This window comes from Xiphophorus maculatus, chromosome 15 (assembly GCF_002775205.1).
Source record: "Xiphophorus maculatus strain JP 163 A chromosome 15, X_maculatus-5.0-male, whole genome shotgun sequence".
Taxonomy (NCBI): Eukaryota; Metazoa; Chordata; class Actinopteri; order Cyprinodontiformes; family Poeciliidae; genus Xiphophorus; species Xiphophorus maculatus.
In genome coordinates, this window is record NC_036457.1 from 20,319,617 (window position 1) to 20,463,795 (window position 144,179).

General features: G+C 41.0%; 3 protein-coding genes across 5 annotated transcripts; all 3 read right to left on the reverse strand.

Annotated features, from left to right (window-relative positions):
- Positions 1-714: 714 nt before the first annotated feature.
- On the reverse strand, positions 715-39,739 carry snap25 (synaptosome associated protein 25). 2 transcript variants are annotated; one of them, XM_005812573.2, is made up of 8 exons: positions 39,543-39,739; positions 20,633-20,776; positions 19,516-19,557; positions 16,959-17,007; positions 11,772-11,889; positions 4,388-4,507; positions 3,348-3,492; positions 715-2,506 (listed from the first exon to the last, which is right to left on the reverse strand). In XM_005812573.2, exons 2-8 carry the CDS (start codon positions 20,702-20,704, stop codon positions 2,438-2,440), a joined length of 615 nt encoding a protein of 204 aa, XP_005812630.1. In that variant the 5' UTR covers positions 20,705-20,776; positions 39,543-39,739; the 3' UTR covers positions 715-2,437. The 2 variants fall into 2 exon arrangements, with proteins under 2 accessions (XP_005812630.1, XP_023203392.1); XM_023347624.1 differs by lacking the exon at positions 11,772-11,889 and adding an exon at positions 12,115-12,232.
- A 16,855-nt stretch (positions 39,740-56,594) lies between these two features.
- On the reverse strand, positions 56,595-76,355 carry ankef1 (ankyrin repeat and EF-hand domain containing 1). 2 transcript variants are annotated; one of them, XM_005812578.2, is made up of 11 exons: positions 71,515-76,355; positions 68,197-68,404; positions 67,591-67,752; positions 65,299-65,498; positions 65,035-65,184; positions 64,540-64,663; positions 63,428-64,253; positions 62,679-62,905; positions 62,303-62,424; positions 57,085-57,240; positions 56,595-56,958 (listed from the first exon to the last, which is right to left on the reverse strand). In XM_005812578.2, the coding sequence occupies exons 2-11, from the start codon at positions 68,384-68,386 to the stop codon at positions 56,767-56,769; spliced, it is 2,349 nt and encodes a 782-aa protein (XP_005812635.1). In that variant the 5' UTR covers positions 68,387-68,404; positions 71,515-76,355; the 3' UTR covers positions 56,595-56,766. The 2 variants fall into 2 exon arrangements, with proteins under 2 accessions (XP_005812635.1, XP_023203391.1); XM_023347623.1 differs by lacking the exon at positions 56,595-56,958 and having other exon boundaries at positions 57,103-57,260.
- Positions 76,356-76,561: 206 nt separating this feature from the next.
- Positions 76,562-110,187, reverse strand: LOC102226954 (EMILIN-1-like). The gene is made up of 12 exons (XM_014473917.2): positions 109,836-110,187; positions 92,480-92,596; positions 88,911-89,098; positions 88,708-88,807; positions 85,658-85,766; positions 84,671-84,853; positions 81,666-82,943; positions 79,665-80,079; positions 79,222-79,338; positions 77,983-78,000; positions 77,751-77,876; positions 76,562-77,234 (listed from the first exon to the last, which is right to left on the reverse strand). The coding sequence occupies exons 1-12, from the start codon at positions 109,946-109,948 to the stop codon at positions 76,924-76,926; spliced, it is 3,075 nt and encodes a 1,024-aa protein (XP_014329403.1). The 5' UTR covers positions 109,949-110,187; the 3' UTR covers positions 76,562-76,923.
- Between the last annotated feature and the right edge of the window lie 33,992 nt (positions 110,188-144,179).

Consider the following 144,179-nt stretch of genomic DNA (forward strand, 5'->3'; position numbering starts at 1 on the left):
TGAGGCGACCTTGATGCACAATGTCAAGCGTCTGACTTCAAAGTGCACAAACGTCCAACTTGTACGGCAAGCCAAGTGGGCCATGTATCACCACTTCTATCACCCGTCTGACTAAAGAGTCATGCAAAAAAATGACACTTTGTGGTTTAGAAAGCTGGAAAATACAACAAAACTCCTTCTAAAGCGCCGCTTGTCACACTGCTCTAAGATTCTGAACGCCAAAAATTCACGCCGTTTATTGTGGTCATTGAACGCGCCGTGGCGTTCAGAACTCATGACGGCTTTCAAAACAGTTTTCAGTCACCGAAATAAACGCCAGAATTTTTGGTGTTCAGACGATAGTCTTGCAACATCGTAAAAAAGTAACATTTTGGCCATATTTTACAGCGTTCTAAGCTATAATCTGGCTTTTTCTTTTTTACTTGACCGTTTAGCCCGACACGTGGTAAAATTGACGATATGTCGCCATAAACTTGAGGTGCTGGACGCGCGAAATGTGTTCCGTCTGAACGCAGGATCAATAAAATTACTTGATGCTTTTTTTTTTTTTTTTTACAGGAAATTGTGGACATTTGGTGGACTGTCTGCCGAATCAGTGACGACCCTTATGTATCAAAAGGCCAAAAAGACGATTTGCTCTCTGAAGCCGACCCTGCTGACTCTACCATAAGAACCCGAGACCCTGTGAGCAATGAAGACAGACACCGGTGCGGCTGGGGTTTATTACTTTTAATCAATTCAGCTAGCTACAAAATGTCCACCACTGCACACACTGACAGGATACAGAGAGGGGGGTCGTTACTATTACATGCATTGAGGACATCGATCTCACAGTTGAACCTATTGTGTCATTCAGGTCTAGGGTTTTTATTCACCTTGCTGTAACTACTGAACATTTTGGCGATTTGGTGTGCATAGCTCTAAAGTACAGAAGCAAAGAACAAAAAGAAAAAAAAATAGAAAGGAAAGGAAAACTTGGTATATATATTTTTTGTTTCGTTTTAGAGTGTAGTTATTGTCATTTCATAATACCAGTATATATTTTTTACCAATAACAAACCACACGGGGGAGAATAAACTTACAGATACAGTCTTCTTATAAAAGTAAGGTCTCTCAGAAATATGTGTCTTTGCTTTACAATGCAAACTTTTATTTATTCGTTTATTTTTCAGAGCATCCAAAACCTATGATACAGTACACAGCCAGTCCTCCTCTTTCAACACATAATCAACATCTTCATCATCAATGAGCTGCATAATAGTTTAGAAAACAGGTCTTTTTTTTGTTTTTGTTTTTTGCAACACAACCCCCCACAGAGTCCTCACGGTTTGTTTTTTTTGTTGTTGTTCCCCCCCCCCCACCTTTATCTCGCCTCTTTTGATCCCCTTTGCATTTATTGTACAACGAGATGGTCACAGTCGGTAAATATATCGAGACAGAAAGAGTGGCACTATTGCAAAACTTGCAGGGGCATGGAACGAACAACTGTGTCCTAATACCGAGCATGCGTTTTTCGTCAATTTGCTACTGCCATGTTGTCGTTTGGTTTTTTTTTTTCCATTTTGCATTTTTATATATATTTTTCAGACAGGTTTTTATTTATGAGACTAAAATCTACCATTTGTCATGCAGAGGAACGCACAATTCACGTCACTTGGAATGCAATGTCTAATACAGCTACAGAGAGTCTAGTTGCACATTGTCTAAACAGTAACTCAGTGTGATTGCAATTCAGGGAAAACGCATCGACGACCGCCTCTTTTTTTCTGATTGTAAGCGCTCTTTTGCAATCTCGTTCAGCTGTACCGCTGCGCGGTTGCCATGGTTACCATCGTCACCACCACCATCATCATCCGCATTACTGGTGTCTTTTTAATCGCGCTGCTCCCTCTGTTGTCGTGACAACACCAAATAAGGAGCATGACAGTAGCCTGAATGGAATGACACAGCTTTACAAAGACAATACTGAGATACTGAAAAGGAAAAGAAGAAAACAAACAGCTTGTTTCGCATTCCTATTATATACTTGTCATCCAGAGCAGTGTAGTTTATTTCAGATATATATAGATATATATATCTATAAACACAGATATGTGTATAGGTATATATATGTATATTTTATGTATGTATGTAGCGAGATAGAGAGAGATAAAGAGAATAAAAACTTCACAAGTGAGCTAGAGAGCCATCAAGTCAGCACTATATACAACCTTTGGAAAGAATGATATACGGAGTATAAGAAATCATCTTTGTACGAGGACAATCATCTTGAAAAAGCTCGACAGACGACACAGAACGACATTTAAATGGAGGAAGGGGAGGTGATATGTGCATGTGTGCAAACCTAGAAGGTCAATACCATGATGAAAGCATGTCAGCGCCGGTTGACGTGTGGCGCGGGGCGCCGAGGAAGACGGCGCTCCTGCCTCGGGCCGCCTAGCCACTGCCCAGCATCTTTGTGGCGCGCTGGTTGGCCTCGTCGATTCTAGTCTTGTTGGACTCGGCCTGCGAGACAGGAGGAGACGGGTCATGAAGAAAAGAAAAGTACAAAAAAAAGGGTTTCCCCTTTGAGGTTTTGTCGAAACGCACCACCACCTCATCCTACAGCGCCGAAACACTTTGACAGAAAAACAGGAGGGTTTTTCCCCCCCCCTGAAATTGCCGTGTTTCCGTTAAGTTGATTTACTCTTGGCAGCAGTTGGGACACCTGAAGCCAACAATTTGTAGGGATTCATGTTTTTAAACGTTCATTACACAGGATGTACATTTTTGAAAGAGTGATCCGACTCTGTTGGCTGGTGAGTCCAACAGTCCAACTGTTGTTTTTAACGCGTGAACGTTTGGGGCGAACCTTTATATCTACTGCTGCTGCACCTTCATTTTCCCTTTGTGAGTCGATAAAGGCCGTTTTTATTTCTGTCTCTGCTGAATACAGTGCTCTAAGATCACAGCGCTCTTTTCTGCATTAATGCAGAACAGGAAATGAGCTCTGATAGGACCAAATAAGCGACACTATACCATCTTGAGGCCTGAATAGCAGACTGAAGCGCCATTTCTGTCCTTCATTTATTCGTTCTGAGATACAGTCCAAGTTTCTGATGTCAGTTCATCCTGGATGCCTCTGAGCTGAAAGGCTCGTGCCTGTTCAGCCTAGTAGAGTTATAGGTTAGACGTGGGTGATAAGGACTTTGAATTTTATCACAGTATTTTATGGTACTATTGTGATAACGACAAAAATTTATAAAAATGCTTAAAAAAAAAAGTTTTATTTCTTCTCTTTTAGGTAACCGTTTGGTTGTGAATGCATCGCTCAGCATTGAAAACACCACAAGCACAAATGCTGTACCTTCTCCATGATCCTGTCGATCTGGCGGTTCTGCGTGTCGATCTCGTTGCCCATGTCCAGGGCCATGTGCCGCAGGTTGCCGATGATGCCGCCCACCTGCTCCAGGTTCTCGTCCATCTCATTTTCCCGGGCATCGTCTGTTACCCTGAGCACAGGAAGGGCGGAGACGTGAACACAGGGCCGAACGGGTGAAGAGCGCCATCTGGAACAACCTCGGCCATCTTTTACCTCGGATGTTAGGAGGATCTGACCTCTGACCTGAGATCTGAGCAGGTCAGCTTTGTGTTGGCTTTTCTGTAAAAGCTGCAGAACAATAGAGGGGCCCTAAAGAGCTGCAGCACACTTGTTGTTTGGAGAACTTTATCCAATATTATAAACTTGAATAAACTTTAATCCTATGTGTTTCTGAATAGAAGCTAACTGCTAAATCAGATCTTAAGCAGCTAAATGTCAGAATTTAAATTGAGGTTTTTCCTTGAAGACAAACTGGAAACAAAAATCCTTCCAGATCTAGTTTTAGATGACACATTTGGGTTTGTTTGTTCAGTTTTTTAAGCCACCTTCTCTATTACTGTTGAGTTAACATACACAACAGTCTGCATCCCCAGAACCAGAACCAAACATGGAGAAGCAACATTCAGCTCCTATGAACCGCTAATCTGGAACAAACTACCAGAAAACTACAAAACAGGTTAGAGCTGCTTAGGATCCATGACAGCTGGAACACTGACAAAGAAAAACTTTAAACATTTACTAAAAGAGGGATATTAACATTTGTCAAAAACAATGTAAACAAAAGCTTTCATAGTCTTCAACGTATTGATGAGACCTGCTGTGACATTTCACTAATTTGGTAACTACTGAAGATCGGCACTGGATTTCATTGAGTGGCATCAGAATAAAAGCCACTGTAGTCGCTGTAATTTCATCTGTGGAGACATTATATTCCAATAATATAATGCCATTTATTTCAGCTGACCTCTGTGACCTCCCGGCCTTTCTCTGCTGCAGGTGATTTGAAAGGTGAAGCTGAAGGCTACCTGCGGATGAAGCCTCCGCTGATGGCCATCTGTTCGCGCTCGTCCACCACGCGGGCGGGCTGGCTGGCCACAACCCCGTCCTGGTTGTTCCCCCAGGCCTTGCTGGCTCCACTCTTCATTCTAATCGCCGGCGGCAACGGTGGGGGCGGCGGGGATGGGGGGGAGGAGAGACAATGACTCAGCATTTTGACAGAAACCGTCACAGGCCTCAACCAGGCCGACTTCTCATTACTGATAATCTACAGAAGAAAACGACAACAACAAAAGACAAAACGAAAACACAAGCCTGGGGTCTGAGGCGCTCGCAGTCACATTGATATTTATCTGATCAGCTGGGACAAAACGTGTTAATTGGTTTCATGCATCCAGCACAGAAATAAATGGAGGGGGTGGGGGGAACTAGACTAAGTCAAGCAAAGCGTAGCAGGCATGGACTGGGTTTTAGTGCAGCTCATTCTGCTGCTGTTAAATAACATACGATACACACTAAAAATATCACTTGACGCTAAAATTGTACTAGATCCCACATTTTGTTCTGTCAGCAATCCCATCCCTCTCCCAAACAGAGAAGACACACGGCGACTGCAGACACACAACACAGAGGAACAGGACTGTGATGCTCTTAGGAGGGACGACTGGGGACAGACCGTTCGAAGCCACAAGAGGATACAGAGCAAAACAAACCAACAGATAATAAAATAAAAGCTGGCAGAAGGTCGACAGAGAATAACAGTATTCCTGCCTGACCCCTCTCTGCTCCCCCCACCCCCCTGACCTGGGCTGGAATATCTCATGCGGCATCACTCTGGTTTCCGTTACTCAGAGTTGTGTGGTAATTCTGCAGCGGCCAGTCAGCAGAGTGAAAGGATAAGGAGTTTGGACAGAAAGAGGTTTAAACGGGAAATTAACCAACAAACACAGCTGCGCTATCGCACGGCTCAGCCTCACTGAGCATGCTCAGATAGGGCTGAAAGATTAACCATTACAAATTAAAACAAGCTCACTAATTTTCATCTGCATAATTTATTGTTTTGTTTTTTTCCTTTTCTCTCTTTATACAGAAGCTGGATGATAAAAGTCTTCAGTCTGGTGCTTTGGTCTCAACTGGACCTTTTTTTTTGAAGGACAATTTTGTTTACAGAAACGTCATCATTTATTTTATGTGTTGTTTCTGTTGTTTTGTTTATTTAAAATTCTTCCAGCTCAAGTGTTAAATGTTTATTAAAATGTCAAGTTTATTCATCTTTTAGAATGTATTCTTGCGTTATTACGCCATTATTACTGCATTACTTGAAAATGGCCTCAAAACAACGATATTATCGTTTATCGCGATATCGTCTGGGACAATTTATCATCCCATAAATACTCAGATCGTAAGATTCGTCAGAATCAAGTCTGACCAGGAAGGCATAGAGGTTGGAGTGATAAATTATTATGATGTATTTTTAAGGTGAGAGCCTATTGATATAATCTTGGACAAATAGTCACATATCTTGTCACTTTTTTGGTAATCCATTCTGCAGTAATGTGTCCCTTGATTTTCTGTTTTGCAGCTCTAGTTGGTCAGTTCTGTGTGGATGTGCTGCTGATGGCTCAGCCTCCCACACGCTTATTATTAATAGAAATGGACTGAGGCTCGGCTGCCTGTCCCTGCTCACACACAACAACAAGCTCAGCACATCAGACAGCTCCAAGTCCTTTGTGCTTGGTTTTTTATTTCCACCTTTTTTCTCTCCATTTGGTTTCCTTAGTTCTTTTCTTTATATTTGTCATGAGCCGTCTGTTTTCTTATCATTTTTCTTCCCTGTTGTTGGATGTGACGCACATCAGGGATGTAACTCGACTCCACTCCGCTAGATTTCTCACAAATCCATCAATTTAAGATATCTCTATGTTTAAGACTTTTTTGAAGAGAGGAAGGAAACAGTTGCTCTGTTTTTTAGCAGATGCGAATGAGCTTATAATGCTGTAATCTGGTACAGTGCGTCACAAATGGTGATGTTTCTGTTTGAGCTGCACATTGTCCTTTTCCAAAGAGTTTATTACTCTAAGTTCTGACATAAATGACTATTGAATCGTTTGCTAACAAGCCCACTGTGAGTATACTGGCTAACTGCTAGCCATGCTAACGTAGCATTAGCTTCAAATCAGCACTACATTAAAGTTCGCTTTTTTAAAGGAACCAGGACTGCATTTGATCATCTCTGGTTCAAAGTCTAAAACGTTTAGGCTGGATAACTTAACATCAAATTTAGTATATTCTAGGGTGACCATATTTTCATTTGGGAAAACCAGGACACCTTGGAGGAGGGGAAGGGGGGGGGGGGGCGGGGGGGCTTTGTGCACACTTTGCACAAGGCCTCCCATTTCTCTCGACCGGTTCTGAAAGTGGGGAAACTCTTTTGTAAATCATCGGTAAACATACATTTGCGCTTTGGCACGTTGTTGGCGTACTGACTATCTTCTGATTAAGAACAGGGCTGCCCACACTGACTCAGGGATTACGTCACACACAGCGCCGTGCGCAGTGCCCTAGTGCCTGTAAATTTAATGGTCCAATGAAGGTAATTTAAAAAACAGGACATTTCCTCACTTTCTAAAAAAAACCCAGGACGCCCGGGACAGGACGTGAAATACGGACATGTCCCGGGAAATACGGACGTTTGGTCACCCTAGTATATTCATAAAAATGCAAAAGGTATGTATCGTATTTGAGGCTAACATGACAAGAATGAAAAATCATAATATTTGTAAAAAACTGAACTTGACTGTTTTATACTATCTGTGAAATCCAGAAAAGGGACTTTTGTCGTCTACTCTTGTGTGAATCCAACATCGTGTTTCACCTTGTTAGCTGAAAGCTGAACGCATCGTTACACCCCTCCTGCTGACCGTTAATCAGGTTTGCTGTTATTGAAGTAAAATAATCTCATTAGGCGATTTGAGTCCTCATAAAACTAAACTCGCTCCTTCTTATTCACTCTTTGATCACTAAGCTGTCCACAAGGTACGAGTACAGACACGCTGACGATGCTGGTTTTAGCTGTCAAGTTGTCAACATAACGTGCCAAATCTTAAATGTAGGTGTGTTATAGAAAAAAGAAAAAGGGAAGCAGTTCGTGCTGCTAATTGTCAATATTATGGCTAGATAAGAAAATCAAGAAAGAGTTTTAATTTTAAAATATAGCAAGGCAGAGTCCGTTATGCTAGCTTGACTTTGACAACCTTAACATGTAGATGTGCTGCAGACCTTTGTCTGTTTTTGGCTCAGTTAAAAAGTAGGCAGCCCACACACCAACCCTCTGACAGATCAATCAGCAGAGCAGGTGTTTAAATTAGCTTAGCTTAGCTTGCTTTTTAATAATCGTAAAATAAAAAAATCAAGCCTGAAAGCATAAAACCGTAACAGACCGAATGTTTCGTTCTTCCTGTGGGAAATATTTGTGTATTATTTGGTGTTAGAACCTGATAACTGAGAGCGTTCTGTCAGTTATCAGGTCTGTGTATAGCGTATCTGGCTTGGAGTTGTTCTTCAAGGGTTTTTTTGCATTATTTTCCTTTTGCTGAGGCGCACTGCACTGAATTAAAAACACCTTCATCTCTAGGTTTTACTTTGTTAAAGGAATAGTTCAGGTGAGGCTATAGATGGCATGTAAAGGAATCATCTTTCTGCCCTCCAGCTCTCTGCGCACAAGCAAATTTTACGGCTGTAAACAATAACATTCAAGGGGTCTGTACAGAGACCGGAATCCGAAATAAAAATCGAGCAGCCTGAGGCGGCAGGTCGAACGGATTCAGAATATACAGTCTGAGTGTCTGAACCGCAGAAATCCAACAAAATGTGTTGTTTCTCTTCGTTCTAACAAACATCTATTTGCACAGTCAGTTTGAGTCAACGTCCCAGCAGGCCGCCATGCCACTATCTGATATGGCTGACCTACATGTGAGCCAGCCCCCTGAGGGGGGAAGGGGCTTTGCAAACAGTGATGTTTTGAAGCAGCCAGTGTGGGACAGTGAGGCTAATTTAGCACAGAGCTCTGCAGGAGAGGCGGCACTGCAGAGGAGGACTCAGTCACTACAGGAGCCATGTAGAGACAAGGGAACTGGGGGCATGATGGAGATATTTACGCGTCAAACCCGACTCCGCTGCGCCACACTCCCGCTCGCAACCACACCACCCCCCTTTTTTTCCTCTTTTTTTTTGGTTTTGAATGCGTCATGCCGTTTGTCACTGCGCTGCTTCGAGCTTCTGACAGCTCCTAATGCGGCTCAGAAATGTTATTTTCTCACTACTCCCACAAAGAAAAGCCCTAAAATACGGAAGACTTTTCTTTCATATGGTTTAGATCAGACGTGTCCAAACTTCTGTCCACAACTGTCAAGTTTAAAGTTCTGGAGAGCCACTAAATTTGTTTTTCCAATTTATTTTAAATTGTGTTATCTTGAATAAACTAAACATGCAATATTTAAATGAAGTAAACATTTCTGTCATCTTTATGCTGATCTAAAAATACACACACATGAAAACAATTAACTAAATTTGGGGATTATTGTTGTCCTGGAAAAAAAAAAAAAGACATATATATTTTGTGTTTGAACTATATATGGGTCACTCTTTCTTTAAAAACACTTGCTGCGTTTATCCCAGTTTAATAAATTAGTCTGCTGAATGTTTGGTCCTATCGCAATTTAATTTAAAGTAAAAACAACAACAGTGTGGTTAATTAAAAAATAAATTCTCTACTTTGTGCCTAAATTTTTGCCTTTTATAAAAATTTTTATTTTATGTATCATTTTAATCACTCTTGAGCTGCTGACAGGGGCCACGCAGGATCATTTCAAGGGCCACAAATGGACATCCCTTTGTTTAGAAATGATAAAAACTCCATTATCTCAAAATACAACACAGACGTCATTACTATTTATCTCATTATTTTTTAAATAAAGCACTTTATGACTCTGCCGTTTTGTCCCGATTCACCTGAACGTCTTACTGTCAAGCTGCTACAACTAAAACAACAAAAACAAGAAAAAAAAATTAAAAAGATTTATTCATTTTTTAAAAATGTATAATCAATTATCATCATCATCAGAACCTTCAGGCTCATCCTGAATAAAGTCGCTGTTATGAGTTGCATTATCAAGCATGCATGAGCATTCAGAGGGTCATGCTCTCCAGTCATTCCATGTTATCTGCACTCAGTGGGGGTGGGTGGGGGTTAAGGTGTGGTGGGGGGCTGTGGGGGTCTCGTCCCCTGCACAAAAGTGAGGATCTACTAGATGTTAGAGCTGTGTGGTGGAAGACATCATGCAAATGAGGAGAAGTGTCAAACAGTCCTGGACCAGGCTGCCCAAATGCATTTTGGGACCAAGATCAGAAAAAAAAAGTAACTAAATTGTTCCAGAATGAAGATCTGAGTGCCAAGATGCTTTGGGGCCCTCAGCCCTGCTCTTTGTTTGTTCTAGAAGGAATCCTATTTTGTTTTTAAGAGTCGGCAAAGAGGCCTCTTCCCACCGCGCTTGGAGAAACACAATCCAGCTCAGGAGGAATTAGAACAAATGGCTCCACAACAGGAACACCTGGATTTAAAAAGTCACCCAGGCAGTTTAAGGAAGTGTGTGTTCAGAGAATGGGGCTCTGAGAAGGAGGGTGTTAACGGAGGCACTTACTGGTGAGTGGAGGAAAACTTAAAAAAAACAAATTTAGCTTGGATTTAAAGGTTTCTAACCAGATTTGATGAATGTTATATGTTGTATAATGGTAAATAATTACAGTGGTCATGCATGGGATCATTTGGCCAAACTTGTATGAATGCCTTACACTGACATGAATATGAATATCTGCAGGTTTATCCGGTGGGAAGCCAAGCTGCTTCATTTGCCCGCAGTCGTTTTCCCTGCATGAAGGTCCTACACAAATCTGCACTAAAGTTGAACTGAAGGGCCATATTTTTCATTCAGTCTTATACATATTAAGTCTATTAAACTATAGCGAATCTGTGTATGCCTTTATTATTGTAGAAAAATATGATTCCAAGGACCGGGCTATAAAAACTTGACATTTTCTTTTGTGATCTTTATTGAAATTTCAATAAAACCGACAATAAAAAGAATTCATCACGAACTTTTTGGCCATAATTGTGTCACTATTTACCCCCAGAGAATCACAAACATAAAAAAAAAAATCTCTAAAAATCAAACGACTTAAAAGTGCCGCTCAGCACCACACAATAAGAGCGCTCAACCACATTTTGGAATATTACTGAAACGTTTCTTGATGCATTTATTGCGGTGGTGTAAACCGCTTCTGCAATGGAAACCGAACCGCACAAGACGTAAATAACCTACAAATATCCACTCACTGCAACCCAGATGCAATTCTGTTAAAAAAGTCACTTGCGAAAAGAGTTTAATATTCTGCACAATAAGCACATTTAAAAAAATACTATTACATTTGGTTTTTGTTTCTTCAAGATTTCGGCTTTAATCTGCATCCCAGCATAACTGTAAATAAATCTTATATAACTGGAACTGTATCATGTACGTACTATTCTATTTGTTGCATTTTTACAATTATTGTTCTGTTGCAGATCCTGCATTTAAAGTTCACATTTCATCAATTTTAATTTGAATATTTCTTATATTGCAGAAGGCTAACTCTCAGGCCCAGACCCCGGCTGGGCTTTTAGAAATTAAACTTTAAATCTAATAATAAAATAAAACCGATTTAAAACTAACAGTGAAAGAAGACTTCAAAACAATCTTCTGATCTAATCTGGTGCAACCTAACTTGATTAGAAATTCCTACTGAAATCCAACTGCTGCATGCTATCGATTGGATCACCCCGTCTATGCTTCTGCTATCGAGGGACGTTTGCAAATGAGCAACCAACAAAGACCCCAGTGGATGCTGCATATCAAGAGAAGATTTTTGATTATTAAAATAACTAATTAGATAACTACATCACCTGTTATTTCCCCCATGTCCTCTGAAAAGGACAGAAATCTTTATATGGAACAATGGACTAAGAAACTTCACTAATCCAATCATAAATAACGAGCGAAAAGTGAGTTTTTGAGTTTAACTGACGCGGAAAGTGCTTTCACACTGAAAAATATCCATCTTCAGTTCGACTTTAGGGACAAAGTGCCTCTATGTGAGGGTGAGATTAGAACTATTTTAAAGAATATCCACCCGTGTCCCCACTGTATGGCTAAGATAGTTTTTTTTTATTATTATTTCTGAACAGGAGCAGAGCAGACTATTGGCTAATGGCCATTGTGATGTCACTTCTTCCTCTGTTGTTTTTTTTTTGTGGTATTTTATTTGGTATTTAGTCGCATATTTAAATGGCAGGCAGGCAGGCAGGCAAGCAGCACCTACTTGTTACATGGACAGGAGCAAAGACCACAGAATTTCCCTAGATCGTTCAAATTCTTTTCTGCATCCTTCATGTCCTTATTGATTTGGTCCATTCCCTCCTCGATGCGCTCCAGTTGCTCTGATTAAACACAAGTCATTTATCCCCCACAGAACGAAGCACGAGGAGAGAGAGGAAGAAGATGAGAGAGAAAGAGAGAAAAAAGACAAAGGAGAGAAGACAACAACTTCAGACACTCACTATGACAAAAGAAAGTAAAACAAAACGAGAGAAAGAAAAAAAAGAGGAAAAACTGGACGCCACCACATATGCAAAGAACCTTTGGGGCACATTGTCAGTACCTACTTGTTACATGGACATATGAAAAGCCCACAGCATTTCCCTAAATCTTTTAAATTTTTCTCGGCTTCCTTCATGTCTTGGTTGATATGGTTCATGCCCTCTTCAACACGATCGAGTTGCTCTGGTCAGGACAAAGGGATGACAGTAGTGGAATGAATTTCATTGACTGATTGACAGAAATATGATATATGATGAACAGCAACTGTGTCGATGTGAGCGTGTGTGACCTCATGTGCAAACTGCAATGGCTATTTGTGAGTTTACAGGAGAAATTAAGACTTTAACTATGTTAAGTAGAGCACGATTATAGACAACTCGCCTGCAATATGGTTAGAAGTCACCAAAAAAAACCAATGAATACAACACTATTCACAACAGGCCACTATGCTAACGTAGCATAAGAGCCGACAGGAGAACAACACTCAGCCAACCAACAATTGGCTAAAACTTAAGACTGGGAATGAAACTGATAGGCTGAGATTCCTATTATGGCGTAAAATATAGTCAGAACTCATCAACTAGCCTACTAGCAACAGCTAATGGGTTTTAGCTAGCTACAGTAAAGTGGACCGTGACAGTATTGGAATAAATTTCATTGAATGATTGATGCTCGCTAAAACTAGTGAGCATTAGTCACTAGCTACACTAAAGCTAGTGAGCATTATTCACTATCTAAATTAGCTACACTAAAGCTAGTGAACATTAGTCACTAGCTAAATTAGCTACACTAAAGCTAGTGAGCATTAGTCACTAGCTAAACTACCTACACTAAAGCTAGTGAGAATTAGTCACTAGCTAAATTAGCTACACTAAAGCTAGTGAGCATTATTCACTATCTAAATTAGCTACACTAAAGCTAGTGAACATTAGTCACTAGCTAAATTAGCTACACTAAAACTAGTGAACATTAGTCACTAGCTAAACTACCTACACTAAAGCTAGTGAGAATTAGTCACTAGCTAAATTAGCTACACTAAAGCTAGTGAGCATTAGTCACTAGCTAAATTAGCTACACTAAAGCTAGTGAGCATTATTCACTAACTAAATTAGCTACACTAAAGCTAGTGAACATTAGTCACTAGCTAAATTAGCTACACTAAAGCTAGTGAGCATTAGTCACTAGCTAAATTAGCTACATTAAGCTAGTGAGCATTAGTCACTAGCTAAATTAGCTACACTAAAGCTAGTGAGAATTAGTCACTAGCTAAATTAGCTACACTAAAGCTAGTGAGCATTAGTCACTAGCTAAATTAGCTACACTAAAGCTAGTGAGCATTATTCACTAACTAAATTAGCTACACTAAAGCTAGTGAACATTAGTCACTAGCTAAATTAGCTACACTAAAACTAGTGAACATTAGTCACTAGCTAAACTACCTACACTAAAGCTAGTGAGAATTAGTCACTAGCTAAATTAGCTACACTATAGCTAGTGAGCATTAGTCACTAGCTAAATTAGCTACACTAAAGCTAGTGAGCATTATTCACTAGCTAAATTAGCTACACTAAAGCTAGTGAGCATTATTCACTAACTAAATTAGCTACTCTAAAGCTAGTGAACATTAGTCACTAGCTAAATTAGCTACACTAAAGCTAGTGAGCATTAGTCACTAGCTAAATTAGCTACATTAAGCTAGTGAGCATTATTCACTAACTAAATTAGCTACACTAAAGCTAGTGAGAATTATTCACTAACTAAATTAGCTACACTAAAGCTAGTGAACATTAGACACTAGCTAAACTACCTACACTAAAGCTAGTGAGCATTTGTCACTAGCTAAATTAGCTACACTAAAGCTAGTGAGCATTATTCACTAACTAAATTAGCTACACTAAAACTAGTGAACATTAGTCACTAGCTAAACTACCTACACTAAAGCTAGTGAGAATTAGTCACTAGCTAAATTAGCTACACTATAGCTAGTGAGCATTAGTCACTAGCTAAATTAGCTACACTAAAGCTAGTGAGCATTAACTAAATTAGCTAGTGACTAAGCTAAGCCTGTAGCTAAACATACAGTTTAGTTACAGGTGTGTAGCTAAACAAAAAAACTAAGCTTATCGGCCATTTGAGTATTAGCAAGAGGGAGTGTTTTTGTAGTTTATATCCAAACAAAACTTTCTTCAGTCATGCTCATTATTTTCCAATTTGTCTGTGAAGAGCCAATTGAACCATAACTAAGTCTTTAAAATTGCACAGGATTTCCTTTTCTACATGTGAAAGCCTCAGGACAGTAAAACTGCAATGAAGCAATTTATTCCTGATAAGAATATTTTTCTTCCTTTGTAAAATGAGTAGTTGTCACTCTCATGCTGCATTTCTTTTTGCACTCAAACGTCTGGATTTCTCAGTGCCATGGACTAAAATGTCAACATAAAAGTCTGAGATTTCATCCTTTAATATCTAAAAGGCAAAGAAATACTGTTTTGCACTTTGGGTTTCATTGCTAGTGACAGTTGTCATGGTTGCTAAGCAAATGAATTAGCAATCCTACAAGTTTTCTGTTCAGTTAGATAAGTTGAATGTACAATCTGATCTGGTATTTTCCTGACTTTGACTGGACCATGACTGCGACTAGACTCTGGTTCGTAGGTGTTAGAGGCTTCAGCATGCTGATGTGGTGGATGGTGAGTTGCCAACTATTTCTCAAAGCAAATTTGTATTGGGACAGAGAAATAAGTAGAGTGAAAGCATGTGGCACAGTTAAATATGGAGTGGATTCAGGAACTCGTTCACCGACTGTTAGGGTTCGTTCAATCCCTGGTTGGCATGCACTTCTGAAAGTGTTAAAGTTAGGTTAGTACTATAGACATATTCATGATAAGTTTGATTTCAGTGGACGAATGCTCCTACTGCCAGGATTTTCTCCTTCACGACTATAAAGGTTTTCAGTCCAATGAGAGGACATCCATGTGGATTTTGAGTTCAGCTCCCAGACTGCAGGTAGTCGGTCATCACAGAACGTTTAGTAATAATCTGCAGGTGCAGAAATGCTCTGGGGGTTCGATGCATTAGAGTCCACGCATGACTGTTCACAGACAGACTACAGCTTACATTCCCCGTTGACAGAATTAATGCCCTCTTGCAAACTTTATGAATTGATGAAACTTGACTTCTAGTCAATGGGAGAGCTGAGATCCCTCATTCCAGAGGTTGAACCCTGGTAGATTTTTTTTCTCTTGCCATATCAAACATTTTATTAAGTGCACTCTGTATAGTTTTTACACTTTCAAGGCGCAACCAGGGATTGTACGAATCACTAAGCGGGCTGAAGTGATAGAATATTTTGTCATTACCAGCTAAATCGATCGTTTCTTTTTTCCCCACTTCTTTTCTTTGTACACCTGGCAAACCTGTTCCCAGACCAGTTTAACCATGAGCCATTTCTAGAAGGCGAACAGCCAGAGACAGTTTCAGCTCCTTATTCATTGTAAATAATAATAAATACGTGATTTTGAACTGGGAGTTTTACCCCAGTAAGTTCTTAATTTACGTAAAAGGATTCAACGTAAACAGATCTGAGAACAGCGCGAGAGTTACTCAACCACTAGCTACCAAAAGGACCATTTATAACTGCTGGTTATTTCGCCCCTCCGCCATTTTGTAGCTTTGTAGGTTTCTTGGTTTCCTAGTCGCGTACCGCAGGATGTTTCATAATGACGCATCAATAATGAATTAATTTGTGTATATTTCATAACGTCTTCAAGAAATGGTCTGATTTCCAGCAGAAAATGGAGACCAACTTCTGAGTTTTTCGATCAGTTCAGCAGAAGCACTACTACATGTTTGACACACATAACTTTTTGCCATAAACACACATAGGACCGGTCGTAGATTGATTTCTTTCTAAAATAACATATCTTAGGATCCGCTTTGGAGTTTTTTGACTAAACTATTTTATGAAAGATGCCAATATTTATCAGCAGGACGTTACCGAGAGTTATTTACAAAGATGTTAAATTCACCTTTGCTAACTGGTGAGATACAAGGTCATCAGGATACATAATAAAGTTCAGTTTCGTGAGATTTCAGTATTTGTCCTCATAATTCATGAAGATGCTGAGCTACCAGAAAAGCCCATTATGTTTTGAGCAGATGGGCACCAAACGGTTTGTTTACACCTTCAAACAGGAAGTAGAAAAGGACAAAACGGAAATACGTTGATAGAAAATTGGGGTACAACGTGGCGAAGGGGCAAATTGACCCAGAGACACAATTTAGTCTGAAAACAACGCTGAGCTGTGGGGGGGAGAGGTACTGCAGTGGCCAGCTGGAAATATTCTCCAAAAGATCTGTCAGAGTTTTTGGCACTTTTGAGGTTTCTCTTGTCTTTCTTAGCTGAAATAAAAAAAGAACGATGAGGAAGTAAGGACAAAATAAAGAAGAAAGAAATAAACAGCTGGTGGCAAATTAATTAGAAGCGGTCAGGCAAACCGAGAAGAAGAAGAAGAAGAATGTGAGCCAAACGTAAAGAGAAGTTAAAAGAAGCTGAAAGGAAGAAATGAAAAAATCCCCAACCTTCAACGATCAACTCAGCATGAAGTAAACAGAAATAAATAAAAAAAATCTCAAAGCATAAGTTGAAATAAAATAAAATGATAAACAAAAAGGAGGGAAAAATGAATTAGTTTTAAATTAAATTTCAAGCAGTTGAAAATGGAACATTTCATTCGTTCACAAAATGTTTGGTTATCATATGAAAAACATCAAAAGTACAGAGTTAAAATGTGATCATTAATATATTTTTACAATGATTGTAAAAACAAAAAAACAGAGCACATAGCAGCTGTGTATAATTTAAATACACAGCAAAACATTTTGACCATCTCTCCTCTTGTTGACTCACCTCCCTGCTCGTCCAGCATGACCAAAGTCCTGATTCCAGCATCTTTGCTCTGTGGAAGGCCAGGGCCGGATCACAGGGGTATGAGGGTGGAGGGGTGAGGGGGGGCAAGACAGAACAGAAGTCAACAGGATGGTCAGCAATGATGTCCTGGAAATTAAAAACCCCATAACAGGGTGATAAGATGTCGTTAACATGTTGGTCTTTCTCCGGTCCAAACAGATTCTGTATGAACCTGATAATCTGTAAGTCATAGTTTATCAGGATGACGACAGCGATGGTTACATTTTAATCTGCTGCTCTGCAAAGAAAAAATCTTCTTCTTTTCAGTAACCTTATTTTAGAAATGCACTATGAAACCTTTCATTTAGAGCTTTCCTTAGCAGAAGACACTGTTCAGGCATTCTAATGTAAAATATAAACATTTTTATTTACAGGCTTCAAAGGCGTAAAAAAAATCCACTACATTAAGGTAATGAAGCTAAATTTTAAAGGCTAAATCTATCTTTTGATACCAATAAAAACTGAACTCACCTCTGCATGCTGAATGCTTGAATGGTATCTACTTTCTATGTGATTCAGCTAATAATAATTTGACTCCAATGGTCGTTCATTGGCTCCGTTCAGAGAATTGAAATTTCAGCCCAAGGTGGCCAGGCGATCGTTAAATCAGTAGAAAATAAATACACAGAGCCAGTAAAGTCAGGGCAATAAGAACTTTGTCCATTTTACACCCTTCGTTCCAACATACGTGCACTATCAAAAGATTTAGATGACTGATAAAGAAAACAAAAACTTTATGGGACATGAAGATTCACCAAAGGTTCAATTGTTCAGGAGTTGACATGATAACACACAGCTTAGATCCCGGCTGATTTAGATTTAACTACTAAGTAATTTTACCGCAAAGTTTTTATCTGACGCCTCTCAATAGGGAATGAAACAATGTGCAAAGTTTCAATTTTGAAAAATAAATAAACAAAACAAAACAAACAAAAAAATTGCAGTTTTATTTCATATTTTATAAAAACATTTGCATGAAAATTTTTACAACTCTCTTCTAATCAGTTTTTGGACGTTTCCACTGGTTTCTTTCCAGATCTTTCAAAGTTGAAAATTTCTTCTTTTAATTTTGAGCAGAGATCACTAATCTACAAAATGAAGCATGTTATCTCAGGGAGGAAATGTAAAAGTCATATGTACTGTTTTAGTAATGCAAATAGGGATTAGCTATAATAACAAAACAGATCTACATGTTGATGGATTCCTGTGTTTTTACATTTTTTTTATTTCGCCACAGTCTGCCTCCACTTCCCTCCTGCTCTCCGCCCCGTTTCATCGGCCCGGTGGGATTTGAACCTCTCTCTCCTGTTCCTCCTCGGTTTGACAGAACCGACGATGATCAATCTGACCTTGAGAGTCTCCGTCTTCCCTCCCTCCTGCTCTCTGTGTTTGCTTGTTAATGTATTCCCTTTCTGTGCATTATGCTATCATCTTCTAGCCTTTAGCATTGCTCACTTTAATGTACTTTATGTGTTTGGGGTGTGCATGTGTGTGTGTGTATGTGTGTGTGTGCGCCTCATCTCGTGCTGACGCCTGCTCATTTCCTGTGAAGTGTTGCCATCATTCAGTTGACTCATGGTTGACTCGGTGACGGCATTGAAGACGCAAACACCCCGACATCGAGGGAGCAACGCACAAATTAAAGGTGAACTTCGAACTTTATTTTATTTTTTACTTTGCATTTAAAAACGTATTGCCTTTTTTCTCCTTTCACTCTGAGTTGATAAGAGTACAAACTTGAGTCATTCCCAGATGTGTTGTGATCCTCTATGTCTTTAGGAATTACAACCCTGGAGGTGTGTTTGTTTCTTAGATTCTCTGACAAAATAAGTTTTTCTGCATTTTGTCGCATCAGAACCACAAGCGTTAGCCTGATGTGATGTGCAGCGTTAGCATCTTCTTCTACAAAGCTTGTAGCTTCTAACAGGATGGTTTTCTTTAGGTCATTCTTTTATATAAAGAAAATCAGATTTATGGATTGCATGATGAATAGTTGTGGTATGGTATTGTTTTATAACATAAAGCTGCTCTAATCTAGATTTCACTGCGTTTCTTGTGTTGGTTTTCTATTGTACAGCACTTTGTGATTGTACGTCTGTGGCAAGCGCTTTATAAATAAACTTTACTTACTAAACTTTACTAATCGCCTCCATTTTGTCCCTCGGTTGCCATGACAACGTTTGTTCTCTAATGTTCTAACAAACCTTTGAGGCCTGCATAGAAAAGCTACACAGATGAATTGGACACCACTGATTTAGGAACTTTTGAGTAAACTGGGCTTGATATAAATTCATGCCACACTTTTCAGATTTGTTTGAAGGCTGCAGAATCACAAAAGGTTCTGTGCTTTCTGTGAGGTTCTGCGTCTACACGCACCTGCACTATGAATTAAAGTCGATCAAAACTTCATTTTTGACTTCTTTCTATATATTTTTTTTTTTTACAAACTGCTGTAGTTTCCCGTGGATGACTGATCAGTGCTGCGGGTTTTTCTTACCTCTTCCACCAGCTGCAGCATACGGCGAGTGCTCTCCAGTGACTGCGAAGAGATTAAAGATGGAATTATTATTCTCCATCTGAAATTACAAACACAGCAGCTTGAAAACGACAGTCGACTCTAAATGTACTGTTCTTTTTGTTAGTTTTTTTAAAGCAGCAGCTCTGTGATTTTTCTCAACGTGCAGACCTAAAAGCTTCTTTAAAGTCAGAAGCAAAAAAAAAAAAAGAAAAGGAAAAAGAAGCTATAATAGTGGTGCCGCCATTTTGTGCATGCTCTGCGCCAACGCGCGCGCGTGTGTGTGTGTGTGTGTTTAATATTCTGCTCAGCTGTGCCACAGTGAGTCATATGTGGAGCTGCAGGGTTCTGGGCCAGTCTGCTCCGGGCCATCACGGCGACGTTGTTTCTCCGTCTGACACGCTCTCACAAAGAACAGAGAGGAGCTCCGGATTTGGCCCCCGGGGCCTTGAGTTTGACACAACTGATCTTATGTAATATTCCAAATTCTGAATCAGAGAATTTTTGTCCTGGTTTGTAGGCCACAGGTTTTTGTTCTCCGTAAGCCGTAATCATCAACATTAAAAGAAATAACGCTTGAATTATTTCACTCTGTAATGAATCTTTATAACATGTGTCAAACTCGAGGTCCGTGGGCCGAATCTGGTCTGCTGTAAATATTTATGTGGTCCTATAGAGTCTAAAGAGCCACATAAATAGAACTATAATAAGAACTTTCTTAGCTTTTATTTGTATAGTGCCAAATTACATCAAAGTGAAAAGATGTTCAATATTATTACATGTTTTCTAAGTTTTCATTGAATGAGGAGAAAGTTCTAATATTTTAACAGTTTGTTAGTAGGAAGCTTTATAAATACATTCTGGTTGCATCTTGGTGTGGCCTGACATGAAAATGAGTCAAACACTCGTTTAAAAATATATGAGCTTCTTTTTCTAAAATGATTTACAAAAAATCCTGAACTCTTTCACTATATTCCCATTTTTCAGCTGTAACATTGTGTGCTGTTACATCTCTGCTGGTTACAAGGCGGATGTTCGCGTGTTTTCACTCCACCGTACGCCGAACAGCTGCGTCCGGGCAGAAATGCGTTCTTCTCACCTCGTCGGCCAGCTGGTCGGCGCGCTGCTGCATGTCTGACAGCTCATTGCGCATGTCGGTGTCATCGGCCATGGCTGCTGGATGTGGGGGGTGGAGAGGGTCTCCAAGAGGGAAGAGAAGATCCTAATGGGAGTCAGGGGTGGGCTGCAAGAGACAGAGAGAGAAAATGAAGGTTTTAGCCGAGTTTAGCAGACACTGGTGTAATCTAGTGAGGACTTTATTGTTGAAGAAAATGACTATGATGGTTAAAAACCGGAATACAGGAGGAAAATCAACTGGAATATCCCAAACTTCCTGTGTAAAATTCCTGAGTAAAATGAAGATTAGCCAAAAAGAGTCAGCAGAGTTCACAAGTAAAGTTCCATTCATATTGACATTAAGAGCATTTTACACCAGAGCCATACTGACCCGGTCACCAATGCATTCATAACATCTCAACTTTCCAACTGCAAGATGGCTGCCCTCTCTGTTAAGTCGGGTTTGTTTCCTTTCTCTGATTCAGAAAAAATGTGAAGTCAGAACACCATGCAACATGTATGTTTTTATTGCTATGAAGTTATGAATGAAGCCCGGACTTTAATTTTGCTTAACATACTACAAAGATTTTAACATATTACAAGCTTAATGGAATTAGTCACATTTTATTTTTTTTTACAAACAAAATACAGAGTCAGAACCTTTGTATTCACGTTTTCTGGTATGCCTGTAAATCTGAGCATTCGCAAACAACAGGGATGGATGAAAAAGCTAATTCTCTTGGCCTATAAATAAAATATTTTTCTATAAGTATCAGTAAAAACCATGTATAGCTCAAGGACATCCATAAATGCACCTTTTCCAGTCTGAGGCACATTGCTTTTCTAGACTACAAGTATCTTTGGCACAAGACCAGATTTACAGAGTTTGTAACTATAATTTCTGTTCAGTCCTCTTTAATCCAGCTCTAGTTCATTTGCATAGAAAGTCCGGTTCGTTTGAGGAGGTGTCAATGTGCAATCAAACTCTGATGTGGACCAAAAAGTGAACTCTGGTGCAGTTTGAATGCATATGCGAACGCTCCAAAGGCAAGAAGCGGACTACAGCGCAGGGCATTCTGGGTAAATACAACCAAAACAAGCAGGCGAGTCTAGTGAGAGAAATAGCTTATGGTCTTTCCCTGACAACCACTAAAATCTGACCCCACTCCATGTTTGTTTACATTTGGCGCAGTAGGAAGTTGTGCTCAGTGTCTTCTTCAGAGGGTTGTGTGTGGTTTGTGTCCATCTCACCCGGTACCTGACCATGTGTTTTCCACTTTCAAGGACAGGAGAGGTAATCATCACAGAGTAAAGATATATAAAAAAGTACAAGTTGTTAGCACATAAAACAACTTAGCAAACACACACTAGTGACTAGCTAGCTTGATTGATAATTCTGGATCCTTACGAGCCAAGTTAACGTTAGCACTAGTACCAGATGTTTGTTAGAATTAAATAAACTTCCTTCTCTTACATTTTCCCCTTCTGCATCATGGGTACTCGATCAAGTAATAGCAGAGCTGACCTGCTGAGTATCAACAGCTCACAGAGGCTTCATATCGCCGGATTCCTCACCACTCTGGGCTCCCATGAATATACACTTAAACCTAATTAGGCAAATTTCAGCTGGATGTTTCTTTTTAATTTCATGACTCTGTCTGGAGACGTTTTTAACACCGGGAACCTTCTTTTGTTCACAAACTGTTCATCCCTTGACTTAACCTTATAGGAATCAGCAAATAAACCAACCAATACAGTTAATCAGATTGATTTGTAAGAATATTTTGCCATTCCTGCTATGTGCTAAGCATATTACTAAGTACAATAATCTTCCTGGGTGTCAATGCCTTTCAGAATGGAGTCTGTATAATTTGGAAAAGAAGGTTTGGGCCTATTGGACACGTCTCATTGTTGTGACGCAGCGAGCGGTTGCTTGATATATTGCACCAGAGCTCCAGGTGCGCTCTGTCGCATCACAACAAGCATCTGCTGGTTCTATTCATCGCATCACGAAGCCTGGCCATGGTGCGATCACACCGCCTTCCTCCGCACACACCCACATCAGAAGGTTTCTGAGAAGGAGACAAGGAATCGCTTCCACCTTCAGTGTCACATTTATCCTTCACAAGTCAGCCGAAAAAAACAAACAAATCGGTTTGAGGGAATAAAAAAACACACAAAGCTGGACATAGAAGTGTTTACGCCCTTAAATTACTTTGTTGAAGTTTTTGGTTACATCTTGTGACATTTCTTGTCCACATCGTTAGACGATGATGGTCAAGCCATTCTTGTCTTGGCTCCCATGAAGGTTGATTGGTGGAACTGAATTGAAAGCTGCTTCAACAAGGTATTAGTTTAACTATGTGAGTTTATCCAACTTTGTTATTGCAGCTTCTTAAAATCTTTTTCTTTTAAAGGGGCAGTATTATGTGTTTTCCAGGCACATGGTACCATTTTACAAAACAATCAAGTGATTATTCTACTAGTTTAGTTGTTGCAAAAATCCTATATATTAAATATAACTTAAACAAAATTTGACTTCATAATTTAATGCCTTAAAATTGGGCCTCTGTCTCTTTAAGAAGCTCCTGCTCTTTCTGGAAGTCATCACAACATGGCTCCTCTTTTAACCCTTCAGCAACATTTTCACCAGGTTTCACTGAGAAGTAGCTCGTATGATGAGCTCAGCAGAAGTGCAGTTCCACCAGGTGTTTGCTAATTGCTGCTGGCTAGTCTGAAGGATCTGAGTGGGGGAACTGCAGGGAGGGGGAGTTCGGAAACTGCAGCTCAGAGGAGGAGCTTCGCCCTCGAAGGCGAAGCTAGGTCCACCCAGACGTTTTGCACAGCTGAATGGTTGTAATGGATTAATGATACAGAATATTTCTGTCCACTAAAATCTGGCATTTTAATACGTATGTGTAGAATTCAATGTGACTCTAGCTTATGTAGTGAAAGGAGCCCATCTGCCTCCATGCATGTGGACAGACGCTACGCTGAATCCACAGCTGCATCATAATGATTGGGCCTCTGCATTCATTCAGGAGACGGTTTATTTAAATGAAGCTTTTGCACGTTGAGCCGGAAACCATTGTATTTACGCAACATGCCTGTTCCAGTTCTCCCCGCTCCACTTCTTCCCATGTTTCACCCCCCCCAACACACACACACACGCACACACACACACACACACACCCTCTCTCTCTCTCGGCTCCTCGCCTTGTTTCGGCGTTTGGCCGCGCTGGTTACGTAAACCCCAGAGTGGTCAGCGCAGTGCAGAGCTTCATGCCTGGATCAAAAACACTGAAGGAAGACGGAGCGTCATCGCCTACCCGTGTCGTTGCATAACTCAAGTAGAGGCAATTAAATTTTCACAGGCTGCAGCGACCTTTTACTTTACATCCCCAATCAAAAGCTGAGCGCTTTGCATCTTGGCTGCCCTCCACACTGCCAGCGTCAGGCTTTCTCATGAAACACAGAGAGAATGGTGAACAAAAGCAGCACGTTCTCGCCTGGTAAATCACTGGCTGTCGCAATACCTTCTAAATCAGAACCACCGTGAAGCGAACACTGAAACCAGTGAGAGATGTCTCTTACTGGTTTCAGAGAGACATCGCTCTCCAGATCAAACTGGTGACCTGTGAGTCGTTAGGAAAGCTGCACTATCATCCAGGAAATACCACCACTACAGAGGACAGACATTTGTCCTGAGCCCGCCATCTGATTTAGATTCTGGTGAGGCTGTCTGAGTTACATTTCATTTTTAAATCCAGCTACCGGCAGTTCACTGAGACAGAATCCTCATTTTGTTTTGAGATACAGCGACGGCTTAAGATTTAGAACTGGCAGAAATGTCCTAACCTCGAACTTTTTTGGTGTTTTACTGCCAACATACCTTTAATAACTTCATTGTAATATTGATAGATCAACACATTTAAAAGTTGTGTTTTACTTTATAAATTCACATTTTGCTTGAAGTCTTTTGGGGAATCAACTGAATATTTGCCTCAGTCAGATTGGATGGAGATTATCTGTGAACACCAGAGTCTTTTCACAGAATAGATTTAGGTCTAGGCTTTGACTAGGCTATTCTAACACATGAATGATCTAAACCATTCCATTGCAGCGCCAGCTGTATGTTAAGAGTCGTTGTTGACCCGGAAAATTAGCATAATGGATTGCTTTCACTGGAACTATGGGGCAGGTCGAAACGCCTGAAAACAAGCTGCAACCAACCAACCAACCAGCCACCCAGCCAACCAGCCACCCAACCAACCAACCATGGCCTACCATCACATCCACTTTGCAGTGGCACTACCAACAATTCACTGTGGAATTTTTAGTAAGAAAATTATTGATTTGATTTATTGCTCAAGTTCATTCTATCCCTGTTATGAAACCACACTGGAGTTCTACTAAGTTCCTGAGGAAAACCAATTACTTCACATTTTTGTCAGAACAGGCTTCTTGCCAAGCTGCTTGCTTTTATATACTTGTGGGAAAGGAAATGATTGGAGCACCTGACTATAATGCTAATCATGAATGTTTTTATTTAAATCCAGTTCTGCCATCTTCTCAATCTACAGAGAGAATACTGCAGCATCCGTCTTCACAGACATGCACATACAGATACGTAGAGAGACACTTTGGGACAATGTTTCCATGAGACTGTTTTTTTCTTTCCAGCAATAATCTGACGTATTTGTGGCCCAACCTCCATTTGTTCCATTCACAAACCCACATTTTTTTTTAGATTTACAACCCAGCCAATGCGCCGTGTCTGCCGGCTCTGAGTCGCCACAGACCCGTGTGTCCTTTGCTCCTGACTTTTTATAACCCTGTCATCGGCTGTTACACTCCCGCTGACGTTTATGGCGGCTAACGGTAAGCAGTGTGACCTCTTCACCTGATGCGAACAGGATGACAGCGAAGCAACAGGGAATGGAAAAAAGAAGGACTCACACTGCTGGTTATTAAAATCATAAATACAGGCTGTTGATTGGTGCTTTGAATACACAAACCCAACCGTGTGCCGCTGCTGTTGTGTGTGCGTGCAAACAGGCGTGTACTCTCTCGCTTTAGTGCCTCCATTTTGTTCCGAGGTCGGGGGCAGAGTGAGGTTTGCTGATTTCATTTATGGCTTAAAAAAGGTGCCATAGCTACAGGTTGCTACACATCACTCAACTTTTATTACTGCTGACTAGAAGACAGAGTCCATCTCATTACATTGGAATACATCTGACAACATCATTTATTTCAGCAATTCAATTCAAAAAATGTAACTATACTATAGATTCTTCTTGAAGTCTGTGACATTTTTGAAGCATTTTGCCATAGCAAGTTTGATAATTCAGTTTTGGTTTCTTAGAAATTTTTCATTACAGCCGACCGTTAAAAGGGAAGGGCGATATTATGAACTTTCCAGGAATATAGTTCAATTTTTTTAGCACTATAGCATTATGTTACATTCTGCTGATATAAAAATGCTGAACATATCAAACAACACTTAAAAGAAATGTAACTTCGAAATCTGACACCTTGAAATCAGACCTCTGTCTCTTTATTAAGAAGCTCCTACTCTATCCGACAGTCCACCTTCAGCACGTTTTCACAACATTACTTCTCCATGATGCTGTCTACAACTGTTGGACTGAAAAGTAGTTGGTAGGATGAGCTCAGCAGATTTTTAATTCCACCAGGTGTTTGTGAATTGCTGCTGCTGCCAGTCTGAAGGGGCCCAATGGAGAAGGCATGGGGACTGCAGCTCTAAGGCTGAGCTTTGGATAAGTAGGCGGAGCTTTGTGAGGGCAACCATTTAGGCACCCTGAATGGTTGCCATAGAGATTCAAGGATTCTTCAAATATGCATAAAAGAATCAAAGCAACATTTCAGGTATGTTTTTGATGAGGGAATAACATTATACCCTGATGTAAAGCTAAAAAAAATTACATTTACAAAATTCAGCCCCTTCAAGAATAGAAAAAGTGACCCTACTGAAAGTACAATATGTTGACGTACCATAAAGAACATGTAGTCAGTGGAGACTTCTGCTGAAAGTTACAAACGTCAGGTTTAGCTCACGTTTGTGAGTCCTGCCGGAAAATGAAACCAGAATCACCATAAAGCTTGTGAGCAGCAGGAAAAATAAAACTTGATAAACCACAGCAGACCAAAACAAATGCATGACATGGCATCCTAAATCATTACTCATGTGGAAACTTCACACCGGACTTCAAACAACATGGATTCTGTCCTAAAATAAATGCTAAATTATCTTTGATCTGAACTGGTGTCGCCTCTGGTTCAGAAGTGACTAAATATGAGCGATAATTCATCAATCTCAACTAAACACTTGAATGGATGATGCTCTGTAGACCTCCACGTTCCTGTTACTGCTAATGCTTGTGAGACTTTCTCCTTCCACTCAACTTCCCAAATAATATCACTGGATACAGCGCTCTGTGGATAGACAGCTTCTTAGATAATGTCAAGTCAGCCGTCTTCTCCATGACTGTGTGGGTCACCTGTGTCAAACCCGAGACCCGGGGGCCAAATCTGGTCCACCGCAGCTTCTTAGCCCTCTAGGCTCCATGAATAAAAACTTCAAGATAACAGCTGTGTGCTTAAATATTATTTTTTTTGTCAGTCAAATCAAAGCAGTTTTTTTCTGTATGTATGTATGATACAAATTACATCAGTCAGTCCCTCCAGTATTTCACGCAAAATCAACAGATCTCTGCACGTGTTAACGCTAATCCGTTCTACAAGTTTATTGTGACTTTTCCACAAAAATGGTCAAAAACATTAGGTGGCAGTATTTCCTACTTCTGCTACACATAAGTGCAAATTTCATTCATTTTGCTTAATGAAATCCTAGATGACAAAATGACAACAGCTCTACCTCATCTCTGCAGTCTTCACCATGTTTACGCTCCTCTTAAATCTCTGACTGTTTCTTTCAGCATTTAATTGGACAGAATTAAAGCGTGGAGCGTTTAATCTCACGCTGTATCACCGGGCATTTCCCAGATTCTCCATCTCAACAACCAAAACAATTCACGATGTATTACATGATGCATTTAATTGCAGAAAGCTTCAGGTTTTGCTTTGTAAGATAATTCATTCTGTTTGCCTTGGTTTTACTGCAGAGCCTTGTTGTCACTTGGCAAAGACACACAATGCTTCTCTGTCCGGTGAGCCAGTTGGTCCATGTTGTTTGACATCCAGTATTGGTTTCACATTTTAATGTTTTATTTAGCTCTACATGTTTGTCTGTTACCTCTTGAACGACTCATGTAATTATGAAAGTGAAATAAAGAAAATTTCCTACAAATAGTGAGAACCATAACTCCTTCATAGACTCCTGGTGAAATTGCCACCGCATTACCAGATGTTTGTTGGAGTTACCACGGTAACCCGTTACTTGGTACGACTCATGACACCAATTCGATAAGGTCAGTGCGACAAAAACATTCTAGTGAAGTATATCAAGTGAAGATTTAAAAAAAATAAATAAATTATAAAGTGCCAGATGTTTCTATCTGGCTAAAGGAGCTAAAGACTAAAGAAATGTCTTTAGAGGTCAGAGTGAAACATTTAGGGGAAATTACACCTCTAAATCTAAATTCATCAACTTCACATTAAATCAACAACTGGATGATTGAACAAGGTGTTCCAAGAGCACAATGTACCCCAAACACACAGTAATTAGTGTTAGATTGGATATTAAAGGTTAGCACTTGGCTCCTTGTGTGGCTCTGATCTTAACTACCATACACATTTTTGGATTCTACCTAAAAAGCTGGGTCTGTTTCAGGAAACTAGACAAGTTAAATGAGTTGTACCGTGACATGAAGGGTGGCTTCTCTGCTAAACAAATCTGTGATACTAACACTTTAAGACACACTCTGGTTTGTAGTGGCGAAGAACGAGCCGAGTCAAAAATGCACAAGTGTGCAATCCCACCAGAAGCGTTTAGTTTGCTTTAATCTAACTCTGGTTCATTTGCCTAGAAAGCCCGGCTCGTTTTGGGAGGTGTGAATGCATAATCGAACTCTGGGCCGCCTAAAAACCTCGGTCTCGATTCGGTTGAAGTGAACTGGTGCGTTTCGAATGCGTATGTCAATGCGGACCACTCCAAAAGCAGGAAGAGAACAATAGCAAAGGGCATTGTGGGTAAATACAACCCAAAACAAACCAAAACTACCACTAGCGGGAGAAATGGCTTTTACCAACAACAAAAGAGAAATCCTACAACCACTAAACTCTGACGCCACTCCATTTGTAATTACATTTCATGAAGAAGAAAGTTGCATTCAGTGTCTTCTTCAGAGGTTTTTATGTTATTTCCTTCAGCGGTTCTTGGTGCAGCGCCACCACAGGTGTGGAGGTGAACAGGGCTTTCAAGCGGTTTGGTTAGTTTGAGTGTGAAAACAAACCACACCAGCTGAAAATGGACCAAATATTGCAATGTGGTTCCCAATCAAAGTGAGTCTACCGGACGATCAGGTGAGAAAACACCCAAACTCCTTATTTATGATTTACATCACCTCAGGGCACAAAATCCTGTATACAGACACCTGAAATTAACCTCTCCATTTGGATGGCTTTCTTCTCCTTTGAATGGAAAGCAGTCAGTTGCGGCAGTCTGAACGCCTCGTCTACTGGAAGGAGAATCAGAACTCACTGGTCGGACAGTACAACTATACTGGCCAGAAAATGTCTTGGCAGAATGAACTAGAGGGCTTCTGAACTTGTCACCTCTAACATCTATGTAGAGGTTGCCAACAGATGAAAGGACATTAAAGTGTCCCAGTGAGGTGGCACTTCTATTCCAGAAAGCAAAGCAAAGCAACGCAACCTCAGTCTGAGAAACCAAGTGTCTGAAGCTGAAGGCCCCTGCGGTGACATCCCAGTGCCCTGCTCTAAAAATGTTGTGTATTATTGACCAAGAGAAGTCAAGAAGCCATCATTTATTCATCTGTTCCCACCATTAGTGCCTACATGGCACAGACACACAGGTAAGTGGAGAAAAACTGGAGGTATATAGCTGGATTGATTGTCAGCTTTGGTTGGTAACAGTTTCTACCAGTTTAGTTTTGTACTCAGTGACTTGCATCAATTCCACTTTGTTGTTCTTCATAATGTTTGAGAAGTCGGTCACTAGTAATCAGAAACAGGTCATGACCTCACACCTAGCGTAACTCTGCTGCAGTCGCAGATACAAAAACAAGTTTGCCTTTTGCTCACTGAGGGAGCTAACTGTTAGCAACGCAAAGCGATTACAATGCATTCATCTTAATATTATTCATTCAACCGCTGCAGCAACCTGTTTACAGACAAGGTTACCAACTACTGAATCTTTAGGTCATTTAATGAAGAGTTTATCACTCCGGCTGTTACTACTGTTGCTATGTGATGCAGCCATGTTGGATTTCAGGGTTGCAGAAACCTCTGGCATCAACTTTAAATGTTTTTAAAGTCACTAACTTTATCTGTAATGTTTTAATAAAGAACTCAAACAAAAGCCAAACAAAAATGTCAAAAGTTAGCATGCTAGCAGCACCTAAAGCTACTACAGACTGAGTCTGTGCTAGTTACAAAGTCTCAGACTGCAGTGACACTGTGGCTGTAGTGCCACAGGAACGTGTGGGTTTGGTTCTTTGACGGCTGTGAAAGAGCAGTGAAAAAGTTTCTGCCCTCTTCCGTTTGTTTAATGTTTCAGATCGGCAAACAATTAAAAATTATCTGAGCAAATAGAGACAGATTTGAAATCATGACTCGGTCAAATTTCCCCAATTACCACCAGGACTGATTGTCAAACCTGTAGAATGAAAAAAATCACTAAAGTAGATCCTATCTGACAACAAGAAGAAGGCAAGATCAAAAACATCCACAATATGCACCAATCTAAAGGAACTGAAGAACAGATAGGAAATGAAGTATTTGATGTCAAGCAACTTTGAAAGATTTACAAAGTCATTTGTAAGGCTTTACGATTCTAGAGACCCTCATTACCCACAAATGGAGAACACGGAACAATGGTGAACCTTTTCTGGAGTTGCCAGTCTACCAACTTCAAGAGCGACTTGACAACGAATGACGTGAAGGATGTGATTCTTTTGACCGGCTCTGAACGATAGGACTCGAGTCTCAGTGAGAGCCATTCTCTGTTTTTCACGACTTTTCTTGCTCGTAATGCTCTGCACACACTGTCATAGCAACTTATTTCATTTAAAATTATATTTAATACATAGGAGAAGCACCGTATTCAAGAAGGAAAAAACTGAAAGTCTATAGGAGAGTACCATGCCGAAACTCGAGCACAAAAAAATGTCTACTTGGAATCGGATGTGAGGTATCACACACCTGTAGTAGAGTGGCCTAGTCAAATTCTAGACTGAATCTAGGGAGATGCTTGTGGATGACATTAAACAGGTCATTCATAATAAAAAAACTTCTTAATATGTTTGAATTAATACAATTCTGTAAGGGAAAGTGGCTCAAAAGACTCACTACCAGTCGTTAAATGTTTCGTTTGTTGTAGAGTAAATAAGCAAGTAAAGGCAAGTTAAGATTTTACCTTTCGGTAAAACAGAATGTTCTGAGTTTATCCACCACACCTGTTTGGTTCTCCAGCACCAGCTTTATCAATCACATTACAAAACCGTCACTCTGAGGATGATTTATAACATCTGTAATATCTGTTATTATGGGTTTCTCAGATCATTCAGAAAACTAGAACCACTGGGTAGATGAAGATGTCTGTGTGGAGAAACAGGGGCCTTCAGAAGGAATCTGCGTCACAATGCGCTACCAGGCATGTTATACAACACCAATGCAAATTCTACAGGGCATGTTGTATCCTTGCCAACAGCGGTTTATGATGGAGAGTTGGAATACAGCAGACATTATAGGATACTCTGAGCTATCAACGATCTACTGAAGCTAAAGGTTCAACCACCAACGACTGATATTTGGGTGGTACGTAAAATCCCCAAAATGTCGTCGGAGTCTGCAGTCATCGAGCAATAACAGAAAACAGAATTGTTTTTAGTGCCTGTAATGTTTCAGCTTCGTTTTGTTTCAGATGAGACAGCCTGAGGGCGTGGACGAGGCTTTTGATTCAGAACTAACCGGCGTCTATTCCTGTCCGTATGCGCAGAGGAAACAAGGCGGTAAAAGAAGAAAAGCAGTGGTGCAGATTGGGGGTCTTTATTTTTAGACTCAAAGGCAAATAAAAAGATGACAAAACGTACAAAGGAATATGCTGTGATTAAAAAAAAGGACTAAAATAAGAACAAAGATTTGTGAGCACACCCTGCCAAAGACATTTGTTTGTATTCGGTTCCCTCTTCGGTCTGGAGCCCGCACAGTCACATTCATAACCATGTGGCCGCTGCCGATGACACTTCAGCGGATAGCGGGTTCCGGGAGAGAGACGGTTGACGAGCCGGATATGACAGGGAGGGGGCGCTCACGGCTGTATGCTGTACGGCTAAAAGGAAAAATAAAACGGAGAGGAGGTGGTTCCATGCTGCAGGTTACTGCAGATAAACATATAACCGGTAATCACCCAAGGATCTTCTGCACAAACCCACCGCAGCCTGAATGGAGAGCCACTTCTACTTTATGAGCGTATAAACACAGCAGATGTGGGATTTATTTTCTGCGGAGCTGATGGAATCCCAGGGCAGGAAGCGATCGGAGCGACAGTGGCTCACGACGTTCCTCGTGTTTTTCTGAGATGCTGCAGCGTTCCGTCAAGATGTTATCCTCTAATCCAGCTGAACACATGAACACATTTAGCTGCTCTGCTATTCAAAGCCTTGTATGGCCTTGGGATCTATGACGCAGGATATAATACTGCAGTCCCATTCTGGATTTTACCGGAAGAATTCCCAGGTTTCTATCTATCAAATTTGGCAAACAGGACAGATCTGATGGCCTAAAAACCCTGAAAGGGGCAGGATGTGTTTTCCAGGTACATAGTGCCTTTTATTACCTTCAGTTATTCTAAAAATGCTAATATATATCTTAAATATGACTTAAAATAGGGGCGTGCCGTGGTGGCGTAGTGGTTAGCGCGACCCATATTTGGAGGCCTTGAGTCCTCGATGCGGCCGTTGCGGGTTCGACTCCCGGACCCAACGACATTTGCCGCATGTCTTCCCCCCTCTACTTCCCCGTTTCCTGTCAGCCTACTATCATATAAGGGACACCAGAGCCCACAAAAGACCCCCTGGAGGGGTTAAAAAAAAGACATAAAATAAATTTGACTCTGAAACTGGGCCTCATGTCTGTTTAAGAAACTCCTGCTCTTTCTGAAACTGAGCCTTTTGGAAATCATCACAACATGGCTCCTTTATTAACCCTTTAACAATGTTTTTAGCACTGAGAAGTAGTTTACATAATGAGCTTCCACCAGGTCTTTGCTAATCGCTGCTGGCTAGTCTGAAGGAGCTGAGTGGGGAGAGTCAGGCTTGGAAACTGCAGCTCTGAGTAGGAGCTTCGTCCTCGAATGGGGAGCTAGGTTCATCCAGGCGTTTTGCACAGCTGAATGGTTGCCATGGAGATTAAAGGATTTCTCAAACATGAATGAAAGAATCAGGGATACACTCCAGGTATGTTTTTGTTGAGGGAATAACAATATAACATGATATAAAGCAAAAAAAAAAAAGTCGATTTCATATGATTCTACTTGATGGACATTGTTGAGTCATTCAGGACTTGCATAATAAACACCTTAAGTAGGTTAAGATATCTTACAATTATTGTAGGGGGCAGCACTCCCACAAAATTGTCTGTCTGTGCACCCAAAACAAATTTCCTGTTGTTACATCGTGTTGAGAATGTCCAGTTAACAACATGATAAGGTGTCTCTGTGTTGTAGACAATTTAAGCACCTTAGAACGCTAGTGATGCTAATGGTAAACTTTATACAAATGAATGTACTTTTAACAACTTTTTAAATAATCCAGAGTGCATTGGATCAAAATTCAAAACACATAAAGTGCTCAAATCTGAATTGGATTATGTCTCGTCTCATAAATACAAATGACATGGTGGAATTTGTCATGGAAACGCCACTGCTTGGCCACATCACGACATCGTCCTTTAGCAAACAGTGAACAGACCGCGTGCGCTTGCGGGGAAAGGTACAACAAACAGGAAATGTGCTGACTGTTCTCGCTTCACCGACCCAAACATACAACGCCTGGATATGATTTCAGAGTGAAAGCGGAAGGCGTGGACGTGGACGCTGGTTTCAACTTACAACAACAAGGCCCGAGGCGTGGCCGACCCTGGGGTGAAAACAATACGTTTGGAGCCACAGATCCATGAGCAGCTCGAGCTGTTTACGCCGCTTCCTGCGTACGCACGCAGAAATGAGTAACGGCTGCCTGTTTACGGGATGTTTATGCCGTTTTCTCTCCTCAAATCACTAACGTCTGTTAACTTTAGCTTTTTATTCTTTTGCTTTCCTTTTAATTTCTTTTTAGAGTCTTTTCAGCACTCAAAAGTATGATATTATATGAGCAGAAGCAGGGACAGATGGCAGTAGGATGGCAGCACCGGACCATCAAAATAGATCTGCGTCACAGACACCAAAGTGGATTTCAGAGACAACAAATGGGAACTTTAAGGCAACATTAACTTCCTGCTGCTGCTATATTTCTTCATTGAGAAGGTAACAATGATTAGGGCTGAGGGCTGAGTTTAGACCATTTCCACTGTGGATATTGGACAATCAGTATTAAATTACTTATTTCCAGACTGGAACGGCTTTGCTATGGTGGAGGTGTCGAATATTAAGCTAAAATTAATAATGTTCTTCATGGATACGTATGAGAGGAGCTCCACTGCGCCGCGGTGGCTCGAAGGCCTGCGTCTAGGCAGGGGCCATTTTGTTTCTGTGTTTTTGTTTACTGAACACGCAGAGCGTTTCTCGGAACAAGCAGGACAATCCCGCAGGAGCTGACTGGACAGGAAAAAAGCTCAACTTTGGCAGCTCCCACCTGCAGAAAAAGCCACCGCTCTTCTTCCAGTTCTCTCAAAACAACCTCAGAATGCAAAACTGGAGCTCTGCTTTTCTCTTAAGAACTCAATATTTTTCAGAAAAATTTGCTTTTTTAAAGTCAAACTTGAAGAATGTGAAGCACAAAGCTAGTAATGCTAGCATTTTTAGCTTTGCTGAAATGGCTGGTAACTGTTGTCCTCAGGCTATTTGATCATATTGCAATTAGTCAAAAATGATTTTTGTTGTTGTTGTAGATTTCAGAAAAAATGTGGAGACAATTGCAACAAACTATCCAGACCAACAAAAACACACAAACATCAGCCGTGTCTCATTTGTCATATAAGAATGTTTGCCTGGTGTCAGAAAAGCAAACAAGGGGAAGTTGTTGAGTAAAGGCTGAAAAACAAATCATTTTGTGATTTGTGTAGCATTAAACTTTACTGTGATTCAAATTCAAGTCAGAAAACCAGCAAGATTGTAAGCTAGCCTGAGACTTAGCTCCAACGTATTAACAACCCACTGAAAACCACTGCATTCAATGTGGTTAGACAACGCTGAAACAATTGTACAATTAGTAGCATTCAGGTATAAAACACAGCTAATTACTACATCTCTCTATGCTTTCATAAGCTGAGAAGCCATATTGGATTTTCAGATCGAAGACTGTGTCAGAACTCTATAATTATGGAACTTTTCCAGTTTGGTTTCTGAAACATCTTCCTGTTGGTAGTTTCTCACTTATGTCCAAAATTAGAGATGGGCATCACTCTATTGCCCATCTCTTCCATCCATCCACCCATTTTCTAACACTTTTGTCCCTAGTGGGGTTGGGAGGGCTGCTGGTGCCGATCTCCAGCTATAGTTAAGGGCAAGAGGCGGGGTCACCCTGGACATGTCGCAGGGCATTGCCCATCTCTTATAAAATCCAATTAAGATAACAATGAGTCATTCTGGAATATTAATAAACCGTAAGTGGGAAAGCTTGGAAGCCCAAAAACCTGATAGGAAATTTGGACTGTTACTTTTGATGTTCAAAGTATTTTTCCGCTGCTTTCTTCAAACGATGCCTAATGACTAGTACATTTTGGTTTTCACCAAACATTTGTGGAAAACTGTTATCACATTTATTATCACCGGATAAAATACCATAAAATTTCAAGCCTTAGCATAGACTATGTACATCCTACTCAATAAATACACTTACACCACTTTAAAATTTAGCAAGTGTTCCTGACATGAAATTTGTTTACATTTTTAATCTTGTAAGTGTACTGATCAATCTGCTGTATTTTTCAGCGACATTATGTATAAGTGTGGTTCTTCTGTTTTGAATAAAAGCCATTTATGTTAAAATCAAACTGTCGATACCTTACAATCACAAAATGTGCTATTTTTACTCAATGTTATCAATTTATCTAAAGGTTAGGTCCATATTGCCCATCACCACTCACACTCAATACTCAATGCTATCTGAACCTCATCCACCTTTACTCAAAATCCACGTTTAATGGACTTTGAGTGAAAGAGAAGACGATAAAGTTAAAACATCCAATTCCTGCATATGGTTGTCATGGCTCCACTGGCTGCATTCAAAGAAAGGGAAGGTAAACAGTACGACCAGCAGTTAAACTGAGGCCTGAGGCGGCTGGAACCAGCTGACGAAAGCTGGTGGTCCACGTCTTTTACCTGAGTGGACCTAAAAATGGCGCTTTAGCAGAAAATAGCAGTCGCTTACTGTTGGGAGCGCAGACAGGTATGCTCACCTATCATCTCCTGCAGGAGCCTGAACGCAGAAGCTGAACCCATTCTGAGAGGACGGATCTGAGTTGGAGTTTTTTTTTATGTGGATCAAAATATGATCAAGTATCCTGAATGCAGGGTATTTTATTCACGGTTCTAAAACATGAATAAACTATGATCAAATCACCTTATATGTTACCTTTTTTACGCATTTTCTTATGTTACAAACACAAATCTAAACGTATTGTATTTGGATTTTCTATGACATGTCAACACAAAGCGGAAGGAAAAATATACATAGAGTTCAAACGTTTTTACAAGTAACAATCTGAAATGTGTGGCTTGTTTTTGCATTCAGTCTCCCTAAATTAGTCCAAAGTCAGTCCATGGCCGGTACCCTGCATGTTTTAGCTCTTTCTCTGGTTCAGCACACCTGGATCAAATGATGGGCCTCTGCAGAACATTATGACCAGCTCAGCAGGTAAATGGGCCATTTTAATCAAACACTGTAAAGAATCGACATAAAACCTATATAAAATCACAACAGAAAAAAATACTGTAAAGTGGAAAACATAAGTGCTTTGCTCAATTCACAGAAACCTTTGTAATGTTTATGTTGTTTATATAAAAACAATAAGCAAGTATAATCGCATTTATTTGTTAAAACTACAAATATTAGTAAAAAACGTCTAATAGTCATAACCAAACAGTTCTATTAATAATAGGAATTGAGTAATGGTAGAAGACTATCGTAACATCACCTTCCTAAAATAATATTTGCATATTGTTTCTCCGAAAAACAATAAAAACTCAGACATTATCATTTCTCAACTAAATACCCCCGGACCGAACTTGAATAATGCTGCTAGCTTATAGCACTTAGCATTTGTCAACAACTGATAGGCGTTGACATGCTGCCAGAATTACGGTGCGATAAATAATAAAACATAATTTAACGAAGCTTCTTGGCACATAATTTGCCTCAATGAAATGCACTCGAATCATTAGAATAATAATTACACCTATAACTAATACCGTATTTGTCCAAAAACGTCCTCCCTGACCTGTCTGCTGCCATGTTTGTTCTCGAATGTTCTGAGATCTACAGCCGGACGCCATTTTTATTAATTACCTCTGAAGGCAGCTGGAAAGCAGGTAGGGGCATCGAGGAGAGGTTCATATTACAACACAAGCCACAATTTTCTCTTTTGTTTCATTTTTGTACACGAAACGTTGAAAAACCGTTTCTCGTTTTGCCTTCCACTTCGAACAATCAGCCGCCATGTTTGGTGGCGTCATTATTCACCGGGCTCGTTTTAACCCAGACTGGGAGAGCTGCTGGACGAAAACAGATGAAGGCCTGCTCCCCATCAGGCTCCCCAATAATAATAATTTTTTTTAAAAAAAATAACGCAAAACACGCAGTGCTCCGCATCAGTCCCACACGCGGGAAGTGAACGAAGTCACCACCGTTCCCCACGCAGAGAACAGGATCTGCCTCTCCAGCTCACACCCCCCTCACTGTTAGCGTGACTCCCCTGCTCTGCAGTCCAACACGGCGGGGGGAGGGAGGGGGGAGACTGCAGAATGTGATCCTGATCATGGTCATGTTTGGCTTTTTTCTTTTTCTTTGACATGATTCAGACCAATCCACGTCGTTCCTCAGGAAGACCCCAAGATGTCAGACTTTGAAGCGGCGTCCATCGGAGAGCACGCTGCCGGTGTGCGCCATGCGGTTTCGTGTGAAGCAATTCCAGCTGCGCCAGAAATGCAATCTGCTGCATCATCGCATTTAAGGACAGCCGAGCCTGAACGTCTCGCGGCAGCAGTCATGGCAACGCGGAGAAACGAAACGGCCGTCTAAACACGCGGCTGTCACACGAGTTTAGGAGATGATCTTGATTTGATTTTAGATTCCAGAATTTGTGAGATTGGGGGTTGTTTTGTTTTTTTTCTTCGTCTTGCCGCAACAACAACAACAACAAAGCCGCCCTGGATGTTCCTCCTGGTGCCTGGAGGAACAGGCTGAGCGCTGGATGCGGGAATCGGCGCTCGATTTGCGCCACTTGAGTCCACAGATGGACCCTGAAGGTGGAGAGTATAGAGGAGGAATCACGCGGGTGGGTGGGTGGGTGTCATAGTGCGGGTTTCACCACGGCTCTCCCTGGAGGGAACCCCCCAACCCCACCCCCCATCACCTTAACACCCACCACCAAGATCTATTGTGGCGCTCTTTCCGCGCCACAGCCACGTAAAAAGGTGCCACGCAGTTGGCCTGAAGGCAATAAAAAAAGGGAGCGACGCATTTTTATAGCACGATCGTGCCCCCCCTCCCCCCTGACAGGTTCCACCGCAGTGTTACCCCCAACCCCCCCGTCCAACCCACACACACACCTCGCCTCCTGTTTGCCTCAGGACGCTCGGTGTGTGTGTGTGTGAGTGTGTGTGTGTGTCTTTGGAGGCTGTCAGACTGATTCATGCTTCATCATCTTGCTGCGACATCAGCGAGTTTCAACCAAACATCTAAAGAAATAATATTTTAAAAAAGGTGGTGGAGGTGGGGGGCAGGGGGGGCTTTTTCGGACACACAAATCCCTTCACCCCCCCCCCCCCCCCTCCAAAACTCTCGCGCACCTGCAGGAAATCTACGGCGCTGTCCGCGGTGCTGAAAAGAAGAAGACGAAAGAAAAACCGCCCACATCCACAACATGCGCATTATTGGCGCAGCGGCGCGGCGGCGCGTCCCTGCCCAGCCAACACGCTGCGTGTTTCGGATCCGTCACCCATTGGGGTGTGGGGGTGCGTGTGTGCGTGTGTGTGTGTGTGTGTAGGGGGAGGTGGGGAGCGGAGGTCACGCATCGCCTCCCCACTGTTCCTGTTCTTGTTCCTCCCCGCGTCAATAAGCGCATAAATCAACTAATCCGTTTTTGAACCAACAAATAACGCCACTATTTCCTCCTGATTAGCTTCATTTATAACACAGAGAAGTTGAAGAGGGAAAACAAACAAACAAACAAACAAACCAACCAACAAGCAAAAATATGACGTCAGCCGCTTGGATCCGGTCAAAGCCTCTCGTGTTAAAGAAAGACGGAAAGAAAGAAAGTGCATCGTTTAGTTTGAGGTGAGCTCTTACCTGCGCCTGCTGTCAGTGGCCCGCAGTCAGTATGGGACGGAGCGGAGCGTCTGTGTCGACCAGCAGCTGTGCAGAAACACACACACTCTCACTCTCTCTCTCTCTCTCTCTGTGTGTGTGTATGTGTGCGTGTGTGACTGGGATGCTGCAAAGGCACTGCGCGTCCTTCTGCTTCCTCCTCGCTTCTTCTTCAATGTGGAGGGGGTGGGGGCGGGGGGAGCAGCGCAACTCTTGTCAAAGATGGCGGACACTTTTGACGTCAGCAGCAGCTTTTAATAGATATCTGTCAGAGAAAGACACACACACACACACACACAGAGAGAGAGAGAGAGAGAGTGAAAAAGACAATATTTACATGTTAAAAGTCCTGACACAAGCTTTTCATTTCACCTCAGATGCACCGATGATTTGTGTTTTTGTTTTTTGTTTTTAGTGTCGCTTCTTTTTCTTTAGTGATTCAATGAATAAATGTTTTCATATATTCATCGATTACAAGAGTTTAAAATAAGTCGTTTGGTTTGTTTGGCAGAAAAGTGCGGTATGCTCCTTTAAATAAACCTGTTTCGTAAGATGACGTATTAGGGCCATTGTAGATGGAAAATAATAATAGTAAAAATAGAAGGAGTACAGTACATTTCTTCCAATTGTTTTTAAAAAATAATATATTTTGGGATTAATCTAAAAAAAACAAAACGTGGAAATTTCAGAGGTTCTTTTGGGGGGGGGGGGGAGAAAATTAATCTCAAAATTGCAGGGTTTTTTTCTCACCACTTTTCAATTTCTGAAATTTGGAAATGTCCAAGAGTGTTCTAGAAAATTTATGAGATTCATCTAAAACTTAGTAGTTTTTTGGTGGAAATTCGATCCATTTTTTTCTACCTACAATTGCCCCAATATGTAACTTTATTATAACATTACATCATGTCATAATGTTATGCCCTCATCAATAACTCACCTGTAGTGTTGTTTTGATTCTTTCATGCATGTTTGAGAAATATTTTAAATCTCCATGGCAACCTGTGCAAAACACCTGGGTGGACCTAGCCCCGCCTTCGAGACGCAGCTCCTCCTCTGAGCTGCAGTTTCCGTGCTTCAGAGTTTCGGCCTCACAGAGCCCCTCCCCCGACCCTCCACTCGGCTCCTTCAGACTAGCCAGCAGCGATTAGCAAACACCTGCTGGAACGGCAAAGAGCTCGTTATAGGAGTCACTTCTCCGTGAAACCCTGGTATAAACGTCGATAAAGAGTTTATAGGGCTTAGTTTTCTATGATCTTTTATGGATGTATTACGTTTTGTTTTCGGGACAGATTATGTTTTGACTCCTTCCTGTGAAACAAACAGAACCGGAGCAGAACGGTGTTTTCTGCGCACGTCGACCCGGCAGCGTGGGAATGTTCCCCCGACCCGGCTCCTCCAGCCGCTGCCCGCCGCCGGAGCAAATGAGTCTTCAATTGCTCTGAAGCGAACCTGTCTCCTAAATTGATGACGATGATAACTCTGCATGAAAAATCCATTCAGAGAGGAGAGCCAGAGGAGAGGAAAATGAGCGGAGAGGGAGAGAGCCGTCGCTGCGCGCAGGGGGCTGCGTTATCTGGTGCAAAACGTAGGTGTGTGTTCTGCGGACAGGAGTGTGTGAGCAGAACAAACCTGGTGAGGGTGTGTGTGTGGAGTTTATGTTTGGAGAGAGGAAACAAAACCTCTGCTAAATCAGCTCAGAGAAGGATTTTTTTCAAAGTGTAATAAAAGAAACCATGTGGAGGAAAAAAAGTCTAGAAGTCTATTTTTAAGTCATAATTGATATATTTATGGAGGATGGATTCTGACAGAATTGGCAAAAAACATAAAAACAAATAGCATACCAAATATTGCATCCAAAAAATAAAATAAGTTCCAAGCTAATTTGATTATACAGTGTAAGATAAATAATTTATCAGTATTAATTTGACCTCATCTCTATTATTTGATTTTCCAATTTATTCGTATTGGGTTTTTTTTTTTCAGTTCCCAGATAAAAAAACAAACAAACATTACATGTCGTTATATATTCATCACATATTGTTTTCTGTTCTTTTTCACATTATGAAATTTTTTTTAAATGTGATATTTCACTTATTTTTTCTCACATTTTGACTTTTTTTTTTTTTTAATATTGTAAATTAATTAAAATTCTTTTAAGTTTACTGTGGACCGTTTTTTTTAACGGACATTGTGAAACACAGTGTTGGCCCCATCATGCTGCGGAGAAGCTTTTCTTAAGCTGATGGGTTGATGGTTGGAGGTTTTTACTGGCCTGATTAGATTCTCCAAAATACTGGAGTATTTGTCGGCTCCTGTTTGTGTTTCAGCAGCACGACGACATGAAACACACAGCAGGAGACTGATTTAGATTCCACTTGCCATCAGACTGCTGAACTCTTAACTGGACTGCACTCAAAAACTGGTCTCCACTTCATACCTTGCACATATACATAGCTAAATAACTTCCATTTTACTGTCAGTCCTGCACTTTATATTTTATATTCATATTTATATTCATATTTTATACTGTATTTTATTTTATTCTGGAGTAACCTCATAACATTGGAAGCTCAAAACACTGTCTTGAGCCGTATGCAACGAAATTTCATTCTGTATACACCCAGTGCATGCAAAATGATAATAAAGTAAGTCTAAGTCTAAGTCTAAGATCACCACATGTCCATGTGCTGGAATGGCCTATTCAAAGTCCAGAGGATTTGAACATCGATGTTCACACTGTGATCACATTAGCTGCGTTTCCATGCTAAATGAGCACAAAACTTTGTTGATATTCCACTAGAATAAAAAAAAACAACAACATAATTTCACAGTGGCGGAGTTTCCGGTAAATAAGAGACACAATTGAAATCACACATGAATAAGTTTGTGAAGTCATTGAAAAACACGTCGCGTCATAATCCTACAACTACTTCCTGTTTTCTTCTTCTTCCCAGCGGCATCATCCGGTTGACACTGATGCAACAACCGAAAGATGTGGGAAAAAAAAAAAGTTTCCATTGTAGTTTTAGGGTCAGGGTTACCCGATTTTGATATGACCAACAAAAAAAAAAACAAAAAAAAAACACACCTCATCTCAGTAGCAAAACGTTTCAAAATACAAGTTTTTTTTTGTTTAAATTGACGTGTTTCCATTAAACAAATGTATTTTCTAAATGTCAACTTAGGCAGTTGCATGGTCAGTGGAAGCGCAGCTGTTGAAGACACTGCAACCTTCTCTAACTCGGACATTTAGAGAAAACAAAACGGCAGCTGAGGTAGGTCTAATTTGGTTTTACGTGCTGTTCTGTCAAAAGCAGATTTCCAAACATCATCAACTTTCTCTGAAGCAGAATAATGAGCCGTTTGAATCGGCTGCAATGTGTTTATTTCTGGAAACATTCCTCTGGCGCCTACACCAGAGGCAGAGTTACTTAACGAAGGGGAAACTCTGCAGGGTTCTGCTTCACTCGCCGGTCAGTCTCTAAGTGAGCTGCCGACTGAAAACAGTAAAATGCAAAATCACAGAACGGTGGGATGAAGGAGGTCAGAGCAGAACTGCGTCACCAATAAAACAAAGTCTTCAACAACTCTTCCTCGTCCCTCTGCCCACAACGCCGTGATTTATTCTCGTTGTTTTGCGGCGATTAAGCAGAACGTCCAACTTTTGGCGAGAGGTCTGTGAAGTCACTGTGCTACTTTAGAGAGGGGTGTGTGTGTGTGTGTGTGTGTGTGTCTGAAGAGCAGCACATGTACAACGTAGAGGGGAAGATTACAGTTGAGGCAGACAAGCTCACGCACTCTGATCTCTCTCCATCCTGTGATTGACTTCCTTCTTAATTAGACTGCTAGATGAGAGAGTGATGAAGCAAAAAAAAAAAAAAAAAAAAAGAAGGGTAAAAGCAACCTGGGCTGGGCTGGAAGCATTGAGAAGAGTGTGTGTGTGTGTTTGTGGGGTAAAGGAGAGCAGGATGAGAGATGGAGCCAGTCAGCCAGGCTGTGGGGGGAGGGCCGTGCTGCAGCAGCAGCCTCGCTGTGACTCAGCACCAAATTCTGCCTTTGTCTCTCCTCTCCCTTAAATATCATATTAGTCACTGTACCAAACACATTAACAGAGCTCTTCACCGTCGCCTCGTCACGACTGCACGCTTCATGTCAGACTCCTCCATCTGATCTGTTTCTCAGAGGAGGTAAAGCTGTTTTCACATGCAGTTGCTCTTGCTGTTGGATTTGCTGTTGGGATCCGCTAACTGATTAGTTTTTATATTTTAACATTTCATGTTAAAGGTTTGCAAACTTCCCTTGCTGTCTGACAGCTTGGACCGCAGCACAATAAATGCTGCTAGCTGAATAATGACAGAGCAGCTCGTTTACAGTTGTTGACAATCGGCAGTGTCACGCAGTTCTTCGGTTGACAACTAGTCTTGTACACTCTTAGGTGGTAAATTCAAGCCTTTTCCCAATGATTTCGAAATAAAACTTTTTTTCCCCCCCGGCATGTTTGTTTTTGCACTAAACCAAAACATTCCATAACAGCCTTCATCAAAACTAAATGCATCGTTACTGCTTCCACTGGACTTTATGAAATGACATGAGTGTGACGGAAGCTGCCATGCGTCAGCGCCACCGGGTCGTCTGACCACCACCAGCAGGCAAGGCGGGACACAACGACAGAGGTGGACGGAGTGAGAATCAATCCCAGGGTTTACCCCCGGAGTATTATAAGTCTGGTGGGCCACCAGGCTTTACTTGTGCCCCCACCAGGCTAAGTATAGCTTATTTCCTCAAGTCTTTTTTAAAATGTTTGCATTTTTTTAAGACTTTCTAGTTGGTATTCATGTGTTAATCTTCCAATCTTTCAATAACACATAATTATCAAAAGATATTTTCAAATTTCCTGTCAACTTTAAATATTTTTCAACTCAAAAACACGACGGGCTGCTGGATGAACGACTGCCCTATCGCCCAACCACCGGGCTCTGGGGGAAATCTTGAATCCGGCAACCCACCGACAGCAGGACAAACTCCTACCACTGATGCCACAATCGTCCCAAATTACAATTATTCGGCAAGAGACGAGTTAGACCCTGGGTAGGTCATCAGTACACCACAGGGAGTACCCAGAGAGAACCCCAACATGCACAGAGAGAACATGAAATCTCCTTGCAGAAAGAACCCGGACTACGATTCGAAACCTAAACCTTCTTGCTGCAAGGCAACAGTCCCAATAACTATGTCCCCATGCGGCCTCATAAAACAAATGATCCGTCATCTCAGCTGAAGTTCACAACCCCGTGCCCCCCGTCTGAAGTGGCGTGTTGGAATGGAGACATGTAGCATGGACATCACTCTGCTACCTCGCCTCCTCAGAAGTCTTGTTTAAATTCTCAGAGCATCTCCTTGCAGGCCCGTTGTGTTGTTTTTATCTCTTCACAGGAGCACCGAACCGCGAGTAAATGGACATCGGCAAAGGCCTGCATAAGGAATAGCTCTCCGTCTCATCTGGCCCACTGGGGGAGACGGATATTTAATCTGATAATTGAGGCACTGATAGATTGGGCATGGGTGGCGACATTGACGAGTGTGGGACTGAAGGTCTTGTATCCGATGGTGAGGATAGCTGTCAGAGGAGGAATCAATCTGCATCGACCCACAGCTCTGCACCTCACCAGCCTCTGTTTTCCATCTTGCTTCTCTCCGTGCCTCTTCCATCGTCTCACTTCTGTCTTCTACTGCGACTCCTTCCTTCCCCTTAAATGTTTTCCTCCTTTCCAATCAATCTGCAACCGCTCCTCGCTTATTTTTTTGACGCTGGCGCAGTGGGAAGCATGCAGAACGTATTTCTATAGGGAGGGGAAGGGGGAAGTATGTTTAGTACCTCAAAGTCAGAAGTAGCTGAGCGTGACGCAGCAGAGCAGCTTGAGAGAGCAGGGAAACAGTACGACGTGATGCAGCATACGGTTATGTAAGCCACCAAGCGTATTATTAAGGCACAAAAAAGCAAACCAAAAAAAAAAATTCTCTGGTTAGCTAACATAAAGTAACACTAAGTAAGGGATGTGATGCAACAAAGCGTAAGTTGAGGGAATGTTAGCACAGAGCAGAAGTGATACCAAAGAAGAGGAGAGAAATAAAAACAGGACAGATGCAGGGAGGGCCCAGTGGAGCACACGCTAACATCCCTCCTGGCCAGATCACAGGAAGTGGCACGTCAAAGCCAACTGCACTCACAATGTGCACAGTCCTAATTTCCCATATGTGCATGTACTGTAGGTGATGGATGGAAGAACATGTAAGTTTCTGACTGAATGTTGGAGCAGCTGACATTTCTCTGCAGAGGAACTCTGGTGAGAAATCCTAAGAGCTTTGTGTTAGCATGGGTGGAACATGGGAGTCTCTGTGGTGCTTTTTGTCCTATGAAGCTAGCAAGCTAACATAGAACTACACCAACTAGCATGTTGGCATTGATCCTACTGTATGTTAGCATAGTGAGCAAAAAATGAACAATGTGTTTGAGCTTCATCTCAAATGCTCCACAAGATTCACTTCTTCATTTTAGGAAAAGTTGCACCAGTTTCAGCCAATCCTTGACAGTTTTACATATTCAAATCGTTTTGCAAAAGTATTCACACCTCTTAAAGGGGCAGTAGTATGTAAAATCCACTTTTCTGAGCTTTGCATCTTTCTATAATCTTATTCCTTCATCAAAAACATTTGTGGAGTGTTGCTTTGATTCTTTCATGCATGTCTGAGAAATCCTTTAATCTCCATGACAACCATTCAGCTGTGCAAAACAACTGGGTAGACCTAGCCCCGCCTTCGAGGTGTAGCTACGATATCCCTGCAATAGCTAACATCCCATTTTAAGGGATGAAATTACAAAGTCCTATTTGATATATACAACATTTTTATAACAACTGAAGGTAACATAGATACTTGATTATTTGACTCTACTTGCCTAGAAAACACACACTGACCCTTTAAGGGTTTTGGAAACAGGATTCTATTATTTTAGGCTGATTTTAAGCTGTTTTATCTTCCCTGAAACCAGTTTCATCTCTCTGAAGGGATTTGAAGTGGTGATGAATAATATCAAATCTTACGTTTGACCCCTCCAAACATTTTTCTTGTCATTGACACCAAACAGGCCAATCTCTGATCATCTTGGCGTCTTCAATCCTGAAGCCTTTTCCACCACGACTAAATACACACTTGTGTTTCATTGATTTTAACTGAGTTCCTCTGACTTTCCCTTCGTTTTGATAATCAGGACAAACCAATGAGGGGCAGTGAAACAAACCCTTTTTATACTGCCAGACTGAAACCGGCTGCTGGAATGAGTCATTATTACTAACAGGAAATTAACAGGCCATGGCCCTGCCAAAGTAAAACCTCTTTTTTCTGTTTTTCATTGAAAACACACCAAACCTTGGATTAATCTTGGTGTAGCACTGCCAGAACTTTTCCTCTTCCCACCTTAACCATCCCTGGGTCTTCTTCCCCGGTCTCACCACTAGGATTTTATTGGCTCTCCTCACCATGCCACACACACTCCCCTCCTGAACTCTCCTCCTCGGTGTGTCTTCCTCCTCTTCATCGTCTGCTGCACTCACAGGGTGTGGAGCAGCACTCTGCGCCCCCAGGTCCCCTTCCACTTTAATCTCTACCTCGGCCCACTCCCTCCCCGCCCTTTCATCCTCCTCTGTATCATCAATGTGTCACGCCACTCCTAAAATGTAGGTGCATGTGTGTTTTAGCATTTCACACCTTATAAGACCACGTATCTCTATCTTAACATGGTCTTTGAATCGATTTCCATTCATTTTTCATTCATTTCTATACCCTTACTATAACAGTTACCCTAATCCTAACCGTTGCCAGTACATGCCTCCCCCTAACCTTAATCAATCAATTGGTCAATCAAGTTTATTTGTATAGCACATGTCAGCAACAAGAAAGTTCAAAGTGCTTTACGTCATAAAAACACAACAATAAGAAGTCACAAAAACAACATACAGTCAACAATTGAGAAACCAGAGACAAACATTACATTTGGAAGATCATCAAGATCATCAATACAAATTGCATACATTGATCAATGATCCATTTATTAAGCAGCCCTAACCAGGTGGGCTTTTAGACCAGATTTAAAGGAAGTCAGGATTCTAACCGTCACCCTAAGTAATATTCACACCTTAGTCCTAAACCTAAAACCTAACCCAAAAACAACACTTCCTTTTATGGGATCGAAGCTTTGGGCCCCATAAGGACCGGTGGGTCCTCACAAAGTAGTATTTGTTGGAAAATATCGTGTGAGTGTGTGTGTTTGTACATAGGGCTAGTCAGAGTGTGATCCAAATGTTTCACCTCAGCAGAGCAAAGACCAGCTCCCAGTGTATTCCACCTGCATGTTGCTATGGAAACTGGGTATCCTCTGTACGTCACGCGTGCCCATGTTTGGTCTGGCTTCCTGCTCCTCTCTGTCAGTCACCCCCTCTTCTCTGTTTCCCTCGTCATGATTTATGGTGCACGTCTCCCCTCCACTGTCTGTGGTCTGAGGCACAAACCACCACAAACATCTGGAGAGCTCCAGTCAAACTGCCCATCGTCTCCTGTGGGTCACACTGATAAAGAGTGTTTGCTATGTTCAAGTGTAAAGTCCACCATATGAGCAGCATCAACACAGATCAACTCAATCGGGTAGCAAAAACTTCCCATCAGTGTTAGTATATAGTTCAAACAGATGTGCTAATAAGAATTAGCATAAGTAGCTCAAGTTCAGTCAGATTGGATGGAGAGTGTCTGCGAACCAAGTTTTAAGTCGTGCCATAGAGACCAGGGTGGACAAAGATCTGGACTTTGACTGGGCCATTTCAACACATCAATATCAGTGGTGGGACTCGATTGAAAATTTTAATCAAGTCAATTGCAGGGTCTGTAATTAATTAATGCATTTCAATCAAAAACTAAATGTTGACAAAATAATATTTTCAATTCAGAAATTATTACTGTTGCTAAATTACTGAATAAATCCGATTGGTGCAAAGTGCTGTTCTAGCCAATCAGGAACCTGATCATTCATGAGTCTAGACTGTGGATGCTGACGTTAGCGTTGGGGACGTCTGTGCTGCTGCTACATGTTTAGCATTGAGATGCTACTTTAGGCTTGATGGCACTGTGGGTCTGAATAGCTTAACTGATAGGCTGACTCAGATCAGTGGTCTACGTCATGAATTGGCAATGCTCAGAGTTCTGTCCAATGACTTGTCACTGGTTGCCGATGACATCTTGGAGCAAAGGAGAGGAGTTAGAATGAATAAGTAGGAAGAAGGAGCGGACAATCTCAGCTTTCTCATGAGTGGAGGATGGCACTGTGGGTCTAGAGATGAGCAGCTAGGTGTGGGTCTGGAGAATTACCTGGTAGTCTATTGCACTAGAGAAGGAAGTGGTGGTTCCCTGGGGGTTTACCCAGGCTTGGATGTATGACAGTGTAGTGATTCAGTGTCACAAGAGACACCCAAGAAGGTATGAAGGCCCTTAGGGTGAATTCACACCAGCACTGTTTAGTCCACTTCAGTCAAACTCTAGTTTGTTTGTAAGAAAATCGGATTCATTTGGGGAGGTGTGAATGAACAATCAAACTCCGATGCAGAGCAAAAAGCGAACTCTGGTCTGCCTACAAACCTCGGTCTGGGTTCGAATGCATATGTGAACGCCAAACGATACGGAGCAAAAGCAGGAAGTGGACTATCGTGCAGGGAATTCTGGGTAATATCAACACACGCTCTCTATATGTGTCTATCACAGCTAGGAGAGATGGCTTGTCGTTTTTTGCCAAAGACAAAAGATAAATCCTACAACCGCTAAAATCTGACACTACTCCATTTTTGTTTACATTTCACAAAAAAGGAAATTGCACTCAGTGTCTTCTTAAGACGTTTTCACGTTAGTTCCTTCAGTAGTTGTTGGTAAAGCACCACCACAGGTGAGAGTATTAATAGATCTTTCAAAGGGTTTCGTTGGTTTGACACAACTCAATGTGAAAGAGAACAACAGCAGCTGAAAATGTGTCAAATGTTGTAATTTTGGTCTCCAGTCAATCTGAGTCTACCGGACTGTCTGGTGTGAAAACCTCCTAAAAGAACAACAGGCTTTCGTGAAAAGAAACCTGACTGTGCCATTATGGATAATAATCAGCAGAGGAATGGTCATCCAGCAGCTCCTTAAACTCACAGCAGGCTAAGGTTCTGAAACCTAAATTTAGGGTTTCACTGGTGGAAACCTGTGGCTCAGAGAAAAGGTCGCACCCACACACACTCTAGAACCATGGCAACGGCTCAGGGTTCCCCTGCGATCCTGACCTGTCTGCTGTGTTCCTCTGTTTGTTCACGAAAACAAACGTCTGTAGACTGTAAAACCATCCAGCCACTTAACTGCACTGGAAACAATTACTGCGGAAAGACTTTAGTGCCATAAACAGAGCTGTGTTCACCGTGAAACCCCTGGACAACTTGTGCCCAAGGTTGCCAGATTGGTTTTGGACAGCGGGGCGCCAGGTGTCAGGATGCACGGGTCCAACATGGAGGTCACATTAGAATGATGGCCAACGGAGACGTAATCAGGCAGAGACAGACGGCTGACTCTCTATTTAGAATACAATTAAGAGGGAGGGAGATGAGATCTATTGGGGGACTGCAGAGAGACGGCCATGGACCAGACGGACCCTCCTCCCGTTTCCCACCTTCTCCCTTTCGATCGATTCTGTGGCGCAGCAGCAATAGCAGCAGCATTACAAAACTCTCGCAATAAAAATCCCCTCCGCTTTGGCCTCTGCAGAGGGAATTACACCCATCCTTCATCTATCTTCATCTATCCATCTCCCCAACATGATCGGCTCTGCTTTTCACCCTTTCGTCAGACAAAATGAGTTGAGTGTGTGCGGACTCTCCTTCCATGTTTATCATCCACAAGCTGTCAGAGAACAGAACCGTCGCCTACGTTTGTTGGCCCATCTTAACCCTGCAGCCTCTCCTTCCTGCACATGATAGCATCAGGAGTTCATGAATATTCAGCGACGCTTCAGTCTGGCTGTTTGTTTTCTCCCGCAGCATCTTGTGTCCCTCCCGGCCACAGAACGCTGCGGCCCTGGATGATGCATCCTCACCATGAAGCGGGACAAATCCGTCACAATAAGAGAGAAACGCAGAGCTGTGAGGGAAATGATAGTTTAGGAAGCAACGAATAGCTACAAACCCTCAGTCTGTGTCAAAGCAGCATCTTTTCCCAGATAATGTCATTTTTTGCTTCCTTAATAGGGAAAGCATATCTTAAAAAAATCTTTTGATGTCCCCCCACGTCATGATGTTGCTGACTAAGCATTTTATAGTTGAATAAATCCCCCAAAATAAGCAGAGGGAAAGAAAAGAGTGACATGTTCATCATTTAGCCACTAGGGGTGCAGTAATACATTTACCTCAAGAGACAAGATGAATGACTGTCTTTGGTTCATAGGACAGAGATTACATGTTAGCTCCACTTTCTGGAAAAACTATAAATCCCACGTTTTTTGTTTTTTTGTTTGTTTTTTTAAGTTAAGAAGTCGAGTAAAGTTTTATAAATCACTAAATTAGTTTTAAAGAAACTGGAATCAGCGTAAGATGGCGCTATCTGCATTTCTCTATGGAGCTAAATTGGGGCCATAAAGTTTGTTTTAAAACCAAAAAAGAATAAAAAAAGAAAGTAAAGAAACTAAAAAAGAAGTTTTGAAACTAAAGAAAATATTTATAAACTGAAAAAAAGTTTGAAACTGAAAAGTAGTTTCAGATATACATATACATTTTCAGATTCAAATCTATATTTTCAGTTTAAATGTTTTTCTTCAGTTTCAAAACTTTTTTTCAGTTTAATTTTTATTTTATTTTCGACAAACTCTATGGCACCAATGTTGCCCCATACGTCTTACCAACACAAAAAATGTGAAAAGGACTTGATTTTTGAGGCAGGCTAGTCAAAGTCTGGGCTTTAATCTCATTGAGTTGCTGTAGTATGACTTGAAACAGATTATTCCTGCTTGAAATTTCTCCAATGTTGCTGAGTTAAAACAACCGTAGAGAAGAGTGGGGACAAAGAATGGTGCCAAAATTCCTCTACAGGGACGCAGAAAAACATTCCCAGCTACTGCAGACAGTTTGCAGGTAATTGCTGTCGTTGCTCTGATTCGATTTGGATTAGGCTTTCCCTTTACTGAAACAATCCTTAATATTAAATGAGTTTGACGATCTCAAACGTGTGAGAGTAGCAAAAAAAGCAACGGTACCCGAACCTTCAAATCAAAACAGTGGCAATTTCCTTTAACTGCATTCTAAAAAATAAACAATATCTACTTTCAACAGTGCAAAAAAAGAAAGAAAAAAAACACGTTAAGCTCATCAACAGTTTTACAGTTAGCAACCTGCTAAGCAGAGAAAACCAGGAGAAACCTGCAGCTGTAATCCATCCTGTCAGATAATAATCCTGTCGGCTTTTGGTTTCTTTCCCAGGCTGCTCTGTTTGCTGCCCGGCGTTATCGGCCTCAGCATGAAATTCTAATCAATATCTTTATATTAAACATTCCAGGCCTGCGACAAATTAGAACCAGCAGCTCAGAAAGATAAAAGGAAACTGCTCTTCATTCCGACACACACACGCACACACACGCACGCACGCACGCACGCACGCACACACACACGCACACACACACGCACACACACGCACGCACGCACGCACACACACACACACACGCGCACGCACGCACACACACACATGCACGCACGCACACAAGCACATACAGGTTATGAAGAGTTTCACTCGTTCAGGTGTGTTGTGTGAGCATTATGGGGAACATTGGTGTGCATGTATCCTCCTGCAGTCGCATGCATCATTGGGAGCAGAGTTAAAGCAGCCGACTTCATCAATAATGCATGGCACAGCAGCATCAGGACAGTGCCACCATTGTTTAGCTCCGCACAGCTTTAGCGCACAGTGCCACTGTGTTTACAGTCATCAGCTCCGTCTCTGCAAGGCGTTTCATGTTAGGAACATAGTTTCTGTAGAGCAACTCAGGGTTAAGAAGTTACATTAATCCTGTGATTTAAAAAAAATATGCTTCAGAAAGTCAGGATGAACTATGTGGCCATTGTAGAGTAACTTCCCACTGAACACGCAGAAATTTTAAGAATAATCTCGGACAAAACAAGGATATTTCTGAACTCCAAAAAGTTGAAAGAATTCCATAAAAAACTCAGATATTTTGAGATTCATCTAAAGAATTTTCTAGAACCCCCCCCAAAAAAACATGGACATTTCTGACAAGCCCTGCCCACCAGGTCATGTCTGCACATGTGGGGTTTAACAATAGACACCAGCGATTTTGATTACCTTTCAGACAAACGAAAAAATAAATAAAACAAACAAAAAAAAACAACAACAATTGGCCAAAATCTGAATCTGTGTGTCCAACGTTTTTAAACATCAGTGATCGGCTGGAAAATTAAATTGGTGCAATAATAATAATGTTTTATAATGGCTCAGTCAAAGCCCATACCTAAATCTAGTTATGGATTATGACAGGACTTTAAAAAAAAAAACATCACCAGACATCCTATTTTGCAAACATAAATAAATAAATAAAGAAAGACCAAAACAGTCGCTCTCTACTGAGTAGAAACATCCTCTGGTATAATCCAGTTTGGTCTGACAACTACATTTTTCTACAGAACATGACCAAGCAGGCCTGAATACATATTTAGCTGCATATTTAGCAAAAAATTGAAAAGCATCTTGTCCCTTTCGCTTCACAATTATTCACTGCTCCGTATTGATCTCTCAGATAGCTCAGTCCCAATAAAACCCATATCAATTTCTGGTTGTATTGTGAAAAAAAAGAGAAAAATCCAATAAAGCTCTGGAGGTGTAAATACATTTCCCGGCTTGTTTATTATTGTGTTTTTTTATGTCTATCTACGGTTTGACGGGTGTGACATGCAGAATTTGTGTGTGAACGCTTTATGGCTTAAGGATGTTTTTTTATTATTATTATTTATTTTATTAGATAACATGCATGTGTGAGCACATCTGTGTCTGGGTTTGAGCGAGCTTCACGTAAGCGGCAGTAAACGGGGAATATTACCGAGGTTCGGGGATGCGGTGCGCCTGTCTGGGGGGATATTTTCTGGTTTTGGGAGGCTGAGGGTGAGAAGTGCTGAGTAAGCGGTGCGGGGCCACAGCGGAGACCGCAGTGCTGCTGGCTGCAGCACAAGTCGATAGGAGCTCAGACTGACAGGGAGAGGGGGGAGGGAGGGAGAAAAACAAAAAACAAACTCTAAAACAGTAATAAAAATAAAAATATATGTCCTCAATAAGTCGATACATATTCCACTTCATTCACAGATTCGGTCCCACGAGCCTCTACAATCACACTAAAAACACAAACGTTTAAAAATGTCACTCGGGATTTACTATTTGAGGGCGTTTTTGTTGACAATGATCCATATTTGTTCTTTATTTTGTGAACTGACCCACATCTCTTTGCGGCGTGAGCCCCAACAGCAACACACCCAGCAGACCGCCGTGCCCAGATACTGCATGACCATATAAGCCTGAGCCCACGCCCTGACGGACTCACTGCGTCACAGCCGGCAGCCGGCAGCCAGCCTTGTTTACTCCCTCTAACCCGTGTGGCCACTGATCGCACCAGAAAAGCCCCCATCTTCTCACTCCCCGCCTCTCATTCCTCCGTCCTGCTCCCTCGCCATCCCTCCATCCCCCCCCCCTCCCGTCTCGCTCGGATCGCGAACGGCCCTGCTGGGCTTTCAGGTTTCTCTGCTACATGTGTTTTTGTCTTCTTCGTGTCGTCTCTCTCCCTCTCCTCACATCCTTTTTATGTATATTTGAACAATTCTCAGCATACATTTCAGACCTCAGAGCTGCCTCCCTCTGCCAGTGTTTATTTTTTATTATTATATAACCGTGTCCCTGTGGACCTTGAAGACACTGCTAACTAATTTTATTTGACGACGCTGCTGCTGCTGTTTATAACAGGAAATTGCAATGTTTTCTGAGCTTATTTATTTAACAAAATGTAACCTGAGGCAAACGTGACGCAAAAAGAGTGGAGCTGCATTCTTTCACATCTTCCAGGTAAATCTCATGGTTACGCTGTAGATTTCTATTTATTTATATCTTACATCTTATATCTTAGTGTTGCATGTGAGAGCAGCTAAAACTCGTGGCTGCCATTTTGATCTCTTTCTGTGCTAGGAGAAAGAGCTCCCTCCAAGTTCTTTCCTCTTTTCCTTCTTTTTTTATAATTACCAGCCTTAATAAACAACCAAAACCTTATGTGGCTAGATTTGACAAACAGCACCACCTACTGGTTACCATGTGAAACTTCAGGAAGAAAAGCATCACAAGCTGCGGCGACTTACGTATGAGACGAATCTGTATCTCTGGAAAAAAAAATTTAATAATAATAGTAGTAATAATAAAGATTTAAACTCCATCAGGAATTAATTTTACGACAGGGTCTGCAGGCCATACATATAGACAGTAGATAGTTTATTTCCGGCAAAATAAAAAAAAAGTTTTGAGAATAATCTCTGAATTCTATTTTATTTTTTTTAAAACGTGGACATTTTTGAGTATCAAAGGTAGAATATATTTGACTTTTAAAACGCTTAAATGTTCGTGTTTTTGAAGAAACTTTGCGATGAGTTTCCTAGGTAATTTTCAACTTTTAGACCTCAAAAATATCCTTTGTTTTTTTTTCTATAAAATATGAACCATTTGGTGGAAAATTACCCATTTTTTTCTATTTACAAGACCCCTAGTACGTCATCATACCACTTTAATTAAGTCCACCATTATACTAGTGAAGACAGGTGCTCGGAGGTGTGGACATTTACCAAGCAAAATTAATTAGAGCACAGCTGTGTGTGATGTCACCTCAGTGTACCTGGGATGTTGGAACTCAGAGCTGAATTGACGTCAGACACGAAGTAACTTGACGAAATCGGAATTCAAAATGGCGCCGCCCGTAAACGTTGTTTTGAAGTACCTATGACAAACATCATTTTAATTCATTTCCTATGGGCCACTTTTAATGAGCTCAGTTTAGAAATGCAGGCATTTACAAGTAACGCTGTTGTAAAACGCACTCTTACATTAGTATCTTGTCAAATAAACAGTTCCTACAAATCTTTAGACAAAAGAAGGTGTAGCTCCTGGTCCTACGCTTTACTTCGTATTGAAGGTCTGGACCCTCAGCTACTCACAAACTATTGCTTCTTAGAGACATGGACCCCTTTGAAGTTTCAAATTTGACCCAACCCGCTAACGTTTGTTCATGACATAATGCGTCAGTTCCACGTAGACGAAGCTTACCGGAAATTGCGTGCACTGTATACACCCGTCCTTCGCTGAAAAGAGAGGAGAGCTGAAGGAGCCGACTGCTTTATGTTAATTCAGTATTTGGAGGCTTGGTGAACTCGGACTGAACAACTTCTATCACTTCCTGCGCTGCCACTGATGAAACTACAAGCAGACTTGTAGTTTTATCAAGTCTGCAGAAAATCGACGTCATGCTTCTCCTTCTGTCCGCTGATTGGCCCGGTAGGAAATCTACCGGAAGAATCTCAGTCAATGGGAGAGTAACAGGTGCCGTTAATTTACAAAACTACAGAAAAACTGTTTAATATGGCAGATATTAAGCTGTTTTGGAAAGAACATTGAGAAAAAAAACTGTGCAAAGCTAGGAGCGACATACTCCAATATACTTAGCAAGACTTTTTTTTACTCACCTTTTTTTTTTTTTTGTAAAACTACATAACAATTTTGTATTCTTTACAATTAAAGGCTAGGCATCGTTTAGACAGTTTGTAGCCAAACTGGAAACTGTTTCCAGAAGAGAAAATCCTAAAACCTAAACGAAAAAGACAAAAACAGTCCCTTCATTTTAGACACAGAACCATAAGAGGAAAGAACCTTATTTATTTTCACTTGATTACTCACATTCTCATTATCTGCATGGCTCTATATTTAATTCAGTTGTTGGTAAAAATCCCACTGCCCCAGGGATGGACATATGCTGAATGTCGTTTTTCATATTAGCTGTCAAAAATAAAAATAATAATAAAAAGGCAACGATGATGACAACATAAGCAGAGTAACATAATTAGGACACTTGTCTCTGTCTCTGTCTTTCCTCCAGTTTGGTCTTTGGCTTGGTTAGCTCCAGGATCCGTCTCTGGAAGCGCTGGCTGAAAGGGATCAACAAGTCGTCCAAGTCCACCTCCAAGGTGATGCGACCCTTTTGTCTCGCTATGTTTGACATCAGCTGGCTGGTGGTGGGCGGTTCACCCCAAATCTGAAACAAACAAACAAAAAAAAAAACAACCAGAGTTGGAGTTTTCAAGGAATAATAGAAGTCAAATGTAGTCGATATTTAGCTTTTATATACAAGGTTGCTAGGCGTCGGTGTAACCAAACGTACGGTTTTTGGCACAAAGCTAATATCCACTGTGTTAGTTTTTCCTGCGGTGATCCTGCTGTTATGGAGGATGATGCTTTTGGAGTCCATCTGCGTGGGTGTCCTCCCTGATGTCCCAGTCATCGTCTTGCTCTGCACAGCGCCCCCTGCAGCAGCCACCTAAAGGCAATCACCAAGAACTGACGCAAAGAGCAGCAAGAGAAATGAGTTCAATGGAGCAGAAATATCAAAAATTAAACAGATATTCACAGTACCTATAAAAAACTCCCTTCGATGTTTTGCCCCCTTTTTTAAAATTATTTTTACAAATCAATATTCATCAACAAAACTTTGCTTTTTGACAAAAGGCTATTGTGCGACTACTGGGACCAATTGGAGGGACCTTTGTTGAATTAGGTCAGTGACTTCAAATGGGGTGAATATTTATGGAATCAATTATATTTTGTTACATCTTCTTATTTAGGTGTCATCTTTTGTACAAAGGTTTTCACTTTGACATTAAAAATATTTTTGTAAAAAAATAAAAAAATATATTATAATTAGAAAAGCCAAATGTTGTTGACCAGGATTAATTTGTAAAAGCAATCCAAGGGTAAAACATCCAAAGGAGTGAATACTTTTCATAGACACTGAAGATCAGACACACAAGATGTTTGCATTTTGCAGAACAAAATGTGATTTAAGAAAATTAACCAGGTAAAGTAGAAAAGGAAAAAGAAAAAAAAATCGTTGGTAATATTTAGAGGTGGGCATTTATTGTATCACTTACGGTTTATTGAGATAAATTACTTAGAGGATTTTGGGTCATTATTGTAACAATAAATTCCAATTATTGTTTAAAACCCCCTAAAGCTGTCTGTAGGGTCTGTCTGGAGTTAAAATACAGTTAACGCCAGACAGACCTGGAGTTAACAATCCAGGATTGTTAACTTAACAATTTTTCTAAATGGTTTGTGCAATTATTGTGTATCAATAAATTGGAAAATATGATTAAATTTAGTTACTGTGTCAGTTTTAGAGCTATAAATCACATTTTTTTATGTCTCATTTCCTAGAGACTCAAGAGCAGCATTTGTGTTTGTGGGGCCATATTTCCTGTGGCACACAGTCACAACCATGCAATTACCTAAAAAATACTTCTTATCGTCACTTTTTTAGTAATCACAATATTATCACAAAACATTCTGATAAAAATAAGTCCATATTGCCCACCCCTAGCAATATTTACACGACACAAAGGTGCTGATGAATGTCTGAGAAAATGTATAGAGTGACAAAAATCTTTGAAAAGTTTTGAAGAAAAAAATCAAAAGTCAAAGAAGAAAATGAAAATGAAAGAGCAAAACATGCTGGGAAAAAAAAAACACATCAGTGAGTAAAATCTGACACAAAAATGATACCATAATAATATAAACCAAAGACTTCCCCTGCTGCTGTAACGTTAGCGTTCAGACCAAAGATCCTGAACAGAGAAAGTGCCGAGTCAGCACTTTTTAGCCTGCTAAAATCATAACAAGGCTTTGTGCTTCAGTCTGACTCACCTGCTTCAAGTTGAAACTCGGCTCAGTTCGAGTTACAGAAACACGACTGCAGGATGCAGGTTTGGAGCAGCTACAGCGCTCCGTAGACGGTGCACTTCATTCAATTAAGAGTATTTTCCAAATAAATACTTATTTCAAAAGGAGAAACTTTTAATAGATTCCGTAACCAAAAAAGTGAAATTATTTATGTGCAACCATACTGATGCAGACCAAAGGAGCGAACTCTGATCCGCCTCAAAACCCTGGTCTCCGCACGAGTGCATATAGGAAGGCCAAGCGGACCGGAGATCACTCCACAGGCAGGAAGTGGACAATAGCGCAGGGCATTCTGGGTAAATACATCCAAAACAAACGTGTGTTCAGCGCTAGCAAGAAGAAATGTATCATGCTCTTTTGCCAAAGACAAAAGAGAAATCCTACGGCCGCTAAAATCTGCCTTGGTTCACATCCTGTGAAGAAGGAAGTTGCGCTCAGTGTCTTCTTTAGAGGTTTTCACGTTGCTTTCCTCCAGTGGATCTTGGTGCAGCGCCCCCCACAGGCAAGAAGGTGGACAGGCTTTTCAAAGGGTTTGGTCCACTTGACACAGTGTGAAAGTGAAGCGCACCAAGCTGAAAATGTAACAAATGTTGCAACTTTGGTCCCCAATCGAAGTGAGCCTACCAAACGATCAGGTGTGAAAACACCATAAGCATGGTGATGGACGGACGAGTCGGAGTAAAATGTGTCACAGCAAAAGTTGCACAAGCAACAGAGGCAACCGCAGCGTTCTGGGGGTTATAATGCAAAGACAATTCAAGAGTTTGGAGGAGATTCCCAAAGTGGACTGAGGCTGGAGTCCAGAAGCATCAGACAAAAACATCAGTTATAAACTCTGTGTGAAATGACTCTACAAGTTTCTCATTTACGCTGAATTACTGTATAATTTACTATATATGTCTTTTTTTTCTCCTTAGCGACAGTTTAAATCTAATCCTTCATGAATAAATCAGTTTGTCTTGATTTTTTTTTAAAAAAAAATCTCAAAATGGTGTCAGTATCAGTAACAGCCATGAAGGAGTAACCTTAGAAACTTAACGGTGTGGAACATTTACTGAACATGCGAGTCCACTTAGCAGAAACGACTCTAAAAACATAACATGAAATCCCTTCTGGAAGAAATGCATGCCGGTGTATATTTTTAAAGATCTAGTTCTACATGATTGTGCATGCGCACGATTGAAGTGTTGATAAGCAGACCGCAGATCGTGCAAACTGGCTGAGAGCTACAGTTACACCGTGATGAGAAACAGACGACGGACATTCCTGTCTGTCCAATATTTTTGCTACATTTCCAAGGTTTCTTCTGGATTTTTAAACTTTTGACGCTTCACAGAAGAGTTTTCCTCCTTTATTGCACCAACTGCTACCAGTGCTGGCCACGTACATAAAGAAAAAATAAAAAAAAGCTAATGTATTAAAAATCCCCTTTCCATAATCTATAAGTTTTTGGTTTTTTTACAACAAAGTAATTTAAAACAAAATAAACAAAAATGCAACAAAGTGAAAAAAAAGGAAAGAAGAGGTCTCAGACGTTGGCCTTAATAAGAGAAAGGTGTACAGTTTCTATACTTTCTTGGCTGAATTTTTTCTGTTCTTAGTAAACAGTTTTAGTCTATTCTCAGCAATGACAAGAACTTTCTTCAAAGACCTTTGCTAAACAACAAATGTAGTGAAATGAAAGACTTGACCAATTTTGGGATTGTTGTACCTGTAGCTGTGTTTCCATTAACAAATGTGCGCACATTTTGGTCCAAATTCTATTAATGTCGAAAGAACACTTGCTGTGTTTCCATTAAATAAGGAATTAAATTAAAGTCACACGTGAACAAGCGTGTTCACGCGATAAGTCAATAAGAATCATGATAGAGATGGATGTAAACATCATCTATCAACCAATCAGAGAAGACTTTGGCGTCTTATTCCGGCGTTGGGGCGACAAGCCCCATATCCTTTGGATCCTCTGTATGCTGCGTTTCGTGGAAATTGTAGTTGACCATTTTACAGAACAGCTGCAGATTCAACATGTTGGAATGACACACAACGTTTCATGAACGGCGCGACGCGGCGAGCGCTCTGGTGGAGCCGGCTGCACCACAACAAAACAAACCGCCATCCTCCTACCACTTCCTGTCGTCTACTTTGACATTTCCGCCAGTGGTTAACGTCCAGCTGTCGATCACGAGACTCGTGTGATCCGAAAAAGTGTTTCCACCGCAGTCTTGCAAAACACAAACCACCTCATCCTACCGCAAAAACGTTTTATTGAAAAGGTTTTTGGTTTATTTTCGAAAATGGTGTGTCCCCATTCAGCAAATTTATTTTCGTGATTTCAATTTGGTCAGTGTTATGGTTATGTGGTGTGTGTTTTCCTCTGACAGAGGATCAGGATGTTCTCACACACCTACAAATCATCATTCGCATCAGCTGGTTATTCACCGCTTCAGTGTTAACCTCTCACTACCTCTAGCTCTGTAGATTTCCTTGCTGTTCCTCATGTTTCCCACTTCCTTTGCTCACACCTTCCTTGTGCTCCCGTTTGACACTGGAGTCCTTCCTCTCTACCACCGGCTCAATAAGAGACTGGACTGATCCATGACCGGCAACCTAAAGACTCCTCTTCTTCCTCAACCTTCTTCATCGCCAGCAACTTCCAAACCTGACCAGTCCACCCTCCGGAACTCTCCACGCTTCCCTCCCTTTTAATTACACATTTTGCAAATATTCTGATGTAACAATCATTTTTAGAAACTACTTTCAGGGAATTGAATAAATGCATAACTGACAGCAGCAAATGAAAGGTGAAACACTACGCGTTGTACCGAGGCGGACTTGGTGCAGTTTGCTTCCAAATTCCTGCCTAACGTCATCAGATACAGGTTTGGGATGTCCTTACTTAAAAAGAAACTATATAAATAGAGATGTACCAATCTGATATTAATATATGTACAATATAAAAAATATAAAAAATCTAGATCAAGTATCAGTGACAAAGTCCCTGATTCATAAGGCCAGATACTGTAGATCTATTCAGTCTAATTCTATGCTTTGTCTTCTGAGCGATGTCAAGCGTTCTTATTTATTTCTACTTTATATTTTGAATTCCTAATTGAACTTTCTGATCCATTTGAAAAAAATGTTTGTTGCAGGTTATTTTTTACGTATTTGACCATCACAGTCAGCCTGTTGTTTAGGTTCAGTTTCTTTGTTGTTGTTCTCTTAACTGCACTGACTGAACTAATTCAAGTCGTGCTGTTTTTACATGTTTGACCAAGGTGGTGAAGCTGTTGTTGTATTTAAATTTGAGTTATCACATAAATGTTTAATTCATGTGTTTCATAAAAAATGGAATGTTTTAAATTCAGCTGTGCTTTTTGGTCCACCGATACTGAACCTCGCTTTCGGTATTGGAAGTGAAAAACAAAAAGCCCCAAAATGCATCGCTGCGTCCCTAAACATACACAGTGTGACATTTGACGTGACTGAATGTGCTGCATCGCTCCAGCCGTTGCAAGGAAATTGCTTTCTGTTAGGAAACCTGTCACGAACGAACACACACAAAACGCCAGCGTGACACATCAAACGTTACATGCAGAAAGTTTTTAATGTACGCCGCGGTCATAACGGCAGGGCTATGTGGGTACCTTCTTTTTAGTAGGTTTAGGTTTTGATTTCTTGGGGTCTGGCAGAGCGTTCACCTTTTCCTGAACCAGGCTCTCTATACCGGTTTCTCCAAAGTGTCTGGCCACATCAAGGCAGGTTACTCCTGGGAGAGAAAAAACGAGGCCGAGACGAATGAATGCAGTTATCGTTGTTTTCATTTTTCTTTTGTGCTTCTGAACAGTAGGGACGCTCTTAATGACGAGCAGATTTCTTTCGTATTTCTACTGCTGTTTTTACTCGTGTGTTAAAAGGATGATGCACAGTGATAAGATCTGTGTCAATGTACAACAGCGTCAATTCAAACCTACGTTTAAAATGGAAAAACAAAACCTTTTCAATGTTCAGACTGCGTCGTACCTTTCTTGGTCTCTGAATTGACTTTGGCCCCGGCATTGATGAGGAATTCCACACAGGAGAAGCTGGAGCTCTCGATGGCTCTCATGAGCGGCGTGCCGTCGTTGAGGGCCTTTGCGTTGACGTCGGCCCCGGCATTCACCAAAAGCTCCACAATTTCCAAATATCCCCTGTTGGCCGCGTGGTGGAGGGCCGTCCAGAAGAACTGGTCACAGATGCTCACGTCAGCCCTGTCGGACGCAAGGTGGGAGTTCGTGTTCAGTGAGACCTCATTGCTTATTGAAAAGACGCTGCACGTCAGATAGAACGTTGCTTTCTGATAGTTGTTAAATCGCTGAATGGATTCACTTCAAAAATACACTAAAGACCTGCTGTTGTCGTATCAAACCTTCCAGACCTCCCAGGGCTTCTGGTTCTGGGGATGCAGAGCAGGACCAGGACCAGAACCAAACATTCAGCTTCTATGCAGCACTAATCTGGAATAAACTTCCAGAAATCTGCAAAGATGCCGAAACACCGAGTTCCTTTACAGCTGCAATATGTAACTTGAAACTTGTAAACTTGACTTTGACTCTTGTAACTATTAATAGGAATTACCAGTGAAAAACAAATATAGAGCTTTTTAACAGTATTTGTACATACAACAGATTTCCTTGGGGTTTTGTGCGACAGGCCAAGTGTTTCTGGGTGTGTCTCAACACTGACAAGCCTGGACCGGAAACATCTGGATGCTTGTAGGTGTGGCTACTCACCCCTTTTCTAAAAGGTACTGGACCAACTCGTAGTTGCCGCTGATGCATGCCTCCATCAGCGGGGTCTTGTAAAATTCATCCTGAGTGTCCACAGGTACTCCGTCGTCGAAGGCGAGGTTCAGAGACTCCAAATCTCCATTCCTCACACAGTAGTTCATGTTGATGTAAACTTTGTTTGGCTTCTCTATGTACCACCACGAGTCGTTGACTATGGGATGAAGCGGCGGGTGCTCACTGTCAAAGCGGCGAACGTCTGTCAAGTTGTGGTACTTCTCAATCATGAAGTGAGGCGGGCCGCCGTCGGGCCGTCGGGGCTTGAGCTCCGGCACGAGGGTGCAAATGGGTATGGGGAGGACAAACGGGCCTTTCTTCTTCTTCTTCATCTTAGGCCCCTTTTCTTTCTTTTTCTTCTGAGTCGTGTACACAGAGAGACGGAAGACTTTCTTGATGTACTTGGTGCCTTTGATGAAGTCATTCACGTTGATCAGGCCCTCTCCCTTCTTGTCGTGTGCTGAGAAGACTAGGTTGAGGTTGTCTGGTTCAACCGGAGCGCGCAGGTTCTCTAACACGGACTTGAAGGTGTCTAAGTCAGCAAAGCCAAATTGGTCCCTAAAGGCTTCCACTAATTCAGCCTGGTACTCGTTTGACCAATCGTGAAGGGTCAGGGCCCAGAGATCTGACATGTAGCTGCCACCGGTGGATTTTTTGCTTTTCCCAAATGCCCGCTCTGCTTTCTTCAGCTCCTTGACCGCTGCCTTGAGTCCTGATTCTTTGGCAATCTGACGTGCCAACAAACCTTCCTTGTTCTTTACTTTGGGGTTACAACCTGAACACAGAGCACACTTCCATGAAAAAAACCCCAACAAAAAAACACTTGATCGCATTACCTAATTTACTTCAGGACTGCATATTGCTCTGTTTGATTTAATTTCCTGCCTCCACATGCGTCAAAGCAGAGATATAACCTTGCAATGCTAACACACAAAAGAGCTATTCTTCATTCTAACCGAAATCCTTAAAGCTCCGGAGACCAAACGTCTCTTCCAGAGATTAACAAATACTTTGGGTGATTGAAATTGGAACAGAAGACGCTTTGCAATGTCGCGGCGTACCTCTCTGAGCAAGGAACTTGCAGGACGGGGCAGTGCCTGCGGCGGCGGCGTAGTGTAAGGGCGTACAGCTTTCTGTGTTAACCACACTCATATCTGCTGCAAATCCTGACAGCACCATGATTACCTGAAGGATGGGAAACATTGCAGTTACGTGTTACGGATAGCCCAGACCTAAATTACCTAAAATGAGATTCTGCTTCTGGTGTTTAATAGGACTGAAGTGCCAGGAAAATGATCAAATATAAATACAATTTATCCTTCTCATTATTAATTAAAAAAAAAAAAAAAGTCATTCTGCAGGACGGTTTCCACTAACCTGGAAAAACAATGATTTCATTGATAATCAAAAGCAATAGCGAGTGAGAGTCTACACTGTCTTTTCAATATCGGGACCAGTGCAGATATTAACATCGGATCGGTGCGTCTCGGGTTGCAACCCAACAAAATGTGAAAACGTTTAAAGGCATAAGACAGAAAACGTTCTGGTTACCACACCTCAAAACAGCCGCTCAGGGCGGCGTAGTGTACTGCGTTGAAACCGTTTTTGTCCAGGGTGTTCGGGTTTCCACGGTTCCTGAGGATGTGCCGAACAACCGGCAGGGAGCCCGTCCTGGCAGCCTCCATCAGCGCCGTCACGCCCGTTGTCTGGGCAGGAGAAATCACACTTTCAATGGCTTTTTCTCCATCTTTCTCTCTGTCATTTCAATTGTTTCTGTCATGTTTTCTTCTTTGTTTTTTGTTTATTTATTTATTTTTTACCTCATTTGCCGCATTGGGGTCTGCACCAGCATCCAGCAGGGTGAGACACAAGGGGGTGCACTCGTTAGCTTTCTCACACATCATGCTAAGAACGTGAACCCCGCTGCGGGAGATGTTGTTGGGATCGGCCCCGTTCTGCAGCGCCAGTTCTAGGCAGTGGGCGTGGCGCTTGGTGGGGTAGCTGCAGTAGAATAGCACGCCTGAATCACAAATGAGATTTTAGAAAAATAATAATGAAAAACAAGGTTAAAAATGACAGAAGTGTCATTTACATTTGGACTTTGACAAAAAATAAATACATAGGATGTGGTCAGACAGGCTGGGCGGTTCTTAATTGCTGACTCTTTGTGTAGTTCAAGTGTTGCCAGCGCTAAATATCTACCTTCACTTTTACATTCAGATCCAATTGAGAAAAATAACCAGCTGCTAATTAAAAATAATTTAGATTTTTTTTTTTTTTTTGTTCAAACTTGTACGCGATAATCGAAAACGTGTGGGGAATGAAACGCGTGAAGAGAAGCCTGGGATGTGAGCGGAGCGTTTCGGCTGAACGCGCCTCTGGGGAGCGAGCGGCGTTATCGGGTTACAGAGCAGGCTCCACATCAGAGCGTCACCGTGAGGGCTTGATCTGTAATTAGACTCACACACACACAGGGGCTTGACTCACACACACACACACACACACACACACACACACACAGCCACACACGGACAAACACGCTGCATGACACAGCGGAACATTTCACGACCGCGAATTCAATGTTTGGACACAAGAGTCCAAACCTTGACGCCAACTCTCGGTCCCTCCGTGGTTCACTGCGTTTTCTGATCTGGATGCATTTAAGCAAGAACAGAATTAGGTTACCTGAAGGGATTCTCTGGGATTGTGTCTTTCTCATCGATATCTACACGCGTGTTGTTGAGATGTAATGCAACGTTTACCTGACAAAACCTAATGGGATTTTTTTTAAAAACATCCTCATTGGCTACAAAATTTCAAAATGATTATGGATTCTCTATGAGCCATGCAGGGTCAAATTACCTGCATGGATCTGAAACCACATATATAAGTACTGTGTTCTTCAGTATATTAGTGAAACATATTACATAGATTAATTCCACACAGTGATGTTTTTATACCTTTCTTCCTGTTAATTAGGATGATTTTCAGTTCACAGGTTATAAAAATGCAACGTTGAAGGTCAGGATTCTACATCTGACCAACAACAAACACAGACATGTTGGCTTAATGGAAATTCTGTTTAGTACCTGCTTTAAAGGTCATTTTAATCTGATAAACGAGCCCAAGTTATTTCAATTTCCTAAATCATAATATTGATAAAAGAGATATATATATTTTTTTCCATCTTACGTCAGTTTCAGACGTTTACACATGAAAAACTGGTTTTGGAAAAGATAAAACACAGAACTGTCTGCGGCTACCATGAGCTGATCAAAAACCTCTCCACCATATTTAAAAGCAGCTCTGTATCTCGAAAGCAAACTAATTGAAATGAATTATACTTCTTTTTTTTACATTCAGCCTTAATTTAGTCATGAAAAAATTTTTTTCAACATATGTTATGGAAGAATGGTCAATTTTCCAACTATAATTAAACCTGGAGTTTGTTGACGGGCTCCTACAGGAGCGTCTGGGTTCTGTGTGAAATGCTAATTGACAACGGCTACAATAAATGTAAACTTCTGCATTCAGCAGTTTAATAGAAAAGAAATATTGAAATAGCCTGGGGAGAAAAGCTAAAGTTAGCTTTCAGTGTATTAACACTATATACCCTCTGTAACGACCATAAAATAAAACGTTAAGCAATTAATCACATAATAAACTGAAATGATACTTTCCATTGTGATGATTCATATTTTATTGATGACACATCATAATCCATTTCATTTCTGAGTTTTGGTTGCATGTGGTTTTTATTTCTATTTCTATTTATTGTATTTGGCCGTCGTGTTTTACTTTGGTTATTCCAGGTCCAGTGTTAAATGTTCTTCACAAAATGAAAGTATTTTTAGTCGTTGAGAGGGCGGACTTGGATTATTTCCCCATTATCAATATATTCCTTGAAAACGGTCTCAAAATAACAATATCATCGTCTATCGCAGAAATTAACGGGGCACAGCAGAATTTGTCATTGTGACACTTTGTGTGTGTGTGTGTGTGTGTGTGCGTGTGTGTGTTTTTTAAGAGCCTCAGCTCTCTACTCGCTCTGCTGCGAGCTCTTAGCCTGAATCACGTCTGAACATTTCAGTCTGTTTTCACTCTCTGCCCACCTTTGCCCTGCATGTCCACTAGGGTCATGTCAGGCTCTTTCTGGAACAGCAGCGATAAAATCTCCTGGTTCCCCAGCTCCGCTGCTAGCATGGCGGGCGTGCGGCCCATCTTGTCTTGGACGTCGGGATGGGCGCCGAGGGAGAGGAGAAACTCAACAAGGTCTGCGAGGAGACAAGAGCAACAGAAACACTCAGCTGGACGTCGAGCCTGACACGCTGCGGCCCGCCGAGCTGTGAAACAGAAACTCGGGTTGCAAACACCAATGATTAGCATGTCAAAAAACCATAAAACTTAAATAATCCAGCGTTTTGCTAGTCTGGTGCCATTTTCTGTTTGCCTGGGAGGTAACATGCCTCACTGGCCATTCCTCCCTACCACTAGCCAAAGACGTTTCCGAGGTTTTACGCATCGACTCAAATTACCTTAATATAATAAATACAACTTTCCTGTTACATGGAAATAGAAATGGAGCGGCGCGATTGCCCTTGAATGTTTGTTGTCATAAAACGCAGCTTCAGCTGACAAATGTTCAAACGCAACCCGAGCACTTGTTTGATCGAAGCGGCTAATTTACAGACAGACAGAGCAAGGATGAAGCTCGTCACCGCTATTGTTGGCTGAAACCGCCAGGTGGAGCACCCCCAGGCCTTCCTGTGGCTCGGTGAGGTTGATGAGGTTCTTCACCCCGAGCTTCACCATCTTCTCGATCTCCTCCTTCTCTCCTTTGTGGATCCACTGCAGCAGGCGGTAGATCTGGAGGACCTGCAGACGGCCCCTTGCCACCGAGCAGCTCATCCTGGCGTCCCTGAGAGCCTGATGGAGGAAGGTTTGAAAGAAAAAGGTGGAGGTGATGGGGGGGGGGGAAATGAAAACGCTTGGAAATTCAACATAAATGAGTTGATAAAGCTTCCCACGGCAGCATTACTGTACTATGACGTTTTGGAGTTAGCGGCCTAGAATTGATTGTAAATGCAAGAGAACATACTGTACATCTGTAAGCATTTATTTAAACAGCAAGGCAGATTTTTTTTATTTCTTTTTATGATATACTTAAAAAGATTTTTTTTTTCTAATAAAATTTGAAATAAAATGCAGAAATTTATGTCAACACAACGAATTTACCTCTGTTACCTGATGACTATTAAAGCTGCAGTGTGTAACTTTTAATAAAAAAATTTTTTTTCACATATTTGGTAAAACTGTCGCCATGTCATGACATCAGTATAATGCGAGACATATAACGTGCGAAAGGATCGAGCTCCTCCACATCCTCCCAGTCTTGCTGTTGCCGTCTAAAGAAATCCACTGCTCGATCAAAAACAACCAATCAGAGCCCGGAGGAGGGGCTTAGCGCCGTCAATCACCCTTGTGAATAACGAGAAAAAGCTTACAGTTACAGGAAAACCATTCAGCTATCGGTGGCCATGGTAACTAGCCTGAGAACTCACAACATAGCAGAAAGCATGGCCATTATGTGGGCATGATTGACAGCGTTAAGACCCACCTCCTGCCTCTGATTGGTTGTTTCTGGTTAGCACTGGGAAAAGGCAGAAGAGCTTAATTTTTTCACCGAGTATTTGTCTCATAACATGGTGTCACGTACATAGTGATAGTTTGAACAAATGTGTAAAAAAAACAACTTTTAAAAAAAAATAAAAGTTACATACTACAGATTTGACAAAATAAATGAAGTGTCTTAGAAGCTTTGGAAGATATTTTCAGATTGTAAACTTCCAGTCAGCCTCAATAAGCTGAACTGGAGAGAAGTTATTGGATATAGAGTTAGTTCCCCACAATGAATCAGTTACAATATTTTATGAAGGGAAGAGAAATGTCAACAGATTCAGCAAGACTTTCAATTCAACCCAGTTTGTTTATATCAACTCAGAACAAGTCATCTTGAGGCACTTTTCAATAAAAAAAAAAGGAATTTCAGTCCAATAATATGTAAAGTCCAAGTGATCGTAGTTATCAAGAAAATATCAGTGAAGTTCAGTTTATTACTCAAACTGGCCAAAAAGCAGATTACGACCTGCAGCGTTCACTCCTGGGCATAGCGACAATCGCTTGCATTGTGTCGCCGACTCTGCAGCAATCCCTCATGCCGAGCACGCGTGTGGCGACGGCGGAGAGGAAAAACTCCCCTTTAACTGGAAGAAAACTCCAGCAGAACCAGAAACTGACTCTGTGTGAATGGAGCAGACGCATAAAAAAAAGCAAAAGCATGCGGCCTATCAGGCAGTATGTGGGCTTTTCACAAGACGAAGATTGGTATTATTTCATCCTTACGCTGAAATACACTTGCACTCTTAAATAATATTGCAATGGGTTTTTGTACATCAATGCATTGCTAGTTGAAAAAGAGTCATTTTTCACTTGTTTACTTAGAAACTGATAATAATACAAACCAATAGAGCAGTATCTTCTTTCTCTCAGCTGTATGTGGTGCATGTTTGTTACTATGGAGGCTGTAATTCAGACCTTTAAAGCGACAGTTACATGGTATTAGCAAAACAATAACAGTATGTCTATTTGCATTTTATACACCCAAACATTACAGAATCATGCTCATTTAATTTGAAACACACGTGGGAGTCGCCTGAGATAAAAATCTCTATTTTAAAAAAAAAATTTTTTAAGGAAAACTTGGACAAGAAATTACATCCTTGCAATGTAAAAGACAGAAGCAACGACTTCCTCATTAGCATCGAAATACACAAAACTAGGCCAATAGGCAAAGATGGAAGGTCCAGCCAAAGAATAACCTTTGAACTCTTTAGCTGCATAGAAATCTTTAAATCTCACAGAGTCATTTTGGTCTAGCGCAAACATCTCAGAACACTTGAAATAAAACAAACTAACTTACAAGTAGCTTTCCAACAAGACAGGGGCTTGTTTTTAAGTCAACACTTCCTTAATATTGATGAGAAGGTACTTGTTCCATTGGCAGATTATTTTCCTTGTAACATGATATTGTTTCCATGTTATACTTGAAATAAAACGTTGATAAAGCTCTGCCCACCCTCGTGTCAGCCCTGGGAGAAACGTATTGCTTCACCACTAGCTTTTAGAAAGTGGACATGTTAAAAATATTCATGTTATTTGAAGTCATCAGTCTGATTTGGGGGAATGGCTGCGTCTCTGTGTTGCCCTGTCATGAAATCATAACATGGCCCCCCTTCCTGCCATGATAGCTGCTCCTATTGACCCCGAATAACAAGATTCAAACAGACTCCTGCAAAACTTGTTCCAACAATAAATCCATAGTATCTGTTTGTATGTTGAACTTAAACAGGCGACAGCTTTGGGCTCAACCTGTGAACGTAGCAGCTGCTGTCTGCGTACGATAAAAGAACAGATATATATATATATATATATATATATATATATATACAGTACAGACCAAAGGTTTGGACACACCTTCTAATTCAATGAGTTTCCTTTATTTTCATGACTATTGACATTGTAGCTTCACACTGAAGCATCAACACTATGAATAACACATGTGGAAATATGCACTAAACAAAAAAGTGTAAAACAACTGAAAATAGCCCTTATATTCTAGTTTCTTCAAAGTAGCAACCTTTTGCTGTGATCACTGCTTTGCACACACTCTGCATTTTCTTGATGAGCTTCAAGAGGTCGTCACCTGAAATGGTTTTCACTTCATAGGTCAACCTGCCCTGTCAGGTTAATAAGTGGGATTTCTTGCCTTATAAATAGTCATGAAAATAAAGAAAACCCATTTTAATTAGAAAGGTGTGTCCAAACTTTTGGTCTGACCAAAAGTCTGTACTTTTGGTCTGTATGTATATATATATATATATATATATACATATATATATACGGTCTGCCTAATGATTTTTGCGCCGCGTAACGTTGCAAAAGAGTAAATAAAAGCGCAAACAGGCTCAGTGACTCACCTGTAATCAGACAGGTTAGCTGGTCTCTGCTGTTAACCCGCCTCAGAAAACCTCCGTCTGCTCATCGGGAAGCCACACTGGTTCCCAGTCTTCATTCATAAAACGCTTCTATACAAACTTTAAAACACAACCTTTCACTTGGTGCGAGGGGGAAGGTTGTGCTTTGTGGGGGGAAGAAAACAAAAATGCTCTCCATGGCAACGTGACACCGCATAGATTCCGCGAGGGACAGAGCGGGGGGGAAGCTTGACGAGTCACGTGACAGTGAAGCGCTATCAAAAAGTAGTGAGCACAATTACAGGCATTTAATTCGATTAAACGATTTTTCCTCCCCTTTTTACTTTCACGTATAGAGGTTTTACACAAATGTGTATGAAAAGTTAAACCAAAAATGTACGTTTTATCCATTTTTCTAGCTTTAATGTGACATAAGACAAGAAAGACGAGTTGAAACAACAGAAAACGTCTGCACCCTCTTCATGCTTTCTTGTAGCACCTGTTTATTTTATGGCAGCACTCTGTAAGTTTGGATGTGAGGAAACGAGCACGGCAAAATGACGTTTAATTGGAAACAATACCCGCCAAAAGTCCATTTCCTGTCAGAAACCTGAACTTCGACTGGAACCTGATGCTGTTTGTTGGGAATAGGGCTGCATTCAGGGCTATCCTCCAAGAAACGGCCTCATAACGTTGATAACCTAATTAATATTAATGTTTGTAGCTTTAACAAAATATTTTACATTTTAAGGAGTATGAGTCTTTGTATGGCACTTTATTTAAAAATGCTCATTATATCTGCCAATTTATAACCTAAGCACTGCTTGAAATCCATTCATTAGGGATCAGTATAGATTTATTTCTCTCTTATTCAGCAGTAGTGGTTAATGATACAATCACCGTCTTATCTCTTGCCAGAGTTCACAAAATATCTTCTTGGTGGCATTTAGAGGGAATGAGCTCCAAATGACTTTGGCTCCATTTATTTTCTTTATGTAACATTCATTTAATTATCTCTGTGGTGTTTCAAAATGGCTGCTTTTCTTTTAACTGGCACGCCACAGATTGATTGCAAATCGAAATCGCCCGACTCGAAGCGGCCCATATCCATTTCCCACCTTGTTATGCATTCTTACGTACCTAAGTAGTCCAGGTTCAATTACCAGTTTGCTCTTGAACCGGTGGCGCACACAGATCAACTTACTCAGTCCTGAGGATGACTTTTGTGTGCGTGAGTGTCAGAGGAATGAAAGGCTACTGAATCCGGAGATGGTCATCAAGATAACTGTGGCTCCCCGAGATGACTAATGCATGACTGACAGACAAGCGATCTCTTTGCTGTGGAGTGAAAATAGTGTCAAAAAGATTTGTGTGTGCGTAAAATGATTTGTGCGTGCGTAACAGGATTTGTGCGTAACTGCAGTTTTGTGTGTGCGTACCAGGTGATTTGTGTGTACCTTTTCAACATGTATTTTATTTTTAAGGTTTACAAATCCTGTTACGCACGCACAAATATTTTTGACACTATTTTCACTCCATACTTTTCCTTCTGGGAGATTCTTGCATTCTTCAAATCCTCAAAGCTGGAGCGGAGGGAGAAGATTGGCGATTCTGACCACCAGATGTCACCAGAGAGCAAAAATTTAAAAAAAAAATCACTTCCCCCTCACGCCCCCTTCAAATCCTGAGCTAAAAGTAACACATGGAGGTCAAAAACAGAGAGAGAGAGAGAAAGGGGTTTAAGCAGGAGCAAGGGAGTAAAAATAATCCCAGCTGTGTGTATTTGTGGAGACCCAAAGAGTGCCAGATTAAACACGTCTAAAGCGGGAGCAGCAGCGTGTAAAAGGTGGACCAGATCGGTCCGTTTAATAAAGGAACATAACCGCTGACGTCTGTGTACGTCTGGGGATCTGTACTTGAGGCACACGCATGGGAAAACATGCAACACATATACAGTAACTGGCAAGTTGAAGTGGAAGCTTATAAAAGCAATCTTACTGGGCTTCAAATGTAGGAAAATATTCACACAATGCATAGAAGAAGAAGAAGCATCAATTTAACTGTACATCCCCACACTGAGGAGAAGAGAAAATACTCTGAGGAAGAAATCTCTAAGATAAGATAAGAATGCTCAGTTTGAACAAAACAACAAATAAAACAAATAAACTGCTGTTGTTCTCAACATCCACCGACCTCATTTAATGTGCAATTAAACTTTTAAAGGCAGTTCAACAAAGACAAAGTGTTCGCACCAACGCAATAAAGATCAATTTTGCTTGATTAAGTAATGTTGCGAGCTTTTACTCATACTATTTATTGAAGTTTAAAGCCACTAATTGGGGACATGACGGTCATATTGCTTTTAATGATGCGTTTAAGCCGTTCTTTTCTCTCTGCCACACAACATTCACCAGTTTTAAGGGGGGAAAAAACAAAGTCTGCAACTTTGAACAAATTGTGTTTTGTCTACTTCACAAAGGGTTAAAATGTGCAAATATATTAATCAGTCATGATTATACGATTAGCTTTTAATCTTATGATAAGATATCCCTTAGCAGATTGTACACTGCATAAAAGTTAGCATCTCAACTCAAGTTAAAAGTAAAAATGTGATTTTCCCATAAGTGAAAAAAAAAATCTGCTAATGGTACTAGTACTTTATATCAATATTGTTTACTTAAAACAAGTTTGTATGTTTGGCTGAGAAGTTACTTCTAAGTCAGTTTTGTCTTGTTTTTAGTGAACTAAGACATCTGCACTAGAAACTAGACAAAAACACTTCTGGTCAGGTTTTGTGTTGTTTTGTGTTGGAAGTCAAACCACTTAATCCAAGCGATCGACAAGCTCCTGATACGATTCTCATGGATATTTGATGGGTTTTTTTTATCAGCACAAAACAAACTGGTGGTTTCCTGGCATTGGCTCAACCCTTCAGTGAAATCCACAGATTCTTTTTTTTTTTTTTTTTTTTCCCAAAGTGGTGAGGCCAGGACCTTCCCAGAAGCTTGACGTTGGCCCGTTTGACCCACTAGAAAGTGGACCAGTTTTGAGGTGCATTTGGGTGTTGATTGTTCTGTTGGAAAATTGAATTGTGTACAAAAGTGTTTTTGAGATTGAAAGCCTTATCTGGAACATTCTTCTTGGGATCATGGACAAACTGCTCAGCCTTGGTCTCGTCTGTCGCAGTAAGCCATAAATCATTGAATCGCGTGATAAAACGAGCTTGATCATTTTCCTTTGCATGATTGTGTTTCTCTCTCTTTCTACCAAAGACTGGATGACGAGTCTCAACTGGCAGCTCTTTTGGAGGGTAATTTTGTTTACAAAGACTTCATAATTCAGTTCATTTGTTGTTTTATTAATGCATTTTTGATACTTAAAATGTCTTTCAGCTCCTGTGTTAGATGAAAGTTTATTGATTTGAGAATACTGCACCTACTTGCATTATTATGCCACTACCATTATATTACTTGAAAATGGTCTCAAAATTTCTGGGACAATTTATCGTCCAGCACAATTTGTTATGGTGACAGACCTACTCACATCTGACCCGAAAGCTTTCCCACAGAAATCATTCACCCGGTCCAGGTTTTTTGGTCCATTTTTGGAGTTAATGCTACTTCCTTGGTTGGCTCCCTCTCAGTTTGTGTTAATGTTAAGGTAAGTTCACCATAGGAGATGACATGGATGTCCCAGCAGCTTCCTGTTTATAACAGACTTGGGCCTTAGTGGTTCCTGAGTCGTTCCTGAAAGTCCGAACACATATTTCCCCTTCATCTGAGAGGAGGATCCTCTGGCTGTTCAAACAGGACACCGATTCCAAACACAGATCAAAAGTAGTTCTAAAAGTCTTGCACCAATCTTCCTGAATGGCCTCGTCGGGGCCTGACTAAAATAAAGAAATAATCACTGCTAAACTGCAAAATGTTACAAAGTATTTTGTTTTGTGTGTCTATTTTCAAGTCCAAATATCTTAGAATGCTTGAAGTAAAACCAATTTACAGGTCAACTTTTAGAAAGATATCGGAGTTTGTTTCAAGTAATTAATTACTTATTAGTGATTACAAAAAGGAATTGTTCAAATAGATTATTTCACTTATAACTACATTTTTCTCATAAGTGGAATAATCTACCAATGGAACTAGTATATCTTTTATTAATATTAAGAAATTATTGACTTAAAACAAGCTCCTGTATCTTGCTTAAAGGTTACTTATAACTTGGTTTTGTCTCGTTTCAAATTCACTCTCAGATATTTGCACTTAAAAACAAACAAGACAAACTTGGTACAATTTGGTGTTTTTGAAGTGCTTTGGAAGCTAAGCTTAAAGGTTGACTCTGTCAGGAAATGAACAAACTTAAAGGAACTGTGACTTAATATCCAATCAGCTGATGGCTTATATGTGGGTGTTACATCTGCAAAATGCTAAGAGACATTTACTCAATAATTAGTGGAGGTATATGTGTATATTTAAGAAAACGTTGACAATAAATCAAACCTTTTACCACAATTCTTGCATTTTAAACAAAATCACTAAAGTTATACTGTATGTTGTATAATCAGCAGAGTTTTTATGCTGACGTCAAACTTTTGTTACTGTAAGATCTCAGTCCTCGTCTTCTAACTTTAGATGCCCCTTATTAGGACACGGAGTGAGAAGAAAAATCCCCTCTGTTCCTTTTGACAAATCCTCTCCTTCCTTTGTGTTTCGGGGCACGGCCAAAGTCCTAAAATGGTCTTATTGTTTTATGGCCGCATGATTTATAAAATCCTGCGGTCTCTCTATGCTGAACTGTCAGTGACTTCATTTGTGCATTTCCTCCTAAAGAATAGTGGTTTGGACTTTGTCCCTCCCGCATTTTTCCCTCGAGACAATTGGCACTCGGCGCTGCGTTTCTGGGAACTCACTTGTGGTCAAAATGAAACTGTGAGTAACACAAAAAATAAATGATCGCATTAAAGGAAAACAGAAAAAAAAAAAGATACAACGGCTAAAGGAGTGCGTAATGAATGCTGAAGATTTGATGTGACGTGGGTGGACAGCGCAGATAAATAGAAAAACACCCACATCTTTAATCTTTCACCATTTGACTAAATATCCTTTTTTAAAAAAAAAAAAAACACAAGTGAAACTTGATGGATGTCCTGGTGCAATCAGTAAAGCGTCCAAGTTTATAGAAACATAGGAAATCACCATGCAGTGGCTTCTTTTCCACATAAAAATACATCTCAATCAACAAAATAAAAACTTTTCCTTAAAGCTGTCTAGCAATTTTTTTCTCTTCGCTGGATGAATCCAGTCCACTGGTATCAGTTTCACCCACTGTCGATGGCTCTTTGAGTTAAGAGTCCAAAGCAGAGGTTTCGATGCAAGATGAACTCTGAAATCGTACTCCGTCCTGTCTGACGGTCTAGTACAGCAGCATCCCACTGAAGACGGTTAAGGGTTCAGAGGAGAAGGCCAGCTTGCCCGTTACGAGGTCGATGCAGACCGTGTCCCCGACCTCTAAGGGTAGAATGATGTTGAACACAGCCAGGGCTCCGGGGATGTGTTTGGCCTCCGCCATGGGCTTCTCTAGGCCTTCGGGCTGATATCCTGCTGAATCTGCTCGGGCGACGCCAACGTTAGACTTAGAAAGCACCGCCTCGATCTTCATGTTTTTGTGACCTGTCAAAATGGCGCTGAAAAAGTATCTGCCACTCAGGGGTGCCGTAAATATACCTATAGAACAGGACAGTGGTTAGTTCAGTGTTCGTGGTAAATATGGAAGAGTGACGAAGGGATTAATTTGTCTCTCTTTGCGGGTGTACTGTGCTGTAAAATATATATATATTTGAACAGCTACACATTTCTGCTTTTTTATCACGTTTAAATGTTTTAGATAGATAAACAAGTTCTAATATCAAACATAGAAAAACAGATTAAATTACTTTTAAATAATAGTTGAATCTGTCTGTCTATCTAACTTGCTAGTTATCTAATTTGCTAGCTATCCATCTTGCTCTCTATTAACTTGCTAGCTATTTAATTAGCTAACTATCTATCTTTGTAGCTATCCAATTTACTAGCTATCCATCTATATATCCATCTTGCTAGCTATCTATCTATCTTGCTGGTTATCTAACTTGCTAGCTATTTTGCTAGCTAACTACAGAACAGAACCCTTGAACCTGAATAAAGAAAACACCAACCAAGTGGACAGGAAATGATAGAAGTGCTTGAAGCTCTAGCACACACCTGTTTCAGGATCGTAGGCTTTATTTTCGTTGGCAAACACTTCGTTGAACTCTATGGTTCCCGTCTTCCTCATCCGGCGAGTCAGCGCAGCAGAGAAAGAAAGGCGCGGCACGTGAGCATCGGACCCTTGAAGACCAGATGACAAAGTAGAAACAGAGCAGAGCTTAGTGAGAATTACACATCAAAGTGGAATGGGGGCTTTCATCTGTTGTTCAGTAAGTGGAGTACATACCCTGTTCTCCTCTGAGCCCTGAAAAGCAAGATGAAAGATATAAAGAGTAAGGTAAATATCCAAATAAGCCATTCACTGGTGTTTCAACAAACAGAGCCTTGTAAAAATATTCACATCGTCCACATTTTGCCATATTCTATCCACAAACTTCAGTGTATTTTGTTGGGACTTTTAGGGGTTTGATCAGCAGTAAGTAGCGTATAAAATGAAAAATGTTCAATATCTGGTGTTGCTTTGTTTGCAAGTCCATCTGCAAGTCTTTCAGGGTATCTTTTCTACCATCTTGTCTGATTTATTATTATTTTTATAACCGTACATTTCTCCACACCTTCTTGGTTTTCATGATTTTATTATCTCTTTAATGTTCTCTAACAAAGCTCTGAGGCCTTCACTGAACAGTTGGATTAATACAGAGATTAAATTACACACAGGTTGACTTTTTTTTCTTAATCAGGATGACTATGGATTTTATTTATTTGTATCAAAATTAAATCAGCAGTATGTAACTTTTATAAATAAAATATAATATAATATAATATATACATATTTGTTAAAATTATCACATTTGTTATGAGACAGATAATCAGAGATAATCCTCTGTGTTCTCCTGGTTCTGTTGTCATCATACAGAAATACACTACTTATTCAGAAACAACCAATCAGAGCCAGAAGAAGGGTCTTAGCGCTGCCAATCATCTCGTGTATGTGTTACTCATACCATCCCCCTTTTTCCTCTGCTACACTACAGCTGGTTCACCACAACAGAGTCTGTCATGAATGCCAAAACTAGTTAGCATGGACTCTGATGACATTTAGCAGCGCATTAACGTGCATGACTGGCAGCGCTAAGATCCTCCTCCTGGCTCTGATTGGTTGTTTTTGGTCAAGAGTGGTTCATTTCTTCAGACAGCAATAGTTGCTCAGGGAGGAGGTGGAGGATATCGATCTTCTCACAAATGATCTGTCTCCTAACAAACTGTCACGGCAAAGTGACAGAACAAATATGTACAAAACATATTTTTGTAAAAGTTGCATGTAGCTTTAAGGGAGCTGATAAAAAATGTGTGACACACTCTTCAGAATATCAATTTAAACCATCTGTTGTCACTCTTTCACTTCCCAATTCTGAACTACAAATGATAATATACTGAAATCCAGCATTAAATGTGACAAATTCTCGCAGTACAATGTGTATGTTTTACAGATCACTGCTAGAACATGTTTCTTGTGTTTTTGTACCTGGGGGTCCCACTGGTCCTTGTCTGCCTTCTCTGCCTGGAGGTCCCACTCTGCCTTGGGGTCCAGTAGGACCCGGTGGTCCAGATTCGCCTCTCTCTCCTCGAGGCCCCGGGGGACCTGAGGGAAAGGACAATTTAGAGACAGAAATACCGCACACAAACTCCTGTTAAGCAGTGTTAGTGGTTCTGAGGAGCTTCAAACGGCGGGTACAATAAGTCAGGAGAGCCAAGACATTTAACCTGGCGAGTCTCCAGCTCTGTCTGTGTGATTACAAGAAGCCGTCCTTCAGACAGACAACAAACTTTACTAGGCTCTTAAGTGAATTCTTTCAAACATGACAGCCTGGATTCTTTCTTTGGTCTATTTTAATGTCTTCCATTACTTAATGTGCATCTGCCTTGGCCAAAAGTGAAATCCCATGCTCCCTTTCCCCTGAAACTCACCCCTAAAGTCCTGATCCCTGAAAACGGTGAACTGCCTTCCCAAGTCCAGCACAGAGGAGTTGAGCGTATGTATCCTGGAGTGGACACGGTCCAGCTGGACGGTCTGGATGTTGTCAATGAGCTCTCCTTGGGACGTCACGGTGACGTTGAGGCCGTTCACGCAGCCCCACAGGCCAGACACGTGTTTGTTCAGGCCCAGTTTGATTTTTTCCAGGTTGTCTGTGAAGGAGTCCAGGCGGCCGCAGAGCCCCTCCAGCTTGGAGAGCCTTCGATCCAGGCCGTCGCCGGACCGCCGACACTCCCCCACCTCCATCGCGTAATTGTTCCTGATTATCTGGATCTCTCTGCCCAGGTTGCCGAACCGGACGTTGGCATCTTCGACGTGCTCCGTCAGCTCATTCTTCAAGTCCTCCACCTTGAAGAGAAAACACAATCGTGTTTGTTTGTGTTTCAAAGTGTCGCGTCATGTTGTGGGCCTTCGCCACGATTTATTCTCCTACGGCATCGCACACACTTCGTCCTCAGCAGGGTTGTGCTATTCTTCTGTAGTGCTTCCAAACTTTCAAGATAGCCAGAAAGGATTTTTGAGTGGTCCAGTGTTTTTATAGTATGCACAGAAAACACATTTTTAATGTCCTACAGATAAATAAAGAAGATAAACATTTAGATCCATCATATGATGAATGTTCTGTTTTATTCTGTGGAAAATATTTCAAATCAGCATGACAGAGTAACTTTGGTCAATGGGGTCATGAGAAATTGAAGAAATACTTAGATAAGGAAGTTCTAAATAACATATTTTTGGCATTCAGTTTTATGCTTGGTATAAAAGGGACTCATTTTTTATAACAAAAGGATTCATAGACTGTACAGTGCATGGGTTGGTATACTTTCAGTAGGCCAACTTTTTTTTTTAACAAACATCTTCTTTTATTAGTTTTAGTAGTGGTGTAATATTTTGATTTTGAGAAACTGAATTTTGTGTTTTATTAGCATCAAGTCATACTCTTCCAAATTAACAGATATAATTGCTTAAAATCACAAAGTATGAAATGCATCTATAAGTGAACCTAGATTTTTACATACACTGTATAAAAGACAAAGACCAATCAGAGCTGTTGTCAATAATGTTTAAAATTGAATACTTGGTGTTGAATTTTTAACAGTTGAGTAAGATAATACATTCATCATAAGTGATTATGCTGCTGTATTATGGTGGCTTTGTATCTTTTGTTAACTATTATTATCTTCGCTGTTCTTACGGTTCCTCTTCTTATGTTGACCTATAAAGAGAACGATGATATAAACTAGCTAAGAGCTACAAACTGGTACAGGGCATCAAATGGTGACGTTCATGTTTAAGTTCTATGTTTTTCTTGTTTTCAATAAGATTAAACCCAAAGAAGTCTCTCACATGAGAAATGGAACATGTCAAGAATCTAGAGAAAAAAAAGTCCAGTTGCCTTCAAATGAAGAACGTAGAAAAGCAATATTATTTTGGGAAAGCAGTGGCAGGTCAGAAGTCTTTCCAACCATTGGAAACATATGATGGTGACCACATGAACAACATTAGGCATCGGTAAAGAGCATTTGACAGACTTGGAAGTTAAAACAGATTTATTGAGGACCACGGTTTGGGTCTATGTTCACCTTAAAGTTCCTGTCCAACAAGGAATACATTTCATCTACCTAATGATAACCGGACACATTGGTATATTGTTAGAACTAAATATAACACTTTAAATAGTGTTTAAAGTAGGACACTCAATCTCAATACCCAAGATGCTAAACCTCCTGCAAAGGTGCAGATATTGCTATGATGCAAAGCAGACCAAGTAGTTTAACATGTAATATTTTCCCAGTACTTTTCAGCCTTATTTTACACTAACCTACCAGCAGTAAGGAGAACTACTGTACATGGGCCTTCATTTTATTAATAAACATTAAAATGTTGTAATATACTGTGTTAAGTTTAGTAGCAGTGATATCGCATTAGCTTACCACAGAAATGGTGTTTGAATTTGTGCTGGATAGATCCGTCAGCGTGGTACTATGTGTCTTCACAGTCCGTCCCAGGTCCTTCAGTGTGTTATTAATGGAGTTAAAAGTAATCATGACATTGTTCAGCTCTCCTTGGACTGACCTCAGATCCCCACCTAATTTCCCGCTGTGGAAAGTATGACCGTCCAACCGTTTCTTCAAGTCATTTATGTTTGTCTTGCACTGTCCCGTACACTCCTCCACATCCTCCCTAAGTCGTCCCACCTCTTCCTGAAGGTTGGAGCAAACCTGAGAACAGGTGGACTCCCCCGAGTCAACTTTTCTCCGAAGATCCGTCAGTTCTGTCTGGCATTTGTTAAGGCCGACCATTGTGGAGTTGGTGAGCAAGCGCAGGTCCTGCTCCATGTTTCGGCAAACGAAACAGTCGTCAAGATCTCTGCCCAGTGTGTCGATCTCTGAGACAATGCGGGTGAAGTGTTCACCGTTCTGTCCGGTTACTGCTTTTATCTTGTTGATGTCGTTGGTGAGGTCAATCACTCTGTCAATCAGGGAGTCTCCCGTCACAGACAAGTTGTTCAGGGTGTTGTTAAACCTCTTGATGTGTTCCTGATTGGTCACAACTCTCCACTCCAAGGTTTTCACAGTCTCGTCTGTCGCTGGTTTTTTCCCGTTGTGCCCACAGGTCTCACTGCACATCTCTGTGGTTGAGGCTAGCTTTCTGTCAAGGAAGACCGTAACGTTCTCCAGATGGCTCAGACGTCTGCTGTGGTCCCTCACTGTATCTCCGAGATCCGCAACTTCCAAGTCTAGTTTTCCGATTTTAAAGCTGTGGTCATCCAGCTGAATAAAGACGGTGTTACGCAGCTGGGTGAAATCTCTTTGCAGGGTTTCTTTCAAGCTGCTCCCGGTGTTGGTGCACTTCTGCTCTGTCTTCCTCATCGTGGTGTTGAACCTCTTTTCCATCTCTCTCAGCCTGCTGTTAAACCGATCCTCAGTGACTCGTCCCTTTGCTCCACCCGTCCCAGCCAGCTCCTTATCCAGTCGCCCTTTGATGATGTCACACTTGTCCGAAGTGGACGTGAGTCGAACGTCTATGCTCGACAGCCTCTTTTCCAGCTCTGTGATGGTGTTGCAGCAGGTCTGGGATTGCTTGTTTTCTCTGCGGTAGATTTCCACGTCACGCCTGAGGTTTTGGTCCATGGAGTTTATGAGCTTCTCCAAGGCTCTGATGCTTTCCCTGTCCTCCGCCTGCTGCCGTCTCAAGTCCTCCACACCAACCTAGAAGAAAACAACATTATTAGGACAATGGACTGTTGGTTTGTGACTTCAAGCTTTTCATACAAAGAGTTTGACTAATTACCATTGCCAGAAATTCAGCATCATAAATGATAGCAGTAGCATGGACAGGTTGCAACATGATGTCACATACACAAGATCCCACCCTCTTAAAAAGCTGCTAACCAATGAGGCCTGCCATTGGGTTTAGCTGTTGTCAATATAACAGGCTAAATCTTAAATGTATGTGTAATATAGAAAAGAAAGGATTTGCTGTTAAATGTCAAAACTGTGACAAATATAGAAAAAGATCCAACGGTATTTCATTTTACAGGTCAGTAAAAAGTTTTAATTTAAAAAAATACCAAGGGAGAGAAAGTAGGTCAGGTATGCTAGCTTGACTTTGACAACCTTAACATAAATATCTGCTGCAGAATTCAGTGCGTTTCAGATTAGTTAAAAAAAAATAAGGCGACCCACACACCGACCCAACTCCGTTGGAGCAGGAGCTAAAATCAGCTAATGAACCACAGCAGCATACAGACGATCACTTAACACCTGAAAATATGATACTGCTACGGACTGAATGTTCTTTTCCTCGTGTGGGAAATGTTTGTCTGTTTTTCGGTGTTGAATCCTGATACACTTGAGCTAATCTCTGCTCTGTCTGCTAGTGGCGCTGTTGTCAGTCAGTTGCTATGGCAAAGGGTAGGTGTATAGTATAGGTGACACAGAGAGCGAGAGAAAAAAGAATATCAGTGGTTCTAAGTTGTTCTTCAACGATTTTTCTGAGGTATTTTTCCCTTTGCTGTGGCGCACTGCTCTAATTTAATAATAATACATCTCCAGGTTTCATTTTGTTAACAAATGAATGGCAAGTAAAAAAATTGTCCTTTTGTCTGCCAGCATTGTGCGCAGGCGAGCAATTTCTTTACGTAAACAACAACATGGAACAACACGTTCCATGTTGTTGTTTACGTAAATTGAAGGATTGAAGGATCGTTTGGATCCTTCAAAGGAAAGAAGGAGCATATTACAACCCCTGACAGAACAAGCCCACTCCTCAAAGGACTAGAGACAAAAAGGAAAATCAAGAAACAGAAAATGACTTGCAAGCTGACCCTGTCAAAAATATAAAAATATGAAAACACAACAAAAATTTGGGCAGAAAACTAGCTGAGCGAAGACGCTACAAATATTTCGGAAACGTTCACATAATTTTTTTTCTTGTCTATTTTTTTAGTTGGTCACTATCCTACTATAGACCACTAGATGTCAGTAGTTTTTTTGCTCTCTCCCTTGAAAGTATTGGCTTAACTCTTATATTAGAGACTCACAAACTGTGCACTTTTGTGCCATATATTGTTTGTTTAAAAGCACTGCATAACTAATGGATAAATCCATTTTGCATCTTGTAAAGAGCAACACTGTTTGAAAAATAGCAAATACAATCATACTCTCTGGTTTGTTTGAAATATATATTTTTAAAAAAAATCAAATATTGCTTTGTTATTGTTAGAAACTTTCATTCCCCAACATTTTCTATTGAATATTGCTATTAAACTTTTAACTTGTTTTTAACTTATTTTATCAGTTTCTTTAGAAGTTTCTTTTTTATATAACACTCTGCATGACTCCATTAGGTCTTACTGCTTTAGGCTGCATGCAGCATAATCATTACAGCAGAACAATTTAATACCTGAATAGGTTTTTGATCTGATTATCTGTACCTGACAGGAAGAGCAGGACAGAGAAACTCTTCGCTCCAGCTCAGTCAGGATCTCCTCCTTCAGCGTGTTCAGCTGGTCCCATCCTCCTCCCCCTCCTCCTCCTGGCTCAACATTTCCATCCAGTTCATTTCCTCCTCCATTCACCAAATGGTTATTGATGTTCAGCAGCGTCTCATCATGGACCTAATTCACAGAATCAGAGATTACGGCCTGTGATTGTGTTACAGGGTTAATTAAGGCGACAAGACATGGTGGATGGTACAAAAGTCAGCTTTTAGTTTGTGATATTTTAATAGCAGGGCACAGAAACACATCCAAACTGTCCCTTAAAGTTTGGTACATTTGATTTAAGATAGAGGACAACAACAAGTCTAACGCATCAGAATGGATCATTTTCTTACAAAAACAAAACGAGACAAAACAAAAAAAAAAACAAGGCTTTTTGTAGATGTGCTGCTGTGTCGCAGTTTCTCATTCTCTTGAATGATTTGATCAGGTTTCATCTTTTGGACAAAAAGACGTTCGCGTAACGTTTGGACAACAGTGACGTTCCTCAAACTAGAAGCTTCTCTAAGAGTGATGAAAACACGGGACAGAAAGTGGATAATAATACCGAAGGATCTGGACAGATTTCTGACAAGTACTGATTGTGATCAATTTAAGATAACAATCTACTGTGTTGTCCATCTGTCTGGATTAAGGAGCGGGGCTGAAAAACAGAGGCCATTTCTTCCAAAGAAAACATCCAGAGCTAAAACCTCCTGAATCCCTGTGGGAAAACATGCTATGACAAAACTAATACAAACTTGAATTCCAAACATAGTGTTTACCAATTTATGTTTGGAAAAGAACACAGCAAAAGAGCACCAGTGAAAAATGTGAGGCTTTTCAAAATTGCTCAATGGAAGAGCTTCGATTGAGCAAATTTATTCTCGTAATTTGAATTTGCACAATGGCGTAGAGACCAGAACTAAAGCCGATGATTACCTGTGTTCTGTTGTAGAGATGGTCCAGCTTGGTCTGGATGGTGTTGATGGTTTCCTTCATGAAGGGCTGAGCTGAATCCGCAGGAACGGTGGCTCCGTTCAGGCTGGGCCTGCAAACCAGAACACGCGGAGGTCCGTAGACCTAAATGAAGATCTGCGACAAAATGCTAAACCCGAGTATTTAGTGTCCGACTTCTTCTAAACACTTTTCTGGAGCGGGGAAGTATCCAGTGGACAAATAGGAAGCCACTGATTCTGTGGTTTATTTACATGCTATCATGTTATCTTGTTCAGATTGAACTGTTTATCTCTTCCAGTCTGTATATTTGAGAAGAGAAGGATGTCTGCTCTCCAAAACTGACCAACAGCCATAAACACTGACACACACAGATGTTTGGTTTAGGAAGTGCGGAGAAACGGACATATTAGTGCTAGCCGGTCTGGTGTAAACAGGACTACAGCCTGCAGGTGACAGCACTTCACTATGAGGGGCCGTTTAGGACAAAATTTTCGTTTTGTCTCTCACACACTACCAAAAAGTCTCGCATACTCCAAAAAAGTAGCCACGCACACTCCAAAAAATTACGTTTTGTCTCTCACACACTACCAAAAAGTCTCGCATACTCCAAAAAAGTAGCCACGCACACTCCAAAAAATTACGTTTTGTCTCTCACACACTACCAAAAACTCTCGCATACTCAAAAAAATTACGTTTTGTCTCTCACACACTACCAAAAACTCACGCATACTCAAAAAAATAGCCACGCACACTCAAAAATTACTCACGCACATTCAAAAAATACTCAAATTGCGTATACACACACTACTAAAATGTCACACACAAACACACACAAACGTTAACTTTCTCGCTCACATACACTACTATCAGCTCGCTCACATACACTGTACTAATAGCTCGCACATTCACAAACGTTAACTTTCTCGCTCACATACACTACTACCAGCTCGCTCACATACACTACTACCAGCTCGCGCACATACACACAAACGTTAACTTTCTCGCTCACATACACTGCTAACAGCTCGCTCACACACAGACGTTTATCTCTCACATACACAAGACTAAAGTTGAACACACACACAGTACTAAGACTCGTTTTATGTATGTGTGAGAGCGAGACTTTTTATGAATGTGTGAGAGCGAAACTCTTTTTGAATGTGTGTGAGTTGTCACGGAAGAGGCGGGGCATAATTTTTGGATCAAACTGCGCATGCGTAGATCCTAAACTATAAGTTTCGATTGTTGACTCACTGTATGTTCTATTACTTAGTATATTTGTGCTTTTAAATATATATAGAACGTTTAACTTTCTTGTAGATTAAATGTGCTATAGAAATAAATGAATCTGATTGATTGATTAAAAAGAGCAAAATTGCTGTAGTACAATCTGTCCACTGGGTGCCAGTATTACAGGAATTATTAACCGGCGCCAACTAGTGCCGAAGAAGAAAGAGTTTGCTATACCGAACATGGCTAACTCTAATTCGAAACGAGAGAGAATTGGTCAGGCAGCTGCCATTTTAAACACCGCTCCGGAACGGAACAGAGATGAGAGTTCTGAATCTACTGTAGCACTGCGGGCAGTCGTTGAATCGTTTAATGCGCCTGTCAAAGTGCTGGTTGCCTCTGGAGAAGATAGAATGGTGTTTAAAATGGCAGCTGCCTGACCAATTCTCTCTCGTTTCGAATTAGAGCCAGCCATGTTCGGTATAGCAAACTCTTTCTTCTTCGGCACTAGTTGGCGCCGGTTAATAATTCCTGTAATACTGGCACCCAGTGGACAGATTGTACTACAGCAATTTTGCTCTTTTTAATCAATCAATCAGATTCATTTATTTCTATAGCACATTTAATCTACAAGAAAGTTAAACGTTCTATATATATTTAAAAGCACAAATATACTAAGTAATAGAACATACAGTGAGTCAACAATCGAAACTTATAGTTTAGGATCTACGCATGCGCAGTTTGATCCAAAAATTATGCCCCGCCTCTTCCGTGACAACTCTCACACATTCAAAAAGAGTTTCGCTCTCACACATTCATAAAAAGTCTCGCTCTCACACATACATAAAACGAGTCTTAGTACTGTGTGTGTGTTCAACTTTAGTCTTGTGTATGTGAGAGATAAACGTCTGTGTGTGTGCGAGCTGTTAGCAGTGTATGTGAGCGAGAAAGTTAACGTTTGTGTGTATGTGCGCGAGCTGGTAGTAGTGTATGTGAGCGAGCTGGTAGTAGTGTATGTGAGCGAGAAAGTTAACGTTTGTGAATGTGCGAGCTGTTAGTACAGTGTATGTGAGCGAGCTGATAGTAGTGTATGTGAGCGAGAAAGTTAACGTTTGTGTGTGTGTGTGTGACATTTTAGTAGTGTGTGTATACGCAATTTGAGTATTTTTTGAATGTGCGTGAGCAATTTTTGAGTGTGCGTGGCTATTTTTTTGAGTATGCGTGAGTTTTTGGTAGTGTGTGAGAGACAAAACGTAATTTTTTTGAGTATGCGAGAGTTTTTGGTAGTGTGTGAGAGACAAAACGTAATTTTTTGGAGTGTGCGTGGCTACTTTTTTGGAGTATGCGAGACTTTTTGGTAGTGTGTGAGAGACAAAACGTAATTTTTTGGAGTGTGCGTGGCTACTTTTTTGGGAGTATGCGAGACTTTTTGGTAGTGTGTGAGAGACAAAACGTAATTTTTTTGAGTATGCGAGAGTTTTTGGTAGTGTGTGAGAGACAAAACGTAATTTTTTGGAGTGTGCGTGGCTACTTTTTTGGAGTATGCGAGACTTTTTGGTAGTGTGTGAGAGACAAAACGTAATTTTTTGGAGTGTGCGTGGCTACTTTTTTGGAGTATGCGAGACTTTTTGGTAGTGTGTGAGAGACAAAACGTAATTTTTTGGAGTGTGCGTGGCTACTTTTTTGGAGTATGCGAGACTTTTTGGTAGTGTGTGAGAGACAAAACGAAAATTTTGTCCTAAACGGCCCCTCATACTTCACCAGTAACACACGCGCTTGACGGATGGACAACATTCACGTACAGCTTTTGGTTTATGCCATCAATGGTGGCCTTCATGTCATGAAGTTCTTTTTTGAGTCCGGTGATCGTGTCCTGCAGCTCCTGGATTCTCTCGCTCTCGCCTCAAATCAAGAAAAAGAAAGAGTCTGGATGTGAGCGGAGCATCAGGTCAAGCTTTTTTTCACTCGTTTTTCTTTTTTTTTAAACTTCATTAAACCGTCATACCTTGTTCGCCCTTCCTTCCACCGCCGGACTCTGGCATCTGTGTCTGCCCTCCATTAACCCGAGTGTCAAGGGTCCCGTGAGGACCCTGGCGGCAGTCTTCCCCTGAGTAACCGTGGCAACATTTCCACTCCATTTCGGTCACCATCTTGTACGCTACCTTGTACCTCGGCCTCCTGTATGTCCGGTAACTGGAGAACACAGAAAAAGGACAAATTATTCATCAAACTGTTTCTTGCACGTAACTTCTTGTGTACTTTTGTGCGATCCAACACAAAGATGAGTTATAGAACCCGGCAAAAGTCACAAATTTGGCTTAAGTTCCGAGTCATTTCATGGGATAAACCAAGAGAAAACTCGTCTGAAGGAGCTGAGTGGGGGAGGGGCTGCTCTGTGAGGCAGAAGCTAGGAAGCTTGGAAACTTGGACGGAGAGCTGTGTCTCGAAGGAGGGCCCAGGTTACCATGGAGATTCAAGGACTTTTCAAACATATGAAAGAATCAAGGCAACACTCCAGGTTTTTGATTAGGACATAACATTATAACATGATGTGAAGCTCAAAAAACGTGGATTTTACATAATACTGTCAATTTAAGGAATAAATCAAAAGACCCTGGATTGAGTTGACGGACGCAGGAAGAAGAGTGGAGAGACTTGCTGAGTCAGGCCGTTTCTAACTGCTTGAAGTTCTGGTATATTTTGAGACTGCAAATGTATTTCCCTGGTTTTATGTTCAATTTATAATTTGACATCACTGGGATCCCGGGATCCCAATCAGTAAACCGTAACGTTTCCTGAATACTCGGACTTTCTTGCTCACTGTTGACATCCACAGAATAAACGGGTGCCTGTCAGTAGATGGACAGGATAATCTCTGCTGTCGAAGCTTAAAATGTTCTTCCTGCCTCTTTAATTTCGCAACGAGATTCCAACAGAAATCCACCGCGTTTATCTCACACTAAATCAGAGTTACTTCCTCATAAATGGCCTCCAAAAATATGTAAAATGTTTTATTTGGAACTCGCTGCTGCAGTTTTCCCAGGAACGTGTCATTCAACTCCACGCTTGAAGAGTCTCCCTGTTCCAGTCAAAGTACCATAAATAGGACAGATTTAGCCAGAAATATCAATACATGATGCAAGCGGCATTAGAGGCATACTGGCCAGGGCACACTGCACTTTTATCCTCTTTTTGTATCAGTCCATAAACAGGCTTGTAGGTTGCGAAGGCTGCTTTAACAAGGTGACAGAAAGGTCAGCTGATGGAAAAATAAATAATTGTGTGGAGAAGCGTAGAAAGAGCCTTATGGAGCTGAAGGAAGAGAGAGAGGGAAGCCAGAGGAGAGCCAGGGTATGAAGAAGAGATTGTTTTTAAGAAGAAAGACTAGATTGTGGTGCCTGGAGTCCCTACTGGCTACATTCTTAGCATAGTCCGGGTTTACGCCGAGGCCCCTGGCAAGGCCTGGGGATCAAACGGCCGGGCCAAGGTCGAAACAGAGGGAGAACTTCAAAAGAGGAGAAACACAGGCAGTATTTGAGTAACGGCTTCATGCGAGCGCAACATCCACATTTGGAAAAATCGCTTACAGAGTCCCGTTAAAGGCATATTTCTGGCGGTGGATTTGCAGTTTTGGGGGCGAATCAGGAGACAGACTAGACTGGACCTCCAGCTCTCTGCACTGCAACATGATCCTGAGATGCCTGTGTGGTTTTTCTTATATCTTCTCCTATTACTCCATCTTAGCACTATGGATGCAACGATCCACATTTTTCACTTCTGACACACCAACACAAATATCTGAGGTTTAGCACATTGAAATATACCAATAACTTCACAAGTTTGGTCAAACATGTAAAAAAAAAAAACACAAATGTAATTTGTTCAGTAATTGCAATTAGAAGTATAACAGTCAATGTAAAATAAATAATAAAGAAATTAAAATTGACAAAAGCAATAAGTTGACCAGCTCGGTCAAACATGTAAAAGATAAACTGCAACAAACCTTGTTTCAAATGATTCTGCTGGTTTTAAACCAACAGCGCTGTGTCTAAAAAAGCGAGTAAAGCTGAAAAACCTTGTAATGACTTTTGCTTACATATCGATAATGGCATAACAAAACAAGTTTGGCCTCTTAAAGACCAATAAACTGTCATTTTGAGATAGACTGGTCACGCCGTAGTATTGCTCATGTGGGTCTGGAACCAAAATGATTCTCATTTACTGGATTCCTTGTTGAAACATCCACTTGAAAGCATTTGATCTTTGATGTCCCCTTTTAAACCGATCCATGAGCCCATGTATGTGACAGATAAACCCAACACTATGGCATGAGAATATCATAAGACCCAAGCCACCATGCTGCTAACTTTACCATGACTGAAAACCTTTGTTTAAAGGTTATCTGAGAACATTTCTGCAGCCTCTAGACTCAACAAGACCACTGTTGCTTTTGTCCATAAAATGTTGTCTTTAGCCAAGTCAGTGTGTTCTTTGGCAAATTGAAACCTCTTCAGTCACTGTTGTTTTTTCCACAGTGGGACTTTGCCGGGGCATACTGTTTACAGCTCTGCTTCACATAGGCACTTTCTAATCGTTATGGTAACCACAGGTAACCACAGACCTTCATTTATCACCTTGAAGTTGATCATTGGCTTTGTCTTGACTATTTTGGCGATTCCCCAATCTAATTGGATCAGATCGATAGCTTCCTGTTTCCTTTGATGTCTCTCTGTAGGTTTGTCACAATAACAGATTTTACTGGATGATAAATTGTCTCTGAAATTATTACGATAAATGATAATATTGTTGATTGGAGTCCATTTTCCAGTAATATATTGATAATGACATAGTAATGTGAATTTGCCTTCTCAAAGACTAATAAACGTTAATTTTGTAAAGAATACGCCACACTGAAGCTGGAAGACATTTCAAATATACAATATAAAACAATCATTTGTCAGATTAAAAGTACCTTTTGAAAATTGACAACTGTTAAGCAGGTATTAAAATACTTTTCACTAAGACTCTGTATTAAAAATACTTTTTTTAATTGGTTAGATGCCATATGCTAACTTTAAATGTTGTGTATTCATCAACTTTAAGCAGAAAATCATTATAATTAGCAGAAATACAGGCTTTCAAACTTAATCTGTGTGTAATTAATCTATGTAAAGTGTTTCACTTAGTGATAAAAGTTTCTTGAATAAATGGTCCATTTCATTAATATTCTAATTCATTGAATGAGTCTGAAACTCATGTATGTGTCCACCCTCTTTCATCCTCATAAGACATTAGCATAAAATGTTAGCCATTAGCTCCTGGATAATGGCACTCTGAGGTTAGACTGATCATACGGCTAGCTCAGTTACATCCAGAACCTCCCGTCGACTCGTAAGGCAGTAGAAACGAAAACAGCTGAGGGAAATGGGTTTTTCTAGACAGGAAGCCGATGGTTGAAGAGAGGATGCGAATTCAGAGAACAGGAAGTTAGCAGGACAAGGATGAATACTGATGCTAATGTTATAGTAAGAGGAGGGGGAAACCAGAGCACGTGAAAAGGCAGTAGATACTCACGGGACCCGGGGACATTGGCCCCACGTACAGCGCTGATAGTCTGGTTTGACGTACGTCTCCACCCCGTCCTCCATAACGCAGCTCACTGTCCTCGTCACCACGTAAGCACACCAGTTCCTGTTAGACAAAGAACAAAATGCGGTTCAGACCGTGGCGCAAAATCCGCTCCGCACTTAGAATCCATTCTGACTCTGTTCTACGGATCAAAAAAAAAAAAAAAAAAGAATAAATCAAGACTAATCTATTGCACCAGTTGATTGTGAGGCCCAACTATAACTTTGAGATGAATATCTCAAACCCTGGACTCGGCTGTTATTCTGCACTCCAGAAATGGGTGCAGATGTCAGATCAGTTCAGGATTACTGCGGTTTCAAACAAACACTGCCATTGTGTTCTCTATCCAATGCTGACCAGCCCCCACTGAATCTCATACACAGCCTACCATGTCATTGTTGTGTTTGGACTGCTATCTTTAAAAAAGAAAAAAAAAACTCACTCAAGCAAACTCCCAACGTCTTGCCTTCAAGCAAATACCTTCCCCAGTTAAAGCGCATTATGAAAAGGTTTTCCTTCTGCGACAAAACAATAGATCAACCAGATGAACATAAGGAAATGGTAGAAAGAAGCAAGTATGACTTTTGTCTGTAGAGAACTTTTCTTTTCGTTCTAAGTGTTGGACTCAACAGACTTAGACAATGTCACAAATTTTTAATAGCTTTCATTGAACTCATTTTCAAAGAACAGCAGTAGTTTGGAAATAAACCTACTAGCCAAAACATTATGACTATCGGCATAAAAGTGCCAGTCTGTCCTGAGCTGCCAATACCTTGACTGGGCAAAATTCCTGAAGATTTGCGGTGGTTTCCGGCATTAATATGTTAGCAGCAGATCCTTCAGCAAAACAGATCCATGGAGGCCTCACCTCACATCAAAAAAGGAGCTATTTCAGACCAAAGCAACAGACTAAAGACTTCAGTCATCCAGTTTTTGGTAGAAAGAAAGAAAAGAGAAACGAGAAATCGTTCAAATGGAAATTATTGAGCTCGTTTTAATTCGTCATGTGATTAATTGATTTATTGCTTATTGCGACAGGCCTACTCCTACGTAGGCCTACTTATTGATGGAATTAACAGTAAAAGTTGTCAACCATCGCCCAATAAAGCAGTTGGTTGCCATGGGGACATTGGACACATGCTAGCCATAAAATAACGCTGACTACATTTTGAAGAAATATTTACTTTCTCTGGGACTTCTGCCATCTTCTTCTTTCTATGTAATATGTCATTTAAAGATGCACTAAAAACCGTTGTCTGCTGTCACTTTTCCCACTCTTTCATGAAGATGTAATATGGCTACGAACGACAAGTTAAAATATTTTAGCATCTTTCTGCCTCCCATGAAGTGAAGACAGTCAAATAACATGTTAAACTAACATCAAGCACCCCCTACACCATGCTCCAACCCAAAACATTTCTGAAACACTCCCACATTCTCCAGCCGCCTGCAGGGTACTCCATGTGTCCTCATCCCCCTTCCCTCCCCTGACCTCCAGAGATGCATCTCCCGATAACAGCAGCAGAACCATTTCAAACAGAGACGCAGTTCAGTCATTTTCAATACTTCCCAGAATCCCCGTGTTGGTATTTCTATGTTGGTATTATGGATAATTAGTGTCAGTCCGAGCTGCTCTTTTGGATAACAGCCGGCGCATACAAGGACTTTGTTCATCCTGGAAAGTCAATCAGCAGCTTTCACCACAGCGTCTTCTAGTCTGCCAGCGCGTCTCCGTCGCTTTTCTTCTGTCTTTTGCTTTATATCCTCTTTGGATCAGCTGTATTCTGGCTATTTTTCTTTTTACATCTGTCTTACAATTTGTCACGTTACAAAATACAAATTTCAATTTATTTTTGATGGCTTTCTGGTAAAAGACCAAATAAAAAAAGGGTTTTAAGGTTTGTTTGTTTTTTTTAAATTCAGAAAGATTCACCTTCCATCATGACTTCATACTCAGATGTCATCACAAAAATGGAACGGTATAGATCAAAGCATATATGTGTTTCAGGACGGCCCAGTCAAAGTCCAGACTAAATGAGACTCTGTGGCGAGCCTTAAAATGGCTGTTCAGTTTGTTCCATTTTGTAAAGAACAATAGGTGAAGCTTTCAATCTCTAGATATAAAGACATTTACAGTGTTTCTGCAGGTTTCAACTCAAATTTAAGACCTTTTAAGACCATTATGAATGAAATTTAAGACCTGTATTATAGTAGAAATGTACAGGTAAGATAGATTTTGCCACATTCTTAAAGTTAGTTGAAGACATTGATTACAGCTGATCTTAATCTTTTCCCTATCTATCATCACAGCTGCATCTGCGGCTCTATTTTCTTGGTTCCATGCTCTGCTGCTTTAATCTCCTCTTTCTCAGCTGTATTTTTCTTGACAGTAGCAACTTTGTTGGAATAAAATACTTCAATAGCTTAACGGCATGTTTAAAATCCACAAAACCTCCAACTGCAGAGTTTATGTCGTATCATCATTTGGGTTGGCTAGAGAAGTGACAGCCAACTGCTGATAAATTTGAATAACAGGGGCTGCTGTTATGCAAACAGCATAACACACATTGATGGCACATTGATGATAACCTTGCTATCTAGCACGGTTATATTAGCAGCTAGTTAGCGTTGAGATGTCTGCACGACTCAAACTTTTACCTCACAGAAACGTGACGCAAGAAAAGAATCTACCTGAATGTAAAGGATTAAATAGCCCTGCCATGGCAACATTTAAGATGAGTTTTAGCATATTTAAGGCCAACTTCCTTTTTATCTTAAACAAATTTAAGACATTTTAGAGCCATAATTTTAGATACATGAAATGAAGACTTTTAAAGGGTGCGCGGACGCCCTGCATTTAGCTGTAGTTTTAGTAAAATTAGGTTCTACAAAGGTTTTGTGACAACCTGTGAAAACAATCTAAAAGGTTTCACCCAGCACTGTCCGCGTTTTATTTAATCAGCTCCTGTATTTTCCCCACACCTGTTTCCTTTCAAGCCATTACTGTTTACGATGTGCTTTATCTTTCCTCATGTTTTACTTCTCCCAGTCTGAGAGGAGAGAGTGGTGGTCCCTTTCTAGGACCACCACTCTCTCCACTCCTTCATACCAGAGCCGGTCTGCCTGACAGCAGAGGTTATCACGTTTTGATCCCCCAGAGCCACGCAGCCCACTCCACATGACCTCTATGTAATGAACATGGGAAAGTGAACATGACTAATTAGCTGTCAGCCAGCCACCTCGCTGCTTTTTATCCTTTTAACCCAGCAGGTACAATGACCTTATTGTTTACATGTTAGTGTATGTGTAAAATAAACATCATTAATGGAACGCTATAGGTCAGTGTCAATGGTTACTGTCAAAACAAGGGTTACTTTAGTTTTTCAGAGCACTGGATGTTAGAAATATAAGCCAAACTGCAATACATTGCTGTTAATAAAGGTATTTCTGTCATGCTATTAGGAACATGAGCAACACAACACATTGATCATGAAATTGTTTCAATGTGAGCAACACTTCTTTTAATAATATAGATCTTCAGGCAATACAATAGTTACACAAAAATCCACATTTTTAAAAGGTATTTTCTATCTTTACTGTTATTCTTTAATATTGACAGCATATATGAAATAAGGTCTTTTTTTTATTTCTCCAGAATTGTTTTTACCTGTAACTCATCCCCCCAAAAATAATAACAAAGAGTAAAAGTAAATCTGTTTAAAATGAACAGAACAAACACGCTATTCACATAAAGACTCCAAGGTTTCTAAGATGCAAAGTCACCCCAAGGTTCAGGTTATCAAGTGTTTGTCAAATATTTCTACAATAAAAATCTACAACTGTGGAATTTAATATGATTCTTCCACTGTAGTCGTCAGTGCATCCATGACGAACCATCACACCATGGAAACATCGGTTTAGCTCCAGACCAACAGCAGGAAAAAAAACAGCTGAGTGCCCAGACGGCTCTGCAACAGGTCCGGAGCCAGACTACGTGACGGAATTGCAATTCTCCTTTCTACTTTTCTGACGGTAGCTTCAGGGGGAGCGATCCTTCAGAGCCACATGTGCTTTCTTTTAGGAAAACATTTTTCCAAAGATGCACTTCTCTCCAGTTGGTACCCCAAACTTGCCACAATAGCTTTTCTGTGTGCCGCTGTATTGGAAAAACCTTACATGGGTCTAAATCTAAAAAAAATAATAATAAGAGGATTTCTTTTTGGAGAATCAAGACCTGTCACATCTTTGAAGTATGGATGTTGCTCTTTTATGCAGACCTGTTCTGAATAATGCTTGTGTATTGGGATTAAAGGTGTGGAATTCGCAGTGTTCTGCTGCACCAGGATCAGGTGTGTTACTTTGACTTTTTTTGTGTGTGAAAATCGCTCATTTTTTACAAAATGTAAAAAAAAAAAAATTTATTTGTTAATCAAATTGTGCATGAAGGTATTATTGCCCCTTTTAATACTTCCATAGTTTAAGAGACAAGATGGACCTCACAGAACATGGTGGTCTACAGAGGCAGGTACTGACAACGGTGTTTAGGTCACACAGGTTACAGGTCATGATGGCTTCAGGACAGTAGAGCATATGAATTAGACCTGAGGTCACTATTCTGTAAAATACCTCCCTAAATAAAACACTGTTATCCTCTGAATCCCCCTGCTTTTGTTTAAAACACAAGTACATTGAATGGCTTTGTAGAGAAGGCCTTTCCAATGAAAACTGTGCTCATCTGGTACATTCACAGCATATCATATTGCTGCAAGCTGAAAGACATTCAGTTGAGCTCAGACTGCAGCCAGAATCAGCTACAGCGTAAGTGCATGTCATTTGGCTGAAATAATCTAACACTTATCTAAACAGCTCTAGAAATTCTTCTTCTTTTTTTTTTTTTGGATCTGTGGTTTGTTCTGTGATCCAGTATTACATTCTTGCTTTGGTTTTCTGCGGTTTTTAGACATTTAGTTGCTTCTTCTTTGTATAAATCAGAACTGTTCTGGGTAAAACAGTTTTGATTTAAACAAAATCAGAAGAGCTCTAACTCTACCATGCCGCCTGGGTTTGTCCATTTATCCAGCTCTGGTCTTTGTTTATTATACAGTGCATGTTGGAGAGCAGATTATCTAACATCACCATCAGGAGCTGAATAAACAGACAGAAGAGAAAACATGACAAAAAAAAATAAAAAACAGTTCAAATGATTCCCCATGTGGTCTAACTGGGTTGTTTTTGTCACGGTGATTCAGTGAAACCTCTGTCCAGTTTACTATCAACACTCGCAGAGTCCCAGATAAAGCTGGCGACTCACACGCCCTTATCTAATCTGATGGAGAGCAGCCGCTGCTCTTACACAAACAATCTGTCTTTTTTTATTTTGCTTCTGACCAAACAGATCCACGTTACAAACCGGCTCCGTTTTCGCAGCTTCCGCACATGCTGTCCGTGTCACACAGCCAGCGAGCTCTTTTTCCATCGTTTCAGCCCAGAACTCTGTGAGAGAAGTCTTTGTGTTCGTCAGAGCAGAACCAAGTGAGAGCGTAAAGCGCAATTAAGTGCGAGTGGGCGTTAGAGTTGGGCAGCTCAACTGGCTGGGCGGGCGGTCCACATGAAATGGGCTGAAAGTCCTTCCTGTCACTCTCCATGTTTGAATAAAGGTCACAGGAACCTTTGAAAATGCCAACGGACACTGGTCCCCTGCCCCCCAAAAACAACACAATAGGTTTGTTTGTGCGTGTTCCTGCACGCACGCTTTCTGCTGCATGGGTGCTGCTTTTAACTGGCCTTTTTCTTGTTTTGCTTCAGTTTGTTTTTTCTTTGCTTCAGTGTGCCATAAATCTATAAAAACGGAGAAAATGTCCCTACAGAAAGTTCATTAACTTGACTTCAGAATCTTTCCATCATTTTAAGCTCCACAAACCACATCCACATACAATGACAATAACAAGAAATCCACATAAACATGGCCGTATAGCTTTAATTTAAATAAGCCAACAGCGTCCATGAAGGTTCCTCTCTTTAATCATAAGGTTTCTTCCAAGGTGTAATAAAGGAGAGAAAGATGAATAAACAAACACGCAAAAATAATTTGTTTCAGTCATTCCTGTGATATATTATACATTTGTTTATATTGTATTGTGTTGTATACTTACAGCTAATGAAAACCCCAAATTTTTGTATCTCAGCATAAATTAATACCTTAATTTATGCAGAAATGCTACAGCATGGTGGGCACCTTTCCCTATTCCACTAATGCTCTCTTAGCAGAGCTAATTTTTTGTTTAGAGCTTTTGCTGACTTGTAAAATGTTTAGCCTGCTTAGCTTCCCCTAAATGAACTTTCCTGAATAAACTCTAAAGTTCTAATATATTTGGCTGTTTTGTAAACTCTTAGTTGAATAAAGTTCGACATCTGTGTTGAAGAATTGGTTATCGACTGTCAAGAACTCGTCCAAGGAGTTGGAGGTGTACATTCATGCTTTTACTTTGAAGGGGGTGAAGACTGTTTACGTGTTTCTGTTTCCTCTACAGTGGTGAGGTATACGTGGAGTGTGAGAGCGGTGTTAATGCGCTGGGATTTTCCAACATGGCCTAAAAAAAAATTGGCGGCACTTTGGTTTAGCTGGTCATCAAATTATGTCGGCGACATTAAGAAGTGCATAGCAGTCGCTGGAGGATTGTTCCTACACGATTAAAACACAAGACAGAAATGAAATGGCGTGAAAGAGGTGCTACACCTGTTTCACCAGAGGAAACCACATACTGACAGCAACTGATTTTGGTTTGCAAGACAGACTAAACTTTGACTGAAAGTATCCAGGTGTTTTACCAACCCGGGATCTTGTGCCAAGAAGTCATTATAACTCTGTTCCATGATATACAAATTAAGCAACTTCTTAATCATAGAGTTTCAACTTCTTTTGACCTTGTAGCTGTAGTTTTTTAAGAAAACAGTGCAGCTTTAGCTGTCATTATGGGCTCTGGACATGTAACGGTGCGCTTTAGGCTATAAACTCAGTGATTATATGCTGTTATCTTGTAAGAAAGGAAGTAGTTCTTGACTGTTGCATCAGCTAACAGAGAGCTAACTCATAGCATTGGGCTACACAAGACTTTACATTAAATTTGTTGTGTGGATTATTCTACACTGAACTGAAATTCTTTACCAAACAGTTTAGTGTCATCAACATAGACTGATGGAAGCATGAGAAGTACAGTTTATGGACTAATCAACAGTTTTTTCTGAAGCTTTGCAAAAATCTCTTTTACCTCTTTCTTGTGAAGTGAAAAACGCTTATGGCATTGTAAAATCTGGTCTCGTCTTGAAATGTAAATGATCCTAAGTAAGCAACCACAATTGGCACGAAACAGAAATATGAGAGGGAAACATGGCAACTCGGACAAGTTGGCCGGTCTTCATTACAGCACGTCCAAACGTCTCGCGGTGAGCCGACCGCTGTTGAGTTTTAATTTTATTTACACAGCCATAACTCAGCGTGAGTGGAAACGTTGCACCTGCCTGGGCATTGCTTTATCCCCCAATAAATTTCGCTTCTTATTAAACGTCAGACGCAGGAAGTCGCAGTCTGACATCTCGACCCACACATGCTGGGTCCGTTTCACTCAACAGCATCTCTGCTTGAGCCCTACAGGGAAGAAGGACAGAGGAGTAAAAGAGGAATACTCTGTTGCAAAAGTGACACAGAGAGTATGTGGGAGGAAAAGCCAAAAGCCAAAAAAAAAAAGAGGGCTGAGGTTCAATGATTTAACAAAGCAATCTCTTGGCAGTGACTATTGAGGGAGTTTTCATTAAGCTTTTAAGGAAAGCCCCAGACACAGACCTGGGGAGGAGGGACTATCTCGTCGTTTGAACTGCGACCCACTCAGGTCAGGCACCCCTACCACGCTCTTGTAAAGACATACAAAACCAAAAGTACACATATTGTCACAAACGACAGCGTACACACTTGAGTGAACTCGCTCCTGCCTGAGTGATCACACTCCAAGAGACAAACAGCCAGAGAGGCGAGTGCTGACTTTTCCCTTTGGAGCTGCTCCAAAATCAAGGGACGGGAGGTCTGTGTAAACCCTCTCTCTGATTGTTTAGCCCGACGGTCAAGAAGATATACACAGAAGGTCTCTGATACAGCTGTTGGGTTCAGTATTACTCCTCAGATATGAAGTGTTGACATGTCAAGAGATCTTTTTTTTTTCCGGGTGCTTCACTTTAAGCCATTTATGGAAGCATTTGTTTGAGTCGGGACAAAGCCTTAAAATAACAGCCACCCTAAAAGACCCTCAGCTAGCTAAAACTTTACTATCCTCTGTGAAGTCTGGCTCCTCATGCTGTTCCATTTAGGCTTTAAGAGGAGGTTTATAGTTTCAATTGTTCTGTTGTAGGGTGTGATTTGATAACTGTTGGGAGGCAGTCCAAGCCTCCGCAGCGCACTCAAAGTTTATTTAAACATAAAAAAGCTTTTGAATGCCATGAATGCTGGAAGATATGCTAATTAGGTGACAATGGTGGAGCCTGGAATGCATTCCCTTTCCCACAGCACTGCCAAAAGCAAGGAGTTTCTGTACTAAGCTAATTAACAGCGTGTAAAAATCACACATGGATTGTAAGTGCATAAGAAAAGGAAAATCCTGTTATGCTTTTATTTCCTGATTACACATCGGTACCTTTCGATGGAGAGTAACTGTGCGAATGTGTGACAATGCTCTTTGAATTGCAGGAAATAAATAGCTAAGCAATGTACTGTAGCTGTTTCTGAAGACATAAACCATTCAGATGTGAGGCTATATGGACATTGAGAGAGCTGATGGACCAGAAAGAGTGTAGAGACTTTAAAGGGGTTTTCACACCAGAGCAGTTCAGTCTGCTTTCTAGGGACCTGTATTGTTTGGACTGACACAAAAGCTCATCTAAACTCTGGTATGGACCAAGAAGACAAACCCCGGTCTTCCTATACATGTAGGTCTTGGATCACTTGCAAGTGGAATCCGGTTCAGTTTGCTGGAAGTAACTGGGCCATTAAGCAACCCAAAAGAGGTAAACTAAAGTGAGGAAGTGACGTCTCTAATATGCATCTGTGATCAGAAAACTGTTATACTGTTGCTATTGACACTATGCAACTATGTCACTTAATCACGCGATACTAAGAAACTAAGGTTGTTTTTCCAAGTTTTTTATTGTTTATTTTTTGCCAACATAGCTGTGGCTTCTACTTGTTCAAGTCGAGCTAGTTTGTTTGTGGAAGTAGCACACATAGTCGGGCCTCATAAGACGGAGGTATTTACAGAAAAGTTGGAAATAACCAGTTTTGAACTCAATCTATAGATACTCCCTCCTGATATGTTGATCAAATTGTCGACTTTGCCTGAACTCACACCACACAGTTTATTTCACTATGACATTAACAGCATTTCCTCTTACACCAGAGCATACATATAAGTGTACAAAAAAAACCCTAAATGTAAATCTGTTTTTTCGGAACATGAGAGGGAAGATAATAATGGGCCATTTCTCCATGGTTACAAATGATTAGACATGTACCTTCTCTATAATGCAATATTTGATTGAATCTTTCTGAACTTATCAGTGTCCTGAATCACCTCATCACCCTTTTGAGGTTTTCTGCCCACAGCCTGCTGGGAGGAGACCTTGAGTCAGATACAGAACAAACTGGAGGAAGTATATTTCCCTCCTGGACTAGAATCAAGGAAAGCCTTAAAGGGGGATGGATACTTGGAGGGGAACATAAATATCCCCCAATCAAGAAGTAACTGTAGCACTTCACTCAGACCTTTGAATCAACTCTGCTTTGTCTTTAATCCTTTTCGGCTGTGAAAGGCTGCTGTTCACATGGAAGAGCCAGAAGCTTTTCATTTCAAAGGGGAATATTGCCTTTCTATTTAAAGTGTAACACATTAACTTTAGTGAGAGAAAAAAACGACCAGTGATGTTCAAATGAAAACATAACCAATTACATGTCTATGGCATTGAAAATAGTAAATAGAAGCTTCTTTCTTTTACACGGCCGCTCAACATCTGAGCTAAGATTTGAGGAAATCTAGTCTGTTCTTGAGCTGCACAATATATTTAACTGAGGTCATAATCACAATATTACATATAACTACTTGAATTTGACAAATTATTACATTTCAGTGTCTTGCTCTGCATATAAATTATATATCTGTCATTTGCACAGACTTTTACTCCCCCACTCCTACAGATTGTAGGCTCTTATTTAACTTAAAGCCTCTCAGAAAGTAGGAGAAAAAATTGTGATGATGGGAAAATAAAAATGAGGAAAATGTGGTATTAAAATAATTATTGCAACAATCAAACCCTTAGAATTGCTGACCAGCTTTTTTTGAATGATTCCACAAGGATTTTGATGACTCGCCTCACGTTGGAAGGCCTCCTTACCTTCACACCTAATCTTTTTTTTTTTTTTTTACCCCTCCAGGGGGTCTTTTTTGTGGGCTCTAGTGTCCCTTATATGACAGTAGGCTGACAGGAAACGGGGAACGAGAGAGGGGAAGACATGCGGCAAATGTCGCCGGGTCCGGGAATCGAACCCGCGACAGCCGCGTCGAGGACTCAAGGCCTCCAAATACGGGTCGCGCTAACCGCTACGCCACCACGGCACGCCCCGCCTTCACACCTAATCTTTAACTCCATTCAATCAGATTCAAGTCAAGACTATGATTTGGCCGCTCAGAAATGTTAATATATTATGTTTATATAATATCTGTGAAAAAAGACAGATGCTGGTGAAATTAAAAGTTTACTTCAAACCATAGAGAAACTGGAGCTTCCTGTGTCTGACACTAAGACATCAAAGCTTCTCATAATGCTTGAAGGGAGTCACCCTGCTCAGCGCTCTAATAAATTCCAGAATCACCAACCAAGATGAAACGAGAAGGATTTGCTAGTTCATCAGGAACATTGATGTACATTGTGATTGATGTATTGCCTCATGTTTAGGGCGATTGCTCTGATTGTCTCAAAGGTCTTCCTGCCATGGGACTTTAGCCCCTTTCAGAAGGCAGTTCCATAACAAACTCCACCTTGATAGACAGTGATTACATTCAACACACTAGTCAAGCTGCCTACTTTCTGCTGCAATGTGTGCTTAAACAACATGTAGTCCGTGCTAAAAAATTTCACCATATTATTGCACCTAATTACTCAATCTAAGACTAACACAATAACAGTCGGTCAACTTCTACTCTTCAATTTCAGCCTTGACAGTATCTTCTGCGAGGGCCTATTGGTGCCAGGCGATGGTGTGCATTGATAAACACCATGTTGGTATAGCACTTTAGCTTCAGCTTCAGCTAAATAACGTGTTAGCATTAATGTTGATGATTAGTACGTGAGTCTTAGCAGAATGAACTTTTAAGTTAGCAGTGCCCACCAGTGGTGTTGTGTAATATCCTGCTTTACATCCTCTGCAGTTTAAAAGACAAACCTTGTTGTCTTCCACCTAAGCAGATTGTAGAGGGCTGCAGTCATTTTCAAAGTGATCTCCACTGTTATAGCCATTGCTGTTGCGATATATTACTTAAAACCGCAAAATTCAACTCCACGGTGGTCCTAAATGAAAACCCCTGAGAGGTGTTTAGGTCTGGACCAACTGGCTGCCAAAACCGTCCACAGAGCCAAAAACCGGAGCTGTGCGCACTCAAAAGCAGACAGAAATCGAGTCCTATTAAAGTAGTGTGTTTACTCTTAAACTGTTTTATTATCAGTTTATCTAAAGCCTTGCAAGACGTTTTAAATTAAAAGGAAAAAAAAAGCATAGACCTATTTTCTGTGAGACTATGGTGTACATCTTATTATTATACAAGCAAATTTGGATTTAGAAGTGCAACCGGTTTATCACTTCTGTTCTATTCAGTAACTTATTTCCATTTCACCCAGTATCCCAGTTTCTGAGGAATTAGCTGTATCATCATTTATTGTTTGGTTCAGATATATATCCTACTGACACTGTCACTGTAAAGAATCCTATTGTAGTTTATTATTATCCGACAATAAAACACTAGGAATTCACAGAGGGAAGAGAACAAAGAGACTGTAGTTCTTCACATTAGACCCACCGAGATTCATTATTTTGCCCAGGGACAGTTTTTAATGGATGCTAAATTACAGGCAGCTGTTGGCCTCCTGTGCCCATACTGGCAAAACTCTGCAGTATTTTCAAGCCTGATTCCTGTCTGTGAGTTGCTGTTCCAATTTTAACCACAACTCCTTTTGGCAACACTCTCTTGGTGCCTCTGGTCATGCATGTAAGCAGAAAGAGAAGAAAAAAAAAGAGATGGATGGTTTTTTGGTGCTATATTACATCATACTGAGGCCCCCTTATTAGTGAAAAACACTTATCTACAGCCTCTTTAATACACTTAAAGCTGTGACTTAGAAGTCTACTTATCATCTGTTTCTGAAAGGACAAAAACAGAAAGGGGTGGGTTAAAGCTACCCTGCCACTGTCACCCCTCTGAAACATGAAATGAAGTAGTCACAGAGTAAATTTTGCACCTTGAAGGTGTTATGTGGCGATGACAGACCACATTTGCAACAAAGTGCCCAGGGGTTATAAAGCACAAAAAAACAAAAGCACAGAAACCATTGTGGAGTGGCATGTTGCACCAACAATTTCTTTCTATTAAAACACGGTGACCTGACAGAACAGGTCACCGGACTTCAGCTAACAGTAGTTCCTTCAGTAGCAATAATACAAATAAAGTGAACAAAGTGTTTGAATGAAACATATTATGCTTAGTTGAACAAGTTAGGATAGGTCTATGGGTTCTACAAACATGTTCTTTTTTTTTTTTTGCACAAAATCATCCTTGTATAATGAGATTTTAGTCTGCTCAGTCCTACCCATTTTCAACTCCTTTCTGCTGTTTTAGGGTCTCTTGTCACTTTAAATCCAAATAAGTTGCTGCTGGCCAAGCTCTCACCCAACTCAATGGTCGCACTCGCACTTGAAAATGGCTGCAGACAGATGGGCAAATATACAACTGTACATCTTTGAAAAGCAGAAGTGAAGACTCCTGCACAACCAACAATAATGTAGCAAGTGGCTTCTGGATGGAAAGTCAACAACAAAACACTTGTCTTTGCCAGCAGCCATGGTACAGTGCACACAGTGGTAAAACCAGCTGACCAAACATCCTGGGGCTTCACTTGTGTTGCTAGGAAGACTGGTGGTGCGCCACTGCGATTGCTATATGAGGGGCTGGGCTTCGCTGGGGTTGCTAGGTAACGGTGCAGTGCTCATCGATTGTGACTCAACAATTGGAGAGGTTTTTGAAACGGCTCATTTTCTAGTCACCAAAAAACATTAGCTTATTGCCAACAAAAGAGTAGGTGATTTTTTTAAGTGCTTGGGCTGTTTTCAGAAGCAGTTGAGACCCAACTGGACGTACAAAAACATGCAAAACGTGCATAATACATCCTTACAATAGGAGACATCTGACACTTATTTTGTGTGGAACCAGTCACATCGACTCTGAGGATCCTTTGGTTTCACTTTATTCTTGCAACCAAACATCTTTGCAGGTTATGCAGGTTAGTCTGACTGGTGATTTATGAGGTAGCTTAAAGAGGAAATAATCTTTAGTTAAGCTTTTGTGTTCAGTTTATTCAGGTAACCCTAAAACAGGTATTTTTCTTAAACTCTGACCTTAGCACAGACTCCTGTAGTTCACTATCTGGCCTAGCCGAATGTTGAGTGTGTTTCATTAAGGTGATGGTTGACCTTGGTTGTCCATGAGGAGAAGGCTTACCTGTGTAGCGTAGGTCCTGTAGTCTCCAAGTAAGATTAAAGTTCCTACTTTTATACTCACTAGAATAAAGCCAGCCAATGTTAGTTTAAAACTTTAGCAGGCTTTATTCTTTTCTGCCTCAACTTCTTGCTACCATCCAGTGGCGATCAAACACCTTGTTCATCAAATGAGCAAATATTGCTTCACTTGTCTAGCCAGAACTACGCTGCCCTGTTCGGTGAATTTTATGGGATGACAGGCTGCACTGAAACTTTGGCAGGAGTTGTGTCGAACCACTCTGGATCCTCCCGATCCTCCATAAGATCTTGTCTAATAGCCTTTGCCACTTTTGGAATACTTCACACATCTGTCAAAACAGATCAATTGAGTTCAAACAGATGTCAGAGGGGCAAACCGAATTGCCACAGGCCAGTGCATTCTTCCTCCTGATCTGTCACTGTGTGTGTGTGTGTGTGTGTGTGCGTGCGTGCGTGCGTGTGTGCGTGTGTGTGTGCGTGTGTGTGTGTGTGTGTGTGTGGAAGGCACAGGCCAGTCAAGCAGACTCCTTCAGAGAGAGAAGGCATTCAACAACAACAACCCAAGCCCCCTCTTCATCCTATCAGCTTGTCTTTTCTCCCGTCATGTCACTGACCCTCTTGCCCCTTTTGTTGCACCTTTCATACCCTCTTGTCATGCCTGCTTGCTTACTTTCACTCCAAATACTATTTCTTCCAATTTTCTCTAAACAAAAAAGTTCAGTTTATCCAATTTGCTGGTCTTATCCAAACGCATGGCCTCCGAGTGCCTCCCTCCTTCGCAGTAATCACAAGCTCGGCCTCCTTGTACACCGACAGATTGACCAGAGCTCATCACTCAGGCAGCCAGTGCAACCGCAGAAGCAGGAGCAGCCGCCGACTGAGCCAAACTGAGGAGGAAACCCTAGTCAAAGCTCTGCCGTGAGTGCACAAAGTGCAAACACATGCAGGCAAACAAGCAGAAGATCACCACATGGAGAGAGATGTCATTCATTCATTTCCGTTGTGACCTCCGTAACACTCGCACATGCACACCATCCCGTTCGCCACTCATCTGGCTAACCGAAGTATGCTAAATTGTTGATTTACAAGCACACAATCGACACACACACACACGTGCATACTTACGCTCAGGGTGGTGGTGGGCCTCTTCCAAGTATTCTAAAGGTGGAAAATGGTGCACAATAAAAACAGTCATGTCTTGGCGGTAAGCGACTATTCATCACTGTAATCTAAATAATTTTCTTAGCATTCCATACAGGAGGTCGGATTAGTAGCTGAAACACTGATCCAAAGTCTGCTGGGGTTTGTAACTCAGAATATTTCATTTATAGCCCACATAAGGTATAAATTATGTCACAATAAATACGAAGGCAAAAGTAGGGGGTGAAAAAAAATGACACTACTAGATCCATTTCATTACAACCGTCCGTGCAACGTGTTACTCCCCCAACCTCCTCGTCAATATAATCCTCCGACTTAGAGAAATGAATTCCTTCACCACCAGACTGATGCGGAGGGCCTCAAAAAGAAGTCATGGACCCCCTGAAAACCTTGCACCAAAGACTCTGGAACAGTAAATATTTGTAGTCCTCAGAAGCCTTGTCTATCTCAGGGCTCCAAGAATCTCCACAGCACCACCCAACACACCCACCCACTCACAGAGCGCGCTTACTCAGAGCGCCCACTGAGCAACAGTCCTAATAAGCAATGAGACATTTCCTGTAAAAAAAAAAAAAAGAAGAGAAATGTCAGTGCATGTGTAACTGCAGAGGTCCTTTCACTTTCAAATACATTGGTTCTCTACAAAGGTAAAGCACTTTATTCAACTGATGAAGGAATTTTGTCTTTTGGATTGAACTCATCAATCATTGGTTCACATTTTTTCTGCTAAAATTATCAGACGATGTTGTCTTCCAGAGTTTAAAATCACAACAAATCGATATACATTTAGAAGTAGTTTTGGACCACTACAACCAGACAAACGAAAACCCTTAGAAGTGCAACCTGCTTGTTCTATGAAAGCCTGAGAGGTTTGTTAGCGAACAAACATGATGAAGACGAAGGGACACAGCAGTCAGGTCAAAGAGAATCTTGGAAGCAGATAATAAAATTATGTCCCACCGAGCTCACATACACAGAGCATGCTGCTACTGCAAACCTCTGCCAGACGTGACCGTCCACGTAAACTGACAATCAAAGGAAAGGACAGCATTAATGCAGAAGCAGCCAAGAGGCCAGTGGTAACTCTGGAGGAGCTACAGAGTTCCACAAGAAATGTTTGACAGGCCGAAGTTGACCGTTTTCTTTTTTTAGATAAAGCCTAAATTAGTACAGTCCACAGTTTGTCACAAGCCATGTAAACACATGCTGTTCTGGTCCAATGAAACCAAAACCTTGAGCATGATGCACCGCCTGTGACACATGGTAGCGGAAGCATCATGGTGTCAGGATGTTCTGTGGAAATGAATGAAGGTCAATCCTGGATGAAAATCTGTCAGAGGCGACGGAAGACCTGAGACTAAGGCAGAGGTTTATCTTCCAGCGCATCTGTATTTGAGGACGGCCCAGTCAAAGTCCAGACTTAAATCCAATTGGAAGCCTGCAGCAGGACTTCATAAGTACATGGAAGAAGAATGCACACAAACTTAAGTCTCCACATTATTTGCGCATGTAATAATGTGCAATATTATTACATTGCACATTATGTAATAATGGAAACACCTTGAAATGTATGCAGCTGTGTTCTTTCAGCCAAACGTGGTTCAACTTAGCATTAACTCATAACTCATTATACTGTATGCATGTCAGACTTTTCAGGTTTGTAAAACATAATGTTTTTTGGGATTACTTTAAAATGTATGCAGGGGTTGGTGACATGGACATAGAATTTTATCCCAACATTCTTGTGATAATATTAAAAAAGATTATTAGAAATTACGTTTTACTTCTCTTTTGGGTAACTGCATGATATAATTCATAGCGCCACAAACATAAATGTTGCTCTTGAAAAATATTCCCATTTGAAAGAAGCTTCTCCAGAAGCCACAGACTTAGAGAAGTCGGATTTATATAGAGACTTCATTTAATCATATTTTCTAATTACTGATGCTGGAACAAACAATGGAGAAAATAATAAAAAAATAACGTTTTAGTCCGTTTTTTTTAACATTAACTGGAATTTATTGTGATAACGATAAATCAAAAATCTTAACTTGACAATTAGCTTATCAAGATAAATGATAAACGATATGATAATTGCCCGCCCCTATTTATGCACCCATGTCGGCCTACCTGATAAAATTACAATAAAATGCAATCTTCTGTTTGGAACGTGAGAAAAAGACAAAAAAAAAGTGTTTTGGGGAAACACTCATAATTGACTAGTTAGTTTAGTTCACAAATGACGTCAACATATGTCGAGGTGTCCAACCATGATTTAATTATTAATTAAACAATGCCGTGTTCCCCACCGGGGCTTACCTGTGTCTGCTTGCCGCTCTCTGACCTGCCTGAACGCTGGAATCGGCGACATATCCAAGACCCGAACCCTCCCGGGTCAACACGAAGGCGAGTAGGTAAAACAAAATCTCCATCGTTCCAAACAAATCACTGTCACGGAAGTGTCCAAAGCGTCTCCAGGTCACGTCAGGTTCGCCCTGGTGTGCGCGAGCCTCAGTAGCGTGCCGACGGAGCGTGGACCGGCAGAACCATGGCTTTAGAGTGAGTGGGTCCGGCTGCTGGGTCCGAACATGTGTGGTTCAGACGGTAAACTGCTGCTGCTGCTGCTGAGGAGAGGAATGAGAAAGTTTCCTGCCAGACTTCCAGCAGCTGAATGGCAGCTCAGGGTCTCTCTCTCTCTCTCTCTCTCTCTCTCTCTCTCTCTCTCTCTCTCTCTCTCTCTCTTTTCTCTCTCTCTCCGTGTGTGACAGCACGCGCCCTCCCTAACCCCATCTACGCGCGCACATACGCATCCAAACTGCCTTATTTCCTTTTCTGTTTCACTTTAACATTCAACAGAAACCGCATCACTGGCAGTGAAAATATTTCTGGACCTTCCCGACAAGTAATCTCACATCTACTGTAAATAACGCTGCTGAGGAAATCAAGCCCCCACGTATTGTGTTCTTTGGAACAGGTGGAAGTTGTTATAGCAAGAAACTATTGTGCCACAGCGTAGAAAACTATACAATTACATTTGAAGTTGTTGCCATCTCTTTTTGAGCAATGGGAGAACGAATTTCAGTCTTACTTGAAACTATATCTAGCTAGCACAGGGTTGCTTTATGATGGAGCTGAATGGTAGCTACTTTCCTTAAAGTGTGGATGTACAGATTGGTCTTGAGTAGTCAGAATATTCATGTAGGAAACTAACTTATGGTTAAAAAGAAAAGTTACCACCAGTGCTCTTCCTTGGTGAAACATGTACTGCTTATTGAACATGTGAAGTGTTTCCTGTCGGAGTCACTAATAAAAAGAAAAGTGGTCCAACAAGCAAAACATATTCTGTTAGACCAAGTGAACATAATGTTGTTTATGGTTATCCATTCTCAATCCCTGTTTCACAAATGACTCTGTAGAAACTTTATATTCATTCTAAAGCATAGTTATCTTTGGTTACAGTTTTTATAGCTTTCTGCCGCTTATAATCAGTTGCTGAGACCTCATCTGGCTTTTTTTTTACTTCACAATGGAAACTCAAAAGAGAAAAGGGCAGGATAAATTAAAGTTCTGGGAAAAATCAACCCCAGGTATCATATTAAAACACTTGTACAGCTTGTGTCACACTTTACACATTTCAGAAGACTACAAGAGGCACATTCAGCCAGGCAAAAATGTTAATTTGTTCCACTGACAGATAAATGTAGGACAACACTTTATTCATAACATGTTATCCTTTATGAATAAAGTCCAACATGACAGTTTGTGTATATTTGCGGAAGATTTAAAAAGGTCAGAGTTTACATATTTAACAATAGTTGTCCTTTCTAAGCGCTCCGTTATTGATTTAGCTAAAATGCCATAAGATGGTCGTTAATGAGGAGTAAGAAGTATCAGCTGTGAAATAAAGATTATTCTTGATTATTAAGATCAATATGTAAAAATCCACAATCCAAAGTTGCCTAATTGCAAATGTTTACTCCAAGGGCAGATATAACTGTTAAAAAGCGTTCGCTACATGAAAAAAATATTATGAATTACAATAAAAGAAAGTAAGAATGATACTACCATGTGGTAGAGTTAACTAAAGGGGACTGAATACTAACGTCCAGCACTTTTATTTTGACTTGTTAATTGTAAAAAGAAAAGAAAACGTGTGATTTTGACTCTACTTTAGACTTATACTCTTGTGTGTATCCGTTTATTTCATACAATCAAAAATACACACACACACTAATTAGCTTTTAAGCTAATTTTGACTAACTGAATGTTAGTCACCATGCTAGCACAAGCCAACATAATATTGATAGCATTTAAGCTAACATTACCTTTTTAGCTAAATTTGGACTTAAAAGCTAAAGTTGACTTACTGAATGGAATAAATTGATGTTAGCCATCATGCTAGTGTAAGCCAACACGATATTGATAGCACTTAAGCTAATGTGAGTTTTTAATTAATCTTGACTCAAATGTAAACATGAATGTTTGTTGCTGCAATGTGGAAAATTAAAAGGGTGTAAATATCTTTTTACATTCTTCTCGTCTGTACTATTTAGTCGATATTCTTGCCGAAATGACCTCAAAGCTAATCTGGTACTTGGATTGGTCAAAGTGTGTGTATTCCCAGTGATATGCAGGGCCCTTGCCTCACTTTTTCTAATCAAAGTCGATCTTTAAACACTCACGCTGTCTGCTCTGTGTCCCTTTTGAGCCGTCCGAAATTTGCCTAACACACACACACACACACACAGCTGCGCAATCTGCATGTAAGTAGCAACTCCTTATCTGCTGGATAAGGAGGGTGTTTGCAAGGTGTGATTGATATTGTTGTCTTCATGGAGCCAAGAGACACTCCTGACTTCAGGCCTTGATTTATGTTGCACTTCATTTCCCCTTCTACCATTTTTTTGTTGTTACGTGGATCCAAAGTTGGAGTACATTAGATGCCAAAAAGTTAAAAATAGGACGCTGCAGGCTCAGCAGATCTGCTGTGTGTCACAGTGTTCGAGAAATAGGTTTTAATTCCATGTCTCTCCGGTGGATTGTCTTTGCGCAGTTTGCTGAAACACATTTTGATACACTAACTGGACTCCAGATGTTGGCACTGTGTGACTCAAAAGGATTCACTCCTGGAAACGGTTCAGCCTTCTTCCCTCTGAGCAGTCCTCTAGAGCGCCTTCATCATGGGCTTATTTCTGTTTACTCTTATTGTCTTTTAAAGCCTTTATAGAGGAATGCCCAGCTCAGCAGCCCTCCCATCAGAACACTAATAATCCCCGCTGCTCGGTGACAGCACTCCCCACAGAGAGCCGGGCCAAGTTTACTGAGACGGGACCAGAACAGAAGCACACGGCCACATGCTAGTGTGTGATTTTAAACAGATACTTCGTTACTTTGTACTTACTTGAGCTCGGAACATAAATCGGATGAGTAAAAAATCTGCTTTTCGCTCTTGTACACAGTTTGACGAGGCCAAACCAGCCAAGATGTTGCTCTGTTTTTTGTGCTCTGTCATCCTTTTGTCTGTGTTTGACAGGCGTGAATCAAACCATGCAAGTTTAATGTAGTATTCCCAGCAATGAGACGGCTATATTTTTTTGTAGAGCAAAAACAAGGTTTTGAATGCTTTGCTAAGACATTTAAACCCCTTGAACTTTTGCAGCGCTTTTTATGTCACAACCACAGACTACAACGTATTTATTGGGATAGATCAACAGAACACAATGAATTACTGTGAAGTGCAAGGAAAACGTAGGGTGCATTTCACTCTAATACCCCTAAAGAAAGATTTGGAGTGATTAAGGACTGACATGCTGCGTTCCAGTTGTATAGAAATGGAAAATTCCAACTTCCAAGTCGGAAAAATAAACTGGAATGCCTTCCCAAGTTGGATTTTCTGCTTGGGTAGCGGAAGCAACTCCGACTACCCTTAGCTACGACTTGTAATACCAACTTTGCGTTTCAGTATGGCCGCTCCGCGTGTCAACAGTAGCAAGCCGTGGTGGAAACATGTATTTTATGAGACCCACTAGCAAGAGCAGGGATGGGCACTCCTGGTCCTCGAGGGCCGGTGTCCTGCAACTTTTAGATGCATCTCTACTTCAACACACCTGAGTCAAATAATGAGGTCGTTAACAGGACTCTGGAGAACTTGACTGCACTTAGGAGGAGATTCAGCTGTTGGATTCAGGTGTGTTGGACCAGGGAGACATCTAAGAGTTGCAGGACACCGGCCCTCGAGGACCAGGAGTGCCCACCCCTGAGCAAGAGTGTGTCTAAAATCATTGCTACGGGTCAAGATTTATTGAAAGTTTAAAATGATGTTTGTAGAAGGTATTACAATCAATTCCATGCTGACATCCCGACTTCTCCGACTCTGTCAAGTAGAACGCCGTGACAAACTTCCAAGGTAACTGGAAAACAGCATTTGGTGGCTGATTACAAATACATGTCCTACTTTTCAGATTCTGAAGCATAAATGCTTTCAAATATGTATTTTTTCACTTTTCGTCTATCACACAAACGACTATGAGACCAATGAGTCTATAACTGAAATTGGGCCTCTGTCTCTTTAACATTGCCTTCAGGAAGTCATCACAACATGGAAACTGCAGCTTCTAGGAGGAGCTGCAGGAGGAGCTTCGTCTAAGAGGCGGGGCTAGGTCCAACCAGACACTTTGCACAGCTGAATGGTTGCCACAGGAGATTGAAGGATTTCTCAAACATGCATGAAAGAATCAAAGCAACACTCCAGGTATGTTTTTGATAAGGGAATCACATCACATGATGTAAACCTCTAAAAAGTAGGTTTTACATGGTACTCCCCCTTTAATTTGTGGTTGTAACACGCCAGCACGTGAAGAAGTTCACTGGGTATGAATGCTTTGCAAGGCGCTCTAAACACAAAGTCATTTTCAGTCACAGGAAGCCCACAGCTCTCTTTCTGCAGAGCACATGGTTCATTAGAAACAGCTGCAGGCAAGAACATGGCTACTGTAGCTTTCAAATGATGTGTGGCTGGTGTGAGAGACTAAGCAGGCCGCCCTGAAGTGATAAGGCTGAGAATAAATGAGGGGCCTCCACGAGCCACGTGATGCACGATGCTACCCATATGGAAGAAGGGCCTGCACTGTTACGGGAGGAGGCTGAAAGCGAGGGCGGAGGTTGTGAAGGGGAATGACGTTCATCGCGTAGGAACGCACAAAATGCTGCTCACGCCCCCTTTGTTTGTTTTAAGGCAATAATTCCTGAATCTTGATTATAAAATACAGGTTCCACTGGCACATTTCACTCGTAATATGGGAAAATGTTTTAAGTGAAATACCTTACCAATAGAACCAGTACATTTTTATCCATATAAAATGGGCAGTATTATGCTAAATCAACTGTTTTGAGCTTCATGTCATGTTCTAATGTTATTCTCTCATCAAAAACATGCCTGAAGTGTTGCCTTGATTCTTTTACGAATGTCTGAGGAATCCTTGAATCTCCGTGGCAACCATTCAGCAGTGCAAAACACCTGATGGGACCTAGCCCCGCCTCCTAAGTGTAGCTCCTCCTCGGAGCTGCAGTTTCCATGTTGTGATGACTTCCTGAAGACAGAGTTTCAGAAACAGCAGAAGTTTTTAAAGAGACAGAGTTAAATTAGGAAGTAATATTTATTCTAAGTCATATAATTTCTTAATATACAGCATTTTTCTAACAACTGAGGGTAACAGTTACTTGATATGTTCCTGGAAAATACATAAGACTGTCTCTTTAAGGAATTATTTACTGAAAACAAGCTCCTATATTTTGCTGAAAAGCTACTTGTAACTTAGTTTTGTCTTATTTCAAGAGTACCAAGATAGTTGCTCTAGAAACTAGACCCAAATACTTGGTAAGTGTTTGTGTTTTTGCAGTGTGTAAGTGTAACAACATTGAACTTCTTTGTTTTCTCTGTGTGGTGTGCACCATGTGGTGTTTAATCTTCCCGCAGACTACAGATCTAGTCTGTTTTATGTCTATTTAAGGGAAAGCGGGACAGTGTCCGTCACAGTTGCAGTAGTTTTAAAATAGAAGAGCTCAATCTATCTTCAGTGAAGCCTAATTTATGTCATCTGATCTGTTTTTGATGTGAATAGAGCATGAAAGTGCTCCTTAGCTTTTTTTAAAGAAATATGACTGCAAGAGACAGGCGGCTGCTGTTCCAAGATAAACAGCGTTTTCTTACAGCATTTCCTGTTAATAATGAGTAATACATGTCAGAGTTACGGAAAATCGGCACACTAAGCTTTTTCTCAGAAGTGAACCATTATGCTTCTTTACTCACCCTTTCCAGTCCTTGTGTTGATAGGGCAGCTCAATTTAGTCCTCCCCTCCAAGATCCAAATCATTTTCAGAATTAAACAGGTTTTTATTCAGGATGTTTATTTACTTTCTATGGTTTTTGAGTTTGCAGCGTCCCGCTCTGCCGGCTCGTGTCATATTACTTTTGGCGTGACATCATTGTCTCATTGTCTTATTATTACTTTTCACATTTAAATAATAAATATGAATTGAGACCATCGGCAGACCATCTCAGAATTTCATATAAGTTATTGGCCCGTTAACCAGAAAGTAGGTCATGATTCCAGGTTCACTTTCAGTTTCAAGCTTCCTGCATCCTGAGATGAGTGACACTTCATCAGCACCAGCAGAAGAATGAATATTATGTGAACGCAAGGTGAAACGTGACTGCTCCAAAAGCAGGAAGCTGATTGTACTACAGAGCATTCTAGGTAAATACAACCAAAACAAACACGCTAGTCTAGCGCTAGCTGGACATATGGTTCTTAGTCTTTTACCAACAACAAAAAAGAAATCCTACAACCGTTAAAATCTGATGCCACTCCATTTTTGCTTACATTTTGTGAAGAAGGAAGTTCTTCTTCAAAAGGTTTTCTAGTTGTTTCCTTCGGTGGTTCTTGGTGCAGCGCCCCCACAGGTGAGTGGGGGAACAAGCTTTTCAAAGGGTTTGGATAGTGTGGCACAGTGTGGTGTGAAAGCGAACTGCACCAGCTGAAAAATGTAACAAATGTTGCAATTTTGGCCTCCAGTCAAACCAAGTCTACCAGACAACAAAACAAATAATAAGAAAAAGAAGTTTAAGCTAGGCTACTGAGAGCCGTATGCAGTGTGAGAAGCACAAAGCTACGTACTCAGTTTTTGCTACCCTTGGTTCTATGCAGCAAGTTCACCCAACCATCTCCTCTGTTTTCAGCATTTTCGGTCGACAGGCAATGGGGTGACCAAGTTGTACAAAGGGTTTGGTTCATTTGACACAGTGCAGAGTGAAAGCAAACAGCAGCAGCTTAAATTGTAACAAATGTAACTTTGGTCCCAATTGAACTCAGTCTACCGGACTATCAGGTGTGAAAACACCCTCATTGAAGTGCCACTAAATTGTGTCATGTTTTGTGTCAGTTATTTTCATTTTTCAGGTGTTTTGATGTTCTTCACCTAAACCAAAGTAGGAAATAAATAACTCAGACCTCCTACAAGAGCCATCCCGTTTCTGTTTGCCATGCTGTGGAAGACGGGGTTCAGTGACGCTGGAACGTCTGGTCTTGTCACGCGTTTACTTGGCTGCAGTGCACCATAAGGATGCATTAGATAAAGCTTTTATTTCCTCTTTTCCAGGACTGTATCTTTTCTCCATGACCTGCAGTTTGTCCCGTTGAGCTGAGCAGTGTTTACTCACTGGGCCACTGGACTCTTGGCTAAAGCCCTTAGGAAGATTAACATTCCTGCAGGGGAACCAGTGTATCCCCACTGTTATTAATAGGAAAGATTAGCAAACAGCAAAACAAACACCATGCTTTTCTATTTTCCCATTCACATATTTATGTCGGTAAACCTGACTATGTGTACATAGCAGGTTCTGCGTTGTATCCGATGTGCCTCCTTTATTCTTGCCAGCCGCCACTTCCTCCAACCCTTTATCTGGACTTTGTGTGCGTTCTGTTCGACTGGCGCCCGTTTCCGATGATTGTTGACATTCTTTGAGGTTTGCCCCGCATTTCACACGTGCACAGGTCAGGGTATATTGTCTGCATCAGCTATTGTAGAATACCCCCAGCTGCTGTTGTGCAGTTTGGAGACACTTTCAAAAGGGTATCTTCAGGTCTTTTTGAGGTGAGGTTAAATAATCAGGCTTTGCTTGTCTGGACTCACCTGTTAAGGTTTTAATATCTCAGTCGTTTTAGGCATTTGAAGGAGGATTCAGTTTTGTACACTACGCTTGGAGTGAACAGATCCAACCTCTGGAATAACCTTCCCAAAGTCCAAAGTTCACAACACAAAATGACTTGGCTACTTCTTTGCAGCTTGCAGATATTTAACCAACTACTACTGTATATAAAATATATATTGATATTCTTTAGCTTGTATTCTGATTACGGCAATCATAGAACAAGTGCAAGAAAATATGATGAAAACTATTCCCTGGGCTTGTGTTAGACAGTAATTTGTTATGCAGTCTATAGTAGTAACAGTCCTAAACAAACACTCCAGATGTTTGTCAGATTCCCTCACACAGAGGGAGGCTCTCGTCTCTGAAACGTATCTCAACTCAGAAGTTACATCGTGTTGGACAAAAGTCTCGCGTCTCATCACACAGCGGGAACCAAAGCATATAAAGTTAAATGTGTCTGCGGTGAGTCAAGTTTGACTGAGGTTGTTTCACCATTTGTCATCCGATTTGCTGACAGGAGTCGAAGGTTTTGGTTTCACTATAAATCGTGACTTCTGGCGTCTTCACGCACCAAAAAAGGTCCCGAGGCCCGTCTGCAGAACTTCAGTTCAGTCACCTTCTTCAGGAGAAATTTAAACTCTGGAGCTTTGCCTTAACACTGTTATCATTTATGATGATTTATGCACTTCTCCTGCCAAGTCCCACTCCACAGTCTGAGGTGTGTTCTCGACTGAGCTCGGCGTATGAGCAAATTGAAAGTACGAAGTAAATTTGCTTATGGAGACACGACAATTAAAAAAAATAAAACATTTTGCAGCAGGATGATGTGGTTGACTGGTTGTATTGAAATAGATGTATCTGTAAAACTGATTGAAATCTTATTTTCCCTGCATCACAGAGTCATCATGTCATCAACAGTCAGATGTTACTAAATACGAAAATGACAGAAGACGACAGGAAGTGGTGGGAGGATTATGGTTTGTTTTTATTCTTATTCTGCAGCCGGCTCCTCCAGAGCTCTCACAGCGTCGCACAGTTCAACACCATGACACTAAAGTGTTGAATCCATAGCTCTTGTAAAATGGCCGACTGCAATACCTAACCGATTCCCAAACAGGCGGGGCTTGCTACTTCAGCACCTGAATAAGACGCTGATGTCCCCTCTGATTGGCTGACAGATGATGAGCGCTGAATTATGAATATATCTTATGTAACTGTTTACATCCGTTGCTTATTTACGTGCGATTTGAATTCAATTTCTTATTTAACTGAAAACCGCAATTGCAAAATTGTGTTTTTTTTTACATTAGCCCGGCATAGACAACATATGCACACATTTGTCATGGTAACGCAGCTACTAGAACAATCCTTGAATTTGCTTCAGAATCAACATGCAATTCCTCAACAAAACTAAGTTTGTGTTGCAGTTCGCTATGCTGTCTAAACCCAAAGCTTTGGAGGGCGAAATCAATACTTTTGGCCGGGTTATGCACACAGTGTGTGTTTAAACAGATTCACATTGCTTTAACAAATCGCTGGAGAACTACCCTAACTGCCCCCCGCCCTCGGTTTCCTTAACCCCAGTGGCAGTACATTTGCCAAACGTCCAGTTTATAATGAAACCAAGCCAAGGAGCTGTTTGAACTATCGTCGGGTGCAGTGGCAAAGACTCAGATGACTGATAAGAATTTTGTTTGAGAACTGGTCATATGAAAAACCAAACACTTTGCACCTTACTTACCTCACCAGCTTCTCTTCCTGGGGTCCATCATTACAAAACACAAGTCAAGCAGCAGAAATCATCCAGATATGTGAGACAGATGGCACACACAGCAATAAAAATGTGTTACAGTTCATCTGAAATGTTGGTAAATACAATAATAAGCCATTTCGGTTGTGAGTTCCTTAAAGATATTTGCAGCTTTTTCAATTTTAAGTTGTTGTGGACGCGTCTCCAAAATATTCAAAACAAAATGTTTGTCTGCAAAAAGAAAAAAAAAAGATGCACTTTCCCTTTGAAAGCTTCTAAAACTCACTTCAGGGTGATCTTCCATTTATTTTCCTGAGATAACGTCTCATCACTATCACTCAGGGGAGGAAACAAGCAGCCGTGGACTGGCCTCGGCCCCTTTGATGCCAAACCCCGCTCTGCTGAAACTTGCGAGGCAGTGATGTCGGGGCGGGCCGGGGCAGCAGGGGAAACAATTTCTCATCATTATAGTCATTACCCGCCGGCCTTATCATCACGGATGTTTTTCTTCAGATGTCCTGCGTTGACTCAGCGCCAGGCTGGTATTATCCCCTCGCGAGCAAGTCGATGCCTCGACCCTCTCCGGTTTGTTGAGTTTGCGTTTATTCAGCCATCTGCACATCTGCAGAGTATCTCCCCGCCCCCCAAACCCCCAATCCCAGCAACCCCCTTACTCTCTTGTTTCCCTTGCAAAACACAAGGCGGGCGATTATTACCGGGGGCCTCGCAGTGCAGCGTGGAAAATTAAAGCGAGGTGCGACGGTTCCCTCTCGGATAATTGCTGATGGCTCAACATTCCTTTTTATTTTTACGACGCTAATATCTGCCTTTGATGGCACACCTTGCGCTGCGATTCCAGTTTTATCAGTCACGAGGAAGCCAGGGGGCTTCTGTGTGGGCTTCAATGTGTGTGTGTGTGTGTGAGAGAAGAGAGTGAGCTCATAAACACACCGCCAAGGAGTTGCAGCAGGATGTTTATGGGGGTGTGAGGTTAGAATGAATTAAGAACCGCAGGGGTTATAAGCACAAGGAGCCCCCCCAGCCCACTTCGCCACACATGGACGCACAGCTTTATCGCTGTTGTCCACGCCTGTTGGTCAGGCTGAAGCTGCCTCCAACCTGAACTGCAAAACAGCACTTTAATAGTGAGAAAAATACACTTAAGTTCAGTTCAGTTGCGGTGTTCTCTCTCTATATATATAAAAAAAGTATTTTCTCACACAGATGTAGAAACGGGAAGACAGACAGGATGTGAAGAAGAAAAGATGTCCGACCCCCAAATCTGACCTTGAAATTCGTCCAGCTCAAAAGATTTAATTGAGCAAAAAGAGAAACGCAAGTGCAAAAGAAAAGAAACATCCAAATTTCTCACATTAGGAGCACTTTACTCGACCCTTAATGTCTACCACGTGTCTGCAGAGATCGCACGCATCGTGCGGTGGTGACTTCATCGCTATTTTTCTCTGCAGAGCCCCAAACGCTCGCAGGACTCTCCTTTATTGTTTTTGTTGTTGCTGTTTTGTTTTGTTTGATCCGCAAGTTGCTTCCCTTGAGAAAACTTCTCCTCGATCTCGCAGCAAACCCGTGCTGGCGCACCGTCGGCATCGCTGCGCCAGACGCTGAGTGCTCATTGGCGCTTTGTGCTTAATTGGTGACTGAGTGTGAAATTCTCTGGGTCCTGAAAAGAGAGAAGGAAACAAAAATAGCGATATTTGCTGGATTCTGAACTGTCTGGTTGCAGTTTTGCTCTGTTCTGCGTCTCAAGCAGAAGGCGAAGCAAAGACGGAAGAGATGTTGTGCTACACGGCCTGGGGCTGGCTCAGGTCAAAGGTCAACAATCAGATATCTTTTACTGCTGGTAAGAGCCGTCTTCTTTCACCAGTCTGTCAAAACAACAGGATTCATTTTCGCATATTTCGACTGGATCCCACCTATATCCTTCCCACGAACCTTTTTATGCTGTTTTAGCAAAAAAAAAACGGTTCAAAATGACACAGGATGTCAGATGTTTTATATTTCCTCAGATTCTGCCTGTATGTGATGACTGGAAGAACAAATCAGACCGCTGATAGCCGCTATAGCTGTTTTGGTGGAAAAGGGGTAAAAGTGAAACGAAATGAAAAAATGAAATGGCATCAAATTCAATCTTAGTTGCATCCAAAGATTCAACAATGCCAGCCCCCTAAAGAAGCAATCTCTTTAGGAAATACAGTCACAAAAAGTACATGTACCAAAATACCAACCTACCATTCAAATGCATGACAGCAGAAAACGGTGAAAAGATGATGGTTTTTTTTAACAGGGGCTCTATTCTGTGTTTCTCGGTCACATAGTATCATTTTATAGCACAATCAAGTAATTATGTTACCTTCAGTTGGTATAAAACGCCTTTCATATAAAATATCACAGAGGAAATGTGACTTTGTGGTTTAGCGCCTTGATATTGGGTCTCTGTCTCTTTAAGAAGCTCCTGCTCTTTCTGAAACTCCGTCTTCAGGAAGTCATCACAACATGGCTCCTCTATTAAGCCTTTAACAACATTTTAGCCAGTGTTTCACTGAGAATTAGCTCCTGTAATGAGCTCAGCAGATACTCAGTTTCAACAGTTTGCTAATGGCTGCTGATTAGTCTGAAGGAGCTGAGTGGGGGGAGTTGCAGGAGAGGTGCTGCTCTGTGAGGCGGAAGCTTGGAAACTTGGAAAATGCAGCTCCAAGGATGAGCTTCTTCGTCAAAGGCGGGGCTAGGTCCACCCAGGCGATTTGCTAAGCTGAATGGTTGCCATGGGAGATTAAAGGATTTCTCAACACATGCTTGAGAAAATCAAGGCAACACACCAGGTATGTTTGTGATGAGGGAATAACATTAAAACATGATGTAAAACTCAAAAAAGTTGATTTTACATATTACTACCCCTTTAAAAAGTATCTTTGTTTTGGTTTTCAAAACCTCGTCAATGACTACAGTTTCTGTGGTGGTGAACTGAAAATCAGTAATTCCTTAGTCAAACCTTGAGGTCCAAACCTTTTCATCAATTGTACCAGAAGAGCACATACTGCATCAGGTAGACCGTGCAACCAGCAACGAACAAATATACCAGTTGCTGCTAAACTCCTACTCAGGATTTTGATTGTGGTAGCTAACCTGGCCATTGCTTTTTGCCTCCTGCTGTCTCAATGCGACATTCATATATTAAACAAGCATCAGAATCCTATTCTATAGTCACAAATATCCCATGTTGCACATGGTTACGTGGTTGTGAGCCTAAAAAGCCAGAGTCCTACAACTTTTACATGTGTCCCTTGTCCTACACTTGAATTACATGGCTGAACTGCCTCACTAGCATGCAGTCAAGCTCCACAAAGCTCTGCTAATGAGTTAATATTGGAGCCAGGTGTGCTGAACCAGGGAGACATCCAAAGGTGGCGTGACACCAGCCCTCGAAGACTGTGAGTGAGACAAGTGCTTTAAAGTGTCAACTTTTAACGAGAAATGACCCAAAACACTCGGTGTGGGCGCTGAACTCTCTAAAAGGTATTGCCAGTCGTTAGAGTTTGAGGTCTTTGAGGTCAAACCAGTGCTTGACTGCATGTGTCTCAACCTGACCGCTCGACTCATTCTCTCTTTAACAACCAGAAAGCAGCAGCAGGAGCTTCAGGGCGAGAAACGCATGAAAAGAAACAGTCAGCTTAAAAACAACCTTTCTTTTAGAAAGAAAAACTGAAAGAAATAATTTTGGATGCAGTGTTTCTTTACAGATTAAGAGATTTAAGTTTGCGAGAGGACATCATCGCCTTCCTAATCAACATCTACGAGCAGTTGGGCTGCCGGAGCAGGAAATGTGAAACTCCATCCAAAGCAAACAGAACGTTACACCACGTTCACTTTGGATTCCCGCAACCTGGAATTTTTGTTTTCTCAAAGGGTGCCCTTTGTCCCCCCGCGGATGGCTCTGGTGAGGTCAGCGCTCTCCTAAAGCCGGCCCTGGAGGCCCGTTTAGCTGGAACGGATCCAGCCGCCGTACCACCTGAATTCACACACGGGAGCAGAGTTGGTCACTGACTCTTGCAGACCTGGCAGTAATTCCCTACTCTCTGCACCCCGCGCCTCCACCTCTATTTTCCTTCCTGCCTAAAATACCCTGGAAGAGACAGCCCCAATAGTTACAGCAGTGAAAGTAAATTGGTACTACTGCTGGAGCCCTCCAACTGTAACAACCTACTTTTTATTAAAACAAGAACTTTCCCAGCCTCCCCCTAAGCTTTGATGAGAGGCGCCTCAATAGACTCTTGAGAAGGTAGTTTGACTTTCCCTATTAAAAATCTTTTTTTCTTTATTTTTTCTACAGTAGCAGTCAGCCAGGGCTGCCTCCACCTAAGCAGTAAGAGAGTTAAGATTCGTTGTCGGCCCACAAATGCCAGCGTACAAAGCCGGGCATTCATACGTCTGTCTATAGTCCTCGACGCCCAACCCTGACGGTAACACTGAAAGCAGCGGACCAGCCGGATGGAGGGAAAGACCGGGCAGATATTTCACAGAGAGGAAAAAACACGAAGAGCTCTGAATGAACAGTCACCTCAACTAGAAGAAGTGGTCAGTGTTTGAGGACAACGCAGCAGTGATTCAAACCCAAACACTCTGCGTTCTCCAACTCAAAGCTCCAGCCGCCACGTTGCATCTAATGTGTGAATAAATCACGTTCTGTAAAAAAAAAAAAAAAAATACATGAAATGACTGGACTGCTTTCGAGGCCCACTCTCTAAGCTGTGTCAGACTGCAGCCATTAATTATGTGACTTGTGTCTTAGTCTTTGAAGCCTTGGTCTAATCAGGTTCCCAACTAAACGCTTTGAATGTTAAATCCAGCAGCTCTAAGGAGAAGCGATCACAGGCCGACAGGTAGCTTTGCTAACACGCAACAACTGCAAACTGTTTGATGTCTGATTTAAACTCAGTAAGCATGAGGGCAGGAGAGTTTGGGGGTCCCGGCTGTGTTTCGGTCCGTCAGCTCGACTACACTACGACATCGACTTCTGTTTCCCAGATTATATAGAATTTGTGATGTGAAAATGAGCAGAAAGTGAGCAGTGCAGGACTGCAGGGGAGTGCTCAGTTGAAGCTACTAATCACAGGGCTGGTGGAGCAAAAGCAAAGCAGCGGTCTGAAACTCCTCTCCTGGAGCGCTGCTGTGATTCAACTTTTAGATTGACCCTTGGATCAAATGACTGATTGACAGCATGCGAATCCAGAGTCCTGCTCCAGCTCCAGATTAACTGGCTCAGGTGCGTTAAAGTGGATACACATTTAGAAGTTGCTCCAGGACTGCCCGCCACTAAAGCAAGGGTTAGCCATACCATGACTGTATGTCAGGATTTACTCATGAAACAGCGCCTCCTGGTGTTGTATCTGGAAAGAAGTGGACTCCGTGGGAGGCTGTTCAAAATAGCAGGTGTGCTCTTCAAGTCAGAGGTGTGGTTGGTTGAGATCCAGCATTGGAAAGCTGGTTTCTGGCTCATCAATTAACTTTTAGCATAACTGCTGCTAAGCTGCTTCCTATGTACAACTAGTCAACAAAATCCCTATTTTAAAGGGGCAATATTATGTAAAAACAATTGTTTGGGTTTTGCATCTTGTTATAATGTTATTCCTTCATGAAAAACATACCTGGAATGTTGCTTTGATTCTTTCATGCACGTTTGAGGAGTCCTTGAATCTCCCATGGCAACCATTTAGGACGTCTACATGGTTGCTCTCACAAAGCCCCGCCTATTTGCACAAAGCTCCTCCCCCGGAGCTGCAGTCTCCAGCCAAGCTTCTGCCTCACAAAGCACCCCCACCCCACTCAGCTCCTTCAGACTAGCTAGCTGCAATTGGCAAAACACCTGCTGGAACTGCACATCTGCTGAGCTACTTCTCAGTTTAACGCTGGTAAAAACGGTCGTAACCAACATGATAGAGGAGCCATGTTGTGATGATTTCCTGAAAGTAAAGGTAATTTTATTTATATAGCACATTTTCAGCAAAAAGGCAATACAAAGTGAAGGCAGAGAGTCGGAAAGAGCAGTAGCTTCTTAAAGAGTGAGAGGTCCAATTTCAATTTGTCAAACTGCGAAGTCAAATATCTTTTAAGTTATGTTTGATATATACTGAGTTGGTTATTTTTGACAAAAATAAACTATACTGATCTTTCGTCACCTACAGTTTACAGATATTCTGCATTGACTACATTTCTGAAGCCATCATGGAGGACACTGAAGGTCAGCAGAGAGCCATGACTGGGACTTCTTCCTCAGCTTATTTTGGCTGGGAAAGAAGTCTGAAAATACTAACCGTATGTTCAGACCAGGCAGAACGGAAGCTAGCTCCCATTTATTAGCCAGGTTGAAAATGAGACTTAGTAACAACACCAGTGTCAGGCGTTAATAAAGCTCTAGCCCTGGTTAGATTTCTCTGTAAACAGTCTCTCTCTGTGGGTCATTATCATTTAACTGCGGGCCCGGGTCAAGTAAACAAGTGAACTGGATTCTTTCTGCTCCACAAACAGTCAGCCAGTGACCACCTCGTTTTAGTCAGTGTCTCCACCACATCGTTGTGCAACTATGGACAACACCAAAGGATTTACGGTCAGACACGCATCAGCTGGTAAGCCGTTATCGTGCTAAGACTGCGAAGAGGGAAAGTCCCACAGTGTTTTGTAAAAGTAAAAATATAAAAACGTTTATGACAAGGGAAGGTTTCACCATAACAGGAGACCCTTAGGTGTTGCTTCAAACACTTTAAGTACTTTTCACACAATCATTTGTGGCTTAAGAACAAAGGCTGGGATGAAGATGGGCCTTTTAAAGCAGCAGTAAAGTTGTTGTTTTTTTACATATTTGTTGAAGCTGTCACAATGTCGTGACAGTTTGAGAAAGAGAATCTGTGAAACAAATCGAGTCCCTCTGCCTTCTCCTTGTTCCAACTAGAAACAACCAATTGGAGCCAGGAGGCGGGTCTTAGTGCTGTCAATCATACTTCCCCTCACCTCTTGCTCTCTGCTACTTTTGCAGCTGGCATAGCCTGCTGTTAATGCTAAGGCTAGTTAGCATTGCCACCGACGATGGTGGAAAAATGGTTTTCCTGTAATGGTGAGTCATTTCCCTGCCATTAGCGCATTTAGCAGCAAGTACATGAGGTTAATTGAAGGTGCTAAGCCCCTCCTCCTGGCTCTGATTGGTTGTTTTTGGTCAGGAGCGGTGCATTTCTTCAGACGGCAACAGAAGCTCAGGACAAAGGTGGAGGAGATTAGTTTTTCCAGAGATTATCTGTCTCAAATTATACTGACATAGTGACATTTTAACAAATATGTAAAAAAAACAAAAAAAACTACATATTTTTGAGAAAAGTTACATACATGCACCTTCAAAGCAACATCGACCCACACAGCCCCATAGTTTCAGAAAAAGAAAAAAAAAAGGTTTTAAAAGCATTTTAAACTGCTGATCTATCACTTGAACCCGTCAAACCAGTTTATTTGAAATGGGACTAGTGCTCAGTGACTGGAAGGTGGTGATGTCACGGCGGAGCATGAGAACAGTCTTGGGTGGAAGCTGGTCGTCTGCTAGTTCTCAGAGATAAAACAGAATCTTGTTCGCAGAGCCGTGAGCCCTCCCTCGCTCTGGTTTGCTGCTCGTCTCCAGGTGGCTGCTCTTCCCACACAGCTGGCCTCCGTGGCTCAACTTCCTGGCAGCAACATTAAAGAAGGATTCTGGCATTTTGCTGCTCAGATTCTGGGGCAGACACGCAAACTGCACACACTGACGATGAGAGGGAGGACTGTGCAGCTTCACACGCAACCGGCGCAAAAAACAAACCGTTTGCTCCGGCACATCACAATGTGCTACAATGTGGGGCGGCCATATTGAATCTCAACTTCTGACTTTCCCAGTTGAAATTTGATGTTCTATTAGATTTCCCACAGCAGAAACTCGGACATTCCAACATCCAAGTACAAACAGAACGTCATGACGTCCTGTTCTACCTTCAACTACATGAACTTCATCTGCAGAACCTTTAAGTTATTGCTTTCACCAGACTGAGCTAGGCTGTAATGTGTCCAATGGGATCAGCTTCAATACATATTTAATAAGAGTAAGAATAAGAGTCTCTACAACATTCAGATGATCCATATCACAAGTCTCACTGGTCACTTTATTGCACAACGCAGGTGGGATTCTAAACTTGTCCGGAGATGAAGAGTTCCTCATATTCAGGAGATTCTTCTATTCAACTCACACCTGTCTCAGGAGTTAAAACCATGTTACAGTTGATATACTGAATGCAGCCACGATGCAGACTAAGTAAATACAAACAGTAAAGTTCTCTGTGAATGAAGTCATAATATTATGATCTAATTCTTGTAATATTCTGACTTTATCCTCAAAATGCTCTGAATTTATTCTGATATTATTACGACTTCATTCTTGTACAAATTTATTCTCATAATATTATTATTCTTGTGTTATTCAAACTTTATTTACACGTGAGTTTGTTCTCGCAATATTAGGACTTTATTCTCAAATCATTTCAACTTTATTTCTTGCACAGGTTTATTCTCATAATATGACTTCATTTTTGTAATATGATGACTACTTTCTCAATATTTTGATTTGATTTTTGTATTGTTTCAACTTTATTCTCTTAATATTATAATTATTCTCATAGCACTATGAATATATTCCCAAAATATTATGACTATGCTCTCATATTATTTCTACTTTATCCTCATACAAGTTTACTCTCACAAAATTATGACTTTATTCTCGCAATATTATAACTTTTTTCCCTTACATTTTTTAAAAAGTTTTTCTTTGTATGGCTCCATTGTATGTAACAAATTTTAATGTTGCCTTTTCTAATCGGTGTGTGTGTGTGTGTGTGTGTGTGTAGGTCTGGACCGATTCTATAAAAACACATAAACACCACGCGACCCAAACTCTAAACCATCCCTCTATCCGCCTCCCCTCCCTGGGCTTCTTGTCGAGCTTCACCTTTCCTTGTTTGGGTGCCTCTGTTATGTCTACTCTTCCTCCTCATAGCGGCTCCGCTGTTACAGCTGTGGACGATTCTCCTCTCAGCCAGTCTGATCATTTTATTGTCATCTGAGAGTCTCACTGGTTCAGAAACTCAATGGGATGTTTTGGTCGCGCTACCGTCAGACTGGCTGTGTTTTTGTAGGAGCAGCGCCACTGGTTCCAGCTGAGGTTTGGTTGCTTTTTCAGTGACGCACATCAAGAACACAGGCAGGAAGTTGATGAGGAGGAAGGCTGCAGATAGCGGACGGTCTCAGGTGACAGATAACATGAGTAGAGACAGATAAAATCTGCCACGAAGACTAAATAAAACGCTGGCGAGAGAAACTGATGAAGGACTCATTTTATGTTCTTTTGTATCTCAAAAGATCAAAGTTTTTGGTTGAGGTGTGATGAATTTTGTGACCACAGTTAGTCACCTTGATGCTTCTGTTTCTCCGTTTTGCTTCGGTCGATCCCCCGCCTCCCAAAACGAAGAAAATCTGGGCTGATTTACTGGCGCGCTCCTAATAAAATCCCACGAAAACACATTGCAATAAAAAATATGTACATGTTTTGTCCAAGTTTCAGATGAACGACTACAGAAAGCACACATAGAAATTAAAATATACGGGATATAAACCAGTCTCTATAGTGCTGGAGGCAGGAATCCAAACCAACACAAACCCCAAAAGTTATCAAAAATTCCCATGAAATGTCAGCGGTACATTTTCTTTTAATTGGACCACTTTTATGAGAACGTCCAGCGAGAAACGCCCGAGGGAACGTTGTGCAGCGTCAGACGGGACAGATGGCTGCAAAGCTTCAACCGTGAGTCACACTTAAAACGACAGACAAGACTGACCGTCATCACACGCTCTAAGATGCTGCTCACATGGCAGAGGATCTGCTATTGTCTCTTCAGTTTTCCTCTCATTTTAAAGGTCAAGACAGAAGTTTACGTCCACTGATCTTGGGCATTAATGTAATATTATTTTGATGCATTTGACTCATTACTTTTTTTTCTGTTTTTTTTTTTAAGACAATTGGAGCATACAACAAAAATATTCAAATATTTACATTTCGCTTGACTAATTTGGAGACTAATTTGCACAGTGGCGCGGTTGGTAGCACTGTTGCCTTGCAGCAAGAAGGTCCTGGGTTCGATTCCTGGCCAGGGTCTTTCTGCATGGAGTTTGCATGTTCTCCCTGTGCATGCGTGGGTTCTCTCCGGGTACTCCGGCTTCCTCCCACAGTCCAAAAACATGACTGTCAGGTTAATTGGTCTCTCTACATTCTCCCTAGGTGTGTGTGTGAGTGTGCATGGTTGTTTGTCCTGTATGTCTTTGTGTTGCCCTCCGACGGACTGGCGACCTGTCCAGGGTGTACCCCGCCTCTCGCCTGGAACGTAGCTGGAGATAGACACCAGCAACCCTCCCGACCCCATGGATGGATGGATGGATAATTCGGAGATATGTTCCACAGAAAAATCTGGGACTACTGAGCTGTGAATTGGTGGGGTTCTGCTTTTATTTGAATTTCTGTCATTAAAGAGTCAGAATTGCCCAAAAGTAAAGTAATCGATGCAGTAAAGACTGAGGGGTAAATTAAAAGGATATTACAGCAAATGAGCAGAAACTGTTTCAGCTCATTTGCAGAAATGAGTCCTAGGGTTCTAAGGTAAGGTAAATGTATCCGGTAGACTTGTTTTGATTGGGGACCAAAATTGCAACATTTGTTTGATTTTTCAGCTGGTGCAGTTTGTTTTCGCACTGCACGATTAAAAACCCTTTGATAAACCCCGTTGACCTCCTCACCTGTGGTGGCGCTGCACCAAGAACCTCTGAAGTATCGACACAAAAACCTCTGAAGACGACAAGAGCACAACTTCCTTCTTCACAAAATGTAAACAAAAACAGAGTAGTGTCAGATTTTGTCTTTAATAAAAGACCACCAGCTGTTTCTCCCACTAGTGTTAGCCTCTTGCATTTGTTTAGGTTGTATTTACCCAGAATGCTCTGCGCTATACTTACCTTCCTGCTTTTGGAGCGCATGGCGATCACATATGCATTCGAACCGCGGCAGAATTCACTTCAACCAGAGTTGAGGCGGACCAGAGTTCACTTCTTTCGGTTCGCATCAGAGTTCGATTGCACATTAACACCTCCGCAAACGAGCCCGACTTTCTAAACCAACAATCTAGAGTTCAATTAAAGAGAACTAAACAGGTCTGGTGGGAATGCACCCAAGAAAAATAGGACTGTCCCTTAAATGCGCTTTGTTCGTTGATGGGGTCCTGCTGGGACTTGAAAAGCTGAGAGACTCTGAACAACAACAGATTAAGACCGTCTTTTATGTTCGGTCCTTAGAGTAAAAGCACAAAGACAGAGGTGAAATTGCCACACAAACTCACACACCCCACCTGCGCCCGCACACACACACACACACACGCACACACACACACACACACACACACCCACACCCGCGCGCGCACACACACACACAGCACCAGTGGTCATTATAGAGTATTGTTTCCCCCTCAGCTTAAGTAATAGATCTTACAGACACTGTAACACACATCAAACACTCCCACACAAGCCAGCACATTTCACGCTGGGTCCTCCCAACCATTCCCGTCCCCCTAAGCCTGAATCCCACTCCCTTTGGTGCAATATAATCATTCCACACTTCCTTTAAAAAGGTGCAGTGTGACAGTTTGAAAAACAGCCATTTTCCTGTTTGGGAGGGCAGTGGTCACTGGATAGTTACGGTCTCTGTCAGGTGAAAACCTTGAATCCCTCAATGTGTCCATTTTTCAGGATCAAGGACCAGTAGCAGTGGACCAGATGGAGCTATGTATGTTTCAAATTAACTTTTGCATAACGGTACTCTTATATGTGCTTGGCTAGCCTGATAATCTAGCTAATCTAGCCTGATAATCTAGGAGAGCTTTTAGTATAGAAGATTGGACTAGTAGTAATGCCAAAACTCTTATTTATTTTTTTAAGTAAAGTGGTTACTAACTGTAACATAGTTTGGGTTCCTGGTGTTTATTTTCTCCATTTGATGTGTTTCTACACACAACCAAAGAAAGCTCAACCAGGATTTATCAGTCATTGCTGCAATGCAAGTACATTAAAATGCTGCAGAATTTCTGAACCCACCTTAGGGTCACTTATCCCAGAGATGTGGGGTTGCACCCTGAGCAATGCCATCGGTCCATGATAGAGCTAACACAGGGACACACAAAACAAACATGGCATGGCACAATACGATACGATACGATACAATACAATACAATACGGCATGGCAAGGCAAGGCACAGTATGGTAAAGTACAGAACAGTATGGTCCAATAAGTAAGGTACCTTGGTATGGTACAGTATGGTATGGTGTAGTGTGGTGATGTGCTGTAGTCCCCTACGGTACATGGCTTGTGAAAAAGTGTAAACAGGACATCTGAAGGTGATTTTTCATGTATCACTTTTATTTTACTTCACAATCATGCTCTACTTTATCTTGGTCTACACCACAGGTGTCCCACTCCAGCCCTTAGGGCCAGTTTCCTGCTACTTTTAAATGTGTCCTGCTTCAACACGCCTGAATCATCGTAATTAGGTTCACTAACAAACCTCAGAGGACTTTCCTGAACAGCTGGATTTACACTGAGAGTAAATTACACACAGGCAGACCACATGATAATTCATAACCCTGGTAAAGTTAGATGTGCAACAATTTTCATTCAACCAAGAAGTTTGTTTGGACAGGAACTGAGACAGGCCTTAAAAGAATATATCAATGTGGGGCACTGCGTATACAGAGCCTGTTAGTCCTTCCAGGGTTTCAATTCCCAACCCTGGGAACTTAGCATGTTCTACCCCCAAACTCCTCCCCTCTAAACAAAGGCACTAGTGCCACAAAAACCATTACAAGAATCAATCAATTTAAGTGAGGTTTTAAGTTTTTCAACATTCCTCAATAATTAATGGAGAAATCTTTATTGGCATTACAGCAAGGAACACACTGGTATTTTGACGAGTCTCTGAGGTTGAAGGCCAACTTGCCGTCGCCCTAATCTTTCTGTCAGTTTCAAGTGTGACTCTGGCTGGGCCTCTCTACATCGTACTTCTAGTTAGAAGAAACACTTTGGTCAAATCTGCCAGGGATAAAAATATTTTTATTACTTTATTCTAAAGCTTTTGGGACTTGCAAATTCAGTTGCTTTTTCTGGATTTCGTTTGTGTGTATCCAACTAAAGGGGAATGGTTGTACTGTACATGGAGGTCCGGCTTTTCATATTTTAAGTTGTGAAACATGAACCGTTTTCATTGAAATTATAGTTATACACAAATTTGTGTTGGTTTATCACATAAAACATGTTAATTTTTCGCTGTAACATTAAAACAAATCGCGCAAGTTTTTGATCAACGATCCAGAAAACACACATAGAACTTAAAATATATGGGACATAAACCAGTCTCTCAGACATACACAGTTATCAAAAATCCTACCAAGTGTCAATTGTAATTTTATTTTTAGAATTTGGTCACTTTTACAACTGTTTGTATCCAGTCATGGGACACGAGGTCTGCACTGTGCCAACACTTTGAAATAAAAATCCTGCAGGTCCTTTTCACTTCCTGCCTCTGAGCTTCTCTTACTGAGCCGCTCCTGAGGGAACGTCTTCTACTTGGAACTTGAGAGACTGAAGAGAAAGAGAAAATCAGCTTTTTGTCTGTCTCTCCAGTTTGTCTCCAGTTTCACCAATGCTTTTCTTCCCCTCAACACACTGTTATCTAGTCCCAACTAGTAAAATGTTGTCCTATCTGTCTTAAAGCAACGGTCTGCCTGGGTAAGAGAGGCAACAAGTGCAGAAATGAACTGACCTGCCTTTAAAAAACAAACACAGGAATGTTTGACAGCGCTCAGGGCAGCAGTTGTGGTGTATTGGTTATTTTAAGAGCTATTTGAGGCAAACCTTCTGTTGGTTAGTGTGTGCTTCTCTGAACCAGATGGTGTGGCCTCGTAGAGAAATCTGGATCAGATCACTTCCAATGTTTTTACACTTTAAATGTTTTTTTGGGAGCCCTGATAAATGCCAGCCTGAACTGCCAATTAAACTAAAGATGCAGTGTTTTGAGTTCACATGAAAAACATAAAATCTCTGTTTTAACTTATAAATCATTGCGGTAGCGTCTATAATGTCAGTGAACAATATAGACGCTACCCTCACTCTCGCAATCTTTTTTTTTTTATAAAACGATGTGTTTATTTTTAAACCAGATGTAACAACATGAATATATTCTAAAAAGCGTAACATTTTAGAAGTTATTTTACCCCTCCACCCCCCCAAAAAAAATTATATATTTTTTTTTGTTTTGTTTTGGGAATATCAGGATGTTATGGGGGAAAATTTGGAAAAGTGTTCTTCCTCCTGGTGTTCTGTGTGGTCAGCAGTGGGTTTGGCACTGGAAATTACAGGAGTGAGATACTGCATATTTTGGTATCAATCCAATATAAAGTAAATACCAATACTGCCGATACCAATACTGATCATTTTTGAATTTGATACATCATCAGACTTCTGACTTTCTGGTGTTTTTGTGGTTTTTCCATTGAATCATTTTGTTGAAGACTGGGATGGAATTTGGAAAAAGTTTATGTCTACAAAATATTTTAATAAAATCTATTTTTTAAAAAGTATGAAAAAAACTACCATTAGAGAGCAAATTGAAACAAAATCATTTTTGAGGTAGAATTGAGAAACTACAATACAAAAATAAAACTTGAACTTAAACATTGTAACATGCAATGTTTTTAAATGCTTCAAGTAACAATAAAAATTTTCGAAAGAAAAAAAATTATGTTATAAAGTTAATCCCTCATCAAAAACACACAGAGTGTTGCTTTGATTCTTTCATGGATGTTTGATAAATCCTTTAGTCTCCCATGGCAACCATTCGGCTGTTCAAAACGCCTGGGTGGACCTAGCTCCGCCTTCAAGGCACAGCTCCTCCTCACAGCTGCAGTTCCAAGCTTCCACCTTCACCTGCGACTCTCCCACTCAGCTCCTTCAGACTAGCCCAGCAGATGCTATTCACATCTGCTGAGGTCATTATAGGAGCTACTTCTCCGTGCATCGCTTGTAAAAACATTGTTAAAGGGTTAATAGAGGAGCAATGTTGTGATAACTTCCTGAAGGCGGAGTTTGAGAAAGAGCAAGAGTTTCTTAAAGAGACGGAGGCCCAATTTCAAAGCATTAAATTGCAATGTCAAATTTATTTTAAGTCATACAGCATTTTTATATCAACTGAAGGCAACATAATTATTTGATTGTTCTGTAAAATGCCACTATGTGCCTAGAAAATGCAAATATTGCTCCTTTAAAATTTGTTTGATGATTTTAGAGTGACAAAAAAGCTAAAAGACAGCAAGCCATTTTTCCTCACCACTAATTTCTGTTCTGTAACCCCATATACACTGTAGAATTCAACCATCATTTAAATGATGTATCTATAAACAAATGGCTTCACATGTGCCCCTTTACCCCGACACGCTCGCTGTGCCCAGTCATTCCTCATCTGTCTGCTGGTCTGCAGACAGATGAAGCCTCCCGCCTCAACCTCCCACAGGACTCCTGCACCAGGCAGCAATGTCACGCTCTTTCATGCATGTCAGAGCTGCATATTTTATGTTCCCCTCTGCCCCCTGCAGGCCCAGAGGCCTGTGATTTACAGTACAATGAGAAAAGAAGCAACCGCGGGAGGCTCGGCTTCCTGCTTTCAAAGTCTGCCACAGGGGAGAATCCTGCCATGAGCTGGGAAGGTAAGACTGAAAATACTTGGAAACACGCACACACACACACACACACACACACGCACACACCCACACACACACACACGCACACACACACACACACGCACACGCACACACACACACACACACACACACACATATACTAGATGAGCAAGGGGCTACTCTTCAAAAGAAACTCCTTCAGTCCAGTAATATCTCAAATAAAATATGGAGTTTCATCATCTGCTCTCTGCCTGAAATATTGCCACTTCGTGAAGACTGGTTCGCTTAAAAATGGAAATCTAAAGTTTCTGATGCTCTGCTACCTTTTCATATGTTATTATTTTTAACCTTTCTCACCAATATACAGATAAAATTGAAAGAAAATGTAAAACAGGTGACACTTTGACCTAGCTAGCCGTCTTATACTGCAAACTGAATTGAGGTGTTTTGTTGATTTTAATCATTTTGTTTCTCGTTCTGTCGTAACTTGTCTCAGGACAAAGGATGAAATTTAGCAATTGTGCTAATTACTGCATATTTATGTTACCATAAATCGAGGTAATGTTGGTAAGTTCACACTATTATTTAGCTTAAGCTCTGGTTCTACTGTTTCATATGTTGGTCTGTTTACATTGGCCTAAATGTGTTTTTTACAGACTTATTCTGTTTATATGTCATGTAGATGAAATATGTGTTGTATTTGATGTCCTATGCTATGTTTAGTGTGTGTATGTTAGGATGAAAGGTGTAAAATTTTGTGTTTAGCTGCATTAACCTAGCTAGCCAGCTAATTGGCTAAAGTGGCATCTTTGCCTGCTTCTTTTTTCAGATCTAAGAAATGCTCTGTCTGTGGGATATTACTGCCTCCAAGTGGTCAGAGAGTTACTTGTCGAAATAATCAGAAAATGAGTCAGGCTGCCACCAGCTGGTGCCACTTCAGGCATGCTGCTGTGAGTGGATTTTCATCAGTGCAGATGGAGCATCCGCATAGTGTAGCATGAGACTGAGATTATTACTGGGTCAAAATGTAACACCTATTGATCTGGATCTGTTTGGTATGTTACACAGAACACTTTGTCGTATCCAAAAACTATGAGGAAGACTGTTTTAACTGGAGATATGGCTGAAGCCAAGCTATTATAGCTGAAGTACGTAAGTTTTATTAAAAAGAAATCTATATATTTTTTACGTATTTGTTAAAAATGTCGCATTGTGACAGTTTGTTATGATAATCTGGGAAAGTGTCAACCCTGAGCTAGTATTACCGTCTGAAGAAACACACCGACTCTCGACCAAAAACAACCAATCAGAGCCCGGAGGAGGGCCTTAGCGCTGTCAGTCATGCTCATGTATGCTCTATTAAATGTGCAAATGATGGAGAAATAAATTACAAAAAGACAAAAGCTTAGTCGCCGTCAACGGTGGCCATGCTAATTAGCCTGAGCATTCACAACATGCAATGCTAGCTGCAGCTTGCTCTCCTCCTAAGACCAGTCCTGGCTCTGATTGGTTGTTTCTAGTTGACACTTGGAGCGCTAGAAGAAGAGGAGCTCGATTTCTTCCCCCACAGATTATATCTGTCACAACATAGTGACATTTTAAGCAAATATGTAAAAAAAAAATCTTCCTTGTAAAAGTCACATACCACAGTTTTAAGGCCTGAAAATACCTCTTCACGTCTGAGAATGCAAGACATTTTAATCGTCCCGACAAAATCTCCTGCATTTATTCTGTTATAAATAAAACTTACCTACTCAGTAATTGCCATTTTACTCGTTTCTGCTTGTTAAAGCGGTCCAAACGGCCTATTCAAAGCTGACTCTTTATTGCTTCTCGTCTTTGTGTGATGGAACGCGAGAACTCACAGACCCCCTTCGCACAAAAAGGCTGCATTCTTCATGAGAAACGCTGGAAGAATGCAGCTCATCATCCCAACTCAGAGCTCCTCTAAAACAAAACAGGAAAAAAAAAAGGAGAAAGCTGTGATAAACGGTCAGCGGCGCTTCAAGACGTGAAGTGATCAAAGGCGTGGCAGAGGCCTGGCCTCGGTTTACGAGAGCGTGGCCGTCGGCCCGGAGATCAGAGGCAGGATTCACTTTTCCACATGCGCGTGCGTGGGCTGCCCTCATGACGGAGCAGAACTAACGACAGCTCCTCTGACAGACGGTCTGCTGCGCTTCCCTTTTTCAGTTTCATTTATTACAACATTGTTTGTTTTATTGTTAGTCACTGTCTCGTTTTAAGATGCATCACTTAGCATATCATTTATTTGTTTTTCCCCATCTAGCTGTTAAAACCGAACGGCTACAGGCGTCACATTCGTTGAGTTTAATGTTGAGAGGAAATGAATCCTCACAGGTCTTTATGGAAATGGGTTTGCATGAAATGATATATTTTATGTTACTTTACCTTGACGTTGTAGAACCATTAAAACCACATGGGTAGAGTCACATGAGACACATTTACTCTTTCATAAAACGACAATCAAGTTGATCTAGAATTGCTTAAATGTCGATATTTGTGTTAAATGACGACAAGATGATCGCTGCAAGATGAGACCAAAAAAATTATCTTGGTCAGGAACACATGTGGTCCAAATTCCCAGCATTCCCAGCTGGGCCACCCCAGAGAGCAACAGCAGATTTCAGCGCGCAGCGACAGAAAAACCGGAAACGGGAAACAAAACAGCGGTGGCGACCAATATCTGCAGAACGGCATCGGGAGTGTTGGCGTTTTGAAGTTGACCGGCCACACGTGTTGACACAGATCTGCCGCATCTCATTCACAGAGCAAATACGGCTAATGGCACACAGATGCAACCATGGCGACGGTCTCGGGCAAATGTAAGCAATTTGCAGTCATTCGCTTCCAGATCACAGCAGCCATTAGTTTGTGATGTGAAAATGAGTTTCTAGCGCACAACTGGTACAAAACTAGCAGAGATGGAGAAACTAAATTGTTATCATTTTTGAGATCCTTACAGGTACTCCAGGAAACTACGACAACAAAGGAATTATATTTAGAATGATGCTGCTGAATCAATAGATGTAGATGTTTTAAAGCTGCAGTATCTAACTTTAATTTAAAACAAAAATTTTTTCCATATTTGTTAAAATTATCATTGTGTCAAGCTTCTCCCAGTGCTCCCAGTACTAACTTCAGAAATACTCCACTCAGTCAGAAACAACCAATCAGAGCAAGGAGGAGGGGGTTTAGCGCTGTCAATCACTCTCATTCTCCCTCCCTCCCTCTTGTTCTTTGCTACGCTACATCCGGTTTACTACGACATAGCCTGCCACGAATGCTAATGCTAGTTAGCATAGCGACCGACTTTCATGGCAGATGAACGGTTTCCCTGTAACAGTAAATTGTCTTTCCATCATTAGCACAGGAAGCAAGGTACATGAGGCTGATTGACAGCGCTGAGGCCCTCCTCCTGGCTCTGATTGGGAGCGGTGCGTTTCTGCAGACAGCAATAGTACCACCTTGAGGTTGATTTTTTAAAATTTTTTTCACAGATTGTCTGTCTCATGTTAAACTGTCATGGTGACAATTTTAATAAAGATGGAGAAGTCATATTTTTGGTAAAAGTTACACACTGAAGCTATAATGCTCAGCTGAAAATGTATTCCTTTAATTAGTTCTCACTAAAGTTAAATCCAAAAGAATTCAGCGTGCAAAGTGTTTCAGACTGATTGAAAAGTTTCTGAAATATTTATAAATATGTTATATTCTGTGAGAAGACATATCTTTAATTTATTTTAGCCTTTTTGATCATTATTACGTCTGATTGATCCTTAGTTCCCCTGCAGGCTGCTCAATGAAATATTCATTTAGTTTTTTACGTTCTAAACTAAAAATCTGTTTTAATTAGCATATAAACAGAATGTATGCACTGCAAACCTGCTATTTGTTTTAGACAACATTTGAAATTAATCACTGATGTGTGGCGATGAACATGTGCTAGTGATCATGGTGTGGTGCATACGCACATCCACAGTTGGCTGAGTCAAGAAGAAAAACTAACGGAGGGAGAAGCAAAAAGAACAACTCTTCATTCATTCTGAGCATTTGCATAATATTTCATAAATTTACCTCCAGGGAGCAAAATATCCTTAAGTTGTTTATGAGTTCTGGAGGGATTTGAGTGAGTAAATAAAATTTTACTTTAATCACAACCAGTTTGTGTTGGAAAGCTGGAAAAGAAATCAAAGTATTATATCTTAGTATCCTCCATGTAAGCTTCTCCCCCCCATGAAACAGTGTAGTATGATTTAAAGCAACTCCAACTCTTAATGGTGCAGTTACTAAACAATATTTTTCGTGAATCCTGGATTTTGCTCCCAGTTCAGTGTTTCTGGTTGTGTGTTTCAGCCACCAGGTCGTAAACTGAGGGGTAGATTTTCTTTTTTTCCAATAAACTATGACAGCAGCCCCTAAAACACACGCTCTGCCTGACTCCGCGTGTCCCCCTCCAGGCTGCGCGCAGCTCATTTACCAGAGAGGGTCAAAGGTCAAAGCTAAGTCTTTGTTTTTTCAGCAGGTCACCACCTGGATCTGTTTCTAATTGCGGCTGTTTGTCTGAGAAGCGCCTTGGATCCAGTAGGAAGGAGCCAGAAGTTATTTATTGAACAGGCGAGAGGGAACAAGCTGTTTGTGTAAATAAATGGAAATTTGGGGGTGAAAATTTAAATATGATGCGTTTCTACTGCTGGGGAGACGATAACTGCTGATAACCTGCTGACAGAAGCTCACTCCATCTTTACTTTTAAAGATACAGTATGTAGATTATATGAATTCTTTTTTCTTCCATATTTGTTAATGTTAGATCGATCTCCTTCATTGTCCTCCCTGTGCTGCTGTAACCGTGCACCGTTCCCGGTCAAAAACAACCAACCAAAGGCAGGAGGAGGGTCTTAGCGCTGCCAATCAAGCTCATGTACTGCTACATGTGTAATGGCGGAGAAACAAGTCACCACTTCAGGAAAACTGTTTATCCACTGTCATCGGTGGCTATGCTAACTAGCGTTAGCATCCAGAGAAGCCTCTGCTGACGGGGAGAGGCTGCAACAGGCATGACTGACAAAGCCAAGACCCGCCTCTTGGCTCTGATTGGTTGTTCCCAGTTAGCACTGGGAGGAGCCAGAAGAGCTTACCTTTTTTTCCCCACATATCTTTCATACCGTATCGGATCATCACATTTCAACAAATATATAAAAGAATATTTTTTCATAAAAGTTACATGCTGCAGCTTTAAAGGTGATAAAAAGTGGTAGAGTAAGCAAAACATCACAAAGCAGACTTTAAAAGACTTGCGTGTTGTTAAATTTTCCGTTTCATCCTTAGAAGTTGACATTTCTTGTGTGAACATTCTTTCCATTAAAAAACAGCTGCTCCTTTTCCCCATCAGAAAGTATTAAAAAGCCAGAGGCGGAACAGCAGGCGTTATAGGTGGCCGGCATTTACGCTTGAATGTCAGGCCAAATTACCGCTACAAGCAGATAGCTTTGATCCCCGCTCATCTTGTGTTTTCTTAGCTGATTTTGATTTTAGATCCAGTTAATGACTTTCATACGTTGCTCTTTAAATCTCCGAGGAGTGGAAGCGCGTGTACGTCGGTACGCAGAATTTGCTCAAAGACGTTCGCTGGTTTTTAATCTCTATTGTGTAACAGTGAGCACCATTGCAGCTCGGCGGTTTGATTCATACGAAAAACTGCCTCCACATGGCCTCCAGATGGATCCAATAGTTAAAAAGATTGGAACTCGTGAGCTTTTTCACATCAGTGCTCCAGATCCAGAGGGATTGAAGCACTGAAAACGGCTCCGGAGCGGCGACTCGTCATCTGTTCATGTTGTCAGGCAAACTAGAAAGTTCGGAGGGAATTTTGCAAGATTGCATTTGTTGTTTTGGGGATTTGTACGTTTCCGTTCCAGTAGAGCACTTCCAGATAATCGGAACGTTAGAAGATATGGACACGTTATTGCACATTTGCTGTTTTCCTATATTTAGATTTCAGTCAAGTTAAGTCTATTTTCTACAATAGATTAGACTTTTGGGTTGATTTAGGCCACTGCTGGCACGTGCTTTTGGCACGTGTGTGCTATGAGGGTAATATTTCAGCGAGATCTTCCATTTCGGAGAATTTAGCAACCGCACTTGTTCCTCGTATTGAGGAACATTGCCATTTTATTGTTTTGATTTCTCCTGCTCTTTTTGGCTAAACATTACAAACACACGTAGGTACAGTGAAGCTAACTTGTATAGAATCACTTTTGATCAAAATAAATCTTCAAAATGCACAGAGTTTGACAATTTGCCATACTTTGGGTTTGTTTTTAGTTTTTTTTAATCTTTTATTATTATTCTAATATATATTACTCCAATGCAAAAGCAGCCCTTAAAATGAAGGAAAAAGGAAAATGTTTTTTTTTCTATTCTGCCCCCTTTGCTCTGATACTCTTAAATAAAATCCAGTTGAACTCTTTGCATTCAAAGGTCCCTTAATTAGTAAACAGGACCCAGCTGTCTGTATTAGACAGACCATACGCCGCACACTACATCAGATTGGTCTGCATGGCTGTCACTCCAGAAGGAAGCCTCTTCTGAAGTATATACACAAGAAAGCTCGCGAACAGACCTCCTCCCTCCGGAAACTGGGTCGCAGAACACCGGTCCAGAATCATAATGACCCCCAAACACACCACCAAGACGACCACTGCTTTATTGAAGAGGCTGAGGGTTAAGGATGATGGACTGGCCAAGCATGTCTCCAGACCTAAACCCAACATCCTCAAGCGGAAGGTTGAGGATGCCCCAAATATCCACTCCTCCATGATGTCATCATGGAGGAGTGGAAAAGCATTCCAGTTGAACCTGTGAAGCTCTGGTGAACTCCAAGCCCAGGAGAGTTAAGGCAGGTTTGGTAAATAATGCTGGCCACACAAGAATACTGACACTTTGGGAACTTTCACTAAGGGGTGTGCTCACTTTTGTTGCCTCTGTATATAGAGTTATTTTGATGGAAGAATACATTTCCACTGTTTTATAAGCTGCACACAGACTACTTTTCATTGTGTCAAAGTGTCATTTTGTCAGTGTTCCCCCATGAAAAGATATACTTAAATATCTGCAGGAATATGAGAGGTGTACTCACTTTTGTGGTACACTGTATATTCATACAAAGTTTTACTGTTTTCTCCACTGTTCGTTCAATAATCTGAAAATATGCTCTTCCTGTCATGCACATTGCAGTATTTGTGTTTGTGGTGCTGTGAATGCTGTGTCATGCAGTCACCTAAAAAAAGACGTCATAAATAGTTATTATTGTCATTTTTATCATCATCACAATAGTACCACAAAATATTGTGATAAAACTTTACTCCACACAGAGGAGTAAAGTTCTACACTGTAAAAAAAAACAAAAAAACGGCTCTAATTTAAGGTAAAATACTGGCAGCTGTGGTAGCCAGAACTTTACCGTCTTTATGCGGAACATGTCTGGCGACCACAGCTACCACTATTTTACCGTATTTCCTAATATATGGTAAAATACAGTATTTCCTAAAATACAATAAAATACTGGCAGCGTATATACCATAGTAAATACGGCTATACTTCCTGAGGCCGTATTTTGGTGTAATATTTTGGCAACCGTGAGACTTTATCAATTCAGAACTGTAAACTTTTTATGCAACTTAGTATAAAAACAAAACATATACTATAAACATTAGTCTAGATAAGTGAAAAACATGGCAGGACTGTATGATATATTGACATTTTACTGTAAAAACAATCTACTTTACAGTAAATTATTGGTAGCTGTTGTTACCAGAATTTTACCATAAAAATTACAGTAAAACACACAAGGAAATGTAGTTTGTCAGCATTTCAATATGGAAAGTTCTAAAAAAAATTTTTTTATTTAAGTCCAAATTAAACAAAGTACAGACTATGAGTAATCCACTTAAAGAAACAATTTCTATTTAAAATTCAGTTAAAATAGTTTCCTGTCCAGTTTCCTCACAGTATTACTGAGATCTGAAAAAACCCAGCACGTGTCCATATGAGAGATAACCTATTGTAGAAGAAAAACATGATAAAAAGATTCTGGTTCTGGGTTGAGAGTAACAAACCACTGAGTCCAGACTTTGCTCAGGAGGCTGTGCAACATGGACATGGTCTTCTCAGTCACAGGTTGAACTCACATGTTGTCACTCAGGTGTTTCCTCTCTGCAGTTGGAAAACAGAAACAAAGCAAAAGTTCGTAAACAAGTAACAAGTAGTTTTAAGAATTTAAATTCTGTTCTGATAAATGCACTCAAACTGAGAAAAAATGTAAAATATGTAATATTTAAATTTCCTTATCTTAAAACCCATTAACTATCATGGACCCAGTGACTTTAATGTAAGTATTTTTGGACAGGTGACAGTCAAGAGGTTAAAGAAAAATATGAAATATTATTAGCTCTGATGCCAAGCTTTATACTTCCAAGTATTACCAAAGTATCGAAACAAAAACTAACATGTTCTTCACAGTTTTTACTTGCCTGCATCAACATTTCTCACTCAAAGTAATTCAAATGAATTACTGAACCAAACTTGATAAAGTTGCTTCTGCCATTAACAATAACTTTAAGCATACGCAGTCTAAAGTAGACCTGAAATAATATTTGAAGCATCTAAATCTGTACAGTCGTTCCTACTGAAACATTAATCGAAGTGTTGCGTTTGGGAAAATTGGCATTAAATGTTCCATACAGCAAGAATGTTTAGCTGCAAAGCAAACAGCATGGCTCAGGGAAACATTTCTTCATCAGTTGGTTAAAATGAGCTAACTTCAGTTAAAACTGTGAAAGGG

Coding starts and splice junctions, on each gene's coding strand:
- ankef1 (XM_005812578.2), bottom strand. CDS start 68,386: ATGAGCTGCTCGGTGGCAAGGGGCCGTCTGCAGGTCCTCCAGATCTAC. Junction 67,753..68,196: donor GGTTTCAGCCAACAATAGCG/GTGACGAGCTTC, acceptor GTCTCCTCGCAG/ACCTTGTTGAGTTTCTCCTC. Junction 64,254..64,539: donor CAAGTTCCTTGCTCAGAGAG/GTACGCCGCGAC, acceptor CTCTGTGTTCAG/GTTGTAACCCCAAAGTAAAG.
- snap25 (XM_005812573.2), bottom strand. CDS start 20,704: ATGGCCGATGACACCGACATGCGCAATGAGCTGTCAGACATGCAGCAG. Junction 11,890..16,958: donor CATGCTGGACGAGCAGGGAG/GTGAGTCAACAA, acceptor GTGTTTAATCAG/AGCAACTGGAGCGCATCGAG. Junction 3,493..4,387: donor AGCGGAGGCTTCATCCGCAG/GTAGCCTTCAGC, acceptor TCCTGTGCTCAG/GGTAACAGACGATGCCCGGG.
- LOC102226954 (XM_014473917.2), bottom strand. CDS start 109,948: ATGGAGATTTTGTTTTACCTACTCGCCTTCGTGTTGACCCGGGAGGGT. Junction 82,944..84,670: donor TGTCCTGCTCTTCCTGTCAG/GTACAGATAATC, acceptor GTTTTCTTCTAG/GTTGGTGTGGAGGACTTGAG. Junction 77,235..77,750: donor AGCCTACGATCCTGAAACAG/GTGTGTGCTAGA, acceptor CCTGTTCTATAG/GTATATTTACGGCACCCCTG.